Here is a 132,234-nt window from a genome sequence, read left to right on the forward strand (position 1 = left end):
TCCAGCATCTTTGCTGTTGTTCTGAGATTGATTTAAACTTTCGCACCAAAGTACGTTCATCTCTTGGAGACAGAACGCGTCTCCTTCCTGAACGGTATGACGGCTGCGTGGTCCCGTGGTGTTTAAACTTGCGTACTATTGTTTGTACAGATGAACGTGGTACCTTCAAGTGTTTGGAAATTGCTCCCAAGGATGAACCAGACTTGTGGAGGTCTACAAAAAATGTTCTGAGGTCTTGGCTGATTTCTTTTGATTTTCCCATGATGTCAAGCAAAGAGGCACTGAGTTTGAAGGTAGGCCTTGAAATACTTCCACAGGTACACCTCCAATTGACTCAAATGATGTCAATTAACCTATCAGAAGCTTCTAAAGACAAAATGTTCTGGAATTTTCCAAGCTGTTTAAAGGCACAGTCAACTTAGTGTTTGTAAACTTCTGACCCACTGGAATTGTGATACAGTGAATTATAAGTGAAATAACCTGTCTGTAAACAATTGTTGGAAGAATGACTTGTGTCATGCACAAGGTAGATGTCCAAACCTACTTGCCAAAACTATAGTTTGTTAACAAGAAATGTGTTGAGTGGTTGAAAAACAGATTTTTAATGACTCCAACCGAAGTGTATGTAAACTTCTGACTTCAACGGTATAATGTTATTGAGATTTGTTATGAATATAATGGACATAGGTTTTCCAGGTATATCACGCCTTGGTCTTAGTGTTTTGTGTTTTCGTTGATTGTTTGGTCAGGCCAGGGTGTGACATGGGTTTGTTTTGTTGTATTTCGTATTGGGGTTTTGAAGTTATTGGGATTGCGGCTGAGTAGGGGTGTTGTATGGGATTGCGGCTGAGTAGGGGTGTTGTATGGGCTTGGCTGCCTGAGGTGGTTCTCAATCAGAGTCAGCTGATTTCTCGTTGTCTCTGATTGGGAACCGTATTTAGGTAGCCTGGGTTTCGCTTTGTATTTCGTGGGTGATTGTTCCTGTCTCTGTGTAGTGTTCACCAGATAGGCTGTAATTAGTTTTCACGTTCCGTTTGTTGTTTTGCATTTGTAGAAGTTATTTCATGTATCGCGATTGTTTCATTAAAGACATGAGTAACCACCACGCTGCATTTCGGTCCGACTCTCTTTCAACAAACGAAGAACGCCGTTACGTTGAAAACAAAGATGAACTGAAAGCATAAGACAAGAAAAAACTGTTATTCTCTGGACAATGAGAAAGTTTAAGCATTTTCTTGTTGTTTCACAGAGTAAACTGTATTATTCATGTAGGACATGAATCAAAATGTGCATTCTGATAGTACTAGATCAGTGTTGTTGTTTTTTTTACTGATGACTGTTTACTGTGTTTGCTTGAATAGGGCCCACAGCAAGAATGATAAGTATGCTCAACACAGAAGTGGTCTAAGTCAGAGCACCTCACTACTAGACAATACAATCTCTTGACACTCCCACTCCACCGGTGGGGGGGGGCCCTATTCACCGGTGGGGGGGGGGGGATTGTGTAGTCTACTCTGGAGGCACTGGTGGGGGGCACAGATAATTGTCATAACTGATGGAAACAGTGTGTGGTTTCAATAAAATGAAATTGTCTCAGAAAACAGTCCATTTCACGTGGCGCTCTTCCGACACAGCACCTTTCACAATGTTTATCTCGCGCAATCCCATTTTCACACTCCAGGCTAATTGAGGCCACATTGCTGCTGAGTAAACACAGACATGAAATGGGTGCTATTTTGTTTACTCTGGCACACTGATGGTGTGCAATTTGGTAGTTTGTTTAGCACTTTTCCCATGTTCCTCCTGCGATCCAAGAGCCCACAATCACAATAATCACACTTACTATGTGCTTTATCTCAACAAATTGCTAGGTTTCACTAGAGCAAGGTGAGATCTTTCCTCACAATGTTAAGCCTTATCGTAGATGGTGTTCTTTCACGTCAAGCAAGGCCACTCTACTGCTCGAGCAAAGCCGTTAGAGTTTACAACATCAATCATTTGTCTCGATCAGATCTTCACAACTACAGGTTTTATGTAGTATACAGATGTCAATCCTATTTCCGTGAATCTATGATCATAAATATCCAGATATGTAGTCGTTATACATTACCATGCATGGAAAATACTGTTCTTTGAAGGCACAGAACCGTTAAAAAATATATATTTTGTTTAATTACAGAGAAAATTAGTAGACACATTTTGTCCGAGTCATCACTTGCCATTGTCTACATGAAAATGTGTCTAAAGCATGTTAGAAAACGCTCTAAAACACTCCACACCAACTCCTATTACATCACAATCCCATTCTGAATCATATCTCTACACTCAATTCTTGCTATTTTTTTCCACTGTCCCATAAATCCATATTTTTGTTCTTGTTATAAACAGCATCATTCAAACATGGATTTATGGCACAATGGAATGTTTTTAGTGCAGAAACATCATTCCAAATGGGATTCTGATGTAACATGAGTTGGTTTCGAGTGTTTTAGAGTGTTTTCTAATATGCTTTAGACAGATTTGCATTTTGCATTATAATCAACGCCAAGTGATGACTCAGCAAAATGTGACAATCAATTTTCACTGTAAAGAAACAAAATATCAACTACAAGCACAGAAAGATTGAAAATAAGGCCAGATGGGTGAACTTCCCCTTTAACAGGCTCTTTAATTAACAGCTAGCCTTGTTTTCCCACAGGTTGTGGAGTTGAGGCATCACACTGTTGTGTGTGTTCATTTATTTTCATCCCATAAAGTTTTCATAGACAATAGCATTTTATCCAAACAGAGTAATTAACCAGAATATAAACACGGGGCTATTTCAATCTCCGAACCGCCCTCGCTAGCTATTCAAACAAATGACTTAACATAATGTCTATTTGGGTTTCAAAACAAATCGAGTACTTTTACACAGTTAGTTTGGGCCTGTAAATGAAATTGTTAAGAAATTATGAATGGAAATTGTGTCATTATTTCCAGAAATTATCAATAAAATACACAAACTAATGCTCAGATTTGGCAACCTTGACCAAGACACGGGCCTGGGAAAATGATAATACAGTATTGTAGGCCTACTGTAGGCTCAGTACCTCACAACTAACATATTACATCAGAGCGTCATGGATGGTGGAGGGCTTAAGGTTCCATTGAGCTCAGGAGGTGAGCATGAACTCATATGTCATCCTGGATAGCAGTGTCCTCAGCTGAGACGGAGGAGGACTGATGGTTCTAACAAGCCAGTTACACAGCAAGTGCACTGGGCTGTGATGCAGCCCGAAGGCAGTGGTCAGCTCTCAGATAGCAGCCCCTTTAGTATATGAAAAATAAATACTTTGGCTTTTGATTGATGATTCAGCAGTTCATCAATCCACCATGTCACAGAAATGGAGCGTGAACAACAGCACAGAGAGACGGTGGGCATCCACTGCGGCTACCAAGATATTTAGCACACGTCAAATAAGGCTATTCAGCACCGCCAAAGCCAGCGTGGTGATCCCATGTAGTAATCAAGGTGGATTTACACGGTTCATGAGGACAAAGCTGCAGTGGCTGGGCCGGAGCCTCCTCTATGAACTAACAGGCTGGGGGAGTTGGAGACAGGATGGGGAGCCAGCCGAGGGGGATCCCGGTGTCTCAACCTATAACACAGGGTGCTGTGTTTGCAACCCACCCCCTTGGTCTCAGACTCTCAGCTCCAAATTCACACATCATAAATCAAGATGAACTTACATTAATGAATCCCTCTCTTTGCTTTATAGTGGTGCTTTTTCAGCAGTGCTAGGATTCATTTCATGGATGTATTCACTCCCTGATAGCTTACAGGGGGGCAGGTAGCCTAGTGGTTAGAGCGTTGGGCCAGTAACCGAAAGGTTGCTCGATCAAACTCCTGAGCTGACAAGGTAAAAATCGGTGGTTCTGCACCTGAACAAGGCAGTTAACCCACTGTTCCTAGGCTGTCATTGTAAATAAGAATTTGTTCTGACTTGCCTAGTTAAATAAAAATATATACAAGTCCTTTATAGCTATAGCAGATAATCTGTTGATCATCAAAGCTGAAACATGTCTGAGTAGAATTGAAAAGATCCATACCAGGCTTCATATTTCCATTTTGAATATATCATGAGAGGCGCTAGGTAGTAAGAAAATATGAGCTGTAATTGTCCAATGTCTATTTCTGTACTAAATAAGTATTTTAAGTGTTTTGTTTGTGAAATAGGGTTGTTCTCTCTCTGTGGGAGGTACTTTTCAGTTCACAACATGGAAAAAATAATCAGCTCTTGATTTTCTTTGTGCAAATAAATAAGGTCGTTTAAACGAAAATCGGTAATACAGTATAGTTTGTGTGAGGCTTGCACTGCTCCCTGTGACATCATCAGTGTCCGTTGACTCGTTGAGCAGATGAGTGATGCACACAGTTTTTTCTCTCCTCTTCTCAAAGTCATGTTTAGTACAGCAACTCTCTTTCTCTACCTCTCCCTCTTTCACTGGGGGGCGTTTGGTAATGAAGCAAGTGTTTCTATGCATTGCGAGGGGCTGTCAGCTCTGCACACAGCAGACCTCTTTCACCTGCCGCAGCCAGGAGGGTTGGACAGCGGGCGTTGAGCCAGCCTGGCCCGCCAGCAGCAGGCCCCTGCCTCCACCTATGGATGGCCAGCTCAGTGATTTACACAGCCTCCGCCCAGGGGTGGCATGTCCAGTCTGTACTTTATATTTCTAAACACCTGGTCTCATGTAAAAATGAAAGAGGTCAATATTCTTGTCACTATATCAAGCGTTAACATTAGTACTGAAATACAACTATTATAATGATCTCTCTTAAGCTAAGAATAAGGACTTTACCACTGTTTTGTTAGGACTGTAAAATGTATCAATGGAATGACGTTTGTTTTGAATGCAAGAGTCTTCTAAGGCGGTCCTTGGCTGGTTTACCAGTAGTGAGGTTGAGATAGGAGACCCTGCTCTTGACAAGCCCAGACTCAAGAACAGAGAAGTGAAAAAGGAGAGGAAGGCAGTGAGAGGGAGACAGACAGCAGAGGAGGGGGAGTGTACTGGGGGCTTGGGCAGCAGTGGTAGCAGCGACTGTTACAGAAGGAGTTAAAGTAAGACAGTAAAGTGAATCCAGATGTGCTGTTATTATTAATATCTCTGGCTGATGAATGGGAAGGTAAAATTACAGGCGCCAGCCAGGGAGGCCCCGCGCGCTGCCCTGCCGCCCAGGCGCGTCCCAGCTCACCTCACCTCCACGGCTCCAGCACTAGCCTAGCGTCATGCTCCCTGTGATCCGCAACGGCAGGCAGACGCTCCGAAGGCCTCCACGTGGTTTCAACACGTCACACAGGCAAAGAGAGCAACAGCCTTAACCCCAACTCAATCTTCAATTTCAAAACATTGAACACCGTGATTGATATTAAAATGGAATGATCTGAGAGGTAGATGATCCTAAGCATTGTGAGGCATGAGGAGGACCAGACACAAATCTGTAGTAACAGACACCGGCGGGTAGCAAGTTACTGCAGAAAGGGCCTAAAAAGCTGAGGCTGAGATTTAAACAAGCACCCTTTAACGATAAAAGCTAAGAGTTCCACTTCATTGCCTTTGAAATCCAACTGAGAAAGCCTTACACCTCTGGTTTGTACTGTAGGAAATCTATAATCACTCCTAAACGGCTTTATTGGTACTATTGGCTCTTCACACCTCTTTCTCACACCGTTTGCCTTTGAATTGGTGTTGATCTATAGTGGTCATGTAAAGCGGTAACAAACAGACACAGAGAGGGCAGATTTCATAGGGTGAGTTCTATGGAGGCAGGACCTCTCTCACTCACCCCATCATCATAAAAAATGACACCAGACAGGGCAGTTTATGACAAGTTCCTACTGCGGTTTAATCAAAACCTATAATGCCAGAGTCCTTCCTGAGGGCTGGCTGGCTGCTGGAGTGTGGAACTGTCAGCTCAGCTCACCACTCTGTCACAGTAGTTGTTTACGGGAGCAGCAGGAGAACCCAGAGAGGAGGGGGAGGTTGCTCCTGAAAGACTGACACAAGGGGGACTGGTGGGGGAAGCAGAAGGGGAGAAGAGAGGGAGGGACGGGGTGGGGGTTGAGAAACGAGTGTAAATCCACTGGGGAGATGGAGCCTGGTTGGCTGCAGGGGCTGTTGTTTTAACCATCAGGGGAGTCCCTCTCGGGTTGCTGTCCCCCAGCCGTCCTGGGGGAGATCACAGCGAGCCTCCCTGTCGCTGTCTGCTCCCTGCACCCCGCATGGGGCCCCCATCTCTCCACATCACAGCTTAGAAGAATGTCTCATGCGGTCTTACTTTCCCCCATTGTGCATTTTCAGCGCAGGGATACCAGACACATTATGCTTAATGACTGGCAGTGGTCGCCAGAGGAATGGCTGTTTTGTTGCTACTGCCAAGAGTGTTATACAGTATGCAAACGTCAGGGCACACCCCTATCCCCGCCCCCCTCTTATAAACTGCCCCGTGGTGTTGAATAGACTAGTAAAGTAGTAGAGAGCTGAGAGACAGACTGGACATGGTTTGGGCATTTATCATGGAGGGCGGTGTCGCTGTGCGCACCAGGGAGAGCAGATTGTATGGGGCCATTCTCCACGGTATAGAGGAAGAAGCCCTCAAAAGCACTCCACTCTCCCCAGCTGAACCACAGGCAGAGACAGCACCTCTGTCTCCAGACAGAACTGAACCAATAGCTACATGAATAATGGCCAATGAAATATGACGTATTATTGTACAATCATACAATCATTTTAAAGTCCGTAATATGAATTTAATCTAATTTCTATTTTTATCTTCTGTTTCACAGTAAAGTCTATTTTCAATGACAATAATAAACTTAAACCAGTGTATGGATGACCATAAATTTAATGAGTCCAATGTGATGTAACACATTTAAGATGGGTGGGTGTATCATGACCAGGTTTGAATCCTCTACAATGGCGGTGAATTAATGAGAACAATTCCAACAGGAAAATGTTCATTGATTTCAGATTAATGCACTGTAACTGAGACTTGTGGGTCAGACTAAAGCAATTTTAAGGTTGGATTTCTAGTCTGAAAAACGAGCAGACCTATTGAAATGGCTGGAGTCAGTCTGATTAGACTACTCCCCAAGGAGACATTTCCACCCTTCCTCCACAAATATCATGTTTGTATTTAATGTAATATGCTCTCTGTAAGAGGTGATGTTTCAGAACTATATACATTACCAAATTATATAAACATTTAACATTTACCAGCTCATATTTTAATGCAATGCAGAAAGACAAAACTAGCACAGTGTTATTTTGGTAAAGGCAAACCTAGACTTATAGATGACCTGCTGTTTTGCGACATGGTGATTCAAGATGTAAGGACAGATTGTCATCAAGGTCCAGTGATCAAAAGAGACACAGAGATCAGCAGGACAGTTCACCAGACATGTTTTACAGGACCGCCACATATGATCTTTCACCTCATCACCTTATGGTGTTTGGAGGACAGTCTAAATTAACACATTTACACGTGACTTCAAATGTGTTAGTTAAGTATACATCTTTCACCAGGTGGAGGAAATCCAGAAGCTCGGTCAGATAGTAAGCTTTGGGGATCAAAGACATTCTCTGTCAGCATGGCTGTTCGACTGTGAAGCCTCACTTGAACCCCTGAATAGAGGGAATCCTCTATGAGATACAGACAGAGAGGGGATCAGTGGTCAGCTCAGGGAGGGGAAGAGGGGGTTGAAAGCAAACAGCCCACTGCCAGTGTGATATATGTTTAAGCCCATTGGGTGTAGAGCAGAGACACCCAGCTTAAGATCTTTAACTTGTCTCAGGAACCAGGATGGTCGATCCCTGCCGACTCCGTGATTCAAGCTGTTGCGTTATTAAAGAAAAACAAAACCCACGGTAAAACGCCCATATGAAGGCTAAGGAGAAAGAGCTTTCTGTCTGCAAGCAAATCTGTAGTCATAGAAATAAATGATTTTCTTCCTATTGCAGGAAAATATATGATTGCATGATATGTTGTTTTAAGGAGACGTAACATTTGAACTCAATTTGAGACCCTCTCTAAAACAACAAAATGATCTTTAACAGTCTATAAATGTTTGTATAACTGTCTGTCTGAAACTCATATCTTGCATAATCCTGTACATCCTTAGCTAGCTATATTTTAAAGGGCTGAATTATGTAACCTCTGTCAGGGGTTCTATTGCACAAACCTGACAGTAGGTCTATCAAAGTATGTTCTGTCTGGAAGTATTGAATGTCAATGATGTCAATACATTTATTCTGCCATCAGCTTAATCATTTTTGCCAATGTCTTTTCAAGTCATACTCTGGGGTGTGATCAAGACAACCTAGAAAATCAGCTCTGTTTGGGGGCAATATTGGTTTGAGAATAGGAAGTAAGAAAATAGAGACTGAGAGAGAGATACCCTGGGCTCTGACAGACCATGTTTAAATATCAGTCCGACACCAGCCCAGCTCCGCAGTGTGACTGAAACTCTGACTCGCCACGCTGTAACATTTAATTAGGAGTCACTCGGATTACCTGTGCAGCCAGTCCAGAGACTCAGCTGAGAGGCTCTGAAAGACCACCCATTCCCTCAAGAGCACGTCTTGTGTTGTTTCTGTAAATTATTTTAATAGCAGGGGACTGGGCTTTGTAGAGGGGGTCAGGTCTGGGTGGGTTGACTGAGTCTGACGAGGCACGCCACCCGTTGACAGACAGTGGCTGGGCATTTCATACACCTACCTCATTCGTTCATATCAATGTTTTATCAAACTGAAATAGAAACTCTATATAGAATTTCTGCATCAACAAACAGATTTGGCTGGTGAGGACAGATGAGCGAGTGTGATGGGTGAATGGAGCTGGGTGGAGGGCCCTGTGGTAGGGTTGTTAATATTGTCTTTATTAATCTGATCGGGCAGAAACCCATTACCACATTGACTTACATAACTGATTTTCTTTAACAGAGCTGGATATATACCTTCGTTTCTTGAGCCCTGTTAGGACTTGGGATCCTCTACACCCCAAAAACTGACAGTTGGGTTCCAGTCTGGCGTTGGCACTGAGAGGGGGTGCCTGGGGTGCTGGTGGCTCCAAGGAGATGACAATGAGTGATGTGCGGCTGGTCACTCAGACACACGGCTTGGCGTCTCCCAAGACCTTGGAAAGAGAACAAACACAGAGAGGTCAGACAAAACAAAGTGCTGTCCATCCTTGTCTCTCAGAACCCTACTAAATAACCAAAGCATCACAGGCAAAGCTGGTCCCCAGGTCATTTTAAATCCAGCTCAGAGAGGGGACAAGTAGAGACTAAACAGTGGTGTAGGCTGAGATAATGAGATTGAGATTTTAATTATAGACATTACAACATATTGATATTTAGGTGCAACACTATTGAGACACATACCATGTTTATGAGAGGCTGTCCTCTGGTTTGTCAGGTCTCTAGGTTTTCTGTTCCCTAATGGTGACATTAGATATCTCAATGTGTATCACTGTTGATGTAAGTGTGGTTGCACCAAGTCCTGCAGTAATCAGCTGCACTGCACCACATTCCACAGGGGCAGCATCACACTGTGTTTTCCTAAGGAAATAGATTCATCATAAGTCATCATACTAACTGCCACATCATACAAAACAGCCCTTTGTCAATTTGTCCAGCTGCCAACCTTTTCAACATTAATTAGCCAACATGTCGAAAAAACTGTCCAGCAGAACATCAATCTCAACGGAACTTCATGTCAAAGGTTTATGTAACGAATAATCCGTAAAGAGATTCTGTCCAAAGCAGTGAGTTAACATCTTTCTGACAGATACATTCTTATGAATCCTTTTCTTTCACTATTGTTTTAAATGGGTAAATCTTCTGTTGTAGTTGTACATTATCACAGCCCTTCTGCTCAGATTATTGGTCAACTGAACAGCGCTACGAGTGGCAGCCAGCCAGCAGGTGGCAGTCTTATCAGGAAAGCCAAGTGAGACTTGACTTGATACTGGACAGTCAACTTTCAGATGGTTTAGAGTCTCGCCACGGCACTCTGATTACACCCGAATAAGCAACCTCCTTTATAGAATACACTCTACTGCACACAGTCAAACAGAACAATAAAGGAATTGTCCTGGAACATAGCGCAGGGGAACAGCCAAGGTCGTTTTCCGTGTTGAATTACTGTATTTAAAAACAATTGTGAAACCACATGTTCAAATATACATAATTGAACTAAATATTGTTGGAATTTCTAAATAGAGGGCTTTATGTTGCATAGATCTGTCATGGACATTATATAACTAGCTCAAACCATATGTACCAAACATTTGCTCAATGTGAAGGACTGAGAATGTTTAAAATCATCTGATTCTGGCTCGTTTTCTTTCCAGCACCCACAGTGAGACGTCTGTCTGACTAGCTTTGTTCATTCTGATAGACAGATACATTCAAAGGCTTTTGTAATTGTGACAGTAAAAGGTCAATTTTCCGATTCCTCTGAATGTCGACGACATTGAATAATAATGCCGTCTAATCTGTGTTGCAGATTATTCAACTATTCACAAGAGCCAGACAAAGGTCAGTAACTCACAAGACTGATATACTTGACATAATATGCCCCCAAAAATGTAATGGACTGCTTTCAAAATCTAGTAGTCGGCATATACAATATAACAACTTACCTCAGGTTACCTCTGAGAAGCACTCAGGACACAAAATTATACATTTGTTTTCCCTTCAACAAATGAGACTTCTAGATAAATTGGTTCAGTCTCACATTCAGAGAGGTATTTGAAGGGAATAGCATATTGCTCTCAAAATATTTGTACAGTTAAATCTGTGAGTGAGTATATATCCTCATTTTGACACTGGTGCATTGCAATGTGGAGCTAAAACAAACTGCAACATGGGGAATCATCCCACGTAAGAACCATGGCACCAGACCTATTCAGACAGCTTTAATGGCAAGCTCTGTGAGAATCCACTCTGGGCTTAAATTCCTTCCAGTATTTGTGAGAGTGCTTAATAACTGTAGAATTAAACTAATTACAAACACAATGTTATGGTGACAGAGCAGATAGATGCCAGGCTTGAAACCCTGAGAATCTGCACCTATCTCTGATTAGAAAAACAAGCTTACAAACTATGGTCTTAGTGGGAGGATTAAGTTGGATGCAAAGAAGAAAAAGAAAAAAAAGAAAGAAAGAAAGCATGATATTCAGGAGGTTTGATTTGTCTATAGCAGAAACTAACCATGAAACCCAAACAAAATGCTCATGTGCAGTATGGCAAAGTGAACGTTATTTTTCCAGGAAAAGTGAAAGAGACAGAATTTCCGTTGCTATGGCTGCAGCCCTTAAACACGTCCAGTTCCCTGGTATGTGTGAATTCAAGGGCAAAGCCGTAATGAACAGTGGCTTTAATGACACTGCAAGATGTGCGCTTGCCACAGTGTGTATTACTACAGTTAACTAGGGCTGTAATGATATAGTATTTCAGGCATGAGTCTGAGAGGAGACAGACAAAGAGCAGGGTTCAATCATATATATGTGCATTAATCAGGGAGAGAGAGAGGAGAGAGTCACTACTGGTTATTACTGCTGCTGTAGCCACACCAGGTCAGCCCAGGTGGGGGAGAGGCTCTTTACTGCATTCATCATTTCAGACAATGAAATCAAAACGATACATCAAAACTATATATGGGACCCACGGGTTTAACATTCATAGGTTTGGTCATTTTAGGGGAAAGACAAATACGGTTTGAACAATATGAACGTAATCTGTAGTTACAAACTCAGGTGAATTCTATATTTGACTAAGAACAGTTAGTTGTAAGTATGCTGTAAAGACAGAACAGGACAGTAATACTGTCTGAATGGTTGTCTGTCTGCTCCCACCACTGTTTGTGGAACCAGAGGGTACGAGGCCTGCTGGTCTTTGATTCTGGGAACGCGTAAATCTATAGACTGAAACATTTCATTTGTGGTATTTATTTTGTTTATTGGTACCTAAATGGCCCCATCCATCTCTGACCAAGAAAGGGTTGGTTTTGATTAGGGAATTTGCTGTTAAGAAGTTTATAGAATACTCGAGTTCACAGATGGGTTTACTGATGGTTACTCAAAGGTGTTATTACCTATATGCATAGCACTCCTTTATCATGTCAGCCACTACAGTCAAGCACAATCCTCAGAAACCAATGGGGTCCATTTAAGCAAACCACTACTCACGACTCATACCAACATGCCAAAATCATTATGTCTATTTAAAACTCCAACTATTGAAAGTGTGTTGTATGTTGTAGTATGAAGAATTTGTGAAGTGGAGAATTTATGTTGTCTCGACATTCTCCTTCAGAGACCGATTCTAACCACAGAATTTATTCAATGTGGTAAATCTGCATTCTATTGATTACAGTGATAAATCATTATCTTAACTATAAATAGTTATATTTTTCTAAATGGAAATCCAGCAAAGAAATTTAGAAATTAATTTTTAAAACACTCACATTAGTGTTTTTCAGGTCTCATCTTTTTTTCCACTTTTTTTCCACTTCCTACTTCCTCAGTGCTCTAGTTCTACTTCCTCAGTGCTCTAGTTCTACTTCCTCAGTGCTCTAGTACTACTTCCTCAGTGCTCTAGTTCTACTTCCTCAGTGCTCTAGTACTACTTCCTCAGTGCTCTAGTACTACTTCCTCAGTGCTCTAGTACTACTTCCTCAGTGCTCTAGTACTATTCTGCTCTATGTGGTCTGCAGGCAGCTGTAGTAAAGCAAAAACAGTCATCTCTTCTTCTACCGGAGGGGTATTGACATAATAGGAGGTATCAGGTCCCAGAGGAGTTTCATTAAATGGAATTTATAAGAACAGAAGAGGGGGTAATCAGTAATCACTCAAAATGTTTGCAATCATATATTTGCCAAATTTATATTTTGGGGGCAAAACGTTTTTGAAAAGAGCAATGGAGAAAAAGACTTGACATTTTCACAATAGTAGTGGTGGTAGTTCTCAACAACTCCTTAATGAAGAGAGGAGCCAATATAGCCTCTGTAGTTAGGCTACCAGAGCTGAGGAGAGCTTGCATGCCCCCTTTTGGCTCTTTGGGGAAGAATGGTCATCATCTAGATTCAGAGGAGGGTCACCAATCTGAGAGAGAATGCAGATGCTGCTTCTCCATATCCAAATGAAATGCTTCACCTACTTTATGCCGCTATGTTTCAAGCTGCTTGGCTGACTGCAGGTCTGGACTCCTGATTACAGTGATAGACATGCAGGAATCTGGAGTTGGCTGCCAGAAACCACAGAAGGAAAGGAGAGGACCCTGAGTCTGCGGTCAGACGGTCGGGAGAGGTAAACAAGAGTAGCCCCTCCTTGGAATGCAAGGCCTGTGTTGGCCCAGAGACTAGGTTACGTATGGAGGAGGTGCCAGTCCCAGTCCACGGCAGCTCAACAGAAAACACAATTATTTTTAATGAATGCAAAGACACACCAAGGAAAACAAATACCTGACATTAAGCTAGCGCCAAAGCCTTAGCAATTTTGTGTAATGCAGCTTACACTGTGCATTACTATTACGTGATTGAATCTGTACTTGCGCAGACAAGCAGTAAAAGCTTAGTCATTTAAACTTAGAAATGCACTCATTATAACCATACCATAAGACCAGCAATGGGTGTTAATTACGGTCTGTGTGTACCTCTCTCTTTTTGGCAGCGGCCTGCAGAACAACAGAACGTTTTGCAGTTATTGTTACTCCTCTGAAAAGTTGAAAAATAGCCTGTATCATAGTCTGTTTTCTCAACATCATCATAGACACAAGCCTGCATTCTAATGACCAGAGAATTTAGGGACCGTAACAGCAGGTAGAAAGTGAATGGGAAAAAAATCAACATCCAGTCACAGGCATTAGCCACGTGTCTGACCCAGTTCACAAAAATACATTTTATTTTTAAATCTTCCGTGTATTTTTGTAGCCTGTAAATGTATGCTCAAGTCAGGAAAAGGCTTCTCTTTTTTTTGTGTTTTATTTTGTTTAAAAGGACCCGTATTTCACACCGACATTATTTTCTGTTCGTTGAATGAGGAGCTGTTTGCAGAAAGATTGATGGATGAAAATCAAACATTATCTTACAGAGCTGTAACGATCCAAAATCCATAAATAGCCCTGAGTGCCCAGCAGCAGCCTGCCATCCTGGTGATTTCCGAGTTCCGTAGCAGGAGAGCCCTGGGACAATATTGTGTCTCTCCATGTTTGTGAAGAGACCATTCATTACTTCAGTAGCAGGCTAAACGTTGGCCCTGAGGAACAGACTAGACTCTCCCAGAACCGGAATGGCTCCCGCCAAATGAGCTATCATACAGAGAGATACAGTATTTACCATCCTAGACAAGCATGTTTTTAAAACAGAAAGAGTCAAACATCAAGTGTTTTGACTGCAAGCTTTCTCAACTCAACTAAATCATTCTCTGTGGTAATAAGAACATTAACACAGCCATTATAAAAGTATTGTCAAACAGTTGGATTCCTGGCCTGGTATCCTGGTATACGGCTTGCTACGGTTCAATATTTCTCCAAAATAAAAGGGGACACAAACTGAGCACACATAGCAATATAGACAGAGGAATAAGCTATAACTAAGCTATGCCAGTTGTTGAGAGATGCAAATACAATACTGCTATACATCTTTTTTTAACCATAAAACTAATGGAGTTAAACAATCCCTCCTAAAAATTCTCATTTTGCAGGCCTGAGTTATTTCCAACATCATAAATACATGCGTATGCAGCCTATTGCTGGACATTAGTTATACTATTGGTTATTCAAAATGCTTTTACTTCTGGAAGTAAGTTTGGACTGTATTAATTAAGTAAAATATGTGATTGGCACAAGTACCCAGCAGTTCTCAAAGATGCTGTTGAAATGAACCAGTGCGACAGGGTTGATTGATATTCATAATGTAAAGGAAATATTTTTAATTTACTAGGCAAGTCAGTTAAAAACAAATTCTGATTTACAATGACAGTCTAGGTTAACTGACTTGTTCAGGAGCAGAACGACAGATTTTTAACTTGTCAGCTCGGGGATGTGATCTAGCAATATTTCGGTTACTGGCCCAAAGCTCTAACCACTAGGCTACCTATGCTTAAGAAAATAAGTGTATAACCTTAAGATTGGGCCTTATTGAATAGAAGTAAAGCAAGGCAACTGTGCTCAGCTAGAACCACATGTGAGTCTGCATGTATAATTGAGTTGAACTACAGTTGATTTGCACAACACTGTATAAAATCATATAAAAGCCTATTCAGGATCAAGGATTCCGATTCCCACAGCACACCGATATCTATAATTGTAATCTATTAAAAATCACCAAAAAGGAGGTTGAAAAAATACATTTCCAAGCACAGCCATTATTGTATTACCTCTGGCAGACAGCAAGGCACCTGGGAAATCTGAGCTGACATTTAGGAGAAGCAGGAGTCCAGGACAAAAAGTACATCACTTTCTAAAGCTAATTAGCCCTGTATATTACCAATCCAAAGAACCCCCCTCTAAAATACAATGGCTAGCCAAGAAATATATTTGTCTTCCATTTGTGAAAGACTGGCAATGGAAAGAACCCTTTTGAGAACTGAATATTATTCACTCAAGAAATTCCTGTGGATAAAATGGTGCATAAAAATAGAAATGTACGGCTCTGATTTTTAGCATTATTGATTTTTAGCAGTACTCCCATAATTCAGTCCCACCAAAATAGAAGGGATGCATAGAAAATCATACAAAAACTCTTCCAAGATTCCAACGTCATCGACCTACTACTATCTCGTAAACGGATTCAGCTCTCTCTGCTATGACAATTCTCGACTCGTCACTTACATTGCCAGAACTGAAGTGTGCCTTTGATTACTCTATTAAAATAACTAATGCACGCCTATGCTTTGTGGCCCATAGATGGAATTTGAATTCAGTAATGTAATCAAATTGAGATATTAATTGGATACACAAATGTGTTCCTTGTACTTCCTGATAGTCTCAGGGCTGAAATAAGTCATGAGACAAAATTGAGACCGGACCTTCACTGCAGATTATGTTCATTCAATGTTCTACTATTCACTCCACAGACCATTAGGTGGAAGAGAAGAAGAAAGTATATGGTCAATCTCCAGCACAGTGAAATCAGTGAGCCCTAGGCCCTACTTCACTTTCCATTGATGATTAAAAAATACCCACTGGGCATAGACATCAATTCAACATCTATTTCATGTTGGCTCAATCTAATTGAATTGAAATGACGTGGAAACAACGTTGATTCAACCAGTGTGTGCCCAGTGGGTAGTGATACCATGATTGCACTTTTCTCTAACTCCTTAATAGCAAATAGCCTCCACAGACCACTAGGTGGAATAATCAATATCAAAGGCTATAGATGGCATGTTGTGTGCACTGTAGCCTACTGTACATGCACGTGGTTGAACGCCTGACAAAGAGACAACAAAACATTCCGATTTTAATAACTGGCTATATGCCAATGACTAGAAAGTTACCTGGACAGTGCATGGAAATGTAATGGCAAAGACAAAGCTATTCTCTTTGGGGTTGATGGGAGGGCTTTCACACAAGATATCCTAGGCCTAGAGCAATGACACTAGGTGGTGATCTCATAGGAAGCCAGCACCATTTTCACTCAGGAAACATCTAGAACAATGCTCAGTTCGCTGACAGGTCAGCAGAAGTGAAACGTCAGAGAGAGGGACACAGTGAGGATGGGAGGGGAACACTCTCTGGTCTCACTCTCCACCAGTGGACTGGCAATAAACAGGAGTATAGTGACCAATAGCGATGTGGGTAAAATCACTGGGGAAGCCAAGCCAGAAAAAAAAAACTACAGTATGTGTTGTGATAATTGCGTTGTTTATTCTATAACCTGTTTGTTCATATGACTTGCAAACGTGATACACTACATGACCAGAAGTATGTGGACAACTGATCATCAAACATCTCATTTCAAAATCATGGGCATTAATAAGGATTTGGTCCTCCCTTTGCTGCTATAACAGCCTCCACTCTTCTGGGAAGGCTTTCCACTAGATGTTGGAACATTGCTGCAGGGACTTGCTTCCATTCAGCCACAAGAGCATTTTTTAGGTCGGGCACTGATGTTGGGCGATTAGGCCTGGCTCACAGTCGGTATTCCAATTCATCCCAAAGGTGTTCGGTGGGGTTGAGGTCAGGGCTCAGTGCAGGCCAGTCAAGTTCTTCCATACCGATCTCGACAAACCATTTCTATATGGACCTCACTTTGTGCACAGGGGCCATTGTCATGCTGAAACAGGAAAGCACCTTCCCCAAACTGTTGCCACAAAGTTGGATGCACAGTATCATCTAGAATGTAAATGCATGCTGTAGAGTTAATATTTCCCTTCACTGGAACTAAGGGGCCTAGCCCGAACCATGAAAAACAGCCCCAGACCATTATTCCTCCTCCACTAAACTTTACAGTTGGCACTATGCATAGGGGCAGGTAGCGTTCTCCTGGCATCAGCCAAACACAGATTCGTCCATCAGATTGCCATATGGTGAAGTGTGATTCATCACTCCAGAGAACATGTTTCCACTGATCCAGATTGCGGTGAGCTTCACACCACTCCAGCCAACGCTTGACATTGCGCATGGTAATCTTAGGCTTGTGTGCGTCTGCTCAGCCATGGAAACCCATTTCATGAAGCTCCTGACAAACAGTTATTGTGCTGACGTTGCTTCTAGAGGCAGTTTGGAACTGGGTAGTGAGCGTTGCAACCGAGGACAGACGATTTTTACCCACTATGCGTTTCAGCACTCTGTGGTCCTGTTCTGTGAGCTTGTGTGGCCTACCACTTTGCGACTGAGACGTTGTTGCTCCTAGATGTTTCCACTTCACAATAACAGCACTTACAGTTGACCGGGGCACTTCTAGCAGGGCAGAAATTTGACGAACACTTCTTGGAAAGATGGCATCCTATGACTGTGTCAGCTTGAAAGTCACTGAGCTCTTCAGTAAGGCCATTCTACTGCCAATGTTTGTCTATGGAGATTGCATGACTGTGTGCTCGATTTTATACACCTGTCAGCAACGGGTGTGGCTGAAATTGCCAAATCCACTCATTTGAAGGGGTGTCCACATACTTTTGTATATATAGTGTACATCATTATTTTATATTAAATACATCAAATGTATATATATATTTACTTTATTTGACCAGGCTATTTAATCCAGTGCATGCCCAATTTCTTTGAGGAAAATTGTCCCTTACATATTGTTGAATCAGTCTTTCCAAATGTGTGGGTGCATTAAAAAAACTACATGGACATTTAAAATCCAATCTGAACAATAAATGGGCTCAAACATCTATAAATGTATAGTTCATTCAAAAGACATTTGAGGATGCATGCTCCACAGCTCATATAGGCTGTGATCACAGAATTATGACATTCTTTGTGTGGGTCTAATCAAGACCAATATGTAATGTAATGAAATCATGTTGCTGTGACATGTTGAGGAGGTAGGAAAATGACCAAATGGTATTACCTTCAGATTATGTAGCCACAACGTTGTGAGAAGGTAATGTCTAGTCATGACCAATAATTACAAATCCATTACGTTGGGGTTGGTCGTGGTTACGCAACGTGTTTGCAGTTCATGTTGCACATTTCATTTTAGACTGGGGTGACATTTTGTTCTATGGTTATCTATAACTCTGCTGTGTGATTAATTATTGACGCCTTGTCAAAGTTACAGGCGCTCTGCCTTAGAAGTCAGAACCTTCAGTATTTTGGGCCCTTTAGTTATTTATTTTTTTACCTTTATCTAACTAGGCAAGTCAGTTAAGAACAAATTCTTATTTTCAATGACGGCCTAGGAACAGTGGGTAAACTGCCTTGTTAAGGGGCAGAACGACAGATTTTACCTCGTTAGTTCGGGGATTCGATCTTGCAGCCTTTCGGTTACTAGTCCACTTTCTCACAACCTACAGTAGGCCTACGATAATAACATCGCTTACTTACAACTAAGCTCCTATACCACCTATGTAGCCAGACAAATTCTATAGGACTCACCATACTCATCACCATCACGGTTCATGAGGTTCGGTTTTTCAGGCCTCGTGGATTCTATCCTGTCGACGAATTTTAAGATAAAAATTGAAAAGTAGGCATAGACTGCTAAACGTAGGCTAGGCTCTACCTTTTTCAGATATCAAGAAATGCCCTGTCAATTTATCTTCAATATAACTAGTATTTACAAAACACATCAGGACTTCCGGTGAGAGAATTGAATTAACAGATACAATGTATCAAATTTGAAAGGTCAAGTAAAGTATATCAACTTCATCACGCAAGATCAGGGCCGCGCGGCGTGAACATGTCATTTTTACCGCAAGGGGGAGCGCGAACCACAGGAACAGTTCATTTCATTGGTCAACGCCAAAAGGTGGAAAATACACTTTTTTAAATATTGTGTTCGATTAAGGTGATAGTCCTGTTTTGAAAAGCGTCTACAGGTTTCAGTCAAATAATGCATGATGCAGTGCTTCATCTCAGCCGTCATTTTATTGATATGTATTAGATAGTAATACACACTGTATCACCTCCACAGAACTGGACCCCTAATTGCAACCACACAAGGATAAAGAGGTATAGGCCTAGCTCTCGTAGATTCAACATATGAATAATTAACTTAAACTATTTCATTATCGTGTTTTTGTTAATTTCAAGTATCACAACAAATCAGTGCAGGCAACTTTTAATGATAGGACAAAATCTTCCTTTTTTAATGTACATTCAAAATGTCCATTAGGGAAATACATATAATTACAGCACTGCATTTCTTCCTATAGACATTAAGGTTTGGAAGTTGATTTGATTTCAGTGCTTAATCACAAGTGCAAAAATGCATATCATTCATTGACTGAACATTCATACATGAAAAAATGTAGGATTTAAAAAACAACATACATTTGACCATAAAAAACAGGAAAATAAAAGGAAAAGCCATTGTAGTCAAAGAAACAGTACTTGTTACAACAGGGGGTAGATCACTACAGATCTCATCCAAGCCCTTACTGTGGGCATGCCCAAAATACAACATTTACATAGGAGTAGGAATTCAGTACCAGATAACTTCAATTGAAATGGATTTTTTTTTATACAACTAATAACTAAACTACAGTACATGCCTCAGTCAGTACCACATCCAGCTGCAGATTACACCACCACCACTTTCACCTATTGACTTCGTAATAAGTCTCCAACCATACCCAAAACACCCACAATGGCCCTCAGACACTGTAAGTGTAGACTTTATTGAACGATGGGTTGAAAAATACAATCCTTGTGGCTTTGATGCGACTTCCCACAAAGGGCGTTCATTTCTTGTTCTTCTGGCAGTAGTTTGAGTAATTGCCACAGGCCTTCTGCATGTCTGTAAGGAAGGCAGGCACACCGCTCTGTTGAAACACGGGGAATAGCTGCCTTTGTCAATGAACTTCATGGATAGACTAGCAGAGTAGACACACCCAAATGGGGCAACCATTGGCATCCTAACACAAAACATCTGCTTGAGATTAACAGCGTGAATAAAGCTTTCCAATTGAGATAACAGGGCATGCTTTGTGGCATTCATAACTGGCAAGTAGATATAAATGTGAGTAAACAAACCATTTTCTTAATTCTATAGTACTCCTTTATTATTACTCTACTATGAATATGTCAGCCATCCCACCAACAGAAAAGATCAGCTGCTACACTCTTAGAAAAACAGGTTCCAAAGGGGTTCTTCAGCTGTCCCCATAGAAGAACCATTCTGGTTCCAGATAGGACACATTTTGGTTCCATGTAGAACCCCCTGTGTACAGGGTTCTACCTGGAACCAAAAGGGTTCTAGCGGGAATCAAAAGGGTTCTGCTATGGAAACAGCCAAAGAACCCAATTAGGTTTTTAGATAGCACTCAGGTCTGAACTCACCTTGGCTGCCCAGTTCACAAGCCAGGTTGGAATATTACCACCAGGGTTATCAAAGTAATTCATGAAGACTGAAAGAAAATAATGCAAATGTAAATGTCTGTCAATAAAAAGCAAGTGACTTCACAGACAGATCCACAACAGATTCAAGTTCAAAACTGAACAGTTTCCCCTATAGACATTTAAATTGGTACTACAGGGATGAGTTCTGATTGGATCTGGTGTACTCTAGAGTGCGCAGTACCTTTAGTGCCACAGGCACCATCACTCTCCATGGCCACAGTCTGCTTGTAGTCATTCACTCGCTGCACCCCACTCTTCTCTGGTAACGGGGACTGTGGGGAGCTCTTAGCCAGGACCACCCAGATCTTCCTGCTGTCCACGTCAACGTCCCTCCGCTCCCTGACGTACACGTACTGAGGTTTACACTGTTAAAGAAGCCTGGTAGAGATAATATGGTCTAATGTGGTCCACACCCTGTGACTGGATCAGTTACTCCTTGAGAAAATATACTGTCCCGTGTTGTCACCTAAAGAACAATACATTTCTCACGTTACTCTTAATACTATAAACCATACTTGATTTCACTTCACCATGTTGGACCCATTGTAAATGTGAAAAGGAGGTGAGAGTGGAAAGCAAGATTGAGACATTGTGGGTGGGTGAATACATAGAACAGGATTGTGTGATATTCTATATGGAGTATGTATTTAGTTTTTTCTTTAAGTTTAAAAAAAATCACAGGCCTATTATTCTTTTACTGAGAAACATGATGACCTGATATCTACAGGTATTATTTATTTGGACATTTTACTTCATTAAGGATACGTCTCTGTTTGACAGAGGAAAAGGGTATTTTACCTCCCAGTAGATTGCTGAATGACCATCATAGTCCTTCTCATGCAGCTCTGCAAAAAACAAAAAGGGCACACACAAAATAAAGCAGTGCTTACATCATGAAACATCAGTCATCTATCATACTATAGGTATTATACTATACTGTCATACTATTCATTACATGATTAAATCATACATCTTCTAGAACACTGGCTGCACTTAGGGGTTAAAAAGGGGTATAGGTATTATATAGAACCAAAAGGGGTTCTTTGAATAACCCCCTTTGATACTAGGTAGAACCCTTTTGGGTTCCATGTAGAACCCCTTCCATAGAGGGTTCTACATGGAACCCCAAAAAGTTCTACCTGGGACCAAAAAGGGTTCTCATATGGGGACAACCGCAGAACCCTTTTGGAACCCTCTTATCGAAGTGTACAGCGCACATCAAGATACATGTGCAAGCAAAGACACCAACAACACTTTCAGAATACAGCATCTATCCAATCTATTGAAATGGCAATTTTATTCAACAACAAAAAGCTTGACGGCAGTCAGGAGCTGAAGCCAAGGATGTGTTTCCAATAAAAAGCCCACTCCACTCTCTCACGCAACAAGTCTCTGGGAGAGGAAAATGTGTTACTTCAGTTAGTTATCATTTCCAGGATATCCATAACCCTGTTGTCTCTTCTTGAAAAAGGACAACAGTACCGTATTTGGAAATCCCAAAACAAGTTATGGCCAATGACTTACGATTTAAACGTGTTAACCCTCGCAAGGCTGCAGGCCCAGACGGCATCCCCAGCCACGCCCTCAGAGCATGCGCAGACCAGCTGGCCGGTGTGTTTACGGACATATTCAATCAATCCCTATACCAGTCTGCTGTTCCCACATGCTTCAAGAGGGCCACCATTGTTCCTGTTCCCAAGAAAGCTAAGGTAACTGAGCTAAACGACTACTGCCCCGTAGCACTCACTTCCGTCATCATTAAGTGCTTTGAGAGACTAGTCAAGGAACATATCACCTCCACCCTACCTGACACCCTAGACCCACTCCAATTTGCTTACCACCCAAATAGGTCCACAGACGATGCAATCTCAACCACACTGCACACTGCCCTAACCCATCTGGACAAGAGGAATACCTATGTGAGAATGCTGTTCATCGACTACAGCTCGGCATTCAACACCATAGTACCCTCCAAGCTCGTCATCAAGCTCGAGAACCTGGGTCTCGACCCCGCCCTGTGCAACTGGACTTCCTGACGGGCCGCCCCCAGGTGGTGAGGGTAGGCAACAACATCTCCACCCCGCTGATCCTCAACACTGGGGCCCCACAAGGGTGCGTTCTGAGCCCTCTCCTGTACTCCCTGTTCACCCAGAAGAAGGCGCAGCAGTGACTCTTCAACCTCAGGAGGCTGAAGAAATTTGGCTTGTCACCAAAAGCACTCACAAACTTCTACAGATGCACAATCGAGAGCATCCTGGCGGGCTGTATCACCGCCTGGTATGGCAACTGCTCCGCCCACAACCGTAAGGCTCTCCAGAGGGTAGTGAGGTCTGCACAACGCATCACCGGGGGCAAACTACCTGCCCTCCAGGACACCTACACCACCCGATGTTACAGGAAGGCCATAAAGATAATCAAGAACAACAACCACCCGAGCCACTGCCTGTTCACCCCGATATCATCCAGAAGGCGAGGTCAGTACAGGTGCATCAAAGCTGGGACCGAGAGACTGAAAAACAGCTTCTATCTCAAGGCCATCAGACTGTTAAACAGCCACCACTAACATTGAGTGGCTGCTGCCAACACACTGACTCAACTCCAGCCACTTTAATAATGGGAATTGATGGGAAATGATGTAAAATATATCACTAGCCACTTTAAACAATGCTACCTAATATAATGTTTACATACCCTACATTATTCATCTCATATGTATACGTATATACTGTACTCTATATCATCTACTGCATCCTTATGTAATACATGTATCACTAGCCACTTTAACTATGCCACTTTGTTTACATACTCATCTCATATGTATATACTGTACTCGATACCATCTACTGTATCTTGCCTATGCTGCTCTGTACCATCACTCATTCATATATCTTTATGTACATATTATTTATCCCCTTACACTGTGTATAAGACAGTAGTTTTGGAATTGTTAGTAGATTACTTGTTGGTTATTACTGCATTGTCGGAACTAGAAGCACAAGCATTTCACTACACTCGCATTAACATCTGCTAACCATGTGTATGTGACAAATAAAGCTTGATTTGAAGATGGAACCTGTTGGTAATTTCTCAGTGGGTCGACAAAACAAAAAAAACTACATTTTCAAGATACAAGCCCTTGAAAGAACATCTTCAAGATCCCTTGTTTGTTCACACAGTCTAGGCTTATTTAAACATTTGATTAAGCACATTAATACACAAAGGACACAACATTAGCTCATGGCTATACCAGAGTGCTAAGTACCCAACTACAACATCAATAGCTACAGTCTATGTCTAAATTCAGGTGGACAGACATGTTACCTGTTGGATACTTTGGGGAGGCAAGAGAGAACAAAAGATGAGAAAAGTTATTAACTGCCAAACGGGCCCTGTGCTCTTGTTGTGATCCTCATGAAAACTGAGATAAAAGGGATTCTTGGTTATGATTGGTTTGATTGGGATAGAAAACAGGAGTGAATGGAAAAGGACAATGGAAAGGTGATGGTTTCAACTATTTTGTGGAGCTCATATTTGAGATAATTAAGTAAGAGTTAAAGGGGCTATACATATGAACAATAACACATGCATAAGTAAGCACCATATAAAACAAGCATTAATATGCAATACCATGTCATCAATACTCAACCAAACTGACAGAATTGAGTTGCTTATGAATGTGTTATGAGTCTTATAAATGGCCCTTATTAGGGGTTGAGTGCGACAAGAGGTTTGAATGGGAAGAAAGTCGATCTAGGGAGAGTTTGCGTAACCCTTTACCTTTGACATATCCATCCCATTGTTTCCGATAGGGCAAGTCCATGTAGACATCAGCACACAGTTCTGGAGTGCAGGTGGCAAGCACTCCAAAGACTTTGTACTCATAAAGTCCAGTTTCCTGTGAACAGCATATGAAAGAAGTTCTCTCTTCCAAATATATACCACACCTACAATGTAACTAATCCCATACCACAGGGCTCTGATTATTGCCAGTTGGAGAAACATGCAACCCTCAAAAATGTGCTGGATTTGCACAGGATATTATTTCTCCAGAAACTTGAGCTGGGGATAGAGTTAGTCAGGGGGTTTAATAAAAAACAAACATGCATTCTGTGAAAAGGTACTGTCTGAGCATGCGGAAAGTTCTAGACTACAATTTGGCACACCATACCCAACAGACACAGCACAAAATGCAATATTTGGCATATTTCTGAGGGTGCCATTCATCCCACTATCTCTAGCCTACAACACCATCATTAAGTTTATTGACGACACAAGAATGGTAGGCCTGATCACCGACAACGATGAGACAGCCTATAGGGAGGAGGTCAGAGACCTGGCAGTGTGATGACAGGATAACAACCTCTCCCTCAACGTGATCAAGACAAAGGAGATGATTGTGGACTACAGGAAAAGGAGGGCCGAGCACGCCCCCATTCTTGACGGGGCTGTATTAGAGCAGGTTGAGAGCTTCAAGTTCCTTGGTGTCCACATCACCAACAAACTGTCATGGTCCAAACACACCAAGACAGTCGTGAAGAGGGCATGACAACACCTACTCCCCCTCAGAAGACTGAAAAGATTTGGCATGGGTCCTCAGATCCTCAAAAAGTCCTACAGCTGCACCATTGAGAGCATGGTTGCATGACCGCCTGGCAACTGCTCAACCTCCGAGTGCAAGGCACTACAGAGGGTAGTGCGTACGGCCCAGTGCATCACTGAGGCCAAGCTTCCTGACATCCAGGACCTCTATACCGCCTGGCGAAATCAGAGGAAGGCCAGGCGGTATCAGAGGAAGGCCAGGCGAAATCAGAGGAAGGCCTGGCGAAATCAGAGGAAGGCCAGGCGGTATCAGAGGAAGGCCAGGCGGTATCAGAGGAAGGCCAGGCGGTATCAGAGGAAGGCCAGGCGGTATCAGAGGAAGGCCAGGCGGTATCAGAGGAAGGCCAGGCGGTATCAGAGGAAGGCCAGGCGGTATCAGAGGAAGGCCAGGCGGTATCAGAGGAAGGCCCTCAAAATTGCCAAAGACTCCAGCCACCCTATTAATAGACTGTCAAAAAGTTAGGTCCAAAGGGCTTCTTAACAGCTTCTACCCCCAAGCCATAAGACTCCTGAACAGCTAACCAAATGGCTACCCAGACTATTTGCACTGACCCCCTCATCCCCCCATATTTTTACGCTGCTGCTACTCTCTATTTATTATCTATGTACAGTCACTTTACCTCTACCTACATGTACATATTACCTCAATTACCTCGACTAACCTGTGCCCCTGCACGTTGACTTTGTACCGGTACCCCCTGTGTACAGCCTCGTTACTATGATTGTTGTTCATTAATTATTTGTTATTTTCTTAATTAGTATTTCTTTATTGTTTACTTCAGTTTATTTAGTAAATACTTTCTTTACACTGCATTGTTGGTTAAGGGCTTGTAGGTAAGCATTTCACCCTAAGGTCTATATACACCTGTTGTATTCGGCACGTGACAAATAACATTTGATGATTTGATTTGTATTTTTCTTTTAAACCTAGCACAAAAATGAATCATTGTAACTGTGTGGTCAAATATAGTCAAAATGTTTGCCTTGGGGAAAGTTGAGAAAATTAAAGTGTTTCTTTCCAGGCATAATGCAAGGCATTATCGCTGGGATGTGAGGTAACAGGGCCTGGCCTATGTTGAATTTTCTTTTAGGTAAAGTGTTTTTTAGGTGTTAAGCCTTGTTAAAATATGCTTAAATTACTGAAATACAAAAAAGCGATCATAATTGTGTTGAATTGCGGAGGTAAATTGTGCCAAAAGGCCACTTTTTTTTGGACAAGCTACAGTATGCTTTCAAAACTAATGTTTACATTAATTCTGAATGGCTCAACTTACCACACTCTCCCCTACTCAATCATCAATATGACGTTTAAAACACTTTAGTTGATGATAACGACTTCCGCATTTTGCCAGTGGCCTGTTGCTCGAGTCTAACGCAGGCTACTCACAAAATCTTCTATGCTATTTCATGTAAATGTCCTTTTCGACGTGAAAATAATACAACGTATGAAACGTGAAAATAGTCTACGTGCGAGCACATCCAACAGATCGATGCCAGTGCGTCATTCAATCACGCCAATCGGCATAATCACAATGAATAAACTATTACTTCGCCAGCTAACGACGCTAACCGCCGATAAGCTAACACAGCAGTTTTCACTTTCTATTCCTGTCTCAAAACATTAATTTAAATGTACCTTGTCATACAGCCGGTAGATTTTGACACCCATAGTCTCTGTGAAAAACTCCCATTCCCCCTCCAACTGAGGTTTATCTAATTCCTTCCATGCCTCCATAAATTCCTCATCTGTAAAGTGCAGCGACATGTTTTCAAACTGTGCTCTGACATTTGATCATGTGATCTATGACTCCGTGGTGCGCTTCAGACGCCGTGCGTGCGCTGAAGTGCGTCAGTCGTTCCAGTGATATACTTAGAATCACTATCTATTTATTTTTGTGATTGAAATTGTATTGTGTGTGTGTGTGTGTGTGTGTGTGTGTGTGTGTGTGTGTGTGTGTGGTTAATAACTATCTGCACTGTAATGTTTTTGGAATGCTCCTTTGTCTATCCCACTTCCAAATTGAAGTGCCATCCAAGGAAACATTTAATTTGGAAGCACTGACCATCTCCAATTACAATAGAGAGGAAACATAATCTGTAATGCTTTGTGTCCTGCTAGTGCCCTGTCTCAGTTGCTTGTTGATGGTTATTCTGCGGTTAACCACTCCCATTCCATTCAGAAATCCCAAAACTGTAGTCTATTTCAAATATAGGATAAGCTACATCTGGTGGTTTTAATAAAATATATCAATGCCTTTAGGAACTTCCAGAGGTAGAACCGTGGATCTGTGGTTTAGCATCCTTTGCACTCTTCAGGCGATTTCAGCATTTACATATGCCACTGATTGAAGGTATGCCCAAATGATAATCACTCTAAAATATGTCACTCCATAAGTGCCTCTGAGGGATAGTTTAGAGATATGTCAAATGACTAAAATCAGTTTTCCAGCCGGACAGTATATGGTCCAGCTAAGGGTTGTGGAAGAGCCATGATTTCCCATTGCCACTGTCTCTTTTTGGGAAGGGATTTACTGCAGGAAGGAAAGGACAAGACAACACCCTGTATCACATTACTATGTATCAGATCTGTCTTGGGGAACACTTGTGTTACAAGCAGTAGGCATATCCCATCCACAGGCCCTGGTGGCTGCCATTGGATCACAGGCATAGATAGCATGGGTGTGTGACAGCATGAATTTCCAGACACATAGGTCCTATGAACCATGGTCCCAGTTTAATAGACCATATGTCAATCATCTTAGAGAGTCCCTTGTTTTAATAAAAAATAACCAAACATGAAGATATGTGCATGGATACTATTGTAGGCTCAAGTGTGTGTGTTTGTATGTTGTATGTGTTTGTATGTTTGTGTGTGTATATTTGTTTGTAATGATGTGATAATATTGTAATATGTCAACTGCTATAACTCATCTTCGTATTAGCCAACATCTGCTTCAAAGGCCTAATGCGCAGTTCTAGGCTATATAAATGTGTCTGGACATCCCAACAGCTGTGCTTCATTTTGGCCCTGCCTTAGTCAAAAGAGGTTAAAAGGTCCCCCTCCTCTGAAGCCAAGATAATAATAAAAACCTGTGGCCCGCTGTTGGTTCACCCCACCCCCATAGCCACCGATATTCTACAAACGTGCTTGCAATGCAAGAAGATGGCAGTCAAACAGTCGTTTTCTTACACAGGAGGAAACGCACCGGGGACATCCGATGAATGGGAGTCAAATTCCAACACAGCGTTTACGGTGCGAGCTGTAGACTGGCTGAGCGAAGTGGAGAGTGAAACTGTGTTCTGGACCTACACATTGAATCTGGTTTATAATTAAATGTACACAAAGACGGAGGGGAGTCCCACTTGTGTCGGCTTTTGAAAGTATACGGAGTTACTGGAATACAAAAGCGTATTACAGTCCATGTTTTATTAATCGATGGGCAAAAACACATTTTAAACGGTGCGGGCATGGACATTGCGTGCAAGGTAAGTTTAAACACTTCGTTAGACACTTATCGAACATGCTGATTTTTTTCTTCATCACACAATATTCACTGTGTGTTTATCGGAAGTTGGCCCACGCGTAAAACTCGATCTCTCCAACACAAACACTTTTCCTCAAACATGATATGTTCCCTTTTATGTAATCATTATAACAACTTGAGATAACGTGTTTATATATGGTAGGTAGACTATGCATGTGGCACAGCTAAGGCTACAATATTTTCCATTACTAACTTTCTAGACACATTGAAATTCAATTCAAACATAACACCCCTTATAGCAAAACCGCATGATTTTACATGTGAAAATGTGTTTTTGTAACATTTCACATATGTAGTTTCATGTTATCTATCACATGTTGCTTTACTTGTTGTCGCATGTTATCACATTAACTTCACATACTATCACATGTGATCACATGAAAACATGTGTTTTTGGAACACTTCACATGTTCACATGTGAAATGAATGTATTTTTTCTATCAGGGACCTCATCAACAAAGGTTACTATAATAAAGGACTAGGCCTATTACAATAAATAGGCTATAAGTTAAATATATTCCATATAGAATATCAATTGCAAAAGTTCTACAATTTTGCACTCGGCCTATTAGAGTAATACATTTCTAAGATGTTATGACATGGACTAATGTTTTATAACAAGCATCTTGAATTACATTTTTTATTATATTTTCTAAGTTTCCAGACATGGAGAAAGAATGACTGCTTGTGAAATTGCTGATGATTTTGAGGCTGCTCGGATTACACAGAGTAGTTTGTAATGCCATCTCCCACTCTCTCCAGGGAATGTGACAGCTTGTGCAAGGTTGAGTGGTTCTGCGTCATTCAGCCAATTTCTGACTTTGTTGGGCCAGAGGCTAGCATTGTGCAAGGAGGTTGCCTGGAGTTACTAAGTGCCAAATGAAGGCTCATGTCTTAAGCTGTCAACAATTCCGACTGAGGCCATGTGCATGCACATAATAGCTACTTAAATTATTGTTTAGGCCTATGTTATTATGTCCAGTGAGGCTACAATTGGGCAACATGTTGAGGAACATATGGATTTTGACACTCCCTTCAGTATGACATAACAAATTATATATTTCTTCACATAGATTGGGACACGCTGACAGAACAACCTCAGGATATAAAAAGTGAAGACCCATCTGTGGTTAAAGTGAGGATCCATCTGTGGTTGGAAAGAAGCAAAACTTTGATGCTGGATCCTGCGATGCCAGAGGAACCCAGTAAAGACACCATGACAGTGGCAGCAGCCCCAGAAAGAGCTGTCGTGGAGAAGGCCAACATCAATGACCACACTCCGACTGTGACTATAGTAGCTATCCCTTTGGTCACTGAAATCCAACTGAATGCGGCCACAGGTGGTGCAGAACTCTCCTGCTATCGTTGCACAGTGCCGTTTGGCGTGGTCATTCTCATTGCCGGTATCGTGGTCACTTCTGTGGCCTACAGCTTCAACTCACATGGGTCCACCATCTCCTACTTTGGGCTGGTGCTACTATCTGTTGGACTGGTGCTATTGGCACTAAGTGCGGTATGCTGGAAGATGAGACTTGAGAGAAAGAAGGAGAGGCGGAGGGAAAGCCAAACTGCACTGGTTGCAAACCAGAGGAGCATCTTTGCATGAAGGGAAAGACTGATCAGCAGGAGAAAAATAAGTCTGTGATATGTTTGGGTGCGAGAGGAAACAGAGGTAGTGATCAATTTGAAAGCAGAGTGGAGACAGCTGTATCCAGATGTTTTCATGACTGACCAACGTCTATGTGGTGAGTCGTTGCCCTGCAAAGCTTTGACCTCAGACTATCTCTAGGCTAAGCAAGTCAAAACGTCTTAGCTTTCATGAAGTTGTTGGGTTTTTAATCTGTCAAACAGACTGGTCACATCTGGGAAGCTGGGCAGACAGCCAAACTGAATGTATCAAAATTAAGACAAATTACCACTGTACAAAGCAATGGAGAGGATGTTTCCCATTAATCTACTGTTGCATCTGGTGTCTTAGTTTTACTGGGAGGGATAGTGGTCTAAAAGGAGGGGGACATGGGAAAATCCAGAACAATGAATCATGTTTCATTTACTATGTTTTAGGCATAACATCTCATAAAAAGTCTGATTGTTCCTTTTCATTTCACACAGAATTATGTTCAATTACCTGACATGGGAATATGGTACTTACAGTGAGGGGGGAAAGTATTTTATCCCCTGCTGATTTTGTATGTTTTCCCACTGACAAAGAAATGATCAGTCTATAATTTTAATGGTAGGTTTATGTGAACTGTGAGAGACAGAATAACAACAAAAAAATCCAGAAAAATGCATGTCAAAAATGTTATAAATTGATTTGCATTTTAATGAGGGAAATAAGTATTTGACCCCTCTGCTAAACTTGACTTAGTACTTGGTGGCAAAACCCTTGTTGGCAATCATAGAGGTCAGACGTTTCTTGTAGTTGGCCACCAGGTTTGCACACATCTCAGGATTGAGCCACTCCTTTGTTGCCTTGGCCGTGTGTTTTGGGTCATTGTCATGCTGGAATACCCATCCACGATACATTTCCAATGCCCTGGCTGAGGGAAGGAGGTTCTCACCCAAGATTTGACGGTACATGACCCCTTCCATCGTCCCTTTGATGCGGTGAAGTTGTCCTGTCCCCTTAGCAGAAAAACACCCCCAAAGCATAATGTTTCCACCTCCATGTTTGACGGTGGGGATGGTGTTCTTGGTGTCATAGGCAGCATTCCTCCTCCTCCAAACACGGCGAGTTGAGTTGATGCCAACAAGCTCCATTTTGGTCTCATCTGACCACAATATGTTCATTGGCAAACTTCAGACGGGCATGTATATGTGCTTTCTTGAGCAGGGGGACCTTGCGGGCGCTGCAGGATTTCAGTCCTTCACGGCGTAGTGTGTTTCCAATTGTTTTCTTGGTGACTATGGTCCCAGCTGCCTTGAGATTATTGACAAGATCCTCCCGTGTAGTTCTGGGCTGATTCCTCACCGTTATCATGATCATTGCAACTCCACGAGGTGAGATCTTGCATGGAGCCCCAGGCCGAGGGAGATTGACAGTTCTTTTGTTTCTTCCATTTGCGAATAATTGCACCAACTTTTGTCACCTTCTCACCAAGCTGCTTGGCGATGGTTTTGTAGCCCATTCCAGCCTTGTGTAGGTCTACAATCTTGTCCCTGACACCATTGGAGAGCCCTTTGGTCTTGGCCATGGTGGAGAGTTTGGAATTGGATTGATTGCTTCTGTGGACAGGTGTCTTTTATACAGGTAACAAACTGAGATTAGGAACACTCCCTTTAAGAGTGTGCTCCTAATCTCAGCTCGTTACCTGTACAAAAGACACCCGGGAGCCAGAAATCTTTCTGATTGAGAGGGGGTCAAATACTTATTTCCCTCATTAAAATGCAAATCAATTTATAACATTTTTGACATGTGTTTTTCTGGATTTGTTTGTTGTTATTCTGTCTCTCATGGTTCAAATAAACCCACCATTAAAATTATAGATGGATCATTTCTTTGTCAGTGGAGAAACGTACAAAATTCCCCTGACTGTACATGTTAATATGTAATGATATATATTGGAATTATGGGGACACAAAAATGTGTTGTTTTTGTTTGATGTTTATTATCGTATTCTCTGAAACAAGTCGAGCTCAGAGATAAAGTAAATTAGATGTCACACAGTAATTATTGATAGTACCTATGATGTACCTATTATGTTATAGGTAGTATTGCATTATGAGGGAATATGATTATTGACTAAATGTAACTTACATCGAATTAACCTTTATTAAGTATTCTCCGTAAGCACTTTGTTCCACACCATGACTAACATGGTGTTCTATGTAACTATGACGACAAGATTATTTGGAATTACTAGCATCTTGCCACAGTCTTGTTGTCACTACAGTACTTGCCAATGTCAGTAAATGTATTTCATATGTTGAGCGATATGAAATGTTCTAGTATTTTATTTCACTTTAATATAATAATTTTTATGTATGACTTCTCTGTTAACAGTACATCAATTGTTAATAGGTTATAGTGAGGTTTAATAAACTCTCATCTATATTTAAACATTTCATTTGTGTCCGTTTTCATGATCCAAAGGTTCACTATGTATGTATTCTGAAGAGAACAGTTGATATATAGGGGAGAAGTCGAAGTGTTCCATGAGACAGTCTGGCTCATATCAGCTATTAGCTTGACATATCAAATTAAATGATCTTTCTGTTTAACACAACCACACATGGTCTATTTCAGCTTTGGGGGTTTTTAATGACTGAAATGACATAATAGAATGTCTCTCACTTAATGTATTTGTCAAAGAAGAAAGAGTAGGGCATAACTGCTAAAAGCAGATAAGTGGTGTGACTTGAACATTCAATAGTGAATTGAAGGAAGTGTGTCTTTCTCTCCTGACGTACACCACTAAGTCCAACTCCTTATCCTGGGGTTCCATTGTGTATTCAACCTCATGCACTTGTTCTGCCCTTTGTTGATTGTTTGAACTGCTTTGAGGGCAGGTTTTCCTAGGATTACATTTCATTCATCTGCAGTGAATGAAATGTGTTCGTGATAAGGATAATAAATATTGTTTATGTATTATATAAATAAGTTACAGTATTAATATCTACTTAATATTTTTTTCTAATATTACAATGTATGAACTATTTGTTGTTGTTTTGTACCTCTGTCAGGATCAAATTATGTAGCTGCCAAAGGTGACATCACTGTATACTTTGACAGCTGAGAAATCACTTCCACCGTTTCTTCCACTATATAGTAAAGTCCAAATAATCTGCATAACAGTGCTCAGTTGGCCAACAGAATCAATACTTAATTCTACCTTCCAATACATACATTCCCAAAGGTAAAAGGGAGTTGAACTCTCCTGTTTGACTTGGTTTAAAATAGCACAGACTCTGAGGTATATTTATAGGCAGCATTTGCGTTGCTATGTGTCCCTGTGACACCAGACACTACAACTAAATGGTTTGCTTGCGTCAGAGGAGCACCTACAACACACTTTGTCACTTTTGAGGGCGAACCTTACCCCACGCATAGGGAAGCTCCTTATAGGGGGAGAAAGGAGTCATTCAGACACCTGACTCTGAGACCAAATGTTAATCACTTAGTAAGATGTGTCCCTTTTCCGCATGACAGGTTACCAGCAGCTAGGGCTAAGAAGCAGTAAAGTTGGAAAAAAGGGGTGACCTGATATGGGATTTAACAGGTGCTCTCCACAACCGTACCCTCTTTCTGAATTTGGTGTACATCACTTTTTTTTGTTCCAGTGACTGCCAAGCAGATAATTATGTTTATGAATAAGACAAAAGTGAGATTGGATGAAATTATTTGAATTGAATCGAAGAAGCCCATAATGACTAGCTGTTACAAGCCAGAATGGGATGAGCACAATTAAAAGTAATGAGGCCAACATTACAGGGATCATTTTCAGTCAGTTACCTCCAATCAATTACTTGATAAAAAAAACAGAGAAGCATGACTTAACCATAAACAGCTTGAAATAATCAAAATATGTGGTACCAGAGGAGCAAAGGGCTTATTTATGACAGCTTCTATTTCAAATGACGTCCAATCAATGACCCTGGTAGACCTGGAATATAAGGTCAATGTTTTATAAATATTATTTTCATCGTTGCTTGTGAGCTCACCCTGTTATCATCAGGCTGTTAGGGCTGTTGGTGTAAAGGAAGACAAATTCTCACATTAGGTGTCTGCACACAAATAAGACTGCTCATGTTCTTGAACAGTCCTGCCCAAATGGAAAAACAGCTAACCATATCCTAATAACTGTGGATTATTCACTTGAAAACAGTGTTACAAATATTCACTTCAAGAGATACGTTGCTGTTATGATATTAGACCTGGGTTTCTGATCAATGTGAAACTGTCATTTTAAGTATTCTGTGGTCAGAGCTTCTCATATGTCCAAACCATTGTAAATGGTTTTAAGTTGCTCTACGGGGGCTGGTGGGTTAAAGAGATGGAGAGTGACTGTTTAATTGCTCTACAAGGGCTGGTGGGTTAAAGAGATGGAGAGTGACTGTTTAGTTGCTCTACAAGGGCTGGTGGGTTAAATAGATGGAGAGTGACTGTTTAGTTGCTCTACAAGGGCTGGTGGGTTAAATAGATGGAGAGTGACTGTTTAGTTGCTCTACAAGGGCTGGTGGGTTAAATAGATGGAGAGTGACTGTTTAGTTGCTCTACAAGGGCTGGTGGGTTAAAGAGATGGAGAGTGACTGTTTAGTTGCTCTACAAGGGCTGGTGGGTTAAATAGATGGAGAGTGACTGTTTAGTTGCTCTACAAGGGCTGGTGGGTTAAATAGATGGAGAGTGACTGTTTAGTTGCTCTACAAGGGCTGGTGGGTTAAATAGATGGAGAGTGACTGTTTAGTTGCTCTACAAGGGCTGGTGGGTTAAATAGATGGAGAGTGACTGTTTAGTTGCTCTACAAGGGCTGGTGGGTTAAAGAGATGGAGAGTGACTGTTTAGTTGCTCTACAAGGGCTGGTGGGTTAAAGAGATGGAGAGTGACTGTTTAATTGCTCTACGGGGGCTGGTGGGTTAAAGAGATGGAGAGTGACTGTTTAATTGCTCTACAAGGGCTGGTGGGTTAAATAGATGGAGAGTGACTGTTTAGTTGCTCTACAAGGGCTGGTGGATTAAATAGATGGAGAGTGACTGTTTAGTTGCTCTACAAGGGCTGGTGGGTTAAAGAGATGGAGAGTGACTGTTTAATTGCTCTACAAGGGTCTGTTGGTTAAAGAGCTGGGGAGTGACTGTTTAGTTGCTCTACAAGGGCTGGAGGGTTAAAGAGCTGGAGAGTGCGTCAGCCACCTTTCCCCTGGCGGATTGGCCCATGTCACTACTTCCTCTGTAAACTCACCCCACCTGACACTCAGTGACCATGGGCACAGGCCAGCTGATGCAGGAAACAATAGACAGCTTGCCTGCTTATCAGACACAATCCTCCCATTTCTTGAACGTGAGCAGTTCTTTGATGGTTGTGTCAGTGGATACAACAAAAGTGGAACCTTGGCAATCAGGAGAGAGTTTTGATTAGATTGTTGCAGCAGTAGCTTGTAAGAATGCTTGCCTTCCCAAATGTTCACTGTCAGAAATATTTGCTCACTTGGCGTTTCAAACTTTTAAGCTTGTGCCTCTGCTGAATTTCAACATTGGCCCATGTTTTTGATAACTGAAAGAGCAACCACTGAAACACTGCTAAATTCCATGTATTGGTTCAGCCCTTCAAAAAAATTCCAATCTATATTTCAAGCACCTCATCAAGCAATGTTTTCTTCCTGCTCCCTTTGAAAGGTACTAAGTGCACACCCTCCAAGATAAATACATGGCTTATCAAAAAGTATTTCAAGGCAATAGCTAACCCCAATTTTGGTGGTAGTTACCTTAAACAAATTATTATTGTGATAGCTGGGAGAGGATATGTCACGATCTTTATAATGAGTGGACCAAGATGCAGTGTGGTATGGTTCCATCCTCTTGATTAGGTAGTGAAACTCAAAGAAAACAAGAAAACGCAAACCGAAACATTACGCTCAGGTAGTGCTCGCAGACAACTATACATAGACAAGATCCCACAAAACACAAAGGGGAAATGGCTGCCTAAATATGATCCCCAATCAGAGACAACGATAAACAGCTGCCTCTGATTGGGAACCATACCAGGCCAACATAGAAATATAAATCACCTAGATTACCCACCCTAGTCACACCCCGACCTAACCAACATAGAGAATAAAAAGCTTTCTATGGTCAGGGCGTGACAGGGTAAACATAATAATAACTTTTTATTGGAAGAAATCCAGACTACATCCATTATCCAAGAAGCACATTTTACCTTAAAAGGAACAGAAAAGCCACTATGGCATTCACAACAGTTATTTCACTGGCACTGCCCAAGACTGTCTTTTCTTTCATGCTGTGCCAACAGCTCTCAAAGAGGTGTCTGAAGTGCTGCCTGCCCGCTGCCTCTAGGGTCCTAACCCATGGCATGTCCTCATTCCCATGCACACTGGAGGTAAAGCCCTTCCTGACAAACTCAACAACTCTGAGGGATAGAGGATGCACTGGATCGTCATTAAATCTCAGTTCAACCCAAAATTTCCCACTGTTGTTTAAAAAAAAACTCAAGTACTGCTTTTTAAAGCCTTTTTAAAACTGTAGAGTTCTTCACCCTCTTGTATCTGGCAGTTTAACTTGAGTTTTGAATCTTGATTCACCTTGACATGAACAACTCTCAGCAGAGTAAAATAAGTCTGAACAGCAAACAACGCAAGATCAATAGACACTGTGACGTTATTGAGTCTGGACATTGTGTAGAACCTTGGAAGGGTGGTGGGTCAGGGCCTCTAGAAACAATTATTTTTGTTTTGTATTATTTCCCTAAATTATTATTTAGACTACAGGGCTCTCTTCAGCCATAACAAAAGGCCATCTTGACTGATACAATCTTGACGATTGAAGCAGCTGCAGCTCCCCCAATGCCCAACAACGACCAACTGTTGAACGAGCACATTCATCTTCTAATCGATTGTGCTGTGCAGTATTTTACCTCTTGTCTCCTTGTCGCCAGCCACCCTTCTGTCTCTCTCCCCACAGACTTCCTAATTAAACCAAGGAGTGTACTGCTAACAGGGTTTTCCCTTTGTTTCTCTTCCCTCATCAAGACCTCTCTCAAACATAGTGAGCCTCAACCAGCTGCCTGCTGGAAAAGGGTGAAAATGATTCCCATCATGCAACAAAGACGGAAGGACGTCAAAACGGCACAAAGGGAAACCACAAAAGTGACATCCTATCGTGACTGTATTGTTGACTCCGTCAAGCATGAAGATACATTTAATCCATTTGTCTGAAAAGAGGAATGAGAAAAGACATGGTCAGAGTTTGGTTTCACTGTGATACATAATACAGGATATTTGGCCGAATTCCTGTTGAACCATGGTGTATGTTGTATCTTGTGATTTACAATGCATTGCAAAAAACTTAGAGAGATAAGTAGTATGAACAAGGCAGTGACGGATATGTTATTCATGGTCAATATGTTGGCTCAATGTTGATCTTGAAAGAAGTTCTCACCCTGAAACAATCTAATCCTCGTACCCTTGTTGGAACAACAGAGGAACAATCACTCCTGTCACGGTGTAAAAGACCAGCAGGGCTGTTTCATGTCAATCTCTGACACCAACAGGAAAAAAGCGACTTCCACAGTGTTTACCAACTCTGCCTCAGGAAATCTGTTTGTAATCTGCAAATTCTCCTTTGAAACCAGGGATTGGGAAACAGCTGTAAGAGCTATCTTTTAATCAGTGTTCATTTTTTGCACTTCCACCTTAATTAGTGTGTGTGTGTGTGTGTGTGTGTGTGTGTGTGTGTGTGTGTGTGTGTGTGTGTGTGTGTGTGTGTGTGTGTGTGTGTGTGTGTGTGTGTGTGTGTGTGTGTGTGTGTATATATATGTATATATGTGTGTGTGTGTGTGTGTGTGTGTGTGTGTGTGTGTGTGTGTGTGTGTGTGTGTGTGTGTGTGTGTGTGTGTGTGTGTGTGTGTGTGTGTGTGTGTGTGTGTGTGTGTGTGTGTGTGTGTGTGTGTGTGTGTGTGTGTGTGTGTGTGTGTGTGTGTGTGTGTGTGTGTGTGTGTGTGTGCGCACACGTGCGTGTGTGCATGCATGTATGCAAATGCTCATTACAGAAGTATTTGAGAAAAATACACAATGCAGATTAAAACTGCACCCCCTCATTGATCAAATAATAGACAATATGCCAAAGTACATGTGCTGCAAAAGGATATGTATTTTTAAATCACAAAACAGTGGATAAAAACTCAATGATTAATATGTCTCCTGTGTCTAGAATATCAGTTTACTGTAAAGAAACATTGTGGACAGTGAGTTAATGCTGGAAGACCTCAAGCGCAATTGGTTAGACTGCAATAATACATGCAAGGTGTTCACTCTTTCCAGTACCATATTCTTGTATGTGCCAAGAAACATCTTGGCAAGCATGGCCAGTCTTTTTCCCCTAAGTAAATTAACTAAATAATTGGAATGGTTCAGGGAGGAAATGACAAGGTGTGTCTGACACAGCTGCAGAGGTCATTTAACAAACACAATGATGTCATGGGAAGTAGCTTCTTCACAGCACTTGGTTTCCTTTCATCTGAACAGCTGAGCTACTTTGTAAATGGTTGTATTTTCCTCTATAGGCGTTCAAAAACTCCATTGCATAGATCTTTTTGAATGGTAAGTAGAAACTTCTACTTCTGCTGTTGGTTAGGTTACCAGGTTAGGTTATTCCTCAACAGATAAACTAATACAGTTTATGCTATAAATGTATTGATCTTTGGGGGAAAATGAAAAAATGTCGAGGGAATAATCTAAACGCTTCATCCTTGAATGCATTAATGGAGACCAAGACAGAAATATATATTTATTTACCTTCTTCTGCCCTTATGTAACATGAAGTGAAAGCCCAGAGGCTCTCCTATTTGCCACGCTCTGTCAAGTAACTTTCACACCCAGAAGCTATGGCCCCATAAACCAGCTTGGGAGCCTAGGACTTGGTCAGACCTGGTCACACAGAGCACAACAAGGGAATGTGGCCCAGCTGAGAGTAGTGGGACCCTAGCTCCAAGCACCACCTAATCTTGAACAAGTGTGAATAGGTTACTGTGGGAATCACTGGGGGAGAGTTTAATGTGGTCTCGGGGTGTAAATCGGCATGCTTTTAATCAGCTCTGGACGTTCTTCTGAGCGCTGCCTAGGGAAGAAAACAGCAGCATTTCTGATGACGTATGCAGGACAATGGAGAGGGGACACAGTCAGGGCATCTGTTTTGTAGTGCCCCAATGACTTATTACTGTGGCCAATGGGACCCACATATAAATCTGAGCTCCTCTGGAGCTGCAAGGCGAAAGAGTCTCTTTGATGCTAAGTGAGATTTAAAGCAAATAAAACAAGTCAACAATGCATTAGACGGAGAAAGAAAACCATTCGACAGCTCTCTGTCCTCCTGAGTATGTAGAACATTGCTATAGGTTGCAATGTGTTCTGAGACATATGGCCAGAGAAGAGTGTTACGAAGGATTACACAGGCTTCATATAGAGTAAAACAGTTAATTGAAATGCTATTACTCCATATTACATACAGTACATATCTAAGTAGGCTACAGATGAAAGATCTTAATTTGAGCCAGTTTACTACAGCAGTAAAATAATTCTGAAGGAACAGGAAACGTGCATTATAATGTGTGGATTATAATTAATGTAAATATTTTGTAGGGGTTGATACATTTTCTGTTAGGGCAAATCATGCATATAAAGTCTGATATTTTCAAGTGGAAATGACAAACTTTAGAATCCTTTTAAAACCTTGAATACACTACAGTTTGCATTTCCTCATGTGCAGGAAAATTCTCAGCAAAAAAAGAGTGATCAAATTAAAATCCTACAGCTGTAATTTAGTGCTGTCTAAAAACCATTTCAATGATTGATGTGGTGTTTCGGTAAGGGTCTTTAAATGTATCACATACTCTCCGTGCGGTTTAACACCACTGTAAAAGCACTCCTCTCCCAGGCTGGGCTTTAAATGTAAGTCACATGGTACACAGACGGGTCGTGCTTTGTGGGGTCCTTGACTAGAGGAAGCCATGAGCTCTGGGAGGAGCAGGTTCCCACACCCAGAAGAAGAGACGGAGGACAGGCTAACACAAACAGTCCGCCTTTCAGGAAGGAAAAGGCTCCCTTTAGGCCTTTATCAGATCTGTGAGCGCCTCAGTCCGCCAGTCGCCCGCCAGCTGCTGTCCCCCCGAGAGGTACGGCTCCACCCTGGTCCAATTTAATGGTCCCTTTACTCTGAAATAATCAGTCATCATAATGCACCACTAATATATCAGGCTAGCTGCTAGGTCACTCCCTTATTTGGGTCTGAGGACACAGTGCATACAGAGGTAAAGTGTGGAACTAGTCAACTAGTCAACATTTCAAGAATGCAGGCTAATGGCAACACTATCAGATAGGGCTAGACCGGCAGTGCAATGTGTGATGACCTGTGCACGGTGGTCTACACCCCCTAACACATGTTCAGGAAGGTCTGGCCAACGGGATACAGCAATGTGGTAACAATTACTATAGAATGAACAAAATAACAGATCTGTGGGTAAGTTAGGTTTACCACACCATGCATGGATTCCTTCCCGTTCAGGTCTAATTTCCTGATCAAACAAGTTATACTATTCATAAAATCAATTCTGAAGGAAATAAACACAACACGAAACAAATCCTCAACCTCCTGGTTCCTCAGTCTAGATCCCCTTTACTCTCGGTGCCCATGGACCAGTATGTCTCTCCTGTGGTATTCGTACACATTGCGGCCGAACAGGAGCTGCCCCCAGCTGTCTTTTGATTGCATAACCCTGCCTCTTTGCTTACCTCATGGAACATCTCTGGAGTAACTCATGGAGACTGAAGACACAAAGAACAGGGACACGTTCACAACATCTGCTGGCTTCAGCACCTCATGACTGTGTATGCCGCTTGGGCAACTCCGAGTGAGTAATAGTTCCCTTATGTCCAGTAAAGGGGGCTGTGTCTATGTTGATCTTTTTTCTAAACTTATTAAACCCTTATGAAAAGGAACCGGATGTGGAATTGTATATTTAATGGGGGAAGGAAACTTTGACGCTTCAGTTTAGTTCAACCTTTCAGCAACAAATGTTTTCTTGGTTGACTCCTCCATTCTTTAGATAGAAACAGATCTCAGCAACAGTCATGTAGGATAGGGACTGGGAGTAGATGATATCCCACTAATGTCATAGGGAAACCTTTGCCACATCGAGGAGGTCTTGATTTTATGGGTTTTTGCAAGAAATTGATAAGCTAACGCATTACAAAATTAGTACTCTGTTTTAAAAAAAAAAGATTTACAAAAGCCTGGGCCTGAAACTTCTGCAATTTGTTTTTACTGGCATGGCTAAACTCTCCAAACTTGTATAAAATATATCTTACATTTGTTAGTAGTAGAAAGAACACAATGTACTCCAGTGTCCACCGATTGAATATCATTATTACCAGATCTGTAAAACAGAGCATTTAAACCTCAAATGTTAACATGCTTCCTTTTGATTCATGTCAGTTAAGTAGTAACAACTTTCTACATTTGGCGCACCCTCATGGTTGCCCACAGAGACACCATGGCAACAAAGACAAGAGTGCTTGAATACATACATGTCAAGACAAAGGTCTATGCTGTTCAGTATTTGAACGTGAAGCTAGTATAGGCGAGAAAAGCTCTTGGGGCCCTGTAGTGACGATTTATCACATTGTGTTGGATTGCAGAGAGGGAGGGACCTTTTGAATGTGTATGCCTTGTAACTCATTTGTAGTGAACTTGGAGGGGTGAGGGTGGGGGGTCAGGATATGTCTGATGGAGGGAGGGACACCACCAAGTATTAGTGGCATGCTGGGTAAATAAACAAACATTGAGCAGAGTTGTGTCTCTTTCCCTTGGAGGTAAAGTCTTTGTGCTCTAGCAGAAAGTGAGGCTTTTGTTAACAGAAAAGTCAAAGAAAATACTAACTCCCCTAGCACCCTCAGACATCTACACACAGAAAGGCTCCATCCAGACATAGACGACAGATGGGAAGGCCCAAGGCCCTCCGGGAGGTTTCTCTACATATCCTTTCTCCCCAGCTCTCTCAGGGCGTCTGTCTACTTCCAGTCCCGTGGAGACGGCTGGACACCCTGGCACCAGGTCTGGAGCTGGGAAAGATTGCCGGCCCAGATATAAACAGGAGAGAGTCCCCACCCATGGGCATGGGACAGACAGACAAACCTGACATATCCTCTCCTGTAATCACTTCCAAAGAACTCAACAAAAACATCCCTCAGCTTTTCCTTCAACCCAATGTCAATGTGCTATTTTTTGTTTAGTAATCTTGAAAATTAAGCTATATGGATTGCAATGCACAAAGTCATCTTATTGATTCTGCAAAGACCTTACCAATATTAATCCATTCCCACAATGTCATCTCATTGCCAAAATGGACCATTTTCCAGAAGGAAATTCTGGCCTCCAAAAATAAGGTTGGAGGCCTTGAGGATGTTTGCTAAAAAAATGCAGATTGAAAATGTTCTGCATTTCAATCCACAAACAGACAGGCTGACTGTATTAATGCTGAGGCCTCCACACAAGGGCGTAGCCTTTTCCAGATGCTCATTTTGGGAATTTTACCAGATTAACAAGTGATGACGAACTGACTGACGTACAGAGGACTGTCAGAGGACATGGTTGCTCAATGAGGACTTTTTACTCAAAGACAGAGAAGGCATTAGTCTTCTTCATAAGCGTTCATGAAATATTGTGCTGATTGTCCTTCAGAGGCCAAAATAACCCTCTAGTTTTAAATCAATGTCCAAATGAACAGTTAGATCATGACATGTTGGTGTGGCTATGAAAAATCTTTGTAACCTTTGACATTGGTCACAAGAACATTAAAAACTTATTAAAGGCATGAAAATCCAGTTCTGCTATGAAGTAACAGTGAATCCTAACTAAGCCTCTGATGGTATTTGGAAACATGAAACCTCTTTATCAAAGAAATCCTTAGTTTTTCGAATTAAAACAGCTCTGTCCTTTGTTCTAAAAACCCATGTCATCTGTTTGGGGCTTGTCCATTGTAGACAATCATCATGTTAAATGACTAGTTGAGCCAGAGGAACATGAACTCTAAAAACAGAGCTGTTAGAAGTTCATCAATTCACATAGGATCTATCTGGTTTTATCTTTGTTCAAGAATACAATCTAAAACTCATGTATGCACTCATAAAAATGCACCAATCAAATCTCATCTCTTTGTATTGAAGTGCCTAATAAACAAATATTGATTACCAGCGACATCAAGTAGAACATTACAGTTTGCCTGTCCCCATACATGACAGACACGTGTGTGTGTGTGTGTGTGTGTGTGTGTGTGTGTGTGTGTGTGTGTGTGTGTGTGTGTGTGTGTGTGTGTGTGTGTGTGTGTGTGTGTGTGTGTGTGTGTGTGTGTGTGATGGCAGCCTGGGTCAAAGTTCAGATTATCATCCTATAGATGGTGCTGTTCCTACTGCGCAGCTCATGTTGACGATGATGACTGCCCTCTGCTGCTCATCTAACCCTCTCGCTTGAAAGCAAAAGGATGAAAACCATACCACAGGAACAACATTAGCTTCACCCAGTAAAAAGATATGAGTAAATACATATGGTTAAGAAATGTCCTTGTGGTGGAAGTTCTCTCTTCCACAGAGCATGTGTATTTGAAAATGAAAAATGGCACTGCCTTAATTGACATGCGTCAGAACAGATTATTGACCTCATAGGAACGCTTTCAATTTCGTTAATCCGCCCTCTGATATCTCTGCAGCGGCAGCCTACAACGACTGTGTCAATCCTCTGCTACACACAGTGAACAGAAGAGTACTGATCACACATATTTACCACAATAAATATGCCTGCATTGATATGTAACATTGAAATATGAAAGTCAAAGACCCCTCTTTCACATCTGAGTAGCTTTTTAAGTCGCTATCTCGAGTCTCTATTTAGCCAGATGGCTCCCTCTCTCAATCCCCACTCACAATCAAGATTAAGATTACACTATTACACACACACACGCACACACACACACACACACACACACACACACACACACACACACACACACACACACACACACACACACACACACACACACACACACACACACACACACACACACACACACACACACACACACACACACACACACACACACACACACACAGAACACAGTACTCATAAATGCGTCATACACATGTTCATACTAACGACAGACTGTCCGTCCCCACCCTGCTTTTTCTGTTAATTCTCTAAATCCGTGCTGTTTCCGACATTAATATGCCCTTGATAAACAGATTCTGGTGATATAACACAGGCTTTCAAAAATGGCCTTTTTAAATGGGCAGAATCCTATACGAGATTCAGTTGTTGAAATTACAACCGAGGCTTAAGTTATTAAACAGAGCAGCTTTAATCATTGATCACAGAAATTCAAGGTTGGAGGAATGGCATGGATTAAAGTATTTTTACCACAAAGCCACATATCCACTGTGATCTGAGAGACAGAGAGAGAGAAAGAGAGAGAGAGAGAGAGAGAGAGAGAGAGAGAGAGAGAGAGAGAGAGAGAGAGAGAGAGAGAGAGAGAGAGAGAGAGAGAGAGAGAGAGAGAGAGAGAGAGGAGATTGACGAGGATAGATTGACGAGAGAAAGCCCTGCTGTCACTCGCTAGTTTAGTGATTCCAGCTCCGCTGAAGGCGACCGTCTTCCATTCTCCGTCCCATCCACCAGCTGTTTCTTCTGGGCCTGTGGGCCGCACAGTATGAGGCAGCTACCATGGGCTTTAAGGAAAACTTCTCGGAGATTGATCCTGTCACTTTGAACCTCTGCATCCTTATCGCCAGCTATGTTATCTTGCTTCTGGTGTTCCTGATATCTTGTATAATGTATGACTGCCGGGGCAAGGATCCAACCAAGGAGTACGCGCCGGACCCTGTGCCGACCCAATCCCCCATCAGACTGGTGGTGATGCAGCAGACCACCCCTTCTCCGCAACATCAACGCTGGGACCAGACCAATATGGTCACCTCATATGAGCCTCAGCCCAGTCCAGACTTCAGGGAGAAGAAGAGCACCATGGTCTAGATTCTAGAAGGACTACTGTGGTGCTGAATAACTCAGTCCACCACCCGTTGGAATTATCGCAGCGGGATAATCTTTTGTACATATATGTTTTTTAAAATCTGTTTCTACATTTATTTTTTAGACTGTATTTTTCCCTGGTGGCCAGGACAATGCTTGGATTGGACCTGCAGAAGACCAGTCTGAGACGGTAAGAGAGAAGCATGTGTGTGCAGTGTTGATTCACATGAAATCCGTCTTTTAGAAAGCTCTGGTGGATCACAGAAGCCTACAGCCTGTTCTAAAAGAAGAAATGTCACAACTGATAATCAACATGGAATTCAGGAGCTGTACTATTAACAGTGGTTTGTGTTACATGACATGAGAAGGAAATGCAATTTCAAACCTTATCTTTGCACATAGCCCAACTATTTATTACATCACAAAATGCCTCAGTGTTTAAATTTGATACAAAGTTTTACCAGTTATAATTTTTCATTTTTAGAGAGACAGGTCTGTCCCCTCTCAGTGAGCGTTCATTGTCATCTTGCTTCACTACTTTGTCAAATGTTACTTGATAGACATTTGTATGATGCTCTGCAAGTGTAATGTTTTCATCGATGACAGACTTGTTGCCCTATCTCAACCAGGACTCAGGAGGAGTGTATTACAAAGTGTCCCCTGGCATTTTCAGATTAGGAGATTGCCCAACATTTCCTCGTATTGTTTAGAGGAAAACTAAGGTAGCCATTAGCCAATTACATAACTTGACAGTGTTGAGTCTCTATGAAGTAACCGACCACAGTTCAGCCAAGTGCTGTCCAACCATGGTCCTGACCTGTGAGGCCCAGATTATTCTGCTATTTTGAGACTTGCTTCTTTAATCTCTCTCCCACCCGCCATGAGAAACTGGTTATTTATGGAGCCCATTTCAGATATGTACCTGTAACCCTTTGATGTCAAGACATGTGACTTGATTCAGCCAACACAAGTTGATACATGTAAATAAATACATTAACAAATGCTATGTAACGGTTGATCTACAGTTAACTCAATAATTACAAGCTGTATTGTATATACAAATTGTCAGAGTAACACATCAATCAATCGATATGGCATACTGTGTACTTTTTCTGAAGTGCTTATTGTTTTGTATAATTTCCCTGTATGAGTAGTAGCTTCCTGTACGAATGTTCCCTTATGAATAATGAAACTACAGACGCTTGATACAGACTACTCCTATCATCAAGCAAAAATAAACATACTTTCTAAATAGTGTTTTACTTTGATAATTGCTGAATCCTATCAGTGCATGTAAATATTACATGGACTGTTCCAACAAAGAGCTGCAGTATCTAATACTGATAAAGGTGTCCGCAGCACACGCATGGCTATTTCCTGACTGTAGGGTCCAGACTGCCCAGGACACTTCACTTGTTGGTGATACAGAGAGCACGCCACGCAGTGCCCGGAAAAACCTGTATCTCTCGTGACACAGATACGATGGGAACATTGTATTCCCAAGCCCCACACCAGTCATAATGTAGTGCAGCTCTGCAGTGTACACGTGAAACGAGCAAAGTCCCATAGATATTTATTGATGTGACGCAGTGCTGTTACTGTAGGTCCTGAGTCCTAATGTGTTTCCTCTTTTATTCTGTCAGGCAGTGTTTCCATTTGGCATCTGTGTTATAGGTATATGAGACGCTAGAGAGGGTCTATCTTTTGTTCGGTTGTCCTATTGCTGAAAGGGGAGAATGCATCCACGATGCAGGCCTCATGAGGACTCGCAGGTATGGATTGTCGTGGCCATACATTCCCCTCCCCAAATTCACTAGGCCATCACAGACTCCATTGAACGACTACAGTATATTGAGAGAAAGAGGTTGTGGCTAACACTTATCCAATTATTCAGTCAATCTGCTTGAATTAGGATCTCTAAAAGAGAGTGCAAACTGAGGCTATAAACTGACTTAAGCCCTTGCATGTAATATAATTAAACGCCAGTAATCGTACATTCACTCGAAAGTGTGACAGAGTACTCACTGCCAAAACTAGCACCTGTACACACCGAAATAGCTATGCCCAGGCCATCTTACCTGGAGCATAAACAAATTAAGCTGTTTTAGTCCTTATACTTAGAAATGCTACATGTATGCACCTTGCCCTGAGCTGACACACCTGGCAAAGCAGCTCCAATAGCTTGATTACAGTGCAACAACATCAACACCTACAGTACCAACAGAAGATTACAGTACAGCAACATCAACACCTACAGTACCAACAGAAGATTACAGTACAGCAACATCAATACCTACAGTACCAACAGAAGATTACAGTACAGCAACATCAATACCTACAGTACCAACAGAAGATTACAGTACAGCAACATCAACACCTACACTACCAATAGAATATTACAGTACAACAGCATCAACACCTAGGGAATCACACCATCTCTTTATCAGTTATTGACAGAGAGAGACACTTATATTCTTGAAGTAATTTACTTGGGAAAATGTATTTCTCAAAAGCTGGAATCAAGAGATTCCAACTGATGAGAAACTAGCCACCTGAAAGGATCATGTTTTTCTGAGTATTAAAGATGTAAAAATAATTACCACTAAGATAGAATACCACAGAATCCCATCTAAGTATATACTGTATGTGAATAATTGTGCCATTTAGAAAAGGCAACATGTTGCAGGACAATGGGGCTCCTAAGGTCTAATGTGAACATAAATCCGAATGTTCCAAATATCTGAAAATGCTTGCAGCATTTTTGTCAACAGTGAAGAGCAATGTTACACCAATGTATTAGCTGGGTGCAGGTCGACTGTCATGCCTCTATGCAGACACTACACCAGTCATCCTTTGCTACAGGGGGAAATGTGCTTTACAGGTTAAGAACACGCCATACTCATCTTGTTAGCTACTAGATCAATTCTGATCTCTGTTGAGGCTGGGGCACAACACAATCTTACTTTACAGAAGTTTGATTTATTGATTGAAATGGGCATTGACAGCATGGCTATAACATACACTAATATATCCACCATGCCATGAATTGCAAAAAGCAGCCATTTTATTTCCATTTCTTTACTGAAACCTCGAAGGGCATATCCATGTATTTAGATGTTTAGCCTTTTCACATTGACAACATTGATTCATCAAGCATCTGAATATCACACCTTTACATTTCTTGTCATCTTTGTCAGACAGAATTAGCGTTGTTGTTATTCGAAGTGTGAGGATGGGAATATTCCGTGGCTTTTCATTGAGGTGTTTCCAGCGTATTGTAATCCACAGTATTGGGATTCCCATGTCTTCCCTTTTTAGAGGTACTGCATTCCAGCATGAAACAGTAAACCAATTACAGAGCTGTTTAACCCTGGCATCACGTGTCTTCACAAAGCCTCTGTTATCCTGTGTGTAGTCCCACCAGTGTCTGTCTTACAGTAGCCACTAAAGATGTCATATTAACAGCATGACCTGCTGTGTGCATGTACAGTACAGTACATTGCTGTTGGGCAGTATGGAGCATTGTTTAGTACTGTTGATCTACATGGTGTAGAGAGCTTTTACATCCTGGCAGAGGGCTTTGTTGGGCAAGCTTTGAGTGTTTCAAAGCAATCAATGAAAATAAATCACACACAACCTTTTACAGTATGTGTTGCCATAATGCGACATAGAGGGCGATTCTTGTCAGATGCTTAACATAATATCTGACCTGAGCGACCTTTAACTACACTTCCTCTGTAACATGATCTGGATCTTCAGGTAGTTGACTGTGAGCAGAGTGGGGTTACGGATGAACTCTGCATGTGCCTCTAACATGTAACAGTGTCAGGAATAGAATGAGTGAAACACTGTTTTATAGCATATTTAGAAACACAGGGACACTCTGCTGAGCTGCTAAACCCTGTGTTTGCATGACAGAATGCCAACCTCCATGTCTCAGTCCTGTATCGCATTAGGGGTGTTATGGCACCATGGGGGAACTGCAGCCTTGCAGCAAGAACAAGGAAATGCTAAACCCTAACATATGGCTGCTCGCATCCTCCCGTTGTCTCTGCTAATGTCATTCTTAAAAACCCTGCCTGCCTGCCACCCACCATCTCAGCTGTACTTCCACAGCTGGTGAACCATGAGCTCCTCATGGGCTGGATAAACCACATTTGAACTGTCCGATGCATGGTGTACCCTAGTGATAGGATCTTGTGCAAAAAGTGGATTTTACTTTCATGAACTACAATACACATTAGGCTAGGTAGGGCTACTTTTGTAATCCTTTGGCATCACAACATGTAAAACCAGAGAGATGAATTCATACTTAGAGGCTTACCTGTCTGTCCAGAGATAACATGTGAAATATTTCTCTACAGGGTTGATTATACATCTTATTCTGAATTTACCAACGCAAATTTTTTTGAAATGGATACATTTGGGAATGTTATCTTCTCATGCATAAATGTGCTGGTTATTAATGGTTCTGAAAGGTATTTTGCAATGCCACTGCGTTGAAGTTGAGTCAGTATGGGCTTATGTTTCACTCTGGTTGTAATAGCCCAAAGAGGAAAAAAACTGCAGGCATGTGTCAGTTTGAAACTCATTAAGCTTGCATATTGCACTTAAAGTCTTATGTAAACAGCTATGTGTTGTGTTATCTAATGCTGTTCCTGAATGATCCAGTTACATTACTGTCACTGTTATGTAACTCTATGGGTTAGAGAGTGCTCATCAGATACATTGCTGAGTTACAATGCCATCACTGTTATGTAACTTTAGAGTGCTCATCAGATACCTTGCTGATGTGAAATTCAACATAGGCTAGCAGCACATTGTTTTGTGTCCTGTCCACATACAGCACAACACAATTACCCATAGGGACATATTTGCATCTGATAACATTGTGAATTAATCTCTTTGCATGCAAGTATACATCTGTTGAAACAGGCCTATGATGTAATATCAGTTTATTTGCTAAAGTTTATTGACACTGAGATAAAAAGTCAATGCTTAAAGGCTGAATTCAGAAAAATAAATCATTGACACAGGACATGATTTTGGACTCTGAAAAGAATACAAAAATAATTTTGATGCATATTCAGGTTTCGTCACTAGTTGCCACACCCACAAAGCCATAAACCCCGGCAATTTATACAATTTCTCCTCTTGAAATTAAAATCTGATTTCAAAACTAACGCTAACATTAACCTTAACCACACTGCTAACCTTATGCCTAAACCGAACCTTAATTTAAGACCAAAAAGCTACTTTTGGTTCTCATGATTTTTTTCGATAAAGCGTTTTAACTTTAGGGTTGTAGTAACTAGTAGAAACCCATATTCAGGGTTGCTGGTTGAAAAACAAAAGTAACTACTACTGTCACATCTGTCTATCATGGTGTGACAGATTTTGAGACCTCCTCCAGCCACCCACACTGTCATAAGATGATTGATTGGTCTGATAGGACGATGCCCCGCACTTTTAGTGCTATTATTGGTTCAAGCATCCGTCATTCTAAATCTCTTTGCGTGAACTAAACACATTTCAATCGTGAAAAAGGGAACAACGCCGGTGTCTACAAGGGGGCACAAGTGTCAGGAGGATATGTCTTTGCTAAATGATAGTATTAATGTAGTCGATTGAAGCTTGTTTATATTTGCAGCACAATGGTATTAAGGAAAATACTAAAATAGTGTCTTGATGTATTGATTTGGACCGGGGGTATCTTATTATGTGTACAGATTACTGATTATTAGTTGATGACGATAGCTGGGCCTTCACTTTCTCTTGTTTTGGCTAGCTTTCTAATTTCCCATTTGGCTAGCTTGCTGATTTCCTATTTTTGACTGTAGCTCGCTAGCTAAATCTTGCTTCGTGATTTCCTCCCTTCGTTTTGCGTGAAGGCATTGAAATGAAGAGAGTGAACAGCCTTCAAAGGTGGGTTAGCTAATAATGTGGCAGTCATCCAATGTTTGCATTATGATGAATTTAGCTATAAATAGATAGCTGGCATTCATTTGTTCGGGCAATTGGTCTTGTTAACGTAAGTGAACCTAGCTATTGTCATTTACTGAGCCTTATTCTGAGATGGTTTGTTTGTTTGTAGCCATTAATTGAGCAGAAACATGGTTATTGTAGCATGCAGTACTATATCCTACTAGCTACAATGTGTCCCACCAGGAAATGCGATATAGCACAGGGAAATGGAATCCGGTAAAACACAATGTCCAATCATTGCTTTGTAAATAATGGTTATATGTCCTTGATGAAGGGTAATTCCATGTTATCAGAGTGACGCTGAGACTCACTTTAAAATGTGTGGCAAGATTCAAAGATGATTGCATTAAGAATTAGGTTTCAGTTATGATATGACACCTTGAGTATGAACAAATCTGTTTTGGTTATTGAACTACACTAAGTGAAGTGGATCAATACCCGGTAATAGAATGACTGTAACAGATTGACATCATGGGTCTGTACTAGACATAAATGTATAATTATGAATATCATTCTCTTCATGGTGAAGTGTCCTATACAAAGGTAGAAAATGTAATATCCTCCTTTGCATGTTTATTCTACACACAGGCTATTATTCAAAATGTTAATCTTTTTATTTATTTAACCCCAATGAGCTCCTTCCTCTATACATGACCAAATGTGGTTGGTCCAGACTGGACCAAATCTCTACCAATCATAGATGTCTATTTTTCACAAGTTTGGACATTACAATAAATGAAAGGTATAGTGCTGCAGAGTAGAGTATATAGTTCAATACAGCACAGTATAGTTCAGTCCAGAAGAGTATATTACATTATATGGTACTCTACTCATGTGCTCTACTGTACTGAACTCTACTTCCATCTCCGTGACCAGAAATCAAAGCTTTTGAATATTCCACATTTTTAGGATTTAAAATGGTTGAAAAATATATCTATGCCTTAATAAATAAATAAAATACAGACTCTTAGCTTTCATTTGGAACTAAATGTTAAATGCTCCTATAAACTTCAGGTTATTTACATTTACATTTAAGTCATTTAGCAGACGCTCTTATCCAGAGCGACTTACAAATTGGTGCATTCACCTTATGACATCCAGTGGTTATTGCTGATTGGTCCTTTTTTTACATGGAAATTACCTGAAACTAAACAACTTTTCCATTTCTTTTTTTTCCGGCCAATCACTAAAATGTGAATGTACCAGTAGGCCTTTTTGTGTTAGTTATATGCGATTTTTCTTTGAGATGTACTGTATGTCAGTTTCTGGTCTTCTCGTGTTATTTTCCTGCTTCCTTCAATTGGCATGGTATACTGTTGCATGAACAACCCAGAACAGTGTGAGAACAGCCCTGAATCAGGATAACCTCTAACACCGGTATTGTAACAGCCCCTAGTCCTCCCCGCTACCTGCCCCACTAATACTTGCTGCATGTTGCTGTATGTTTCAGGTTCATGAACAGACGGGCCTCTGCTAACTGCCGCTACCAGCCCACCTGCTATGAGCATGCTGCAAACTGCTATACTCACGCGGTGAGTTCACGTTCCCTAAGTAGGCCTACTGTACAAAGACAGGTTTTCAAATGTCAGACCTCAATTGCTCTTTTTCCCATGCTTAATTCTATTGACGGAATTCTACCTGGTGTTGATAGGGTTATGGAGAAAACACATTTGATGAAAAACACTATCATTATAAACTAGACTGAGTGTATGTTACAACAGTTGGTAATGTTAATCTGTCTCCCTTTGTCTGTACCCTGCAGCTACTCATCGTACCAGCCGTTGTGGGCATGGCCCTGCTGCACCGTCTCTCAGACGACCGCTGGGAGAAGATCACAGCCTGGGTGTATGGCATGGGCCTGTGTGCCCTCTTCCTGGTCTCCACTGTGTTCCACATCATCACCTGGAAGAAGAGCCACATGAGGTGAGGAGGCAGAGGAATGTTCTATCACACTAGACCAGGGGTCTTCAATCTTTTCTTGCCAAGGGACCCCCTCCCAGGCAAAATGCCGACCCAGGGACCCCACCATACTTAAGCAAATATTATGTTTTACATGTCTTCTCATCAGGTGAATGGAAAGGAGAAGTAATCAACATTTTAAAATTAATAGATTTGTTTGATTATTTTGACCTCCCCACATTATAATTGAAAGAGAAAGTGTAAACTCATAGCCTATTAGTTAGAAAGGTAACTCCAAACTCATTTTCGCTAAGAGCAGTTGCTTAGCGCTGGTTAAACAAAGGTTAGCCATGTGTTGGTAAAAATGAAAGTCCAAGCCAAGAGCTTACCAGCAGCACTTGTTGCAGTGGTAGCCTATTCGCGGGTGCTTATTCAAAGCCTATGTCAGATACTTCAGTGAGTTTAATTTGCAGTAACAGGTCTGACTACCTGAGTTATATTATACAGCACCCAGCACATAATAATTTTAATTGCATACTAGGTATGAGTGGGCAGACACAATCAAAGGCCAAAGAGAGAAATACTGAATGCTTGGTCTTGATTCTAGGTCTGTGGAGCACTGCTTTCATATGTGTGATAGAGTGGTCATCTATTTCTTCATCGCTGCCTCCTACACACCATGGTAAGTTCTATTTCTAATACCAATTTCAATATGTCACTTATGGGATGCACCTAAGGGGCGGATCGCAAGCTCGAAGTATCCAATCACACAGCATCTGTTTGGAGACAGAGTGACGAATGAGGTGAGCCCCTCTCCTTCATTAAGGTAGCCACTCGCCCGCCAACTGGTCATTCTCGCCTTTACCTTGCGGAAGTGACCGCGTTCACTAAAAGCTCTCCTCAGCATAACTAGATTCCTGTCTTTCTAGTGAACTGTTCTCAGGCGAACCAAGAGGTTAACGCTGCCGAACTTAGAACCTCAGCTCTTGTCGATTAGTGTTGAGTACTGACCGATAGGAACATTTTTGCTTTTTTTTGTTGTTTTCAGGTAGTGCCACATGGCAAGCTACTGAGATTCTGTTAGCCCTCGCTTCGGCTAACTAGGCTAGCACACACCGTAAGGCTTTAAATAACCACTTGCAAATGTCTAGCTCCTGCCGCAATGCTTAAGCTAACCTGGCTAGCTAGCTACAAAGCAAGCTAACCGCACCAGCCTTACTACCACCAACACTGTACTATTGTTAGCTCTCTTCTCTTGTCTGGTTCAAATCTACTTTTACATGTTTGTATTAACTTCCTAAGGTTGATGTCTGCACCCCCGCGGATATTGAATTAGCATAATAAAAAAATCGCCATAAAAATCGGTCAGTTTAAACTAGAAATATGTTTTTTTGTTGCATTGGATGCATCTCAATCCACCGCATCCACCTATGTAACACTTCCGCATCAGCGTTGAAAGGTGACAGAGCTAGAGCAGTGTTTGTCAGACCATGACACATCCCGAACATCGGTCTTCTCACAAAATCGTCTGCAGCGTCCGAACGGTTTGGGTTACAAACTATTATTGACTGTTGGCTACGACCTCCACAAGCATCTTGAGACTCGTCTGAAGTCTGTACAGCCAATCTGCCAACTTCTGTCTGTAGCGTCCGTACAGTTTGGGCTACACACTAATCTAACATACATGTTGGTTGTTTTGGTCTAGGATGCCCACAGGCCTCACAAGAATTGTCTGAAGGTCCCCGGTTGCAGTCAAAAAAATGTATGGAAGTAAATTATATATACAAAAGTATGTAGACACCCCTTCAAATTAGTGGATTCAGCCATTTCAGCCACACTCGTTGCTGACAGGTGTATAAAATCGACTACACAGCCATGCATTCTCCATAGACATATATCGACAATAGAATGGCCTTACTGAATAGCAACTGTAAGTGCTGTTATTGTGAAGTGGAAACGTCTAGGAAAAACAACTGCCTAGTCGTAAAGTGGCAGGCGTAGTGCGTAAAAATCATCTGTCCTCTGTTGCAACACTCACTACCGAAGTCCAAACTGCTACTGGAAGCAATGTCAGCACAATAACTGTTCGTCGGGAGCTTCATGAAATGGGTTTCCATGGCCGAGCAGCTGCATACAAGCCTAAGATCACCATGCTCAATGCCAAGCATCAGCTGGAATGGTGTAAGGCTTGCTGCCATTGGACTCTGGAGCAGTGGAAACACGTTCTTTGGAGTAATGAATCACGCTTCACCATCTGGTAGTACGACAAAATAATCTGGGTTTGGCGGAAGCCAGGAGAACGCTACCTACCCGAAAGCATAGTAACAACTTTAAAGTTTGGTGGAGGAAGAATAATGGTCTGGGGCTGTTTTTCATGGTTCGGGCTAGGCCCCTTAGTTCCAGTGAAGGGAAATCTTAACACTACAGCATACAATGCCATTCTAGAAGATTCTGTGCTCCCAACTTTGTGGCAACAGTTTGGGCCCTTTCCTGTTTCAGCATGACAATGCCCCTGTGCACAGAGCGACTTCCATACAGAAATGGTTTGTCGAGATCGGTGTGGAAGAACTTGAGCCCTGACCTCAGCCCCATTGAACATCTTTGGATGAATTGGAACGCCGACAGTGAGCCAGGCCTAATCACCCAACATCAGTACCCGACCTCACTAATGCTCTTGTGGCTGAATGGAAGCAAGTCCTCGCTGCAATGTTCCAACATCATTCCCAGAAGAGTGGAGGCTGTTATAGCAAAAAAAGGTGGACAAACTCCATATTACTGCCCATGATTTTGGAATGTGATGTTTTACAAGCAGATGACCAAAAGTATGTGGACATGTAGTGTATATACAGTGCATTTGGAAAGTGTTCAGACTCTTTTTCCACATTTTGTTACATTACAGCCTTATTCTAAAATTGATTAAATAAATAAAAATCCTCATTAAGCGACACACAATACCCCATAATGGGCTCCCAAGTGGCGCAGCAGTCTAAGACACTGCATCTCAGTACTAGAGGCGTCACTACAGATACAGCCTGTATTTGAACCAGGGTATCACAACCGGCCGTGATTGGGTGTCCCATAAGGCGGCACACAATTGGTCCAGCGTTGTCGGGGTTCTTAACTGACTTGCCTAGTTAAATAAAAATTATGACAAAGCAAAAACCGTTTTTTCAAAATGCTTGCAAATGTATTACAAATAAAAAAAACTATACCTTATTTACATAAGTATTCAGACCCTTTGCAATGAGACTCGAAATTGAGCTCAGGTGCATCCTGTTTCCATTGATCATCCTTGATGTTTCTACAACTTGATTGGAGTCCACTGAGACTCTTCCTAGAGCTGGCCTCCCAGCTAAACTGAGCAATTGGGGGAGAAGGGCCTTGGTCAGGGAGGTGACCAAGAACCCAATGGTCAGCTCCAGAGTTCCTATGTGGGGATGTGACAAACTTCCAAGAGGATAACCATCTCTGCAGCACCACCAATCAGACCTTTATGGTTGAGTGGCCAGATGGAAGCAACTCCTCAGTAAAAGGCACATGACAGCTCGCTTGGAGTTTGCCAAAAGTCCCGTAAAGTACTCAGACCATGAGAAACAAGATTCTCTCGTCTGATGAAACCAAAATTGAACTCTTTGGTCTGAATGCCAAGTGTCATGTCTTGAGAAAACCTGGCACCATCCCTACGATGAAGCATGGTGGTGGCAGCAGCATACTGTGGGGATGTTTTTCAGAGGCAGGGACTGGGAGACTAGTCAAGATCGAGGGACAGATGATTGGAACAAAGTGCAGAGAGATCCTTGATGAAAAGTTCTCTGCAGCAGGTTAGGACCTCAGACAAAGGGCAAAGGTTCACCTTCCAGCAGGACAATGACCGTAAGCACAGAGCCAAGACCACACAGGAGTGGCTTCAGGACAAGTCTCTAAATGTCCTTGAGTGGCCCAGCCAGAGCCCAGACTTGAACCTGATCGTACATCTCTGGAGAGACCTGAAAATAGTTCTGCAGTGAAGCTCCCCATCCAACCTGACAGAGCTTGAGTGGCTCTGAAGATAAGAATGGGAGAAACTCCCCAAATATATGTCGGGGCAGCAGGGTAGCCTAGTGGTTAGAGCGTTGGACTTGTAACCGAAAGGTTGCAGGTTCATATCCCCGAGCTGACAAGGTACAAGTCTGTCGCTCTACCCCTGAACAGGCAGTTAACCCACTGTGTCATTGAAAATAAGAATTTGTTCTTAACTGACTTGCCTTGTTAAATAAAGGTAAAATAAAATAAAAATATGGGTGTGCCAAGCTTGTATCGCCATACTCAAGGCTGTAATTGCTGCCAAAGTTGCTTCAATAAAGTACTGAGTAAATGGTCTGAGTACTTATGTATATTATATTTCAGTTGTTGTATTTTTAATATATTTGCTAACATTTCTGAAAAACTGTTTTTGCTTTGTCATGGGGTGTGTAGTTGCAGGGGGGTATTTTAATCAATTTTAGAATAAGGCTTTCACGTAACAATGTGGCAAAAGTGAAGGGGTCTGAATACTTTCTGAATGCATTGTATATGGAGACTGTTTAGTGCCAAAATAAGGGGTTAAATACATGTACATGTATCTGTTGTACCATGTAGTCAATGCGTTTGTATGGGCCAGTAAGGTCCAAAAGAATTTAATTAAATACATTTTTTAATATATTTTTTTGATACCTCAAGGGGTCTTAAAATTCCCAATCAAATAGCAAAATTATCCTTAGTATGACATTTAAAAAAATAATTCCATATAGCTTAGTAGTAGCTCAAGTCCTGATGTCTCTGTATCGATTAGCCAGCTCTGGAAAAATACTCCTATACCGCATGGCCCCCCCGCTAAGAAACTGCTTCCCATGGTGACAGCCTGCCTCAGAGAGGCTAGGAGCTCATGGAATAAGCCCCTTACCAGCAGCATCCCGGCTAGGGGTTCTCTAGCAAGGCCATGCATGATCTGGGTTTCGCAACCCTCCCAAGGTGTAGCCGTCACTGGCTGACCACCTCCACCCCACACGCTGTGCTGCTAGCACTACTGGCACTTACCTCCCTGGAAAGATGGATCACTTTATTGCCTCCATTTCCCATAAGACATACAGAGCTTTGGACCTTTTAAATCTGAGGACTTAACGTGACCTCTGTATTGTTGGCCTACCAGGCAGAGTTACAGGAGGGTATGGGGGAAGCAACTGGATTCAGGTACTCTGAATCTGGTTTCTTGGGATGAGATCTGTATGGCTACAGATCTAAACATCCGTGCCTCCCATAATCCCATCCAAGGCTGTGGTCATACTGTGAGTCTGGCGGTGGTGGGAGAATGGGCTCTTTGGCTAAGCTTGTCCAGCTTGACAGACAAAGAAAAAGTGGACTTCCTGGATGCCCCTGTGATACCCAAGGAGTTGTTCGGCCCGCTGTCGCCGCCATGCAGCAGAAGTGCAACATGTGTATGGAAGAAGGTGAAACCTTCAACTTCTGCCTACCCCGCAAACCAGGGACAGGGCAGCAAGCTAGCCTTAGGGGCCCTGAACTGAAGCGACACAACAGACTGCCAATACCCAGGCTAAGCTCTTGAATCAAGGCAAACCTGAAGCCAAACAATCCTTTTTGGCGGCCTCAGCAAGGTTCCTCCCTCCTAACCCCCCTAAGGGGGGCAAGAAGTGCCAGTCAAACTAGGTCACAGCCCTAAGTGGCAGAGGAGGATAGTGTGCAAAGCCTCTCTCGGGTTTAACATAAGCTGTCCCTCCCCCTCGCGTGACAGTGGTCAGGCACATCTGTAAAAAAAAAACATATATATTATATATATATAATATATATTAATAATAATATGTATACACTATTCCCTTTTGCAAAAGCACACTTTCGTGACATTGCTCACATGGGAAGATGGAGGATATGCACTCTTACCATGAGTGCCATCCCCCTTGGCACGCTTGGCACCTTATCAGGTTTTAGCCAGGGATGAATAAGTTAACATGTCCGTTCTCCCTCTGGTCTCTTCTGACTTACGGAGCTGGATGACAGATTGCCTTTTGCTATTATACCATGGCTTCCTTATTTTTCCTTGCCGGCATTGTTGCCTCTGTCTTTTGCACTAGCGACACAGTAAAAACAGGCTCATGTGGGCACCTCCTCGGTGCTACCACCAGGAGGCGCCATCATGAACTGAGCAAGGCAGGGGAGAAACCTTGCACCTTTCTCTGTTTTCATAGTGACAAACAGGAAATCAGGTTTCCAGGGTTCACTTTAGGGACCACAGTCTTTTTTTGGGCAATTTTATTGCAACTTAGCTCTATTGATAGAAAACTATTTTTGTTGAGCTATAGGACAGTCAGTACAGTATTCCATATTCCAAAAATAAGAGGGGGGAAATGGTTACCTTTGCTGGGCCCCAGAGCACCAAGTCCAATGCGCTCTGTTTTTTTTTTCCCTTGTCCCATTCTTAACTGCGCTTAGTTTTCGCAGTCTAAGATTAGGTCAGATCCACCTTTGCTTTCTGAACGAGCGGCTGAGGAGATCTTCACTCATTCTAACCCTCCCTTCCGGGGTAGGGCCAAAACATGCAGGCAACTGCCAAAATAAAGGAAGCACCAACATAAAGTGTCTTAATAGGGTGTTGGGCCACCATGAGCCAGAACAGAGTCAATGCACCTTGACATAGTTTCTGCAAGTGTCTGGAACTCTATTCAAGGGATATGACACAATTCTTCCACGAGAGGCTTTGATGGTGGTGGAAACCACTGTCTCAGGCACCACTCCAGAATCTCCCATATTGAGTGGAGATCTGGAGACTCGCTCACACACACGCTTTGAACCCCCTATGCTTCTTTGAGACCAATGGGCAACTGGGCATTTTCATACATGAGCATGATGGGATGTTAACCTGCTTTCAATATGCTTTGTATCCCTCATTTTCTCAAGTGTTTCCTTTATTTTGGCAGTTACATGTAGCTGATCTATTGCTTAGGATTAGGATCTGGTTAACCAGCATGTTTCCTTCTTTCTTTTGGCTACACGGGTTGCCCTCGCTAGTCTTTCCATTGGCCGGTCTCTCTCGCGCAAAGAACCCCGCTCGGTAACACGAAATAGCCATACCTATTGCCACCTGCAGTCCAAGAGGATCAAGCATGTTTTGCAAGAAACATTCATGCTCATATGCCTTCGACCCATTACGAGGTATCCTGGGTTAACTGGGACACTCTTTGCCTCTTCCCCCCGTGGAATTATTACGCCCCGGGGTGAACATGCTGGCACTTCAAACCAGTCCCTGAGAACCCCCATCTATCCAGACTGACTCGAGAAGACACTGTTAGAAGCGTCAACCCTATAATGGTCTTTTGGAGACCCTGCCCCTAAATAATGATGAAGCACCACTAGGGGTGGAAGCCACGGCACACCCTCTCAAGGGTAATGCCCTATGCTTTTTCTCTCTCTCCTAGGCCTGACACCCCCACTCTAAGCAGAGCGAGGTAACAGGCTTATCCCTGATCTTCGACCCCCGCAATGACCAGGTGCATCCTCGTTAGCGGAGACCACTCTCCTGCTCTATAACCAGTCCTTGTAGCCATTGTTATGCCGGGATCCACGGACACTAACATACGGAAAGATTTGTACCCTCACCTAGTAGCTGTTACCCTCTGCGCATAGCCCGTGGGAGGATAAATCTGAATGCGACAAGCCGGCCACTCAAGATCTTTCACAATCCAGAGTGCCAGTGCCCCACATACATGCCCATTGTTTGGCGATACAGACAATGCATTTTTTGGAGAAGTGGTGTAACCTACACAGATAATTTCTTAAATGCTCTGTATGCTTCATTGCAGGACTTTTTTGGACAGAGGGAAGATCTCCAAATGTCCAGTTGACTGCTATCTCGCCTGTCACCCAGGCCTCGACAGATGTTATACTTCTCTTTCTAACCCGCTTTACCGTCTGCCCTATGCCTGCAAAACGAATAAGCGGGCTGTACTCACTGGCAGCCAACCCCTGCAGAGGGAAGCCCCCTACATCGTTAACCGCTATATTGAGAGAGTGTAGGCTATTGTATTGGAAAATATAATAGCAAGGTTACAGCCCAGAAGGGCTCATTCCACCAGAGATATGACTACCTCTTGGGCACTGGTCTAAGGCATCTCCTTAGGGGAGATTTGCACTATAGAGTGTTGGGCCACCCCTCATATGTTTGTGGTCTTCACCGACTGGATGTCACTGCACCTTGGTGGGGAATACTCCCTTAGTGTCGTAGCCTCTGAGGGGTGATGCTGTTGGAGCTACCCTGGCTTCAGAGAGCATGTCTGTGTTATGGGAGTTTACCATATCCCATAAGTGACACATTGAAACAAGTATAAGAAATACAACTTTGGGTTACTTGTGTAACCCCGGTTCTATGAGAATATGAGTGAGATGTCACCACTTTTCGCAAGAGCGCAAGAACTAGAGGCATGATTGAAAATGACCAGTTGGCTGGCGAGTGGCTCCGTTTATGGAGGAGAGGGGCTCACCTCATTCGCCAATCGACCAGTCTGTCTTCAACAGACGTTGTGTGATTTGATAATTTGAGCCTGTGACCCAACCCGTAGGCATATCCCGTAATTGACACGTCACTGGTATTCGCATAGAACCGGGGTTACACAAGTAATTCAAAATGATCTCATGTATGTGATGAGGATCCTGTAGTTGGTATGTTTCCCTAGGCTAAAGTGTGGAATGAACATCATCTTTCTCTCCTGCCAGGTTGAATCTTCGTGAGCTTGGCCCACTTGCAGTTCACATGCGTTGGTTTGTATGGCTAATGGCTGCGGCAGGAACGATATACGTCTTCAACTACCACGAAAAGTCAGTATAATAACCTTTCTGCATTTTAATGATGCCTTTTTTGCAATGTAAATATATATTTTTTTCAACTAAATCTTCAGTGGAGTATTGGATATGTACAGACTACGGTCTCAATGAATCCTATAACAATGAAGCTGATGAACAGGGCCATTGTTATATCTGCTAACCATCATCACTTGTTTTTGTTTTCAATTTTGTTTTGTTTTGTTTTTTCTGGTGATAAAGTAGGTATTTTTATAATATGGAATATTCTGTGTGTTTTTTGTTCTAGGTATAAAGTTGTTGAGCTCGCCTTCTATTTGACTATGGGTTTTTTCCCTGCGTTGGTTGTAACATCAATGGTAACGTACTCAGTTTTACATATTGACTTTCTGCTGTAATCTCCTTACTCAGTCACCACCCACACTCACAGCGGTAGTGGCAGTGCTGCTTACATCTGCTGCTTACTGTTTGCTTTGACACTCTGTTTCGAGCTCTGGCAGACACATTAAACATGACCGGTTCTCCATAACTTAATTAAAATGGCCCTAGAAAATCTGGAATCTGTCAATTCCACCAAACCGGTGTCTCCATATGTGAAAACAGAGCATTTCTATGATCTGTGGTTAAAAAAAGAAGGTCCTAAAAGAAATGCTTCTCTGTGACATCACAGGGTAGGATTAAAAGGGAAAAAATGATTTTCAAAACCTGCAATGAGTTTCTTGCCCAAGGGAGGGTATTTTCTTGCTCCCCACGTCTCCGTCAATCTCATAGTGTTTGAAAATCACTGTTTTTAAAATGGTTAAACTTTTGATGATGTCATCGGGTAGAACTGTTCACTTCCTTTTTTTTCTATAAAATTTTGAAATGGGCCGTTAGTGAAAATGAGGTTGGAAAGTGGTGGAGTTGTTCTAAGGTGCTCTATCGCTTTGCACCTTTGTAATGCCTACCGTCATCGGGTGTTCTTGCAAAAACATCATGTTAATGTGTGTATTAGTGACTTACTATACATTATCAGTAGCATCCATCACCAAGGCGTAGTGATCACAGCCTCCATCACCACCCTTCACTTGTGTACCACTATATCCCTCAAACTCAACTCTGGACCTTGAAGCCAGTCCCACTGCATTTTTTCATTATTCCCCTCTAATCAGGGTCTGATTTAGACCTGGGACACCAGCTGTGTGCAATGAATTATTAGGTAGGACAGAACCAGCAGACTCCGGACCTCGTAGGGTAAGAGTTGAATAGCCCTGCGCTATATGATCAGCAGCATATCTGTTGTTCAGCTTCCTATGCCCCCCTGTGGACTTCTTGTGGTAGGTCACTCAGACTCCAAAGGTTTTTAGGGTTTGTATTACTGTACTATATGCTGAACCTTGGAGAATAATATTCTAGTCCTTTACATGAGATTTTCCAAAAAATGTTCCACAGAACAACACGGATGGATTGTACGAGTTGGCCTGTGGGGGACTCATCTATTGCCTGGGCGTGATCTTCTTCAAGTCGGACGGGGTCATCCCGTTTGCCCATGCCATCTGGCACGTGTTTGTGGCGCTGGCTGCAGCCGTGCACTACTACGCTATCTGGAAGTACCTCTACAGGAGTCCCCCTGCTAATACTATTCGGGACGCCTGACCCCCACCGCATCAAGTAGGCTAACTGAAAACACATTGCCCTCCAGTGCCTCTCGACATAGGCACCAGCAAATAAAGACTCCCACAACTGCCCACCGAGGATGCAACCACAGCCGGAAAGTTTACGAAAACGACCATGCATTGTTTACTGTTTTCAGGTAGGGAACCGTTTTTCAGTTTCTTTGACTGTACAAACTTTGAACAAAGGTTATTTGTAATTCTGTTTTTGTACGACTGTTATTTATTTGAAACCCCCAAAACAACTAAAATGATAATCTTTTGACTTCCATTTGGGAATTGTTCTCATCTTCTACACATAATGATACGTTGGGCTGAGTTGAAATCAGTGCTTTGTATCACTTCACATTCCATACTTAGTATCTTCTGTCATTTGTAGTGATTTTGTCAGTCATCTTATTGATTGGAAAGCAGTTGGGAAGAACATTCAATAGAGTTGAGGTAAATGTGCACGGTACACATTGGACACAAAATGTCTGAATCAGTATTTATCAGTATCTAAGTGCAGTCTTATTTTTCAGAAGCACTTTTGTATGATAAGAACCATTGGATATGATGTTTAATAAGTACTCTGATTTGTGTAATTGTATTCTTTCCCACAAATATGGAGCCTTCAGAAGGTGAGTATTTGAGTTGGTATAGCTTTTAAAAAGGGTCTCTGTGATTGGACTGAACTTCCTGAAAGATAAAATATCTACAGTACATCTGAGATGTCCTGTACTTCTGCACATATCACTGCTGCCACTTTAATGGTATAGTAGATAGTTCCATTATATCACACACTTCCTGATTTAAAAACACTCTCCTTACATCCTAAATTACCCTTCTGTTCTTTGTATTAATTTGAACCTGTTATGTGTTTTTGGATCTTCAATGGTACTCTGTTCCCTACCTTTCTTTTGAGGAGTATTTGCCATTTCAGTTGAGAAACTATGAAGACCAGTACCATTATACTATGAAGACCAGTACCATTATACTATGAAGACCAGTACCATTATACTATCAAGACCAGTACCATTATACTATGAAGACCAGTACCATTATACTATGAAGACCAGTACCATTATACTATGAAGACCAGTACCATTATACTATGAAGACCAGTACCATTATACTATGAAGTTGAATTGATTGAGAAACGTGTCATGTACAACCAACCCTATAATGATTTCTAATGGTTTGTAGATCTATCCATTTTTTGCTTTCTCACTTGTTTCTCACAAATGTTCCTTGTGTAAAACACTGTACAGCCCTTGGTGAGCCTTTTTGTTTTCCCCTCCCTGACATTTTGTGAGCTATGCTAAGTGGAGAAATCAGATGATTTTGTTATGGATTGTGGCCATTCTGAAATGTCTTGCTCCCTTTACCACAATGTTTTGTAATATTTGTATATTCTGTTTTGGCACATGATCCTGTACTGGCCTTTTTTAGGGAAAACATCCGCTTCTTGTTAACTCCCTACTTTATCCATTGGGTGTATTGGTGCTGTACATATAGAAAACAATGTTCACTCTGTAAGAAATAGGTTACTAATGTGTTGATGAAAAATAAATGCCCTCAACATTGTTCCTTTCTTCTCGGTTTCTCCATGTCTTGTAAATGTGTACTAGATCTATAGGTTGAAACTATAGCTGACCTCTGGGGGCTTGTCACAGCACTGTGACCTCTGGGGGCTTGTCACAGCACTGTGACCTCTGGGGGCTTCATACAGACAGAACACACATTTCTCCATTGTTCTGTGTAGGAAACCAAACCTTCATTAAAGGAGTTGCATTTCCCCTTAGCTCATTTCCTCCATGGACAGAATGGTAGCCAGACAGAGTCCCAGCAAGAGACCTTCCAATCACTGACCTTGATGCTTGAGACAACTGCTGTGCCTGGGAGCTTTTTGATCAATCAGACTGGCAGGTGGATGAGGAAAATACACAAGCCACTGAAATGTTGATACAAGCGGTTTCATTCATTTAGTACCATGTCCTGAACATACCACAACTGACCTTAACCCAGCCACCTGTAAAGGTTTTTTACTCCTTAGAAATACTGGTTGTGACGTTACTTTCCTAAATGTATGCTAAACATTAGGAACAACTTCCTAATATTGAGTTGCACCCTTTTGACCTCAGAATAGCCTCAATTTGCTGGGGCATGGCCTCTACAAGGTGTCGAATGCATTCCACAGGGATGTTGGCCCATGTTGACACCAAAGCTTCCCACAGTTGTCAAGTTGGTTGGATGTCCTTTGGGTGGTGGACCATTCTTGAAACACACAGCAAACTGTTGAGCATGAAAAATCCAAAACCGTTGCGCCCGGCACCGACTACCATACCCCCTTCAAAGGACCTTAAATCTTTTGTCTTGCCCATTCACCCTCTGAACAGCACAGATACACAATCCATGTCTCAGTTGTCTCGAGGCTTAAAAATCCTTCTGTAACCTGTATCTTTATCCCCTTTATCTACACTGATTGAAGTGGATTTAAAAAAGTGACATAAGGGATCATAGCTTTCACCTGGTCAGTCTGTCATGGAAAGATCAGGTGTTCATGTTTTTTTATAAACCGGGTGGTTCAATCCCTGAATGCTGATTGTCTGAATGCCATGGTATACCATGGCTATGGCTAAAAAATGACTATTTACTTGTCTAATTAGATTGGTAACCAGTTTATAATAGCAATAAGGCACCTCTGGGGTTTGCGGTATATGGCCAATATACCATGTCTAAGGGCTGTTCTTAGGCACGACACAACACCTCGGACCTTATTGCTTAAGTACTATATAGACTTAGTGTATACAGTAAACAGTTTGAAAATGTTTGACACTAGCAGAAATAACAAGTGTGACACTCATCAAAAGAAACAGAAAATACTTTATTAGACACTATGAATTACAGATCAGGAGGCCAAGGACTGAATATCATATGTTATGCATTCATTCCATGACAGACAAGACAGAATACTCCTTTCATTGTGTATCTATGTACCCTCTGTGAAACAGTCCATTGGTGTTGCCATTAATACAATGGTAATTAGTTAATTGTAGCATTTTAAATAAGTAAAAAGACAATTGTAAATATATAGAATATTTGCTGCATTAGATCTGAACCTATTCAAGTGGTGATAATGACATTACATCGCTGAGAGACTGAGGAACAGTCAGTGTATTCAAGGCACTGGAATAGACTCAGAATTATGGTTACTTTTTTCCATTCATGGGTGAGGTAGTGAAGTCACTCTACAGGGAGGTATGTGGGCAATGTGTGGACTGGTAATGGCTTTATCCTATTCTTTCATATGGTACGTCCATGGTACAGAATAGCATGTTAAAGTACATGGACATACACAGCTAACAAAACCCATATCTGTACAGATGGGCTATAGAAATGTGAATAAGGAAAACCATCTTCAGCCATTTCTTTACAGCCAAAACATAGCTCTACTCTCACCTTGGCTGGACCATGATCTGCAACAGGTAAGGAACACTACACTGTATTTGGTCAATTGTGAATTTAATGCAGTATTATAGCAGAAATAGAGAACTCAGTATGCTATGCAGTGTCATTGAGAGTAATATCACTCAGGCAGTGGGGCTTACTAGAACTGCGAAGGTCTAACAAGCAGACAAACAGTAGCTACAGTAACCTGAAATTGCCCTCCCCTTCATTGTAACATCATTCAAACTAGTGAGCATAGAGATGGCTCCAAATATTAGTTCATATCAGAATATGACTAAAGGTAAACCTTTTCAGTTTTACCATCAAAGGACTCCGGTGTCATATTTTGGCTGAGTGAAGGGAACCATAACAGGAATCTTCTTGAGACACCTAGTGGTGACATCGATGACAATCAATAGCAATAGTGGGTCTCTTCAGAAATCGATTAAAGAGCATTCCATACATTCCGTCCTCCATACTCAACTTTATTTCATGTTAACGTTGGTGAGACTCAATCTTAAAGCACTACGATTCCATGACACAAGGAACTAAAGGTTACTGATGGCTACATCTATAGTATATAACCAGGATACAGGAGTGTCTTTCCAATAATGCCCAACAGTATCCGTTACTGCTGCTGGATTTGGAGGAATCTCTGTAAAACTACCACATTGTTATGGTTAAGATAACCAATATAGTAGTGTTTTGCTTTCTTTGAGTAATGTATTTGTATTCTTTAATAATAATAATATTCTGGATTCTGTGCCTTTAAAATACATAGCCAGTAATGTATAGGAAAAATACTGTACAAAACCCCCCATATAGAATAGCTTTATATAAACATCTCTTATAACCAATGTATCATCTCTGTACTGAATCTTTTGGTTTGTAGTAAACTAATTGTTTGGGATAACCACAGTACTGGACAACACCATCCTACTCTTTTCCCCAACATCTTTTACATTCATACAGCCATCTTACAGAAGAAGGCAAACACATATCTACAAAAATACAGATATCTCTATTGATTATTAAAAGAACCACTCTTGTTAATCATGCTAAATAAAAAAGGAAATAATTCAACCACTTTGCGATTTGCTTGAGGTTTGTGTTCTGAGAAATCATGCTGAAATATTCAAATAAAAACAATGAGATGATAATAAGAACAACAATATCAACGACACAAATAGAAGCCATAATAATAACAATTAACAATTGGATTTTTCAAAAAATTAATCTGTCCTTAACAGAAAAGATACACAAATATCAGGCAGATTAGACTGAGGAACATTGCATCAGGGCAGATTGTGACATGTGTTAGAAGATTGGTGCAGAGGGTTAGCGGAGTTGTGGTTGTGGAACAGGCTGCAGCAGAGAGACCACTGAGCACAGGGTGGGAAATCTGTCCACCATCACCATGCTAGCTTGCGCAACTCCCAACAGAAAATGACCGTGCCGTGCAACGCGAGACAAGAGGGTTGTGGGTTCTACTGGAGACCAAGAGGTGCTCTGATTGGGGAAATCGGTGTGGGAGGAAAAACTTGGTAGCATGAATTAATATAGATTTGGAAAAGATTATTGCTCAATGTGTGATAGAAAAGAATCGCTGGTTTTTCTTTCCAACTGTACAGTTATACTGAGGTTTGAGAGAGAGGTTAAGTGCTAACAAGAAAATATTAAAATCACAAGAGTAGCTTATAGTCCTGATGTGATGAACTGATGTTCTATTGCAGAGCTGTAACAACAATGGACACGAAAAATGTATAATATTAACAGAAGTACAATAACATAAAAAAATTGCAATACGAATGTACGGTACAAACCGAGAGAAGGGATGCTACAGGAAGGTACAGGACAGGAACAGGGTCTTAGGTAGGAGGAGAATCCCTCTGAAAACAGCACTGGAAGAACATAAGGATGGGGAGGGAGATATATTACAACAGCTCTCAGTCCTGATCACACGTATAAAACAGGTGAGAAAGGGGGAAAACAAACACCATGGCATCATTTACAAAATGAACAGTGGAAAGAGGGGACAGGGTAGGGATCCGGAGAGTAGGTTGTTGGCTCATTAACACTCAAAGTGCCTTCTAGTACTTGAAAGAGGAAAGTGTGTGTGCATACTGTACATACATACTCATACCCCATGTACATGTGTGTACATGAAGGGTGAGTGAGAAAACAGAAGGAAGAAACTAACAGATGCCAGTGACAGAATTCAAATTCCAAATGATAGAATCATATAGGATTATCATGTACAGGGGTGAGGGGCTGGTGTGTGTGTGTGGGTGTGTGTGTGGGTAGTGCCACCAAAAGGGAGGCACATTGTCCTTTAAACTCTTGGGTGAGGGGGTGAGAGGGAAGGGTGTGGACGTTGGTTTGGGGAGGTTCACAGGGGCCCATGCTGAGCCTCGTATTTGGCCACTATGTTCTTGGTGCGACCCAGTTCCTTCCTCAAGTCGGCCACCTCTGAGCGAAGTGCACCGTTCTCCTTCTCTAGGAAGCCAGCCCGGATGGCAATTTGGTTCTCCTTCAGTCGCCTGGCATCCCGTGATCTTTTGGCTGCTACGTTGTTCTTTCTGCGTCTGGCCCAGTACTTGTCATCCTGGAAAGTGAGGTGAAACACACTGTTGTGATTCATATATTTTTTTCACACAACCTGTGGTATTGTAAATTTATAAGTGATTCACCTGAGTAATAAACCGTATTCCAAACCTATTATTTATGTCAGCACGCATCTCATTTTCACTTATCACATTTCCATAACGTTGTTTAAAACTGCCTGACACCTTCAACCTCCTTTGCACCCTGCAGGAAGCCATCTTACCTCAACAAACAAAATAGTACATGTGATACACCTCTTCCAACAACATCGTATCTAAATCCTGGCCAAGTTCGCCTCCTCCATATCAATACTGAAAAAGCTGCTGGTTTGGGTTTGCGCCAACACTCCTCCTTATATTGTGGTTTAAAATACTTCTGATTATTTAGGTGGAATAAGTCCACTTGCTGCTTACATAACATAAGAAAACATGGTGCTTTTTTGAGTTTTTGGCCAAACAAGTGGCAAACCCTTTCAACCTTCCACATAAGTAGGCTCCAAGTAGGCTCCAGGTAGGTTACCTTGAGATCTTCGGGGATGAAGATCTTGCGTGCCTTTTTGATCATGGGCTGTGGTTTGAGCTCCTCTGGGGCGAACTTGCGTTTTCGGGGGTCAAACATCTCCTGTCCGGGTACGCTGGACAGAGCCAGGTCTGCAGGGTCGGGCTCGTAGCCCACTGGAACTTGAATAGACTCTGGATCGATGGGGCTGGGGGTGTTCCTGGCAGCTGAGGGCAGCACTGCAGGAGAAAGGCAAAGGAAGACAGGTTAGAGGGTCTGCTGAATTACATCTGGGCACTGTTTAGAAGAGACTGTACTCTCTGAAAGAGCAGGCTTTGAGGTGCAATGGTCCTGGAGAAAGTAATGGTTAGAAATTAGGCCTTATTCGACCTCAACTGGTTTCCTTAAAATGAAGGTTCTAGAATCTGCCTTTAAATGTAATATAAACAGCTATGACAAAAGTCATTAGTACCCCCCTCACCTCCTACCCCGTACCAGGTGTAGTAGGGGTACTTTTGAGTTCTCAAAAAAGCCCCCTTTAAAAATTCCCAAGGAGGGCACTTAAGGGGAAACTAACACACGTGTGCCTGTTTACATCATAGTATTCTGCCATTCTGTTCTGTATCATGGTTGTGCTTTACAAAGCTGATCCTCTAGAAAAGGGGTGTCAAACATACATCCCAGTCCAATGTGGCCTACAGGTGCTTTGAGTAAAAAAATATAATTTTTATATATATTTGTTTTTCAAAAGGACAATGACCCAACACACTTCCTATTTGACCAAGAAAGAGAATGCTGCATCATGACCTGGCCTCCACCGCAGAGTGAAGGAAAAGCAGCCAACAAGTGCTCAGCATATGTGGGAACTCCTTCAAGATTGTTGGAAAAGTATTCCAGGTGTAGCTGGTTAAGAGAATGCCACGAGTGTGCAAAAATTTCATCAAGGCAAAGGGTGGCTACTTTGAAGAATCTCAAATATAAAATATTTTGATTTGTTTAACACGTTTTTGGTTACTACATGATTCCATATGTGTTATTTAATAGTTGATGTCTTCACTATTATTCTACAATGTAGAAAATAGTAAAAATAAAGGCACACCCTGGTAGGAGTGTCCAAACTTTTGACTGGTACTCTATGTATGTATATATACAGTGCCTTGCGAAAGTATTCGGCCCCCTTGAACTTTGCGACCTTTTGCCACATTTCAGGCTTCAAACATAAAGATATAAAACTGTATTTTTTTGTGAAGAATCAACAACAAGTGGGACACAATCATGAAGTGGAACGACATTTATTGGATATTTCAAACTTTTTTAACAAATCAAAAACTGAAAAATTGGGCGTGCAAAATTATTCAGCCCCCTTAAGTTAATACTTTGTAGCGCCACCTTTTGCTGCGATTACAGCTGTAAGTCACTTGGGGTATGTCTCTATCAGTTTTGCACATCGAGAGACTGAAATTTTTCCCATTCCTCCTTGCAAAACAGCTCGAGCTCAGTGAGGTTGGATGGAGAGCATTTGTGAACAGCAGTTTTCAGTTCTTTCCACAGATTCTCGATTGGATTCAGGTCTGGACTTTGACTTGGCCATTCTAACACCTGGATATGTTTATTTTTTAACCATTCCATTGTAGATTTTGCTTTATGTTTTGGATCATTGTCTTGTTGGAAGACAAATCTCTGTCCCAGTCTCAGGTCTTTTGCAGACTCCATCAGGTTTTCTTCCAGAAGGGTCCTGTATTTGGCTCCATCCATCTTCCCATCCATTTTAACCATCTTCCCTGTCCCTGCTGAAGAAAAGCAGGCCCAAACCATGATGCTGCCACCACCATGTTTGACAGTGGGGATGGTGTGTTCAGGGTGATGAGCTGTGTTGCTTTTACGCCAAACATAACGTTTTGCATTGTTGCCAAAAAGTTCAATTTTGGTTTCATCTGACCAGAGCACCTTCTTCCACATGTTTGGTGTGTCTCCCAGGTGGCTTGTGGCAAACTTTAAACAACACTTTTTTATGGATATCTTTAACAAATGGCTTTCTTCCTGCCACTCTTCCATAAAGGCCAGATTTGTGCAATATACGACTGATTGTTGTCCTATGGACAGAGTCTCCCACCTCAGCTGTAGATCTCTGCAGTTCATCCAGAGTGATCATGGGCCTCTTGGCTGCATCTCTGATCAGTCTTCTCCTTGTATGAGCTGAAAGTTTAGAGGGACGGCCAGGTCTTGGTAGATTTGCAGTGGTCTGATACTCCTTCCATTTCAATATTATCGCTTGCACAGTGCTCCTTGGGATGTTTACAGCTTGGGAAATATTTTTGTATCCAAATCCGGCTTTAAAATTCTTCACAACAGTATCTCGGACCTGCCTGGTGTGTTCCTTGTTCTTCATGATGCTCTCTGCGCTTTTAACGGACCTCTGAGACTATCACAGTGCAGGTGCATTTATACGGAGACTTGATTACACACAGGTGGATTGTATTTATCATCATTAGTCATTTAGGTCAACATTGGATCATTCAGAGATCCTCACTGAACTTCTGGAGAGTTTACTGCACTGAAAGTAAAGGGGCTGAATAATTTTGCACGCCCAATTTTTCAGTTTTTGATTTGTTAAAAAAAAGTTTGAAATATCCAATAAATGTCGTTCCACTTCATGATTGTGTCCCACTTGTTGTTGATTCTTCACAAAAAAATACAGTTTTACATCTTTATGTTTGAAGCCTGAAATGTGGCAAAAGGTTCGCAAAGTTCAAGGGGATATATATACACACACACACACACACCTTAAAATGTCTAAAACCAAATTGAAAATATGTAGAAAAGATAATGGTCCTACAATCATATAGTTTCTTGACTGTGTCCAGCTCGCTAATAATCACCGAAATGAAAGCTAGACAGTCAGGGAGCATCAGAAATTCAGAAAACAGAGGACTACAAGACTATTTGTTGCAAATTTTTACAGCAAGGAAATATAACACATTTTTTGTGTGGCCCTCCGGACCTCGTTGACGACCATATGCGGCCCCCGGGGAAAGATTAGTTTGACACCCCTGCTCTAGAATCAATACCAGCCTTGCATGTGAAGACGGACTATATTCTTATGTCCGTCTTATTCTATACATGCTCATCAAGTCAATGATGATTTCATCTAAATAATTCTACAACTGGCCTTGCCCACAGGGAAGCAATATAACTGTGGTTGCACCTTTTAACCAACAGGCGGAGCACAGAGAACACACACATTTACCGATACACAGACAGAGACACTCTCACAAACACAGAAGATATGTTATTTAAGCCTTTCTGGGGCCCTGTTATCAGTGCCTCTAGTCAGCTGAGCTCAGGCAGACAACAACATTTTGTCTGTAAATTGACTTAAGGCAACCTCCTCGTCAGCCAGCCTCAACATGTGCCTCTGCAATCTCTCTGTGGATGTTACGTAACACCTAATAGATTTCTATTGCACAGAGCAGCAGGTCAGCAGTTGACACGGTTTCACATTCTACCCTTCATCATTCAGTGGATTAGCAAACAGAACTGAAGAACTTAATTGGATGGCTTCATCAAATCAGCTGTAATTTGATTGGTGTCTGGCGGTGAGCATCTTATGACAGTAAACTAATAGAGCCCAATGTCAGTGTATTTACCTGAGATTCATCCACTTAAACAGCTTGACAATTACAATGACTCACAATCGAAGGACTGTAGTCGTTTGTAGTTGGTTTGAAAACGTAATGAGGAATGAAAGAAATACAAATTCTTCCTGCTGACGGTGAAAACACTTCACTCAAACAGAATTCAAAGGCCGACATTTTAGGTCACTTCCTACGTCATGACCCAGCTTCTCTGTGCTTTAAGCTGGCTACGGCCTTAAGCCTTCTGACCTTTGGTCATAGCAGCATTTCTAGCTCCAGCCAGTCCTGGTTGAGATTTAAGCCAAGGCCAACATACAGGTCTGACTTGCTTGTATGTTATGCAGAAGGAAGTAAGACAGCTACTCCAGCCCTTTCAGAAGAGAAAACAAATATGTAGGAATTTAGAGAAAAAAATATGGATGAATATGTATGCACTCATACATAAGTCACTCTGGATATGAGCATCTGCTAAATTGCTTAAATGTAGACACGCAAGCATGACAACTACACTCTAGCTTCACCAGTGAATCATTGCATCAGTAGTCACTGACACATTAAGCTAAAATGGCTGGCCATCCAAAGTGGTACTTCAGCAGGGGTCCAATTCAATGCCTCATTTTAGTGAATTGTCAAGAACACGTTGGCTGCATGTTAGTCCCCAACAATGACAGGCCACTGACTAACACTGTCGGCTTAGTGCCAAGCTACTTACAAGGGCTAAATCAGACGCTGTCCAAAACAATCTGTCAAAAGTATATCACCTATATAAATAACAAGCACTGTGGCCCAGACATCTTATCACTTTAACCATTAATTCTGACCAGATTACTGAAGTAAAAATACAGTGACATGCTTTACTGGCTAAGAGTGGCCTGGTGAAAAGCCTGGCTGATAGTGCCCTATAGAATTTGGCTGTGACCTCCCCTGTACGAACCTCCAATAGGAAGAGACAACACACACATGTCTGACAACATGTGTTCAACGTCCACCAAAAATAGATAGAAGGTAAGAGCTCTGCGTCTTGTTCCTTCTCCTGTAGGTAAATGCTCAGATTTGCATTGTGTGGGTGGGTAGTAGAACCAGTGCAGATGGGACGGAGGGCTAAGATGGCTCTGACCTGACTCTCACCTGCATGTTCTTCCTCTGACTGCTGGACAGTCAGGAGAGAAACTCAAACCCTCTTTAAAATAGTTTGATTTTCATTAACATTTTAAGCTTGACCCCTAAGGAATGACAACAGAGTCTGTGCCTTTTCCAACCAATCTTCAAAATGAAGTGTGAGCTAGTCGGGGATTCCTATTATTGTGTTAAGTGTTTACTGTATATGAATGTGATGCTAAACAACATGGAGTCAACAGGACTAACCACACATCCCCTTTATCTGTTTACTATAGAGAGAGGATTTCCATAGGTACCACACAACTTATCAGACAGTCACTTCCATGGCACACAAGTTTAGACCTGATCTTTGACCTTGTCTACATTCCACTTCCCTTTTGGCCCCTGCCAACAATAGACCGTAGGCCCCTTATTGAACCAGCAGTGGGACCCGCCCATCGCTAACTCCACTGGATATCTGCTGTGATAACAAAGCTATCTCAGGCTGCATTGTGCTTGCATGCAATATGGAATTGGGAGGTTGGTGGGGCAGGCTAGGCTGGAGGTGTATGTGATAGCAGTATAGCCTTGACCATGTGATCTCATCAGGGTTCAACCTGTGCCTCTGCTATGGCTCCGACTGGGATCTGTCTGGTGAGGGACAATTAAAGGAAGGAGGTGAGGGAGAATTAAAGGAAGGAGGAGAAACTCATGCCATGACAAGCTCCCGTTAGCAGTGGGGCTACACATGGCGGATTCATGTGTCTGTCAGGAAGACCTAGCCACACATGTGAGAGGGAATGTGCATAACGGCGAGAAGACGGGCCCTGTGAAACTGTACCAGACCAAAAAAAAACACAAAAAAAACAAACACGCTCACTCGCACTGAGACAAATATACATGCACGTACACCCTCACATGCTGGGATTCTTTGTACTGTAACTGTACAGATGTAATTCTTTGACACGAGTGACAGACTTGTGTCCGGATGTACTATTACTTCCTGTGGTGAGGCCAAAAACTATTTACAGTACCACGTCAAGGTGTGTTCCTAGCTTTTTTCTTTATTTTTTTACTTTGTGAAAGCAGTGGGGAAATAAATACTCAGAGGAACATTGTGGTCACTGTAGGCACACTGAGGAAGGACATACTGTGTTTGGCATGAGTAATAATGTCATCATTAGAAACAGACTATTATACTTCTGTCTCCGACTACTTTTAAGGGACAAGCTAAATCATCTTAAAATGTGTCAAACAGAATGTCATACATCAGAAGAAAGTTGTGAAGGTTTTTGTTTTTTTCCCATGGCAATTGTGAGGCTATTTTTGGAATGGATGGGAATTTAGGGCATTTGCAATTCCTTCAAATGTGATTTCAAATCACAGTAAAAGCATGCTAGGTGGATCAGAGTAATAGTGGGGGGGAATTGATACAGTAGAGTATCGTAATATTAATACTATTTATGACAATATTATATCAATTTTATGACTCCAAGTATCAATTCTCAACAGCAAACCTTTTGTATATTTTCTGCTAGGTAGTTGACGTTAGCTGGCGCTAGTCGGCTGTACCAAAACATTGGTATTTCTCCTTCTATAGCGTTGGCAATCTTCTATTAAAAATGGTGAGCCAACATGATTTCAGCACTTTTATTTCCATGACGGATCAAAACTATTTTTTATCATGGGTCTCTCGTGTCCCCCTGCAGCAGACATAGTGAGCAATATGTCATGAACATCAAATCAGAATACATATAGAATCGCAATAAATATCGTATTGGCACCTAAGTGTCACGATAATATCATATCATGAAGAGCCCTGGAAATTCCCAGCACTACCATTTAAGTGGTATGTCATATGAATTCAAGTCCACTACACAGGCCAGTTTCACTAGATCCCCATCACTGTTCACGTTGGGACTTGGTAGATCATTAATGACTAAAATGAAAAACCTTTGGACATACATAGGTCTATTGGAATAAAATGCAGCAGAATGTGTTTTGTGTAAGAGTTCAACTTCTATTCAATCTGAGGATGTTTACTGATAATGGTGTCAACTCATATCCATAAAACCTCAAGAAGTATGGGACAAAAAAATATAGGTCCCACCGAGCAGAGACATGGTAAACATGAGCTTCTGTTATACTCTGGAACATTATAAAAAGGCAGGTTTCCATACAGTGTGGAAGTGATTATAAGGATTGTATTTGACACACTGTGCTCTACCAACAATGTTAATGAGAAGATATCACACACACCAACCAAAATACATACCAAAGTTACTATATAACACAAACCAATGGGCACACAGAAATATTCCCTTTAAACATATAACGTAACTGATGTGATAATAAAAATGTATAAATAAGGTGTTAACTAAAACAGGGTCATAAAGACAACTACCATCCTCATCATTAATTAACTAGTTTCAAAATAAAACAATTACAGGCAATATAATCACTGTTTTCCTCTCGACTAGAAGATTCAGATAGGATGTCCATTATTTAGCAACAATGAATTGGCTAGCACAAACCAGATTACATCTGCCTGCTCCAACAAACACACCAATTACACTGACCCTCTTTATTCACTCCCCCACTTTCAAGAGGCTGAAACCATGACAACTAGCCTTATGGAAGATGTTTGCCTTGGTGATGCATGTAAATAAGGTATGTTTATCCTCACACCTCTAAATAACAGGGTACAAGGAATGTGTTTCATTAAGGAGGAACGTTTAACTTGTTTCTGGTTGTCTCTTCAGTAGGCAGCAACAGATAAGTCAAGATTCACCTTAACCAAACAAAGCATTGCGTGCCAAGCAACAAAATGAGCCTGATCTAAATCAATATTGGAATGTCATCGGGAATGTAGTAAAACTGTAAATGTTTGTTGACAAAAACTACACAGTTGAGGGATCAAAACTACAACCCACCCAAGTTGTACAACTACTGTCCCTCCAGTTTAACTTTCTAGTACGTGGCACAATGCCACTCAAGCTCCGAAGGGCCAGAATTGTATAAGAAATGTCCTAGCATTCTCACAGCCCCTGAATTAGCCTAAATACGGAGAAACCTCTATGTGTTCTTTTGGTCAGAGTAGAATGGGGTATACAGTAAAGGAGAAAGTTCAGTGTTGAGAAGACAACCTGGTCATGATATGCGTGCTGAGTACACCAGGTGGATAAACAGCGCCCGGGGCATATTATTACAAAGCGTAAAAACTAAGGCTTTGACCATAGAGATTTGCCCTAATTTGAGAGCTATAGGAGGGTTGTGTGTGTGTGTGTGTGCGTTTGGTTGACCTTGCAGATGTTAGCCCTCGTTTGAGAGTGTTCCTGTGCTGTGTGTGTGCTGTGTGTTGTGTGTGATATGGTATTTTACCTGCTCTGGCTGGGGAGCTCTGGAGACAGTTTTGGGAGACCATGGCTGTATGAACAGAGATAGTGGCATGGCTATTGAGGTCAACCACAGAGGGTATGGGGGGTGCAGGGGAAACCTGCTGGATAGTGGGCTGCCGGGACTGCTGTGGCTGGTTTTGGTTATTCTGAGCTGAGTTTGCGGGGATGCCATTCTCTGACAGAAACTCTTCCAGGTCCATGTACTCCAGCTGAAAGTTGTCCCCATCATATGGCAAGGTCTTGTCCCACAGGGTTGGCCCTAGGAAGGCCGACTGTGGCGTATTGGCACCGCCTTCCTCATCCAACTTTTTCTCATCTTTTCCAAAACCTGCAAATATTTGGAGAGAGTCATATCACGGTTAGACCAAAACAGACAAACAATGTCAAAACAGCTAAGCCAATAAAAGGCCAAGGTTTTAATTTATACACACACACACACACAAATATCTAAAGCCCCTGTTGTTGATTAAGCGTATACTTGAGGCATATGTGAATGTTTATATACTTGATGCAAATATATGAATAACCAAACTACAGTAAACACCCCATCAACTCCAAAAGCAAAAGTACCCTCTAGGGGACAACCTCCAGTCTCAGGAAATATATTTTAATTTCTCTTCAACCTATTTCCAGAAGTTTTAAAGAGTTTTTTCAAATATTATATATATAGTCCCTATCAAGTTGTTGACAAATAAGTACTAAATGGTTTCTAGCCTGGCTAGTCTTCGGAATACTCTTTACAGTAGATTACAAACGTCCCACAATGTACTACTGTTGGACTCGCTTTTGCCCTTTAAAAGTATTTTTGTAGTAGTGTTGAGATTTTTGTCTAAGTTGTTGGGAAAGTTGTCAAAATGTCAGTTCTTTTTAAAAGTTTAGATAGAATGTAGTTGATGTGGTTAATAAAACAGTGGTTGTTTGATTAGTAGAATATATTTTTGTTCTGATTTAAATAGCAGAGAAGTAGACCAAGATGCCATATCCTCTTAAGTTTTTGCCTAAATTGTTGGGAAAGTGGTCAAAGTAGCTGATGTGTCAAAAGTCTAAATGTTTACTTACTGTCTCATGGTAGAAATGTGCTCAACCAGTGCTATAAAATGTTACATTTCTGAAAGTTATATGACAGTTAATTCAACAGTGGGAAGTTAGCTTAATGAATGCAGTGGATAACCATTACTAAAACAGCTGTCACTTTTGATCAGAAGAAGATAACACATTCAAATCTGAAATCAGAACAGAATTGCCATGACACCAGAGTTTTGACTTCGATACCAGGTTTAGTATCACTATACTCGACACCAAAATGAAGCCAATTGGAAAAAAGAAAGGGTATTAGCCAAAGTCACAGAATGGTAATTGATCCAGATGGATCTTTTGAGTCCATTATCATTACATTTGAAAAATGTTTTAATGTATGAATTAATTCATAAATTATTAAATAAATGTCACCTTTTTTTAACCAATCAAACTACATAACATTATGGTCATCATTTATTTGAATGGTAAATCTCTAGTCTATTGATAAACTGGGTAAACCGTGATGTAGCCAAGGCCTATTTACAATACAAGGGAATGCATATTCAATAGGAGTGTGTCCATGCATTGAGTTATTGACCTTGTTTTGGCTGATTTCATTGGGCTACAGATGAAAACCAATCGGTTCCCCTTCCATTTGGGACTTATTTTAAAGTATGCGCGTTCTCTTTAAGACTCATGACGTCATTCACACACACCTTTGAAAACATTTATTAACAGTTTCAACATGCTGTTTTTCACTGTTCACGTGTGTTAACTTATGTGCAGCATAAGTGGTGATGCAGCTCAGACTCCCAGTGGTTCCTCCAGGCAGGTTCGGGCTAGCAATGAGTAAGTGGAGCAGGCACGGTGCTCTCGCGCTATAAGGGAACATCGGCTACGCTGATTGACAGACTTAATCCTCTCTCAATCCGTTGACGACATGAGACATGACAGAAGTACCAAATATAACAAAACATTCTAGTACCTAACCGTTTTTCAGGTTCTAGTATACAAAAAGTACAAAAGTTTCGGTATATCGTGAAATACGCATTTGAATAGCAGAGAAGTAGACCAAGATCTCATACTCTCTTAAATGTTTTGTCTAAAGTGCTGGGGAGCTCGGACAAAAAAGAAAAAAGACTATTCAGTTACTAAAACAGCTGTACCGTTTTATCGCAAGAATATATTTTTGTTACGATTTCAGATTTCAATAGCAGAGAAGTAGAGGAAGATTCCATACGCCCTAACTTTTTGTCTAACTTGTTGGCAAAGTGTCAATGTAGCTGATTGTTGTCACATTGTTCACAGTGCAATGATGTCACAATGGGACCTTTAGAATGTTGAAATCCCTTTGGAGTGGATGGAGGACAAAACGAAGGGCAAATAGCTTTATAGTTTATAAAGTGTAAAGGACATCCAAAAGTTGTATACAAGCACACTGGTCCTGACCACTCTGCACTTTTTTAAAGTTTGAATGACGTTTCTAGCTTAAACGGTGTAAAAAAAAATAGCATTCCAAATAATAATAAGTACTGTATGACAAAAACTTGCAGCGGGACGTTTTCTGTCGTAAGTCACATGAATTAAAGGGATAGTTGTTACACTGTATCCTTATCAGGCTGGAGCTGTCATACCAGGAATGTATTTTGACATTTAACGACAAAATTGCAACCATCATGGATCATACTGTACTCCTTCCCGATCTGGCTAGATGTAGTAGTACTAATACATTACACTTAATGCGGAAATCAGCAGTATAAACAATAAAGCGAATCCCCGACACTGGTTCGGTAAAAAGCTGAGGGATGGGGCTGAGAAATGTAACCACTCAAATGCATAGACATGAAGAGTTAGAGTTATGGATACAAGGATTGACCATCCATGATATCAAAATTATAGTTTTAACCATGTTGAGGCTATATTGTGTTTGTTTACATTTTCATTGTTTACAAACATTGGAGTAAAACATTCTTATATTTGGGGTTCTGATGGGGTATGACAGTTGAACTAAGCTCATTAGGCATTTATAAGTTCTACTCTTCAAGAATCAATTAATGTATAAGTCCAAAAGTGGATGTAGCAACAGTGATTGTCCCTTTAATTTACACTTGAATCAACGCCAATTCTTAGTAACTAAAGGTGAGAAACACCGGGCTACTGAAATATTGTAGACATCGGAGCCGTTGTTTTTTCTGCATTGTATCTTGCTTGCTCACGCGCTGCAACACTGACAGATCACGCTTGAAAGCGAGAACGACCAAAACAATCGTCTCAAAAATGAATGTAAACTACCACGTAACAAATTATTTGATGTCTGCGTTTTGTTTACCTTCTTCATGATGAAATGGCAGCTTCATTGGATTCTCCAACAGGGATTTCAGTACGCCATTAGTTGGAGGTTGGAAAGATGAGTTTAAAGGATCAGGTCTGGACATTTTCAATTGCTGTTATTCCAAAAGAAGACCCACGTTTGAAAATATGTTAAACAAACACCAAACCTCAATGCTTGACCCAACCTGTAGTTCAGACCGAGAAATTGATATACGCGCAGAAAATAACAATTACGGGTTTCGTCGAACGACGCTCGTTCGAGAAGGCAGAGAACTAACTGGATGTGAAGCTCAAGATGGTTCACAATCCATTTGTGGACACTGATGTACATGACGTCAAACCTGGCAAATACTTGAATACCGACTCTGCGAATGAGATGGAGGGAAGGAAGGACTGACCACTGCTGATTTGGGAACTTATTTGTTTCACGGTTTTCCCTATCATTTTTTTCTCTATCATTTTTTTTCTCAGTCCTTTTCTCCTTGAAAATATAAAAATGTCAATCATGTTAATTGACAGATTACTCCGACATGGCGTATGTGATCGTTGTACTACCCACATCCATTAGCCTTGGTATGTATGTAGTGCAAGATCCATAGATTTAGCCCCATACAGTTCTCTCTCTCCCGGTTTTCTATTGTGTTATTGACTGCACGTATGTTCATTCCATGTGTAACATGTGTTGTTTGTTTCGCACTGCTTTGCTTTATCTTGTCCAGGTCGCAGTTGTAAACGAGAATTTGTTCTCAACTGGCCAAGCTGGTTAAATAAAGGTGAAATAAATTGATGAAACACTGGTGACAGCAGTGGGTTCATTGTGGCGTTCTCTTAGTGCCTTGTAAGCATGTGAAGCTTTGAGTGTGAGGATATACAACCCTTCTTTAAAGAGGGGGAATATTGTCATTTAGGCCTACTGCAATGTGGTGTAGTGAGCTTTGTTGGACACATACACAGAGGCCTGTGTTATTAGGTGCTCAGCTCTGTAATAGGATATGGATCAAGCCCCCATCATAGCTCTCTCGCTCCTGTACATTCAATAGATCATTTAAAGCTTGTTTCCACCAAACTGGTAATTATTCAACTCTAATAATGTTTTGTCACACACTGGATAGTTGTAGGGAACTGTGTTGTTTTACAGGGTCATCCATAGTAGGGTGGCACCCCTGGTCCTCAGATCCTCAAAAAGATGGTGCAGCTGTAGAACTTTTTGAGGATCTGAGGACCCATGCCAAATCTTTTCAGTCTCCCGAGGGGGAATAGGTTTTGTCGAGCCCTCTTCACGACTGTCTTGGTGTGCTTGGATAGGCCATCCAAGCACACCAAGACACCTTCTGCTGTCATCCAGAAGGTGAGGTCAGTACAGGTGCATCAAAGCTGGGACGGAGAGACTGAAAAACACCCATCTCAAGCCATCAGACTGTTAAATAGACATCACTTGCCGGCCTTCACCCAGTACAGACGGAAGTTTACATACAGTTAGATTGGAGTCATTAAAACTCATTTTTCAACCACTCCACAAATTTCTTGTTAAACAGGCGTACTATTGTTTGTACAGATGAACATGGTATCTTCCGGCGTTTGGAAATTGCTCCCAGGGATGAACCAGACTTTTGGAGGTCTACAAAAAAAATTCTGAGGTCTTGGTGGATTTATTTTTATTTTCCCATGATGTCAAGAAGAGGCATTGAGTTTGAAGGTAGGCCTTGAAATACATCAACAGGTACATCTCCAATTGACTCAAATGATGTCAATTAGCCTATCAGAAGCTGCTAAAGCCATGACATCATTTTCTGGAATTTTTCAAGCTGTTTAAAGGCACAGTCAACTTAGTGTATGTAAACTTCTGACCCACTGGAATTGTGATACAGTGAATTATAAGTGAAATAATCTGTCTGTAAGAATCATAAAATACGGGATAAGATGTTAAAAACTGTCCATTGTGCCAATAGATGGTATGAACTCACATGAGATTTGCCGTGATGTTGACAGAGTGGCATGGGAGGTTTATTTCTTAGACTGGGTTAAGATGTCAATTTTGGGACACATCCTCAGTAGTGTGCCTTCGAATCAGTGGGTGTTTCGGCCTTTAATCACTAAACACCCTCATCAAAGGTGGCCAGCTAAAGGGTGATCAAGCCTTAGCTTGTGTTCCATGCCCAATTAATATTTCCCACGGGACTATGCAAGGCAGTGGCGTCCTCTTCCCTGAGCCAGCCCTACAGCTGACCGCATACCTCATATGCCCTCCTCAAGTTAGAGGGATCTGAATTGGGTTTTCAGGTGGGGGTGGGGGGTCATGAAGTTATAGCCCAGCAAGGGTCCTTCCGTTTGATCCAGATCCACTGGCTGCCTCTTTCAGCTGCTTGAGAAACTGCTCTGACGGTCTGCCGCAGAGCCTGTCCATGGATTCCAAGTTCTTTCAGAAACCTGATGGTGGAAGAAGCCACGAATCCTCTGCATCCCACTTCAACTGGCCAGACTTTTGCATTCTAGCCACGCTGAGTTGTGTCTGCTGCCAACTCTGTTTAACACAGTTTCTTACGCTCATAGGCCTCTTCAACAGAGATTTCCCATGGGACTGTGAGCTCTATGATGTACACAGCCTTTCGTAAAGGGGACCAGAGTACCATGTCTGGCCTAAGGTTGGTAGAAGCAATCTCAGGTGGAAAAATGAGTTGCTGGCCAATATCGACAAGTATCCCGGGCCATGGCTAGGTGTCCAGTTTCTGGCTTCATAGGAGGATGCTTGGGCCTTTTCTGTCCCTCCCGGATGAATTTTGTTGTTTTAACGGGATTGCTTGTTTTTGGAGGTAATGAATTGGTTGCACTCCTCTTGGTCTCAAGTGATGCAGCAAGGCTCTTGAGGACCTGATTGTGCCTCCAAGTAAACAATTGTTGGAAAAATTACTTGTGTCATGCACAAAGTAGATGTCCTAACCGACTTGCCAAAACTATAATTTGTTAACAAGACATTTGTGGAGTGGTTGAAAAACAAGTTTTAGTGACTCCAACCTAAGTGTACAGTATGTAAACTTCTGACAACATGTGTGTGTGTGTGTGTCCCATCATCCCATCATATATACAGTACCAGTCAAAAGTTTGGAAACCTACTCATTCCAGGGTTTTCTTTAATTTGGACTATGTTCTACATTGTAGATAAATAGTGAGGACGTCAAAACTATGAAATAACACATATGGAATCATGTCGTAACCAAAAAAGTGTTGAACAAATCAAAGTTAAGTGTGCCTTGAATTCTAAATAAATCACAGTGTCACCAGCAAAGCTCCCCTTCACCATCACACCATCTCCTCCATGCTTCACGGTCGGAACTACACATGCGGAGATCATCCATTCATCTACTATGCATCTCAGAAAGACATGGCGGTTCAAACCAAAAATCTCAAATTTATACTCACCAGACTAAAGGACAGATTTTCACCGTTCTAATGTCCATTGCTTGTGTTTCCTGGCCAAAGCAATTATCTTATCATTATTGGTGTCCTTTAGTAGTAGTTTCTTTGCAGCAATTCGACCATGAAGGTCACAGTCTCCTCTGAACAGTTGATGTTGAGATGTGTCTGTTACTTGAACTCTGTGAAGCATTTATTTGGGATGCAATTTCTGAGGCTGGTAACTCTAATTAACTTATCCTCTGCAGCAGAGGTAACTCTGGGTTTTCCTTTCCTATGACGGTCCTCATGAGAGCCAGTTTCATCATAGCTCTTGATGAAACATTCAAAGTTACTGACATTTTCCGGATTGACTGACCTTTATGTCTTAAAGTAATGATGGACTTTGCTTATTTGAGCTGTTCTTGCCATAATATGTTTTGGTCGTTTACCAAATAGGGCTATCTTCTGTATACCACACCTACCTTGTCACAACACAACTGATTGGCTCACACACATTACGAAGGTTAGGAATTCCTCAAATTAACTTTTAACAAGGCACACCTGTTAAATGAAATGCATTCCACAGGACTAACTAATGCCGCTGGTTGAGAGAATGCCAAGAGTGTGCAAAGTTGTCATCAAGGCAAAGGGTGGCTACTTTGAAGAATCTCAAATATAAAATACATTTTGATTTGTTTATCACTTTTTGGGTTATTACATGATTCCATATGACGTTATTTCATAGTTTTGATGCCTTCACTATTATTCTACAATGTAGAAAATAGTAAAAATAAATTAAAACCCTGGAATGAGTAAATGGATCCAAACTTTTGACTGGTACTGTATATTAAAAGTCAAATGTATGTCCCGGATTGGGTCCCTATCAAGTGAATGATTGGTCTATGTTGGGATCCCTACATCTGAAAGTAGGGCAACAACCTCAGTTCACCTCAACGGAGGAGCTGAGTCTAAAGTTGTTAAAACATAAATATATAGTTTTATTGGCTAAGTTGTTAAAAAAAAGTATATTCAAGGCCATATTTCAGTCATGGCTTGTTGTGGGTGGTAGTGGTGGTGGTGGTTGAGATGGATTTATTCCTCAGATAGAGTAGTTCTGACTAAAACTGCACCATTCTACACAGCCTACCAGAGTGGGAGTACAGAGATCACAAATACTGTATGTGAGAACCTCACTTTGCCTGCAGCCATTTTTAGGGTTTTATGATCAGTATATCCAAACACACTACCCTGAACCTTTCCCCCTCACTCCCCCACAACCAAAATATAGAATTGAAGATTCAACTGGTTGAAATGTGTAAAATGAAACCCACAGCTTAATTTGAATTGTACCAACAGAGAGGAGACTACGTTTTTTCAAGAAGATTGTCTCACTTAGCCGTGGAAGTCATGTGATTAAGAATTCAGGGGCTGGACGGAAAAAGAACAACTCACTGAAACAAGCCACAGTACAGTAGCTAAGGCCTGTGGAAGGGACTGAAACGAGCCACAGTACAGTAGCTAAGGCCTGTGGAAGGGACTGAACCGAGCCACAGTACAGTAGCTAAGGCCTGTGGAAGGGACTGAAACAAGCCACAGTACAGTAGCTAAGGCCTGTGGAAGGGACTGAAACGAGTCACAGTACAGTAGCTAAAGGCCTGTGGAAGGGACTGAAACAAGTCACAGTACAGTAGCTAAAGGCCTGTGGAAGGGACTGAAACAAGCCACAGTACAGTAGCTAAGGCCTGTGGAAGGGACTGAAACAAGCCACAGTACAGTAGCTAAGGCCTGTGGAAGGGACTGAAACAAGCCACAGTACAGTAGCTAAGGCCTGTGGAAGGGACTGAAACGAGCCACAGTACAGTAGCTAAGGCCTGTGGAAGGGACTGAAACGAGCCACAGTACAGTAGCTAAGGCCTGTGGAAGGGACTGAAACAAGCCACAGTACAGTAGCTAAGGCCTGTGGAAGGGACTGAAACGAGCCACAGTACAGTAGCTAAGGCCTGTGGAAGGGACTGAACCGAGCCACAGTACAGTAGCTAAGGCCTGTGGAAGGGACTGAAACAAGCCACAGTACAGTAGCTAAGGCCTGTGGAAGGGACTGAACCGAGCCACAGTACAGCAGCTAAAGGCCTGTGGAAGGGACTGAAACGAGCCACAGTACAGTAGCTAAGGCCTGTGGAAGGGACTGAAACGAGCCACAGTACAGTAGCTAAGGCCTGTGGAAGGGACTGAAACGAGCCACAGTACAGTAGCTAAGGCCTGTGGAAGGGACTGAACCGAGCCACAGTACAGTAGCTAAGGCCTGTGGAAGGGACTGAAACAAGCCACAGTACAGTAGCTAAGGCCTGTGGAAGGGACTGAACCGAGCCACAGTACAGTAGCTAAGGCCTGTGGAAGGGACTGAAACAAGCCACAGTACAGTAGCTAAGGCCTGTGGAAGGGACTGAAACAAGCCACAGTACAGTAGCTAAAGGCCTGTGGAAGGGACTGAAACGAGCCACAGTACAGTAGCTAAGGCCTGTGGAAGGGACTGAAACAAGCCACAGTACAGTAGCTAAGGCCTGTGGAAGGGACCGAAACGAGTCACAGTACAGTAGCTAAAGGCCTGTGGAAGGGACTGAAACAAGCCACAGTACAGTAGCTAAAGGCCTGTGGAAGGGACTGAAACGAGCCACAGTACAGTAGCTAAGGCCTGTGGAAGGGACTGAAACAAGCCACAGTACAGTAGCTAAGGCCTGTGGAAGGGACTGAAATGAGCCACAGTAGAGTATCTAAGGCCTGTGGAAGGGACTGAAACGAGCCACAGTACAGTAGCTAAAGGCCTGTGGAAGGGACTGAAACGAGTCACAGTACAGCAGTTAAAGGCCTGTGGAAGGGACTGAAACGAGTCACAGTACAGTAGCTAAAGGCCTGTGGAAGGGACTGAAACAAGTCACAGTACAGTAGCTAAAGGCCTGTGGAAGGGACTGAAACAAGTCACAGTACAGTAGCTAAAGGCCTGTGGAAGGGACTGAAACGAGTCACAGTACAGCAGCTAAAGGCCTGTGGAAGGGACTGAAACGAGTCACAGTACAGTAGTTAAAGGCCTGTGGAAGGGACTGAAACGAGTCACAGTACAGCAGTTAAAGGCCTGTGGAAGGGACTGAAACGAGTCACAGTACAGCAGTTAAAGGCCTGTGGAAGGGACTGAAACGAGTCACAGTACAGCAGTTAAAGGCCTGTGGAAGGGACTGAAACAAGTCACAGTACAGCAATTAAAGGCCTGTGGAAGGGACTGAAACAAGTCACAGTACAGTAGCTAAGGCCTGTGGAAGGGACTGAAACGAGTCACAGTACAGTAGTTAAAGGCCTGTGGAAGGGACTGAAACGAGTCACAGTACAGTAGTTAAAGGCCTGTGGAAGGGACTGAAACGAGTCACAGTACAGCAGTTAAAGGCCTGTGGAAGGGACTGAAACGAGTCACAGTACAGCAGTTAAAGGCCTGTGGAAGGGACTGAAGCGAGCGACAGTACAGCAGTTAAAGGCCTGTGGAAGGGACTGAAACGAGTCACAGTACAGCAGTTAAAGGCCTGTGGAAGGGACTGAAACGAGTCACAGTACAGCAGTTAAAGGCCTGTGGAAGGGACTGAAACGAGTCACAGTACAGTAGCTAAAGGCCTGTGGAAGGGACTGAAACAAGTCACAGTACAGCAGTTAAAGGCCTGTGGAAGGGACTGAAACAAGTCACAGTACAGCAATTAAAGGCCTGTGGAAGGGACTGAAACAAGTCACAGTACAGTAGCTAAGGCCTGTGGAAGGGACTGAAACGAGTCACAGTACAGCAGTTAAAGGCCTGTGGAAGGGACTGAAACGAGCCACAGTACAGTAGCTAAAGGCCTGTGGAAGGGACTGAAACGAGCCACAGTACAGCAGCTAAAGGCCTGTGGAAGGGACTGAAACGAGCCACAGTACAGCAGTTAAAGGCCTGTGGAAGGGACTGAAACGAGTCACAGTACAGTAGCTAAAGGCCTGTGGAAGGGACTGAAACGAGTCACAGTACAGTAGCTAAAGGCCTGTGGAAGGGACTGAAGCGAGCGACAGTACAGTAGCTAAGGGGCTGTGGAAGGGACTACTGGGTGGGGCCCACTAAGTACCTTTAAGATACATGATATGGATAACATGGGTCTTAAAACATTCCTTGAGAACCCTTGATATTGACTATTTTGGGACTTAGCATCACTTGACATGATTTACTGTCCACCACAGACTATGAAAATTATATTTACCATTCAAAATTATTGATTTCATTTGCAATTATTATACATTTAAACAAATTTCAGTGGCCTAATGTAGACATATTACAAATCAGTGAGGGGCACTTGCCATCTCGAAAGGATGTTGTGTGTATTTGATCTCATAGATCTACCAACCCTGTTCTAGTTCTGGCCATGATGATTAGACCTCCTCCGCCTTAGCTGCACTAGCTGTGTCATGTTCCACATGGCTCCCCACCTGGGCGTAGGCTTCCTGTGAAACTACTGGGCCTGAAAAAGAAAACATGACAGATCTTACTCGGCCTGTCTGAGGAGCCAGATGGGAGACCAAGCCCAGAAGGGTTTAGAATCCTCTCCTCAGTAGTGGCAAGCTACTCAAGCTGGAAGTATTCATTGTTTTAATTCCAACTTCTTTGTGCACTGTGTATTTTGTACTTTTAAATATGCAGTGCACATCAACTTGAAGTTGAGCCCGTGAGAAGGGTCACATTTCAACATTCTCTTTGTCATGTTTCAACTGGACCATAGCATAGCTCTATCCTCTGTGTTTTTTTACAAGTAAAAGTGATGGATTACCAGTAATACAAGTGTAAGTGTTGATAAATTTGACTGGCTTTTAAAGTACAGCTGAGAGTAGACTTGTACATTTCACAGTTGGCCCTCCTTACTCTGCTCCATGCAATGCAGATATGCCACCGTGTATTTTCAATGTCACTGCTGTGGCTTAAGAGCATGTTACTCAAGGAATATATAATTTACGGTTTTTACTTTTTAATTACCGTTTATATATTTGTTTTTTCCCTCAACTTTTTTTTCCATTTTTTTTTTCATTCAACTTTTTCACTCCGGGCGCTTTATCTGGACATGGTACGTCAGGACCTCCAACAGCCGAAGAGAAGTAGTAACGTTAACATTATGCCTTCTAATCGCAGTCGCTGTACTCATAATATACAGGAGAACGATCGCCTTACGGCAAGGATAGCTGTGTTACAAGCCCAGCTTCAGACGCAATCGTTAGGCAAGGGTAATTTCAGTGTAGGAAAGGATGAAACAGCGTCTGTGCCACCAGTAAGTACAGATAGTAGTATAAATCCCCTGGCACAGTCCCCGCAGCCGGACAACCTTCTCACGGTTTCTGGAAGGAAATGCTGTAGGAACGCTCAACCGGTGTCGCTCATTCAGCCGACAGAAACTTTCAACCGGTTTACCCCATTAAGCAGCGGGTCGGGGTCAGAGGCCGAGTCTTCTCTGGTCTCTACTCCTCCCGTTACGGGGTCTGAGACGCCGAAGCTTCCCACCATTAGCTCTGACAAATTGAAAAAAACTCTAGTCATTGGCGACTCCATTACCCGCAGTATTAGACTTAAAACTAATCATCCAGCGATCATACACTGTTTACCAGGGGGCAGGGCTACCGACGTTAAGGCTAATCTGAAGATGGTGCTGGCTAAAGCAAAAACTGGCGAGTGTAGAGAGATATAGAGATATTGTTATCCATGTCGGCACCAACGATGTTAGGATGAAACAGTCAGAGATCACCAAGCGCAACATAGCTTCAGTGTGTAAATCAGCTAGAAAGATGTGTCGGCATCGAGTAATTGTCTCTGGCCCCCTCATAGTTAGGGGGAGTGATGAGCTCTACAGCAGAGTCTCACAACTCAATCGCTGGTTGAAAACTGTTTTCTGGCCCCTCCCAAAAGATAGAATTTGTAGATAATTGGCCCTCTTTCTGGGACTCACCCACAAACAGGACCAAGCCTGACCTGCTGAGGAGTGACGGACTCCATCCTAGCTGGAGGGGTGCTCTCATCTTATCTACCAACATAGACAGGGCTTTAACTCCTCTAGCTCCACAATGAAATAGGGTGCAGGCCAAGCAGCAGGCTGTTAGCCAGCCTGACAGCATAGTGGAGTCTGCCACTAGCACAGTCAGTGTAGAGTCAGCTCAGCTATGCCCATTGAGACCGTGTCTGTGCCTCGACCTAGGTTGGGAAAAACTAAACATGGCGGTGTTCGTCTTAGCAATCTCACTAGGATAAAGACCTCCTCCATTCCTGTCATTATTGAACGAGATCATGATTCCTCACATCTCAAAATAGGGCTACTTAATGTTAGATCCCTTACTTCAAAGGCAATTATAGTCAATTAACTAATCACTGATCATAATCTTGATGTTATTGGCCTGACTGAAACATGATTTAAGCCTGATGAATTTACTGTTAAATGAGGCCTCACCTCCTGGCTACACTAGTGACCATATCCCCCGTGCATCCCGCAAAGACGGAGGTGTTGCTAACATTTACGATAGCAAATTTCAATTTACAAAAGTAAAAATGATGTTTTTGTCTTTTGAGCTTCTAGTCATGAAATCTATGCAGCCTACACGATCACATTTTTATAGCTACTGTTTACAGGCCTCCTGGGCCATATACAGCGTTCCTCATTGAGTTCCCTGAATTCCTATCGGACCTTGTAGTCATAGCAGATAATATTCTAATCTTTGGTGACTTTAATATTCACATGGAAAAGTCCACAGACCCACTCCAAAAGGCTTTCGGAGCCATCATCGACTCAGTGGGTTTTGTCCAACATGTCTCTGGACCTACTCACTGTCACAGTCATACTCTGGACCTAGTTTTGTCCCATGGAATAAATGTTGTGGATCTTAATGTTTTTCCTCATAATCCTGGACTATCGGACCACCATTTTATTACGTTTGCAATTGCAACAAATAATCTGCTCAGACCCCAACCAAGGAACATCAAAAGTCGTGCTATAAATTCTCAGACAACACAAAGATTCCTTGATGTCCTTCCAGACTCCCTCTGTCTACCCAAGGACGCCAGAGGACAAAAATCAGTTAACCACCTAACTGAGGAACTCAATTTAACCTTGCGCAATACCCTAGATGCAGTTGCACCCCTAAAAACTAAAAACATTTCTCATAAGAAACTAGCTCCCTGGTATACAGAAATACCCGAGCTCTGAAGCAAGCTTCCAGAAAATTGGAACGGAAATGGCACCACACCAAACTGGAAGTCTTCCGACGAGCTTGGAAAGACGGTACCGTGCAGTATCGAAGAGCCCTTACTGCTGCTCGATCCTATTTTTCCAACTTAATTGAGGAAAATACATTTTGTTGTCCTGAGTCTGCACAACTCTGCCAGGACCGAGGATCAAGAGAGACACTCAAGTGTTTTTGTACTATATCTCTTGACACAATGAGGAAAATAATCATGGCCTCGAAACCTTCAAGCTGCATACTGGACCCTATTCCAACTAAACAACTGAAAGAGCTGCTTCCTGTGCTTGGCCCTCCTATGTTGAACATAATAAACAGCTCTCTATCCACCGGATGTGTACCAAACTCAGTAAAAGTGGCAGTAATAAAGCCTCTCTTGAAAAAGCCAAACCTTGACCCAGAAAATATAAAAAACTATCGGCCTATATCGAATCTTCCATTCCTCTCAAAATTTTTAGAAAAGGCTGCCTCACTGCCTTCTTGAAGACAAACAATGTATACGAAATGCTTCAGTCTGGTTTTAGACCCCATCATAGCACTGAGACTGCACTTGTGAAGGTCGTAAATGACCTTTTAATGGCATCAGACCGAGGCTCTGCATCTGTCCTCGTGCTCCTAGACCTTAGTGCTGCTTTTGATACCATCGATCACCACATTCTTTTGGAGAGATTGGAAACCCAAATTGGTCTACACGGACAAGTTCTGGCCTGGTTTAGATCTTATCTGTCGGAAAGATATCAGTTTGTCTTTGTGAATTGTTTGTCCTGTTGACAAATCAACTGTAAATTTTGGTGTTCCCCAAGGTTCCGTTTTAGGACCACTAATTGTTTTCACTATATATTTTACCTCTTGGGGATGTCATTCGAAAACATAATGTTAACTTTCACTGTTATGCGGATGACACACAGCTGAACATTTCAATGAAACATGGTGAAGCCCCAAAACTGCCCTCGCTAGAAGCATGTGTTTCAGACATAAGGAAGTGGATGGCTGCAAACTTTATACTTTTAAACTCGGACAAAACAGAGATGCTTGTTCTCGGTCCCATGAAACAAAGAGATCTTCTGTTGAATCTGACAATGAATCTTAATGGTTGTACAGTCATCTCAAATAAAACTGTGAAGGACCTCGGCGTTACTCTGGACCCTGATCTCTCTTTTGAAGAACATATCAATACTGTTTCAAGGACAGCTTTTTTCCATCTACGTAAAATTGCAAAAATCAGAAACTTTCTGTCCAAAAATTATGCAGAAAAATTCATCCATGCTTTTGTCACTTCTAGGTTAGACTACTGCAATGCTCTACTTTCCAGCTACCCGGATAAAGCACTAAATAAACTTCAGTTAGTGCTAAATAAGGTCTGCTAGAATCCTGACTAGAACCAAAAAATGTGATCATATTACTCCAGTGCTAGCCTCCCTACACTGGCTTCCTGTCAAGGCAAGGGCTGATTTCAAGGTTTTACTGCGAACTTACAAAGCATTACATGGGCTTGCTCCTACCTATCTCTCTGATTTGGTCCTGCCGTACATACCTACACGTACGCTACGGTCACAAGACGCAGGCCTCCTAATTGTCCCTAGAATTTCTAAGCAAACAGCTGGAGGCAGGGCTTTCTCCTATAGAGCTCCATTTTTATGGAACGGTCTGCCTACCCATGTCAGAGACGCAAACTCGGTCTCAACCTTTAAGTCATTACTGAAGACTCATCTCTTCAGTGGGTCATATGATTGAGTGTAGTCTGGCCCAGGAGTGTGAAGGTGAACGGAAAGGCTCTGGAGCAACGAACCGCCCTTGCTGTCTCTGCCTGGCCGGTTCCCCTCTTTCCACTGGGATTCTCTGCCTCTAACCCTATTACAGGGGCTGAGTCACTGGCTTTACTAGGGCTCTTTCATACCGTCCCTAGGAGGGGTGCGTCACTTGAGTGGGTTGAGTTACTGATGTGATCTTCCTGTCTGGGTTGGCACCCCCCCTTGGGTTGTGCCGTGGCGGAGATCTTTGTGGGCTATACTCGGCCTTGTCTCAGGATGGTAAGTTGGTGGTTGAAGATATCCCTCTAGTGGTGTGGGGGCTGGGCTTTGGCAAAGTGGGTGGGGTTATATCCTTCCTGTTTGGCCCTGTCCGGGGGTGTAATCGGATGGGGCCACAGTGTCTCCTGACCCCTCCTGTCTCAGCCTCCAGTATTTATGCTGCAGTAGTTAATGTGTCGGGGGGCTAGGGTCAGTTTGTTATATCTGGAGTACTTCTCCTGTCCTATCCGGTGTCCTGTGTGAATTTAAGTATGCTCTCTCTAATTCTCTCTTTCTTTCTCAGAGGACCTGAGCCCTAGGACCATGCCTCAGGACTATCTGACATGATGACTCCTTGCTGTCCCCAGTCCACCTGGCCGTGCTGCTGCTCCAGTTTCAACTGTTCTGCCTTATTATTATTTGACCATGCTGGTCATTTATGAACATTTGAACATCTTGGCCATGTTCTGTTATAATCTCCACCCAGGCACAGCCAGAAGAGGACTGGCCACCCCACATAGCCTGGTTCCTCTCTTGGTTTCTTCCTAGGTTTTGGCCTTTCACCGTGCTTCTACACCTGCATTTTTTGCTGTTTGGAGTTTTAGGCTTGGTTTCTGTACAGCACTTTGAGATATCAGCTGATGTACGAAGGGCTATATAAATTGATTTGATTTGATGATCATTTATTAATTGTTCATAAAGTGTTGGTCTCCTCCATTTTCTATTTATTTTGTTATCTAGGTTTCTGACAGTACTGTTCTGTGAAATACATGCAGAGTCTAATTCAATGTAACATCCCCCTCCCTATGCTCCCCCTGACAAGAATTCACACTGAGGGTTCAGATGTGGTTTTGGGCAAGACGTGGCACACAGAATCCTGCGGCACGATGAGCTAGGGATAACGGCCTGAGTCCGTGTGTAATTACTCTGTGAAATGTTACATAACATTAATAGTTTTCTGTTGAAAAGAGCTTCAGTTTAATTTCAGCTTCTGCAGCATGCTCCCTAGACCTTCAGGCCTGCTGGGGTATTACAGTACAGCTTTTTATCTCATCGTGTTTATTCATTCACATTATCCTTTTTCACAGAAACATGACTTGACATTGTTGACCTCTCGACCCCTGGCTATTTCAGGCACATCATATACGTACAGTGGCTGATGTTAATCCTTCAGATTTCGTTATATTCCCAGTGGGAATCCAAATGGCCTGGGCCAACGCTAAAATAAACCTTATTTAGGGTTGGTTATTTTTAGAGGAGTGTAGTCATCAAGATGTTCTGTACTTATATATAGTTTTGAGTCAATTTGAGTGAGGCGTCCTCAAAGATAATCCCAGATTATGGAGACATCTGACCTACCTGGAACCCTGCTCCTCCTTCTCCAAATGGAAGCACTTCAGGGAGCTCATTCTTTACCACAGCATTGCAACGCAAACATCCCCAAACCTGAGAGATTGCCAAGGGTTACACCAAAACCTCTTCAGAAATAGAATGGGCACAAATGTACAATATATAGCAATAACAATTCCATGAGAACCCAGGAAAGCATAAGGCAGGGTAACACTCTTCAGTTTCTGAATCCGTTTGCTTTGATTTATCCTGCGGCAAGTAAACATTTATTGGAATCAGAGGAGCTCAAACTCAGGCTTTGTGAGGTAGAGCAGAGAAACAATCAAGCAGAAGTGGGCCGTAAGTGATACTCTAACCAGATCTAATTTCATTGACAAAGTGTTCAGAGCACACTCAACAAGACAGGTGGGCGGCATGAGACAAAGGCTACGTGTCAAATGTATGTAACACCTTGCGAAGAAGTGGTAATAGAGGGTCGGAGACAAGGACATGATCGGTATGTTTTTCCATTTGAATGTTATCTCTACAAGGGGAAAGAACTCTACTATGTTTTGTTCATTTACATTAGGAACAAGAAACAGGGTTTTAGGGCTGCACAGTATTTGTTCTATGCAGCTGCATGCATTCTGCATTCTTAGCTTCTACTTCACACACTGATTCTCCATCCTCGGCGTGATTCTGCCTGTCTATCACCTCCTCTCCCTGCCTGAGATGTGAGTTATTGAGGGTCATCTCCAGCTCCCATACACTGCATTAAGCTCTCACAGCGCCAAAATACTGAGCTGCTGCTGCCCACACACACATCAAGAGCAACGCAGGTGACTAAATCTCTCTGCGGGGTTGCCAGATATGCTTGATTTATTAAGCGCACGTATAGGTAGAAGTAAGAGTAAAGAAGAGTCAATTGACTTATACTATTCAGGTCATCAGAGTATGTTTAGCTGGAGATATAGCCTATAGATACATAAAAGAAATGTGGTGCTTTGGAGACATTTAGTCACAATGACCCACATCTTGGTGACACTGAGTCCTTGCAGATTTCTTGAGATTTGAAGCAAAGCACAAAGCATATGTTGACATACGACCATTACATGTTGCCATTAATAAAACAAACAAATCTACTTCAAATAAGCTTTTCTACAAATGACCTGCTTGAATCCATTTATTGCATTGACTTGGCCTTTGAACAAAAAGTCAATAGGGAAAGCTGCTTAGTGGCTTACACTTAGAGAGATTACTGAGGATGAAGAACATCACAAGTCAATCATTTTCAACCTACTGGAAGCGCATTTGACAAATCTCTACACAGAGTAATAATCATAACACACACATCCGTCTACCCTTTGTTCAAGGTGTGCTGTCACTTGTCCATGTCATTCAGTTTTTATGCCCTGGGGAAGCGACTGTACATTTCACTATATGGAGTTGTGTACTTTCAGAGAAATTTACTTGAGGTACATTGTGACTTCAGCAAAGTGTTTTGCCTCATAGCTTACCTTACCGTGGCCAAGATTCAATCAGATAAAGTGTTAACCGAAGACAGCCGACACCCTCATAGCTGATGTTTTTGCAGTGTCTGAGGTGTGAAGGCATCCACGTATTAGGTTTGGTTTGCTTCTAGCAGAACTTGGATAAGCGAAGCGAACGTCTGTGCCTCGCATACTCCCTTAAAAGACCATTGCTTGAAAAACTGCAAAATTGCACTTTGTCCCTCTTGAGACACCATAGCAACAACATACCCAGTATAAATTTCCTCAAAATAGTCTGAATTAATCTAAGATAAATCAAGAAATCTGTAATTAATTGAAGTTTTTGCTGAGATCTTAGTCGTGCAATTTTACATCTAACTAAGATGTTTGGTGCAGTATTTCTCAAGTTAAAAAAATCAGCATGAAAACTAGCCATCTCTCACTGAATGACAACAAACACTTAATTGAAGAATCACTTCCGTAGCTCCCATTCCTACTAAGAGTAGTACTGTTGACGAATCTCAGACGAAGGGCTACCATCAGCCTGATGGAGGTGTAGATTACGTCTCACATTCCAGTTTTCAAATTTGTAAACAAGGCTGCATGGGATTTCTCTTTATGCAACTTTGTGCAGCCAATGGCAATGTCCACTTTAGGTATAATGCCAGCAGACACTTGTGGATTTGACAGCTGTAACACAGTTCCACCTCCAACACTGCCAAAACAGTGTTTTTACATAACAGAAATGATGCACATGATTGAGCATAATAACATTCTTAATATAAAACATTACGCTGCAGGACATCACTCCTTTATGGTTTAGGTCAAATACACACTTGATATGACTGGCTGCTCTAAATTGACCATTTATTGATTACTTATGCTTATAATTACTTAATATGATTTGAACTTTAAAACAGCATTACAATGTAAATGGAGTTGTGTGTATGACCCCGCTCTGGCTTAATGTGATCTGGCAGGAAGACAACAAATACTTTGATTAAAATCTAATATGAACTCTTATAATGAATCAGTCTAATCTCCGAACTACAGACTGGTGGTGATTGCTCAGAGTTAAAGTAATCTCCTTTTTATATTGGATAGGGGACTTTCTTGTATCATTTTTTCATGGCACAGTAGCACTTCTTTCTTTGCCAATCCCTTGCTCCTCTCCTCATCTGCAGTTTTTTTTTGTGTGTGCTTAGTTATCACCATCCACTTCCATTGCTGCCCCAGGGGATGTGTGTCCCTCTGGGATCTGCTGGGGAGAGACCACCCTCAGCCTACACACAACACTCATCATCCCTGCAGAAAATACTCTGCTAAAACAACAGTATCCCCACAAACACACACACAGTAAGAAGTCACATGCTGCCAGTGCACACAGGCACGTTTTCTCACACACACATAAACATTCAGGGGAGAACGGATACATCTCCTCTCTCATCAGTGGATACACACAGCCACGTACGCAGGCACGTTCACACACACACATCTGTTGTGTCCATCTGTTGTGACTGGTTGTTTTTACAGTCAACAACAGATAGAGACAGCATGTTGGCTCGGGCTAAGGACCAGCAGAGATGGAGCGTTCAAGGGGAGCGAGTCAGAAAGTGAAGATGGAGACAGGGGATGTCCACAGCATAGCAGACCATTCTCTGTGCCTGCAGTTAGCCACTGATTCCTTCCAAACCACTCATTTTTGAATTTGCGATTTCCAACTTGTTGTGTAATGTTTATGTCCAATGGCTGATGAGCACCGATATGTTTTATCTATGATTTCTCCACATATGACAAGATTTGAAAAGGATTTGCCAGTAGATTGTCAACTTGATTCATGATAATGGCTGCTTGTCCAGCTTGCTAGCTAAGATTTTGAAAGTATGATGTTGACATGATCAAGCTATGGTAGATATAATGTGATTTGACGTCATTTTATCTGTGGCCAATGACCTTGAGCCTTCTTGGATGGGCACTTCTAATGTAAATCTATGGCAGCACCCAAGGGGCTTGAATTGTATAGCTCTCCCTGTAGATTTTGCGGTGAAGTAGTGTCCCCATGAGCGACAGAACACTGAGCCAATCACAGCGCAACTCGAGAACATTACCAACCCCTACACTCTGTATTTTCTGCTGGCTGCATCACCACCACAGAAAGGGCTGAGCTAGCCTGAAACACCTGCATTTTGGAACTGCATTACTCGAGAAAGCAAAAAAGAGACCATATTTGTATGCGGCTTTATAAACTCTAAGATTATTTCAAACCAAATCAAATTGTATTGGTCACATACACATGGTTAGTAGATGTAATTGCCAGTGTAGCGAAATACTTTTTTTACAAACTGATATGTGACACGTAGTAATGCCAAAATATATGTATTTTTTAGCTAAATAGGTGGGGCTCAAAACAGGCTCTGCCCCACCTGCCCTGAATGACGTGTCAGGGAAAGGGAAAGGGGGATACCTAGTCAGTTGTACAACTGTCACCACTGATTATAATGTGGATTATAATTCATGGAAGTCATTTTAAGACATTTTTCCGTTAGGGCAAATTAAGTCAGAAATGTCAGAAACAAGCCTTTTTAAACCTTGAATACACTACATGCTTGCATGTGCAGGAAAACGTCTGCAACAACAGGATGATCAAATTAAGATACAGCATCTGTTAAAAAAAATATATATTATATTTCCCCTTTATTTAACCAGGTAGGCCAGTTGAGAACAAGTTCTCATTTACAACTGCGATCTGGCCAAGATGAAGCAAAGCAGTGCGACACAAACAACAACACAGAGTTGCACATGGAATAAACAAACGTAGTCAATAACACAATAGAAAGTCTACATACAGTATCTGCAAATAAGGTAAGATTAGGGAGGTAAGGCAATAAATAGGCCATTGTGGCGAAATAATCACAATTTAGCAATTAAACTCTGGAGTGATAGATGTGCAGAAGATGAATGTGCAAATAGAGATACTGGGGTGCAAAGGAGCAAAAACGAATAATAACAATATGGGGATGAGGTAGTTGGGTGGGCTATTTACAGATGGGTTATGTACAGGTGCAATGATCTGTAAGCTGCTCTGATAGCTGATGCTTAAAGTTAGCGAGGGAGATATGAGTCTCCAGCTTCAATGATTTTTGCAATTCGTTCCAGTCATTAGCAGCAGAGAAGTGGAAGGAAAAGCGGCCAAAGAGAAATTGGCTTTGGGGGTGACCAGTAAATTATACCTGCTGGAACACGTGCTACGGGTGGGTGCTGCTATGGTGACCAGTGAGCTGAGATAAGGCAGTGCTTTACCTAGCAAAGACTTATAGATGACCTGGAGCCAGTGGGTTTGGCGACGAATATGAAGCGAGGGCCAGCCGACGAGAGCATACAGGTCGCAGTGGTGGGTAGGATATGGGGCTTTGGTGACAAAACGGACGGCACTGAGATGGACTGCATCCAAATTTCTGAGTAGAGTGTTGGAGGCTATTTTGTAAATGACATCGCCGAAGTCAAGGATCGGTATGATAACCAGTTTTACGAGGGTATGTTTGAGTGAAGGATGAGTGAAGGATTCTTTGTTGCGAAATAGGAAGCCTATTCTAGATTTAATTTTGGATTGGAGATGCTTAATGTGAGTCTGGAAGGAGAGTTTACAGTCTAACCAGACACCTAGTTATTTGTAGTTGTCCACATATTGTAAGTCAGAACCGTCCAGAGTAGTGATGCTAGACGGGCGGGCGGGTGTGGGCAGCGATCGGTTAAAGAGCATGCATTTAGTTTTACTTGCATTTAAGAACAGAAAGTGTTTAGGGAGCGTTTGACAGTGCTGAGGGTTGGTCGTTTGACCGTGGACCCATTACAGACTCAGGCCATGAGGCTGTGATCACTGAGATCCTGGTTGAAGACAGCAGAGGTGTATTTGGAGGGAAGGTTGGTCAGGATGATATCTATGAGGGGGGGGGGGGGTCTGTAACAAGCGGCAACAGTGAGAGACTTATTTCTGGAAAGGTGGATTTTTAAAAGTAGAAGCTCAAACTGTTTGGGCAAAGACCTGGATAGCTTGACAGAAAGCTGCAGGCTGTCTCTGCAGTAGATTGCAACACCACCCCCTTTGGCAGTTCTATATTGGTGAAAAATGTTGAAGTTGGGGATGGAAATTTCCGAATTTTTGGTGTCCTTCCTTAGCCAGGTTTCAGACATGGCTAGGACATCAGGGTTGGCGGAGTGTGCTAAAGCAGTGAAAAAAATCAAATTTATTGAGATTGTTACAGTTGGATCAGTAATCCATAATATATACTGTATAGGTACAGTATCTGAATGGTGCCTGGAGGTCCCTTTAATAGTGCTAAAACATCAGGAGAGCATCACAGGAATAGTAGTACAGTGCCCATGACCGTTTATTTTAAGGATTACTGTGCAAATCCTCTGGTGACCTGGAAACTTCCTACAGATCTTAATTTGACCTATAAATTGTCAAAATAATCCTTCAGCAACAGGTTTTGAAAGTTTAGTCCGTAATGTTGATTGATCAGCGGTTAGGCTATTAGCTGGCCAAAAGTAGGCTACATGAAATGTGCCATACTGTTAATGTGGGTTTTCAGTGAATGTACTATATGTAAATCATGAAGTTCATCTGTATTTCCTGCAGGACAATTCAGGAAAATTCTCAGCAACAAAAGTGTGATCAAATTAAAATCCTAATTCTGTATGGAGAGTAAACTTTGGTTCTCCTAAAGGGAAACATTTAAATTAGGGTCTCTTGGGTCACTACTGTGTCAATCAAATTGATTAATAAAGCCCTTTTTACATCAGCAGTTGCCACAAAGTGCTTATACAAAAACCCAGCCTAAAACCTCAGAGAGCTCCATACTGAAGTTAAATGCAAACCACTGCATTTAACTTCTTGCGGCGAGCCATCCCGGATCCGGGATCGTGAATACAGCCTCAAGCTCATGACCATAACGCAATGTTAACTATTCCTGAAAATCGCAAATGAAATGAAATCAATAGGCTAGCTCTCAAGCTTAGCCTTTTGTTAACAACACTGTCATCTCAGATTTGAAAAAATATGCTTCTCAACCATAGCAAAACTAGCATTTGTGTAACAGTATTGATAGCTATTGATAGCTAGCATTAGCATTTAGCGTTAGCATTCAGCAGGCAACATTTTCACAAAAACCAGAAAACCATTCAAATAAAATAATTTACCTTTGAAGAACTTTGGATGTTTTCAATGAGGAGACTCTCAGTTAGATAGCAAATGTTCCGTTTTTCCTGAAAGATTATTTGTTTAGAAGAAATCGCTCCATTTTGTGCGTCACGTTTAGCTACTAAAAAAACCTGTATCCAGGATTGTGTAAATCTATCCGCAAGCTCATTAGCATAACACAACGTTAACTATTCATGAAAATCGCAAATGAAATTAAATCAATATGCTAGCTCTCAGCTTAGCCTTTTGTTAACAACACTGTCATCTCAGATTTTCAAAAATATGCTTCTCAACCATAGCAAAACTAGCATTTAGCGTTAGCATTTAGCATTTAGCATTAGGATTTAGCGTTAGCATCAACAGGCAACATTTTCACAAAAAACAGAAAAACATTCAAATAAATAATTTACCTTTGAAGAACTTCGGATGTTTTCAATGAGGAGACTCTCATGAGGAGATAGCAAATGTTCAGTTTTCCTGAAAGATTATTTTTGCAGGAGAAATCGGTCCGTTTGGTGCGTCACGTTTGGCTACCAAAAAAAAATGAAAATTCAGTTATCCAAACGCCAAACTTTTTTCCAAATTAACTCCATAATATCGACTGAAACATGGCAAACGTTGTTTAGAACCAATCCTCAAGGTGTTTTTCACATATCTCTTCGATGATATATGGTTCGTGGAAGTGTCCTTTCCCCTCTGAATCGCATGGCAAAATGCATGCAGCTGAAGATTACGCAACAATTTAGACAAAGGACACCGGGCGGACCCCTGGCAAATGTAGTCTCTTATGGCCAATCTTCCAATGATATGCCTACAAATACGTCACACTGCTGCAGACATCTTGGACGAACGGCAGAGAGCTTAGGTTCATTCATCACACATTCACAGCCATATAAGGAGACGATGGGAAACAGAGCAGAATTTCCTGTTTGAGGTTTCATCTTGGTTTCGCCTGTAGCATGAGTTCTGTGGCACTCACAGATAATATCTTTGCAGTTTTGAAAACGTCAGAGTGTTTTCTTTCCAAAGCTGCCAATTATATGCATAGTCAAGCATCTTTTCTTGACAAAATATTGCGCTTAAAACGGGCACGTTTTTTTTATCCAATAATGACATAGCGCCCCCATAGGTTGAAGAGGTTAACCATGGAAAGAGGTCTGGGAATATGGCTGAATATAAACAGTGTAGTTATTCCCTCCGCAAGGCAATCAAACAAGTGAAATGCCAGTACAGGCCAAAGACACGAGATGTATGTGGCAGGGTCTACAGGAAATTATGGGCCACAAAAAGAAAACTAGCTACATTACGGACACTGATGTCACTCTTCCAGACAAACTAAACACCTTCTTTGCCCGCTTTGAGGATAGTACAGTGCCACCGTCATTCATTGACTACAGCTCAGCATTCAACACCATAGTACCCTCCAAACTCATCATCAAGCTGGAGGCCCTGGGTCTCAACCCTACCCTGTGCAATTGGGTCCTAGACTTTTTGAAGGCCGCCGCCAGGTGTTGAAGGTAGGAAACAACATTTCCACTTTGCTGACCCTCAACACTGGGGCCCCACAAGGGTGCGTGCTCAGCCCCCTCCTGTACTCCCTGTTCACCCATGACAGCGTGGCCATGCACGCCTCCAACTCAGTCATCAAGTTTGCAGACGTCACAACAGTAATAGGATTGATTACCAACAACGACGAGACAGCCTACAGGGAGGAGGTGAGGGCACTCGGAGTGTGGTGTCAGGAAAACAATCTCTCACTCAATGTCAAAAAAACTAAGGAGATGATCGTGAACTTCAGAAAACAGCAGAGGGAGCACCCCCCTATCCACATCGAAGGGATTGCAGCGGAGAAGGTGGAAAGTTTTATGTTCCTTGGCGTAATCATCACATACAAACTGAAATGGTCCAACCACACAGACAGTGTGGTGAAGAAGGCGCAACAACGCCTCTTCAACCTCAGGAGGCTGAAGAAATGTGTCTCGTCACCCAAAACCCTGACAAACTTTTACAGATGCACATTTGAGAGCATCAAGTCGGGCTGTATCACAGCCTGGTACGGCAACTGCACCTCCCTCAACCACAAGGCGCTCCAGAGGGTAGTGAGGTCTGCACAACGCATCACCGGGGGCAAACTACCTGCCCTCCAGGACACCTACAACACCCAATGTCACAGGAAGGCCATAAAGATCCTCAAGGACAACAACCACCCAAGCCACTGCCTGTTCACACAGCTAGCATCCAGAAGGCGAGGTCAATACAGATGCATCAAAGCTGGGACCGAGAGACTGAAAAACAGCTTCTATTTCAAGGCCATCAGACTGCTGAACAGCAATCATTAACTCAGAGAGGCTGCTGCCTACATTAAGACCCAACCACTGGCCACTTTAATAAATGGATCACTAGTCACTTTAAACAATGCCACTTTAAATAATGCCACTTTAATAATGTTTACATATCTTACATTACTCATATTACTCATATCACCTTACTCATATTGCAACTTGCCTATGCCGCTCGGCCATCACTCTTTCATATATTTCTATGTACATATTCTCATTCACCCCTTTAGATGTGTGTATAAGGTCGTGTATAAGGTAGTTGTTGGGAAATTGCTAGATTACTTGTTCGATATTACTACACTGTCAGAACTAGAAGCATTTCGCTACACTCGCATCAACATCTGCTAACCATGTGTATGTGACCAATAAAATGTGATTTGATTTGATTTGAGCAAGCAATCCAGATGTAGAAGAACAGTGGCTAAAAACTCCCAGGAAAGGCTGGAACCTACTGTAGGAAGAAACCTAGAGAGGAACCAGGCTCTGTGTGCTATGCTTTCTATACACAGATGAGTCTATTTTTCATTTGTGTTGTTGTGTGTAGTCCTTTAAGTTAAGGTCTGTATCAAGTGTATACCTTTACCAAACCCCCCCCTCTCTTAAGCCACACGTGCGTCACCAAAGTGCCGGTCTCTATGAGACGAGAAGCATGACTGAGACATGTGCTTTGTGTAACTCAGCTCAAAAGAATAAATCAGGTTGGTTAATCAGGTTTCATTGAACTAGCAGTCTTCTTTTCAAAGTAATTCCAACACCAAAGAAAAATAAACCCTCAAGAGCAGAGATGCTCTCCCACACAAACACAGCTAGTCTTGTGTGGTTCCTGGCAAAGCGCAGGAACCTAAGGAATAGGAGGTTTCTTCTCTGTCTCCCAGCAGTATCTAGGCAACCTCCTTACAACCAATCAATTTGAGATCAAAGGACAGTTCAAGCTGTCTGTGCATCGACCTAGATCCGTTAAGTTCTCACATCCACCACTGCATCTTTCACTGTGGATCACCTGCTAATTAGTGTGCCTCTCCTCTGGCTTCTCTAGATGGAAGGCTGCTCTGACCCCGCATCTCCTTCTGAGGGATATTAGCCACAGCAACAGTCTCAGTCTACACTCTGCATCCAGCTGAACCTACAGTTTAACACACAGTAGACTTCTCCCATTGTTAGGTTAACACTAGCAAACAGGAAAAGATGAGTGTTGTGGAACTCATAATTGATTTGCTATTGTGCTGTCGAAATGTTACAATATGCATTATGTTACAATATCCATGTTTTATGGAACCAACTGTTCTCACAGCTCCAACAAATACACTCTAGTAATTTGCATAAAACAATCTGTCAGATGTTCACAGTTATGAGCCTACCAGTATCTGAAGAACAGTAGAGTTCAATAAAAGCCTGTTTTCTAATGATCCAAGGATCCCTCATAATAATCCTTTAGGTTTTGAGGGTTTTGAGGGGGCGGAGGGTGGGAGAATGTCTGTTGTGGCACAGGGCTCATAGAGGTATCGTTAGTACAGTAGTCTATAGTGCATCTCGTTCGTGTCTCTTTAAGGGCTGAGTGGAGGACCCAGGGCACACAGCAGATGGCGGCTGGCTGCAGGTTCAGAACTATGCCCCGGTTTAACCTGGTGGCATGTCAGCACTGTATGCCTGCCTGCAGTACAGTACAACACACACAGCAGTGAGGTGGTGGTAGTGGGCCAATCGTGTCTCTTTGTTATGTCTACAGTATAGAGAGAGACATCTCTTATGAGGGAGGGTGACAGTATGGGCCATGATGACTTCTTTGAATGATATGTGCGACAAAACAACGTTTGTAGTCATGGATGATATGGTTTATGTACATACAGTGCATTCAGAAAGTATTCAGACCCCTTCCCTTTTTCCACATTTTGTTATGTTACAGCCTTATTGTAAAATTGGTTAAACAAAAAATTTTCCTCATCAATCTACACACAATACCCCATAATGACAAAGTGAAAACAGGTTTTTAGAAATGTTTGCTGATAATAAAAAGGAAATACCTTATTTACAGAAATATTCAGAATCTTTGCTATGAGACTCTAAATTGAGCTCAGGTGCATCCTGTTTCCAATGATCATTCTTGAGATGTTTCCACAACTTGATTGGAGTCCACCTGTGGTAAGTTAAATTCAATGGACATGATTTGGAAAGGGACACACCTGTCCATATATATCCATATATATATATATATATATATATATAAGATCCCACAGTTGACAGCGTATTTCAGAGCAAAAGCCAAGTCACGAGGTTGAAGTAATTGTCTGGAATTGTGTCGAGGCACAGATCTGGAGGAAGGGTACCAAAAACTGTCTGCAGCACGAGAGTCCCCAAGAACACAATGTGCTCCATTATTCTTAAATGGAAGAAGTTTGGAACCACCAAGACTCTTCCTAGAGCTGACCGCCTGGTCACTCTAAGTAAACAGGGGAGAAGGGCCTTGGTCTGGGAGGTGACCAAGAACCCGATGGTCACTCTGACAGAGCTCCAGAGTTCCTTTGTGGAGATGGGAGAACCTTCCAGAAGGACAAGCATTTCTGCAGCACTCCAGCAATCAGGCATTTATGATAAAGTGGCCAGATGGAAGCCACGCCTCAGTAAAAGGCACATGACAGCCCGCTTGGAGTTTAGCAACTCAGACAATGAGAAATAAGATTCTCTGGTCTGATGAAACCAAGATTGAATTCTTTGACCTGAATGCCAAGCGTCACATCTGGAGGAAACCTGGCACTATCCGTACGGTGAAGCATGGTGGTGGCAGCATCATACTGTGGGATGTTTTTCAGTGGCAGGGACTGGGAGACTAGTCAGGATAGAGGGAAAGATGAACAGAGCAAAGTACAGAGAGATCCTTGATGAAAACCTGCTCCAGAGCGCTAAGGACCTCAGACTGGGGCGAAGTATCACCTTCTAACAGGACAATGACCCTAAGCACACAGCCAAGACAACGCAGGAGTGGCTTTGGGACAAGTCTATGAATGTCCTTGAGTGGCCCAGCCAGATCCTGGACTTGAACCCGATCTAACATCTCTGGAGAGAACTAAAAATAGCTGTGCAGCGAAGATCCTCATCCAACCCGACATAAGAGGAGAGGATCTGCAGAGAAGAATGGGAGAAACTCCCCAAATACAGGTGTGCCAAGCTTGTAGCATCATACCCAAGAAAACAAGGCTGTAATTGCTGCCAAAGGTGCTTCAACAAATACTGAGTAAATGGTCTGAATACTTATATAAATGTGATATTTCAGTTATTTATTTAAATAGATTTACAAACATATCTAAAAACATGTTTTTGCTTTGTCATTATGCGGAACTCTGTGTAGATTGATGAGGGAACAAAAACGATTTAATCAATTTTAGAATAAGGCTGTAATGCAACAAAATGTGGAAAAGGTCAAGGGGTCTGAATACTTTCCGAATGCACTGTATGTCCAACAAATAATTAAAGCAAATGAGGGACTGTCTCAGCATTTTTTAAAAATAGTTAAAGCTATTGAAAATGGAAGCTGGTTAGGTCATTGTAAATTCCCAGGCCATTTGCTGTTAAACTTTTTATTTGTCACCAATGCTCAAAATATAAACAATAGATTGATTTCAGGGAGATCTATATTGGAATGAATGTAGGAAGTGATACTTGGAACGTTGTTTAGCCAGGAGTGCCCTCACCCTCCCACACTGCAGGATGCTAGCCTGTTCCCCGTGGAGACAGAGGCAGCAGTGTCTATAGATAAACCCACTCCAGGCAGTAGAGAGGATGAGTGAGTGGTGGAGCACAACAAAAGCTAGAGGGGGCTGTGTAGGCAGGTGCTCCTGAGGGGGTTGGAAAGGATCAACACCCTTTTGGATCCCAAAATTTGAAAGTGGGTTTTATTTAAACTTTTGCTGTGTGCTGTAAGCTATTTTTCTATTAAGGAGCTGAAGAGAGGTTGGTTGGGATATGCCATAGATGGATATAGAGACATACTGTATAAGGTTAGTTCTTGCAAAGATGTCTTAAAAGGATGAGTCAAAGCTGAACTAATTTCTCAAAAAATGTGGTAGGGTTGAATGAATTCTTCACTGAGAAATGGGTTTCCAGTCTTAGTCTATGCTATGCTATGACATGTGCCAAAACATGTGCCATAACATGTGCTATGACATGTGCTATGACATGTGCTATAACATGTGCCATGACATTTTTAGCCTATAAAACTGAGTGTTGTAAACAAGTTCCTCTATCATATATTATGGCGAGACGTTGTCTTGTTATCACTTTATGAAAACAGTACAAGCTGACCTAGATATTATAGAGAAGGGTAGTGCATCTCAATTGCTAACAGTGGTGAGAAAATAAACTGCCTTGTCCCTATGGAAACTGGAAGGACTCAACATAACCACACTCTGCTGGCACCTAATTGTCATCCAAACACATGTACTGTCCAGGAGAAGCTTCAAATAAATCATCTCAATTAAGGTCAACCCAACCTCCGCTGCAGTAGTTTGAATGAGACATGACAGCCTGTTGATTGATGTTGATAATGTGTTGACAGAAAGGAAAGTGGCAGATTTCCAGAAAGGGAACCGGCTCTTATCTGAACTGTTAATGAGGAAAATAAAAGGTTATCACGAAGCTGAAAGGAACAGGGAAATGATTTCCTCATATGCAGATCTATTTGTAGCAGCACCTTCCATGTTAAACCTGGCAGCATGGCTGTGAATATATCATCTCCAGAGTAGATGTAAGTTTGTTTTACTCACTGCTTTAGCACACTCTGCCAACCCAGATGTCTTAGCCGTGTCTGAATCCTGGCTTAGGAAAACCACCAAAAACCTTGACATTTCCATTCCTAACTATAATGTTTTCTGGCAAGATAGAACTGCCAAAGAGGGTGGTGTTGCAATCTAGCCTGCAGAGTTCTGTATTACTTTCTAAGTCTGTACCCAAACAATTTGAGCTTCTACTTCTAAATATTCACCTTTCCAGAAACAAGTCTCTCACTGTTGCAGCTTGCTATAGACCTCCCTCTGCCCCCAGCTGTGCCCTTGATACCATATGTGAATTGATTGCCCCCCATCTATCTTCTGAGCTCGTGCTACTAGGTGACCTAAACTGGGATATGCTTATCACCCCGGCCACCCTACAAACTAAGCTTGATGCCCTCAATCTCACATAAATTATCAATGAACCTACCAGGTTCAACCCCAAATCAGTAAACACGGGCACCCCCATAGATGTCATCCTAACTAACTCGCCCTCCAAATACACTGCTGTTTTCAATCAAGATCTCATCGATCACTGCCTCATTGCCTGCATCCGTAATGGGTCTGCAACCAAACGACCACCCCTCATCACTGTCAAACGCTCCCTGAAACATTTCTGCGAGCCTTTCTAATTGACCTGGAATGACATTGACCTCATCCCGTCAGTAGATGATGCCTGGCTATTCTTTAAAAGTGCAGGGGCCTCCCGGGTAGCGCAGTGGTTAAGGGCGTTGTACTGCAGCGCCAGCTGTGCCACCAGAGACTCTGGGTTCGCTCCCAGGCGGGAGGTCCGTGGGGCGACTCATAATTGGCCTAGCGTCGCCCGGGTTAGGGAGGGTTTGGCCGGTAGGGAAATCCTTGTCTCATCGCGCACCAGCGACTCCTGTGGCGGGCTGGGCGCAGTGCGCGCTAACCAAGGTTGTCAGGTGCACAGTGTTTCCTCCGACACATTGGTGCGGCTGTCTTCCGGGTTGGATGGCGCTGTGTTAAGAAGCAGTGCGGCTTGGTTGGGTTGTGTATCGGAGGACACATGGCTTTCAACCTTCGTCTCTCCCGAGCCCGTACGGGAGTTGTAGCGATGAGACATAGTAGCTACTAAACAATTGGATACCATGAAAAAAGGCTAAAATTTTAATTAAAAAATGTTTTAAAGTGCCATCCTCGCCATCTTAAATAAGCATGCCCCTCTCAAAAAATGTAGAACTAGGAATAGATATAGTCCTTGGTTCACTCCAGACCTGTCTGCCCTTGACCAGCACAAAAACATCCTGTGGTATTCTGCATTAGCATCGAATAGCCCCCGTGATATGCAACTTTTCAGGGAAGTTAGGAACAAATATACACAGGCAGTTAGAAAAGCTAAGGCAAGCTTTTTAAAACAGAAATTTGCATCCTGTAGTAATGAGAGCACCTCATCCCAGCTGCCCACTGCTAGGAAACACTGTCACCACCGATAAATCCACTATAATTGATCATTTCAATAAGCATTTATCTACGGCTGGCCATGCTTTCCACTTGGCGACCCCTACCCCGGTCAACTGCCCGGCACCCTCCACAGCCACCCGCCAAAGCACCCTAGCTGGTTCTGAAAGAGCTGCAAAATCTGGACCCCTACAAATCAGCAGGGCTTGACAATATGGACCCTCTCTTTCTAAAAATATCTGCCGAAATTGTTGCAACCCCTATTACTAGCCGGTTCAACCTCTCTTTCTTATCGTCTGAAATTCCCAAAGATTGAAAGATGCCGCGGTCATCCCCCTCTTCAAAGGGGGTGACACTCTAGACCCAAACTGTTACAGACTTATATCTATCCTACCCTGTCTTTCTAAGGTCTTCAAAAGCCAAGTTAACAAACAGATTACTGACCATTTCGAATCCCACCATACCTTCTCCGCTATGCAACCTGGTTTCAGAGCTGGTCATGGGTGCACCTCAGCCACGCTCAAGGTTCTAAACGACATCATAACCGCCATCGATAAGAGACATTACTGTGCAGCCGTATTCATCGACCTGGCCAAGGCTTTCGACTCTGTCAATCACAACATTCTTATTGGCAGACTCGACAGCCTTGGTTTCTCAAATGATTGCCTCGCCTTGTTTACCAACTACTTCTCTGATAGAGTTCAGTGTGTCAAATCGGAGGGACTCTTGTCCGGTCCTCTGACAGTCTCTATGGGTGTGCCACAGGGTTAAATTCTCGGGCCGACTCTCTTTTCTGTATACATCAATGATGTTGCTCTTGCTGCTGGTGATTCTCTGATCCACCTCTACGCAGACGACACCATTCTGTATACTTCTGGCCCCTCCTTGGACACTGTGTTAACTAACCTCCAGATGAGCTTCAATGCCATACAACTCTCCTTCCGTGGCCTCCAACTGCTTTTAAACGCAAATAAAACTAAATGCATGCTATTCAATCGATCACTGCCCGCACCTGCCCGCCCGTCCAGCATCACTACTCTGGATGGCTCTGACTTAGAATACGTGGACAACTACAAATACTTAGGTGTCTGGTTAGACTCTAAACTCTCCTTCCAGTCTCACATTAAGCATCTCCAATCCAAAATTAAACCTATAATCGGCTTCCTATATTGCAACAAAGCATCCTTCACTCATGCTGCCAAACATACCCTCGTAAAACTGACCATCCTACCGATCCTCAACTTCCGTGATGTCATCTATAAAATAGCCTCCAACACTCTACTCAACAAACTGGATGCAGTCTATCACAGTGCCATCCGTTTTGTCACCAAAGCCCCATACACTACCCACCATTGCAACCTGTACGCTCTCGTTGGTTGGCCCTCGCTTCATACTCGTTGACAAATCCACTGGCTACAGATTATCTACAAGTCTCTGCTAGGTAAAGCCCCGCCTTATCTGACCTCACTGGTCACCATAGCAGCACCCACTCGTAGCACGCGCTCCAGCAGATATATCTCACTGGTCACCCCCAAAGTCTATTCCTCTTTGGTCGTCTTTCCTTCCAGTTCTCTGCTGACCATGACTGGAACGAATTGCAAAAATCTCTGAAGCTGGAGACTCACATCTCCCTCACTAGCTTTAAGCACCAGCTGCCAGAGCAGCTTACAGATCACTGCACCTGTACATAGCCCATCTGTAAACAACCCATCTATCTACCTACCTCATCCCCATACTGGTATTTATTTATTTTGCTCCTTTGCACCCCAGTATCTCTACCTGCACATTCATCTTCTGCCGATCTACCATTCCAGTGTTTAATTGCTATATTGTAATTACTTCGCCACCATGGCCTATTTATTTCCTTAACTTACCTCATTTGCACTCACTGTATATATACTTTTTGTTTTCTTTTGTTCTACTGTATTATTGACTGTATGTTTTGTTTATTCCATGTGTAACTCTGTGTTGTTGTATGTGTCGAATTGCTATGCTTTATCTTGGCCAGGTCGCAGTTGCAAATGAGAACTTGTTCTCAACGAGCCTACCTGGTTAAATAAAGGTGAAATAAAAAATAAAAAAGATAAATGTACCATCTAATGGAGACAGTATCAGACCAACGGTATGTTCTGAGCAGACGTAGCAGACATCTTTCATCTATTCAAACATGAAATTATTTTAGGATCTGGTTGATTGTGATCGGTGTAAATGAGAAAAAAAAGTCTCTGCCTTTGTCCACCCTGAGTTAAGATATAAAAACCATACTACAACAGGTATATGCATGCTGAACACCAGAGAGGGAGATTGCCAACTTGTTAATTAAGAGGACAGAAATCAAAAACATCCGATGATGGGTTGCCATTGGCAACAAGTCTCCGGCCATATCTCCATATTTTCTGCATTGCATTCATGCTATAACGTGCTCACATCAGAAGGTTAAGGTACATGTGAACATGAAAGCGAAGGTAACCTCCCTAAATGACTACCGCCCCATAGCACTCACTTCGGTAACCATGAAATGCTTTGATAGGCTGGTCATGGCTCACATCAACACCATCATCCTGGACACCCTAGACCCACTCCATTTTGCATACCACCCCAACAAATCCACAGATGACGCAATCGCAATCACACTCCATGCTACCCTTTCCCACCTGGACAAAAGGAATACCTATGTGAGGATGCTGTTCATTGATTACAGCTCAGCGTTCAACACCATAGTGCCCTCAATGCTCATCACTAAGCAAAGGACCCTGGGACTGAACACCTCCCTGTGCAACTGGATCCTGGACTTCCTAACGGGCCGCCCCCAGGTTGTAAGGGTAGGCACAACACATCTGCCACGCTGATCCTCAACACTGGGGCACCTAGTGCTTAGTCCCCTCCTGTACTTCCTGTTCACAGTCATTAAGTTCGCTGAAGACAAAACAGTGGTAAGCTTGATCACCGACAACGATGAAACAGCCTATAGGGAGGAAGTCAAATATCTGTCAGTCTGGTTTCAGGACAACAACCTCTCCCTCAACGTGAGCAAGACAAAGGAGCTGATCGTGGACTACAGGAAAAGGAGGGCCGAACACGCCCCCATTCACTGATGGGGCTGTAGTAGAGTGGGTCGAGAGTTTCAAGTTCCTTGATGTCCACATCCCCAACAAACTATCATGGTCAAAACACACCAAGACAGTCATGAAGAGTGCACATGTCACATTCTGACCTTAGTTCTTTTATTATGTCTTTGTTTTAGTATGGTCAGGGCGTGAGTTAGGTGGGTTGTCTATGATCCTTTTTCTATGATTTGCTATTTCTGTGTTTGGCCTGGTATGGTTCTCAATCAGAGGCTGCTGTCAATCGTTGTCCCTGATTGAGAACCATACTTAGGTAGCCTGTTTTCTATTGTATTTCGTGGGTGATTATTTTCTGTTTTCTGTTGTGTGTCTGCACCAGCCTGAACTGTTTTCGGTCGTTTCTCTTTGGTATTTTTGTTATTTCCGTGTTCATTTGAATAAATATGGACACATACCACGCTGCACCTTGGTCCTCACCTTCTTCCACCAACAACGGCCGTTACAGCACAGCAACACCTTTTCCCCCCCAGGAGACTGAAAATATTTGGCATGGGTCCTCAGATCCTCTAAAAGTTCTACAGCTGAACAATTGAGAGCATCCTGACAGGTTGCATCACCGCCTGGTATGGCAACTGCTCGGCATCTGACCGTAAGGCGCTACAGATGGTAATGCATGCGGTACATCACTGGGGCCAAGCTTCCTGACATCCAGGACCTATATACTAGGCTTTGTCAGAGGAAGGCCCTGAACAATTGTCAAAGTCTCCAGTCACCCAAGTCATAGAATGTTCTCTCTGCTACCGCACGGCAAGCAGTACCGGAGTGCCAAGTCTAGGTCCAAGCTTCTACCTAAGCCATAAGACTGCTGAACAATTAATCAAATGGCCACCCGTACTATTTACATTGAACCCCCCCAGGTGCTGGTACCAGGCCGGTAGTAACCACTACAGAATGTCTGTCCACAGCAATGAGGAGTCAAAATGTCCAAGTAAGGGGGGTTAATTGACAGCAAGGATCCGCACAAACACACATACAGACACAGACACAGACACACATACAGACACAGACACAGACACACATACAGACACAGACACAGACACACATACAGACACACGGCTGACGTCAATGAATAACTTTAGACAGTGGTTCTACAAGGATAGAAGAGAAAGGACATATTATACAGTAGTACACAATAATATGTAAAAGAGGTAAGGTTATACACAGATACACCTTGACTTGTCTTAACTGAATGATAATGCAGCATATAAGAATATGATTGACAATAGCGGGATAAAGCTGCAGTGTTTAGTGCTACATAATACAGATTCAATCTGCTCTGACTGTAAAGTATAATATGGTCCGACACGTGACCACCGCATGGTGAGAAAAGTCTGTCCACTGGTCTTCACCGCAACTCACTGGCTGGAGGCGGGACTGTAAAAAAACACAAGAGTGATTGACATTTACATTACATTACATTTAAGTCATTTAGCAGACGCTCTTATCCAGAGCGACTTACAAATTGGTGCAAACACCTATGACAACCAGTGGAACAGCCACTTGCATCTAAATCTTGTTGGGGGAGAAGGGGGGTGAGAAGGATTACTTACCCTTACTTACCCTATCCTAGGTATTCCTTGAAGAGGTGGGGTTTCAGGTGTCTCCGGAAGGTGGTGATTGACTCCGCTGTCCTGGCGTCGTGAGGGAGTTTGTTCCACCATTGGGGGCCAGAGCAGCGAACAGTTTTGACTGGGCTGAGCGGGAAGACTGTGTGGATTCTAACTAATGGGACAAACCTGGGGTGCGTAGAGACATACCATAACTGACTGTGTGTCGTTTTGTTTTACAGTGTGAACGTTACAGAGAGATGAAGACACTGGTTGTAAAGACATCCAGATGTGTGAAAGCTCCCACAGAGACCCTGTGACGCTGTGGTCTCTCTCTGAATGGCTGGGGAATGGATTCTTAAGGATGTCTCTGAATCGCTAACCGGTTATTGCATATCTTCCTGTTTTATTATGCACAAAGACTGGCCAACAAATCAATTGTATCACTTGCTGACCAACTACAAAGGGACATTGTGTCGTTTTCCAATCAATAGTGAACAGTCAACATCAATAGTAGCTACCTACTGAGGTCTGTTTAGGGAGACATCATGTTTAAATGGGAAAAATACACTGGTCGTGACAATGGTAGTTGATCTGATCACAAGCAAAGGCCCACAATGACTCATGTTAACTCAACCATAAACAGCCAGACCACAGACAGATGCTGATGGAGCAGCCAGTGCAGTAACTGTTTCTGGTGGAGCCATGCCAAACGGCCTGTCACGATAAGCCCTAACCAGAGTTCATCTGGGGACCTTAAAGTTGTATAATACCTTTCCAATCCAGGATGACAGCAGGGCCAATTGCCATTGCAATGTAAACACGCACGCACGCACACGCACGCACGCACACACACACACGCACGCACGCACGCACGAACGCACAGCATCCAATGCAGCGATGAACTTGGTGACACCTAACCTTTTCTTTGTACAACAACATGTGTGGTTGATTCTGTGAAACAGTTCCTTTTTCATATCCTCCTTTCCTGTGAACACACCGAGATGACCCCTGCTAAGACGCTGTGACCATTCCGTTCCCCACCTCAGCGAAGAATAGGACATAGCTCCCAATTATCTACCATATCTTTATTTCTTCTCATTTAGGATGTATCTAATTTTGATCTTCTGGCACAAACATTTTTAAAAAAGGCAGTAGCCCAAAGTGAATGACTTTCTTTCTGTTCTGTGTACATAGCCCATTCCCACAATAATAACATCTCTGTTGAGCTTCCTCAGCCTCTCTTCCTGTTTTCTGTTTCCTTCACATCAACAGAGGACTGTATTATACATAATGGGAGGAGAGGAACATAGGGCAATTACACATTAGAACATAGTGGGGAGGGCCTGGCAGGCTGAAGGGCAGGAGGGCACATCAGGATACAGCCAAGTTGTTTGTAGCAGGAACACAGAGTGAGGCCGCTCGAACACCATAAGTCAAACACGATATTAGCTCCCCGATGAGCTGTCAGATGCCCTAATGAGCCATGATATTGCTGGTCTCCTTCTCACAGCCCTGCACACACCCCACAACCTGGCCACACCACACCTCACCCAGATCACAGGCAGGAGCAAGGAGGCTTGCTGCTCAATCATTCCAGTTGCTGAATAATACAAAGCAAACAGTGACCTACTTTTTCAAGCAGGGAACATGAGAGAGAGAAAACACGAAGTGGAGTCTGGGGAAAGGAGCTGGAATGAGGAAGTGGAGAGAAGACCTAGAGTGCATTGACAAGGGAGAGAGCGGGTTTGCTGTGTTGGCGCTGACAGGCTGGTACAGTAGATGGTGTGAAAGGCTTAGTATACACCCTCTGTCTAAATGGAGCTCACCAGGCGGGGTCTACACCAGGAGCCCCCATGAGAAGTGGGACTCCAGTCCAGAAGGCTTTTGTGTACCAGCCACAGCTTGTTGGCTTCTGTAATGTGATTAAACACACAGGCACAAGAATACCACAACTAGCCCCTATCCTGAAGGCCTCCAGGCGCAAGGAATGCATTTCATAGAAAGAGGGCCTCACACATGTGTCACATCATCAATCTGGGCAATGTAGGCCAACGCCTTCTGATCCTACTCTTTCGCAGAATGTTCTATCCATTTTCTCTTTTGTTTTTGTTTCATTTGACCCCTGTTTTGTGGTCTCAGTTGTCTCCTATTGTCTACTTGTTGTCTACTTGTCTCACTGTGAAGTGAGATGACAAGCAGATGCATGTCAAAATGTTCCAACCAAAATAAATGGTAACTATAACACCACACACACACACACACACACACGCACGCACGCTCGCACGCACACACACACACACACACACGCACGCACGCACGCACGCACGCACGCACGCACGCACATCTCAAAACCAAATATGGCATGGTTGTGGTTAAAATACAAACAGATTTGAGGAAGGACATAACAAGCAAATCAAGGTTTTACTTATACATCACTGTAAAGCCCATGATTTATTTTACCGCAGTCGATCTTCGCTTTATGCACTCTCCCACTCAGTTTTACTGAAGAGGCTTGTGGAAATTAGACAGAGCAGAAGGGAAAATGAAAAATGCACATCCGTAAGCAGAACTAAATGTAGGGCAGGCCATGTCCCTGCTGTTGTGATCCCTGTTCTGAGGTCTCACTCTGTATAAAAATAGAGGGAATGTACAGACTGGATGTGGAGTGGGTGAACTGTGATAGGCCACTGTGTCATCGGTCTGTCACTGTCAAAGCCCCCTGCTAGTGTCCTCATAGTAAAGGGAAACCCTAGCGGGCCTATCCCTAACCTCCTCACATGTAGTACTATATCAGGGCCAGGAGTTTTTCCTGCTCAAGACTCATGTCACATTTGAGAGATACTGTACCTGCTAGAGATACTGTACCTGCTAGAGATTTTTATTTTATTTTATTTCACCTTTATTTAACCAGGTAGGCAAGTTGAGAACAAGTTCTCATTTACAATTGCGACCTGGCCAAGATAAAGCAAAGCAGTTCGACACATACAACGACACAGAGTTACACATGGAGTAAAACAAACATACAGTCAATAATACAGTATAAACAAGTCTATATACGATGTGAGCAAATGAGGTGAGATAAGGGAGGTAAAGGCAAAAAAAGGCCATGGTGGCAAGGTAAATACAATATAGCGAGTAAAACACTGGAATGGTAGATTTGCAGTGGAAGAATGTGCAAAGTAGAAATAAAGATAATGGGGTGCAAAGGAGCAAAATAAATAAATAAATAAATTAAATACAGTAGGGAAAGAGGTAGTTGTTTGGGCTAAATTATAGGTGGGCTATGTACAGGTGCAGTAATCTGTAAGCTGCTCTGACAGTTGGTGCTTAAAGCTAGTGAGGGAGATAAGTGTTTCCAGTTTCAGAGATTTTTGCAGTTCGTTCCAGTCATTGGCAGCAGAGAACTGGAACGAGAGGCGGCCAAAGAAAGAATTGGTTTTGGGGGTGACTAGAGAGATATACCTGCTGGAGCATGTGCTACAGGTGGGAGATGCTATGGTGACCAGCGAGCTGAGATAAGGGGGGACTTTGCCTAGCAGGGTCTTGTAGATGACATGGAGCCAGTGGGTTTGGCGACGAATATGAAGCGAGGGCCAGCCAACGAGAGCGTACAGGTCGCAATGGTGGGTAGTATATGGGGCTTTGGTGACAAAACGGATTGCACTGTGATAAACTGCATCCAATTTGTTGAGTAGGGTATTGGAGGCTATTTTGTAAATGACATCGCCGAAGTCGAGGATTGGTAGGAAGGTCAGTTTTACAAGGGTATGTTTGGCAGCATGAGTGAAGGATGCTTTGTTGCGAAATAGGAAGCAAATTCTAGATTTAACTTTGGATTGGAGATGTTTGATATGGGTCTGGAAGGAGAGTTTAGAGTCTAACCAGACACCTAAGTATTTGTAGTTGTCCACGTATTCTAAGTCAGAGCCGTCCAGAGTAGTGATGTTGGACAGGCGGGCAGGTGCAGGTAGCGATCGGTTGAAGAGCATGCATTTAGTTTTACTTGTATTTAAGAGAAATTGGAGGCCACAGAAGGAGAGTTGTATGGCATTGAAGCTTGCCTGGAGGGTTGATAACACCGTGTCCAAAGAAGGGCCAGAAGTATACAGGATGGTGTCGTCTGCGTAGAGGTGGATCAGAGACTCACCAGCAGCAAGAGCGACATCATTGATGTATACAGAGAAGAGTCAGAGTCGGTCCAAGAATTGAACCCTGTGGCACCCCCATAGAGACTGCCAGAGGTCCGGACAGCAGACCCTCCGATTTGACACACTGAACTCTATCAGAGAAGTAGTTGGTGAACCAGGCGAGGCAATCATTTGAGAAACCAAGGCTGTCGAGTCTGCCGATGAGGATGTGGTGATTGACAGAGTCGAAAGCCTTGGCCAGATCAATGAATACGGCTGCACAGTAATGTTTCGTATCGATGGCAGTTAAGATATCGTTTAGGACCTTGAGCGTGGCTGAGGTGCACCCATGACCAGCTATGAAACCAGATTGCATAGCAGAGAAGGTATGGTGAGATTCAAAATGGTCTGTAATCTGTTTGTTGATTTGGCTTTCGAAGACCTTAGAAAGGCATGGTAGGATAGATATAGGTCTGTAGCAGTTTGGGTCAAGAGCGTCCCCCCCTTTGAAGAGGGGGATGACCGCAGCTGCTTTCCAATCTTTGGAAATCTCAGACGACAAGAAAGAGAGGTTGAACAGGCTAGTAATAGGGGAGGCAACAATTTCAGCAGATAATTTTAGAAAGAAAGGGTCCAGATTGTCTAGCCCGGCTGATTTGTAGGGGTCCAGATTTTGCAGCTCTTTCAGAACATCAGCTGAATGGATTTGGGAGAAGGAGAAATGGGGAAGGCTTGGGCGAGTTGCTGTGGGGGGTGCAGTGCTGTTGACCGGGGTAGGAGTAGCCAGGTGGAAAGCATGGCCAAACGTAGAAAAATGCTTATTGAAATTCTCAATTATGGTGGATTTATTAGTGGTGACAGTGTTTCCTATCTTCAGTGCAGTGGGCAGCTGGGAGGAGGTGTTCTTATTCTCCATGGACTTTACAGTGTCCCAGAACTTTTTTGAGTTAGTGTTGCAGGAAGCAAATTTCTGCTTGAAAAAGCTTGCCTTGGTTTTTCTAACTGCCTGTGTATAATGGTTTCTAGCTTTCCTGAACAGCTGCGTATCACGGGGGCTGTTCGGTGCTAATGCAGAACGTCATAGGATGTTTTTGTGTTGGTTAAGGGCAGTCAGGTCTGGGGAGAACCAAGGGCTATATCTGTTCCTAGTTCTACATTTCTTGAATGGGGCTTGCTTATTTAAGATGGTTAGGAAGGCATTTAAAAAAAATATCCAGGCATCCTCAACTGACGGGATGAGATCAATATCCTTCCAGGATACCCCGGCCAGGTCAATTAGAAAGGCCTGCTCGCTGAAGTGTTTCAGGTATCGTTTGACAGTGATGAGTGGATGTCGTTTGACCGCTGACCCATTACGGATGCAGGCAATGAGGCAGTGATCGCTGAGATCTTGGTTGAAGACAGCAGAGGTGTATTTAGAGGGCAAGTTGGTTAGGATGATATCTATGAGGGTGTCCGTGTTTAAGGCTTTGGGGAGGTACCTGGTAGGTTCATTGATAATTTGTGTGAGATTGAGGGCATCAAGCTTAGATTGCAGGATGGCTGGGTTGTTAAGCATGTTCCAGTTTAGGTCGCCTAGCAGCACGAGCTCTGAAGATAGATGGGGGCAATCAGTTCACATATGGTGTCCAGAGCACAGCTGGGGGCAGAGGGTGGTCTATAGCAGGCGGCAACGGTGAGAGACTTGTTTTTAGAGAGGTGGACTTTTAAAAGTAGAAGTTCAAATTGTTTGGGTACAGACCTGGATAGTAGGACAGAACTCTGCAGGCTATCTTTGCAGTAGATTGCAACACCGCCCCCTTTGGCAGTTCTATCTTGTCTGAAAATGTTGTAGTTTGGGATTAAAATTTCAGAATTTTTGGTGGTCTTCCTAAGCCAGGATTCAGACACAGCTAGAACATGCGGGTTGGCAGAGTGTGCTAAAGCAGTGAATAGAACAAACTTAGGGAGGAGGCTTCTAATGTTAACATGCATGAAACCAAGGCTATTACGGTTACAGAAGTCATCAAAAGAGAGCGCCTGGGGAATAGGAGTGGAGCTAGGCACTGCAGGGCCTGGATTCTCCTCTACATCGCCAGAGGAACAGAGGAGGAGTAGGATAAGGGTACAGCTAAAAGCAATAAGAATTGGTCGTCTAGAACGTCTGGAACAGAGAGTAAAAGGAGGTTTCTGGGGGCGATAAAATAGCTTCAAGGTATAATGTACAGACAAAGGTATGGTAGGATGTGAATACAGTGGAGGTAAACCTAGGTATTGAGTGATGAAGAGAGAGATATTGTCTCTAGAAACATAGTTGAACCCAGGAGATGTCATCGCATGTATGGGTGGTGGAACTAATAGGTTGGATAAGGTATAGTGAGCAGGACTAGAGGCTCTACAGTGAAATAAGCCAATAAACACTGACCAGAACAGCAATGGACAAGGTATATTGACATTAAGGAGAGGCATGCTTAGTCGAGTGATCAAAAGGGTCCAGTGAGTAGAGAGGTTGGTTGGGGTCATGGCGATTTAGACAACTAGCCGGGCCATCGGTAGCAAGCTAGCATAGGATGGAGGTCTGTTATTAGCCATCTCGTGCGTTTCCGTCGGTAGGATTAGTGGGGTTCCATGTGGTAGAGGGGATGAATCCAAATCACACAAAAAAACAATAGATATAGTTATAGAGGCCCAAGAAAAAATCTAATAAATCAAATAAATAAATTGTCCGATAGGTCTATTCAGATAGCAGCCGATAAGACAGCTAACGGTTAGCGGACCGCAGATGGGCGTTCAGGTAACGTCGCGACGGAGGAGCCAGCTGGATGAAACATGGTGAAGCCCCAAAATTGCCCTCACTAGAAGCATGTGTTTCAGACAAACATTCTACTTTTAAACAGATCCCAAGAAGGTCCCAAGAAACAAAGAGATCTTCTGTTGAATCTGACAATTAATCTTAATGGTTGTACAGTCGTCTCAAATAAAACTGTGAAGGACCTCGGCGTTACTCTGGACCCTGATCTCTCTTTTGAAGAACATATCAAGACCATTTCAAGGACAGCTTTTTTTCATCTACGTAACATTGCAAAAATCGGAACATTTCTGTCCAAAAATGATGCAGAAAAATTAATCCATGCTTTTGTCACTTCCAGGTGAGACTACTGCAGTGCTCTACTTTCTGGCTACCCGGATAAAGCACGAAATAAACTTCAGTTAGTGCTAAATACGGCTGCTAGAATCCTGACTAGAACCAAAAAATTGGATCATATTACTCCAGTGCTAGCCTCCCTACACTGGCTTCCTGTCAAGGCAAGGGCTGATTTCAAGGTTTTACTGCTAACCTACATAGCATTACATGGGCTTGCTCCTACCTATGTCTCTGATATGGTCCTGCCGTACATACCTACACGTACGCTACAGTCACAAGACGCAGGCCTCCTAATTGTCCCTAGAATTCCTAAGCAAACAGCTGGAGGCAGGGCTTTCTCCTATAGAGCTCCATTTTTATGGAATAGTCTGCACGCCCATGTAAGAGGCGCAAACTCGGTCTCAACCTTTAAGTCTTTACTGAAGACTCATCTCTTCAGTGGGTCATATGATTGACTGTAGTCTGGCCCAGGAGTGGGAAGGTGAACGGAAAGGCTCTGGAGCAACGAACCGCCCTTGCTGTCTCTGCCTAGCCAGTTCCCCTCTTTCCACTGGGATTCTCTGCCTCTAACCCTATTACAGGGCCTGAGTCACTGGCTTACTGGGGCTCTTTTATACCGTCCCTAGGAGGGGTGCGTCACTTGAGTGGGTTGAGTCACTGATGTGATCTTCCTGTCTGGGTTGGCGCCCCCCCCCCCCCTTGGGTTGTTCTGTGGCGGAGATCTTTGTGGGCTATTCTCGGCCTTGTCTCAGGATGGTAAGTTGGTGGTTGAAGATATCCCTCTAGTGGTGTGGGGGCTGTGCTTTGGCAAAGTGGGTGGGGTTATATCTCTAATCTCCACCCAGCACAGCCAGAAGAGGACTTGCCACCCCACATAGCCTGGTTCCTCTCTTGGTTTCTTCCTAGGTTTTGGCCTTTCTAGGGAGTTTTTCCTAGCCACCATGCTTCTACACCTGCATTGCTTGCTGTTTGGAGTTTTAGGCTGGGTTTCTGTACAGCACACAGATATCAGCTGATGTACGAAGGGCTATTTAAATACATTTGATTTGATTTGATTTGACTGGAGATGATCGTCTGAACTCACTAACCAAGGGACCAGCTACTGAATAAGATGACCACCAGACTAGGTCTGAACCATGGAAGAATAGGGCCTAGTGTGTCACTGAGGGATATACAAGTCAAGGACAAGTTTCATTAGTCACATGCACCGAATACAAACCCTAAACCAACAGTGCAGTTCAAGAAATACAGTTATAAAAAATATTTACTAAATAAACTAAAGTTAAAATAAATCCAATCAATCAAAAGGTAACACAAAATATGTACATACTGTACATACTGTACATACTGTAACAATAACGAGGCTCTATACGGGGGTACCGGTACCGAGTCAATGTGCAGGGCTACAGGTTAGTCGAGGTAATTTGTGACTACGCATAGATAAATAAACAGCGAGTAGAAGCAGTGGAAAAACAAAGGGTCAATGTAAATAGTCCGGGTGGCCATTTAAAAACTGATTCAGAACACTGCCCTGTGTGTGGTGGGAGCTCAAGGGCTCTCTTGGGCGGACTGTGGATATCATTAAAACACACACAGAGTGGAATGCTACCCAATGATGAAAGGGGGGCATGAGTGAAAAGGTTTGGGAAACACTGACCTAATGTACTGTAACGTTAATGAACATAATTGCAAAGATTGACGCCCTGACTATGGCAAGGTTTTCTGATAAGACAGAGGGTAACATTATTTTTTAATTTTTTATTTTTATTTCACCTTTATTTAACCAGGTAGGCTAGTTCTCATTTGCAACTGCGACCTGGCCAAGATAAAGCATAGCAGTGTGAGCAGACAACACAGAGTTACACATGGAGTAAACAATTAACAAGTCAATAACACAATAGGAAGAAAAAAAAAAGTGGAGTCTATATACAATGTGTGCAAAAGGCATGAGGAGGTAGGCGAATAATTACAATTTTGCAGATTAACACTGGAGTGATAAATGATCAGATGGTCATGTACAGGTAGAGATATTGGTGTGCAAAAGAGCAGAAAAGTAAATAAATAAAAACAGTATGGGGATGAGGTAGGTAAAAATGGGTGGGCTATTTGCCGATAGACTATGTACAGCTGCAGCGATCGGTTAGCTGCTCAGATAGCAGATGTTTGAAGTTGGTGAGGGAGATAAAAGTCTCCAACTTCAGCGATTTTTGCAATTCGTTCCAGTCACAGGCAGCAGAGAACTGGAACGAAAGGCGGCCAAATAAGGTGTTGGCTTTAGGGATGTCCGTGAGATACACCTGCTGGAGCGCGTGCTACGGATGGGTGTCGCCATCGTGACCAGTGAACTGAGATAAGGAATGGCACTTGAATGGCACCTAGTTGTTTACAGTCAGGCACAGCCAGGTGTGGTCTAAACTCTCCTGCTATAAAAGGTACAGTGATATTATATGGCTTTACTGAGATAAGGACGGGTAGCCCTGGAGACATGATGGCACAAACTCAGGTCCATGCGGCCATGTAACCCTGTGGTTACTCAGTTTTCCTCAACTGAGGAATAATAGGACGTTTTCTGTGTGGGAAAAGCTTCTACCGTCTCCATGCAGTGTTCTGAATCAGTTCATGGAGGGCATTGATTCTACACTGAAGAAAAATATAAATGCAACATGCATTTATATCACAGTTCATAAGGAAATCAGTCAACTGAAATACATTCATTAGGCACTAATCTATGGATTTCACATGACTGGGAATACAGATATGCATCTGTTGGTCACAGATTCCTTAGAAAAAAAGGCAGGGGTGTGAATCAGAAAACCGGTCAGTATCTGGTGTGACCGCCTTATGCAGTGCGACACATCTCCTTCACATTAAGTGGATCAGGCTGTTGATTGTGTCCTGTGGAATGTTGTCCCACTCCTCTTCAATGGCTGTGCGAAGTTGCTGGGGGGATTGGAATACGCTGTCATACACGTCAATCCAGAGCATCCCAAACATGCTCAATGGGTGACATGTCTGGCAAGTATGCAGGCTATGGAAGAACTGGGACATTTTCAGCTTCCAGGAATTGTTTACAGACCATTGCGACATGGGGCCATGCATATGCCATATGCTGAAACATGATGTGATGACGGCGGATGAATGGCACTACAATGGGCCTCAAGATCTCGTCACGGTATCTCTGTGCTTTTAAATTGCCATTGATTAAATGAAATTGTGTTCGTTGTCTGTAGCTTATGCCTGTACATACCATAACCCCATTGCCACCATGGGGCACTCTGTTCACAACGTTGACATCAGCAAACCGCTCGCCCACACGACGCCATATACACTGTCTGCCATCTGCCTGGTGTAGTTGAAACTGGGATTCATCCATGAAGAGCACACTTATCCAGCGTGTCAGTGGACATCGAAGGTGAGCATTTGCCCACTGAAGTCGGTTACGACGCCAAACTGCAGTCAGGTCAAGACCCTTGTGAAGACGGCGAGCATGCAGATGAGCCTCCCTGAGACGGTTTCTGACAGTTTGTGCAGACATTGTTATTATTATTATTATTACATTGTGTAAACCAATAGTTACATCAGCTGACCAGTTGTGTAAACCCATAGTTAACATCAGCTGTTCGGGTGGCTGGTCTCAGACGAAGTCGGATGTGGAGGTCCTGGGCTGGCGTGGTTACACGTGGTCTGGATTTGTGAGGCCGGTTGGACAAACTACCAAATTCTCTAAAATGACATTGGAGGCAGTTTATGGTAGAGAAATTAGCATTAAATTATCTGGCAACAGCTCTGGTGGACATTCCTACAGTCTGCATGCCAATTGCCCGCTCCCTCAAAACTTGAGATATCTGTGGCATTGTGTTGTGTGACAAAACTGCACATTTTAGAGTGGCATTTTATTGTCCTCAGTACAAGGTGCACCTGTGTAATGATCATGCTGTCTAATCAGCTTCTTGATATGTCACACCTGTCAGATGTATGGATTATCTTGGCAAAGGAGGAATGCTCACTAACAGGGATGTAAACAAATTTGTGCACAAAATTTGAGGGAAATAAGCTTTTTGTGCGTGTGGAACATTTCTGGAATCTTTTATTTCAGCTCATGAAACATGAGACCAACACTTTACATGTTGCGTTTATATTTTTCTTCAGTATATATTTACTATATGGCAGATTGTTATCAAGATCATTCACCAACCAGCCAGTGTGTAGAACAATTGTTTTTCCAATTCCACTTCATCTACAGTGTGAAACATGGGAGACTAAGAGTGCTACCTTGGCGTTAGCTACAAGAGGCTGTTGCAGTGTAAAATAGGTCTTACTGTTTCCTTGGGAACAGTAGACAGGCTTTCCATCTGTAAGGCCTGTCAGAAGCAGAGTGGTGGGGGAATAAAACTGATAACCAATTAGAACACTGAAGGACGTGTGGCTTTGTGCCTCTCAGACGCCCTGCACAAATGACGCATGCAGAGAATTTGACACAAAATATTAACCATTGGAGATTTTGACGGCTTTTATCGTGCACAAGAATATCCAAATATTTAAGTACCACTTTTTTTGAACCACTTGTGCATAATGAATGCTCTATTCTATTCTATCACCTCATGCATTTACCCACAGGTTGAGTTGAACATTACAAAACTCGCTATGAGCGTACGTAAGAGTTTATAATCGCATCACACACAGGTCGCTCATAAAATAGCTACCAATATTTCTCTAGTCTACAGAGACAATTTGTCCAGGTAAAACATTAATAAAAAGTACAATGATGACATATTTGGAAAATATTCTAATGAGAGTAGCTACTATACTTGAAAGGTAGCCTAGCTAACAACACAAAGACAGTTGTGAAAGCATCCTCCAGTAATTAACTCAGCAGGAAACAGCTCTCACAACATGAGATGAGGCAAAATCAGCAATATCTCCCACTGCTCTTTTTATGTTGTGTGACTTTATGTAATTCTAACCAGAAGCAATTACAGCTAATGAGATCTGTCATTCCCTACCACCAAACAGTCTTTTGTTGAGTCATTAGAAAAAGCATCCACAAATATCCAACTAAACAGGTATTTTTGTCAGGTTCTTGATTTGAAGTGAAGTACATTCGATCGATCAGGATGCAGGGGCAAGATCTGCAACATTGCTGCAAATCCAAAAAATGACTAGCAGAAACCTCTTGTTAACTTTCTCATAATGTGTCTATACCCGCATGGTGAGACATTGCTGTCCTCAGTACACCAACACAAGCTTTCACCCACAGCACCTTGCACCTGCAGCACCTGTCAGGAGTCATTTACTCTCAGTCAAAACACCACTTCCTAACCTTGGTATGCACTGTACTGTTCTTATGGTACAGATTCCAGCCTGTTCTTGTGCATGGGCAAATACACTGAGTGTACAAAACATGAAGGACACCTGCTCTTTCCATCACATAGACTGACCAGGTGAATCCAGGTGAAAGCTATGATCTCTTGTTGATGTCACTTGTTAAATCTACTTCAATCCGTGTAGATGAAGGAGAAATTGAGGATTTTTAAGCCTTTAGACAATTGAGACATGCATTGTGTATATGTGCCATCCAGAGGGTGAATGGGCAAGAATGGTGCAACGCAATATTAGGAAAGGGTTCATGTTTTGTATACTCAGTGTATTTGTGAATGGGCCAAGACATGGGGTGCTGCTGGTTAGTGGTCAGTTTTGATGTTTTGACAGGGATGTTTCTGGCCACAGGGGACTATGTGTCCCCTCCCTACAACATTCCTCTCTGGCTTTTGCCTGTAGTTCTCATGCCGTGGCTGGAGGAGTGGACACAGCCCCTATGCTTCTGCCCAACCCAGAGATGAAAGCTCCAGGCCTTTCTGCTGGGCACACTCACTGAGGGCTAGGTGTGTGTGTTGGGGGGGGGGGGGCTAACATGATTGAGAGTAGTGAGAAAATAAATGGTGGGGAATAGCCATGATTTAGTCATTCTAAACCACTTCTTCACCCATGACACAGTCCTCTTTCTCTCTAAAAGAGAAACAATACTTTACAAGGGTTTTGTGTGACATTGGAGTTATTTGAATTATTGCCCGAACAAACGGAGTAGTGATACTTTGAATTGACATGGTTATGGTTCACAAAAGTAAATAAAAACAGGATGTTTTATTGTCACGTTGTTTTACAGGGTCAGCTATAGTAGTACGGCACCCCTGGAGCAAATTAGGGGACACTGGGAAACCTTCCACAAAGTAATTATACTGAACAAAAATATAAACGCAACATGTAAAGTGTTGGTATCATGTTTCATGAGCTGAAACAAAAGATCCCAGAAATGTTCCATGCGCACAAAAGGCTTATTTCTCTCAAATGTTATGCACAAATGTGTTTACGTCCCTGTTAGTATTTCTCATTTGCCAAGATAATCCATCCACCTGAGAGATGTGGGATTTCAAGAAGCTGATTAGACAGCACAATTCCTGGAAGGCATCACCTCATGTTTCAGCATGTAAATGCACAGCCCCATGTCACAATGATCTGTACACGATTCCTGGAAGCTGAAAATGTCCCAGTTCTTCCATGGCCCGAATACTCATCAGACATGTTACCGATTGAGCATGTTTGGGATGCCCTGAATCAACATGCATGACAGTGTGTTCCAGTTCCCGCCAAAATCCAGATACTGACTGGTTTTCTGATCCACATCCCTACTTTAAAAAAAAAGCTATCTGTGACCAACATATGCATATTTGTATTCCCAGTCATTGGAAATCTATAGATTAGGGCCAAATGAATTTATTTCAGTTGACTGATATCCTTATATGAACTGTAACTCAGTAACATCTTTGAAATTGTTGCACATTCCAAAAGGATTGTAAGAGGTTGTTCTGTGTTTTACACAGTGGTGCCTTTACATTTTCACAGTCAGTGTATTCGCGGTTTCTCATTGTTGTTACTCTGATATTCACAGACCCAATGCATTCTGTGAGCATTACAAAAGAGCATAAAAACATTATAAGAGCCTGACTAACAGGCCCATGTGGAGCTCGTAATGTTCAGACCGTGATGACCCAGAAGCACTGCTTGACAGACAGCCTTCCAGTAGAGCGCAGACAGCCTTCCAGTAGAGCGCAGACAGCCTTCCAGTAGAGCGCAGGATGCTGCAGAGCGCATGTCAGAACCCAGTCAACCATGCTCCCCATTACCAAGAGAGGACCAGAATGACTCAGCCAGTAAAGCACTACAATGTGGAGTCCGTCAAAACATGGTAACAAACCTCCTCATACTTCACATTTCTAGTGTAAAGGGCTCCACTATAACATGGTTGGTCTAATACAGAGTACACTCAATACATTACTCAAGGCCCTTAGGCTCATTGAGGGATGGTCATTGAGTTCTCTTAGTGCCCATCTCTGGGTGTTGTGAGGGCGTATTTAAGCTCAGAGATGTATGCAATCCTGCATCTAGGGCTTTAGGATTCTGTCCAGGTCAGTTGGAGTCGCCTTTTTACCCAGGGCCCGTAAAACAAGATCAGCGGCAGCCATCTACTCTAATCTCCAAACCGGTTTCTGGCAGGGTTCTTCAGAGGGCTTGATGACCGAGCACACCCACACAAACTCCCCATCTCTCCACTGCATCTCTACCCACTCACCGATCTCTCTCTCTTTCTCATGGGTGAAAGACATGTATCGAGGATCTAAATACAATTTTGAGATTAGGCTGAGATACATGTTCTTGGCACTTTCACTGTGGGTGATGTGTTCTAAGCACTGTCTATATGGTGTTATTTGGGTGTATGTGAGTGTGTGTGCATGGGTTTGAGAAAGACAGAGTGCACACAGCATGATAGATATTGTGACACTGCACATGGATGTAGGTCAGACAGGCGTTTGTGTACCTTGCTCTGCACTGCCACCATGTGGTACAGGGAGGAACTGCAACCCGTCAGACCCTGTGCTGTGAGGTTGCCCTCAAATCAGGGAGAATGCATTATAAAAATCCAACAAGTGGTTGCAAAGAAAGTTGACTTTCTCTAATGACAAGAACAAACAAAAAAAACTTAAATGCCAGGTGCCAAAACCAGTTAGCATGAACTTATCCTCGTAATAGCTTAAATCTGTTATGTAATGTAATCTCAACAACATCCATTTGAACAACCAACTAGTTGGTTCTCTGATCTTGGAGCTCTCTGAATGCCGTCTCTCGCTGTGAATTCCAGAGAATTACATGGCGCTCACAAAAGGGATTATTGTTCTGCATTCGTTACCTCACAACAAGAACCCCAAGTGAATAATTGGATTGTATTTTAAAATAGCAGGATCACAATGAAAACTCCATGAAGCTGATAGTGCTTCTACCATTACAAACACATCGAACAGTAAATCATTCGTCTGAATGCTGGATGTGATTATTTGTTTAATTAATCCTATCACCGTTGGTTTAGAACCATTGTGCATAACAAGGTTTTATTTTCCACCATAATTTGCAAATAAATTAATTTAAAATCCTACAATGTGATTTTCTGGATTTTTTTCTAATTTTGTCTGTCATAGTTGAAGTGTACCTGTGATGAAAATTACAGGGCTCCCTCATCTTTTTAAGTGTAAGAACTTGCACAATTGGTGGCTGACTAAATACTTTTTTGCCCACTGTAGGTGAATCTGACTTCCAGGATCTATTTTTCAGACGACTTCCCTCCATCAATCAAATCCCATATCCATCCCCCAACTAAAATGACAGTGGATCACATGTTCAATAAAGCAATTCCTCCAAGCTCCCGGTTTCTATGGAAACACCTCCTCCACAG

At 42.5% G+C, this 132,234-nt stretch overlaps 5 protein-coding genes across 8 annotated transcripts; 3 read left to right on the forward strand and 2 right to left on the reverse strand.

Annotated features, from left to right (window-relative positions):
* Nucleotides 1–19,757: 19,757 nt before the first annotated feature.
* On the reverse strand, nucleotides 19,758–27,457 carry LOC127930050 (phosphatidylcholine transfer protein-like). 2 transcript variants are annotated; one of them, XM_052519072.1, is made up of 6 exons: nucleotides 27,289–27,457; nucleotides 24,831–24,948; nucleotides 21,819–21,898; nucleotides 21,235–21,406; nucleotides 20,994–21,061; nucleotides 19,758–20,451 (listed from the first exon to the last, which is right to left on the reverse strand). In XM_052519072.1, exons 1-6 carry the CDS (start codon nucleotides 27,415–27,417, stop codon nucleotides 20,212–20,214), a joined length of 807 nt encoding a protein of 268 aa, XP_052375032.1. In that variant the 5' UTR covers nucleotides 27,418–27,457; the 3' UTR covers nucleotides 19,758–20,211. The 2 variants fall into 2 exon arrangements, with proteins under 2 accessions (XP_052375032.1, XP_052375033.1); XM_052519073.1 differs by having other exon boundaries at nucleotides 19,758–20,476.
* Nucleotides 27,458–30,386: 2,929 nt separating this feature from the next.
* Nucleotides 30,387–30,803, forward strand: LOC118364672 (transmembrane protein 100-like). Its single transcript, XM_052518318.1, has one exon. The coding sequence runs from the start codon at nucleotides 30,387–30,389 to the stop codon at nucleotides 30,801–30,803; it is 417 nt and encodes a 138-aa protein (XP_052374278.1).
* Nucleotides 30,804–45,554: 14,751 nt separating this feature from the next.
* LOC118383277 (monocyte to macrophage differentiation factor-like) lies at nucleotides 45,555–65,865 on the forward strand. Of its 3 annotated transcripts, none has more exons than XM_052519074.1 (7): nucleotides 45,610–46,130; nucleotides 53,376–53,457; nucleotides 53,688–53,848; nucleotides 54,432–54,506; nucleotides 62,564–62,665; nucleotides 62,937–63,006; nucleotides 64,079–65,865. In XM_052519074.1, the coding sequence occupies exons 1-7, from the start codon at nucleotides 46,093–46,095 to the stop codon at nucleotides 64,280–64,282; spliced, it is 732 nt and encodes a 243-aa protein (XP_052375034.1). In that variant the 5' UTR covers nucleotides 45,610–46,092; the 3' UTR covers nucleotides 64,283–65,865. The 3 variants fall into 3 exon arrangements, with proteins under 3 accessions (XP_052375036.1, XP_052375034.1, XP_052375035.1); XM_052519075.1 differs by lacking the exon at nucleotides 45,610–46,130 and adding an exon at nucleotides 51,382–51,865; XM_052519076.1 differs by lacking the exon at nucleotides 54,432–54,506 and having other exon boundaries at nucleotides 45,555–46,130.
* On the forward strand, nucleotides 45,635–45,943 carry LOC127930051 (small integral membrane protein 36-like). Its single transcript, XM_052519077.1, has one exon. It carries the CDS (start codon nucleotides 45,635–45,637, stop codon nucleotides 45,941–45,943), a length of 309 nt encoding a protein of 102 aa, XP_052375037.1.
* A 1,281-nt stretch (nucleotides 65,866–67,146) lies between the features above and the next one.
* On the reverse strand, nucleotides 67,147–82,598 carry LOC118365617 (hepatic leukemia factor-like). The gene is made up of 4 exons (XM_035747981.2): nucleotides 82,308–82,598; nucleotides 78,945–79,289; nucleotides 70,852–71,069; nucleotides 67,147–70,333 (listed from the first exon to the last, which is right to left on the reverse strand). Exons 1-4 carry the CDS (start codon nucleotides 82,411–82,413, stop codon nucleotides 70,118–70,120), a joined length of 885 nt encoding a protein of 294 aa, XP_035603874.1. The 5' UTR covers nucleotides 82,414–82,598; the 3' UTR covers nucleotides 67,147–70,117.
* Between the last annotated feature and the right edge of the window lie 49,636 nt (nucleotides 82,599–132,234).

Source organism: Oncorhynchus keta, chromosome 5 (genome assembly GCF_023373465.1).
Source record: "Oncorhynchus keta strain PuntledgeMale-10-30-2019 chromosome 5, Oket_V2, whole genome shotgun sequence".
Classification (NCBI taxonomy): Eukaryota; Metazoa; Chordata; class Actinopteri; order Salmoniformes; family Salmonidae; genus Oncorhynchus; species Oncorhynchus keta.

Excerpts from the sequence above, each read along its gene's own strand:
- LOC127930050 (XM_052519072.1), bottom strand. The coding sequence starts at position 27,417 with ATGTCGCTGCACTTTACAGATGAGGAATTTATGGAGGCATGGAAGGAA. Across the intron at positions 24,949-27,288 it reads TCTACCGGCTGTATGACAAG|GAAACTGGACTTTATGAGTA; the intron begins GTACATTTAAAT and ends TGCTGTTCACAG. Across the intron at positions 21,062-21,234 it reads TGGTGCCTGTGGCACTAAAG|TCTTCATGAATTACTTTGAT; the intron begins GTACTGCGCACT and ends ATTTTCTTTCAG.
- LOC118364672 (XM_052518318.1), top strand. The coding sequence starts at position 30,387 with ATGCCAGAGGAACCCAGTAAAGACACCATGACAGTGGCAGCAGCCCCA.
- LOC127930051 (XM_052519077.1), top strand. The coding sequence starts at position 45,635 with ATGGGCTTTAAGGAAAACTTCTCGGAGATTGATCCTGTCACTTTGAAC.
- LOC118383277 (XM_052519074.1), top strand. The coding sequence starts at position 46,093 with ATGCTTGGATTGGACCTGCAGAAGACCAGTCTGAGACG. Across the intron at positions 54,507-62,563 it reads GCTGCCTCCTACACACCATG|GTTGAATCTTCGTGAGCTTG; the intron begins GTAAGTTCTATT and ends CTCTCCTGCCAG. Across the intron at positions 63,007-64,078 it reads CGTTGGTTGTAACATCAATG|AACAACACGGATGGATTGTA; the intron begins GTAACGTACTCA and ends AATGTTCCACAG.
- LOC118365617 (XM_035747981.2), bottom strand. The coding sequence starts at position 82,413 with ATGTCCAGACCTGATCCTTTAAACTCATCTTTCCAACCTCCAACTAAT. Across the intron at positions 71,070-78,944 it reads GAGCTCCCCAGCCAGAGCAG|TGCTGCCCTCAGCTGCCAGG; the intron begins GTAAAATACCAT and ends TTTCTCCTGCAG. Across the intron at positions 70,334-70,851 it reads TCATCCCCGAAGATCTCAAG|GATGACAAGTACTGGGCCAG; the intron begins GTAACCTACCTG and ends CTCACTTTCCAG.